The 132643-nt window shown below is 47.9% G+C and overlaps 2 protein-coding genes across 8 annotated transcripts; both read left to right on the top strand.

Moving 5' to 3' along the window:
* Window positions 1-7156: 7156 nt before the first annotated feature.
* PGK1 (phosphoglycerate kinase 1) lies at window positions 7157-20529 on the top strand. Its single transcript, XM_026099027.2, has 11 exons — window positions 7157-7313; window positions 9750-9800; window positions 10745-10900; window positions 11016-11160; window positions 13401-13504; window positions 13979-14098; window positions 16729-16843; window positions 17138-17317; window positions 17955-18132; window positions 18387-18485; window positions 20046-20529. The coding sequence occupies exons 1-11, from the start codon at window positions 7249-7251 to the stop codon at window positions 20084-20086; spliced, it is 1254 nt and encodes a 417-aa protein (XP_025954812.2). The 5' UTR covers window positions 7157-7248; the 3' UTR covers window positions 20087-20529.
* Window positions 20530-23620: 3091 nt separating this feature from the next.
* Window positions 23621-83525, top strand: AMOT (angiomotin). Of its 7 annotated transcripts, none has more exons than XM_064518119.1 (15): window positions 23621-23794; window positions 45804-46128; window positions 49209-49372; window positions 50824-51742; window positions 58267-58720; window positions 60607-60751; window positions 62234-62326; window positions 64979-65124; window positions 75174-75323; window positions 77721-77911; window positions 78248-78280; window positions 80118-80240; window positions 80900-81132; window positions 82023-82247; window positions 83316-83525. In XM_064518119.1, the coding sequence occupies exons 4-15, from the start codon at window positions 50871-50873 to the stop codon at window positions 83414-83416; spliced, it is 2766 nt and encodes a 921-aa protein (XP_064374189.1). In that variant the 5' UTR covers window positions 23621-23794; window positions 45804-46128; window positions 49209-49372; window positions 50824-50870; the 3' UTR covers window positions 83417-83525. The 7 variants fall into 7 exon arrangements, with proteins under 7 accessions (XP_064374189.1, XP_064374188.1, XP_064374190.1 ...); XM_064518120.1 differs by lacking the exon at window positions 23621-23794 and adding an exon at window positions 34959-35603; XM_064518117.1 differs by lacking the exon at window positions 23621-23794 and adding an exon at window positions 43976-44258.
* The last annotated feature ends 49118 nt before the right edge of the window (window positions 83526-132643 follow it).

The following is a 132643-nucleotide window of genomic DNA, read 5'->3' on the forward strand; positions in this document are numbered from 1 at the left end:
CCTTTAAACTGTACCTCCCAGGGTTTGGCATCCTGCAAAGGAAATACCTCAAACAAATAAATCACCCTGATGTGAAGTTGCACAACCTCACTGTGGCTTTTTTTTTTTTTTTTTTTTTTTATAGAATAGTACAAATAATACCTGCTCTGAATAGTAACCTCTCCAGCTTAAAACATCTGGATCTTAAGGTTCTCTTTCTGAAGGTTACACAACTTCAGAGAAGGTAACTGGAGGATCGGAAGGACCCTGATCTGAAGTCAGTGAAACAGCTTATTTATAACAACTTGTATAAAAAGGCAGACATTTACTAGCTAGCCAGGAATCCCCAAATCCTGGGTCAAATGCTCTTTGGAACTAGATACAATATAAAATCTCTGCATTCATCTTGCCAATATACATTATCCATGATAATCACAAGTAGCCACAAGTTTAATAGACTGACATCGAAGTCAGAAATGATCAAGATTCTCATAGATTTTGAAAAAGGCTCTCCTCTCCTGAAACCTGAGAAGGCATGGATATTTGGTAAGTGGAGGGTTTGAATTGTCACAAAGTGAACACTGTTTACCCTGCTACTCTGCAATCTGAAACTCCGCAAACCACCAATTTCAGTTCTGAATTAGCTGGTATAGCCTTCACTGCAGCAGTGTCTCACCTGGCTCCTGTTCGCACGTACTTGCTGCCACCAAGGGGAGCAGTGAGCAAAACTCTTACATTGAGTATTATTGCTTTGTTGACAAATTATTTGGATTAAATATAGTCCCATTTTGTACTAAATGAAATCAGTGGAACAAATGCCAGCTTGTGAGGCACTGATGGAATATGATATGGTAAATAATGCTAGTATTAATATTATTCTAAAACTTATTTTGCTGTTTGGCATTGCAGAAGCATGCAGAAGCACTGTACTCCAGCAGCCTGCCATAAGCAGGTGCTCCGTCAGTAAATTTTGGAGCCTCTGCAGCTGTTGCCTGAAGCATCATGTTCTCAGGTTTGGTGGAGTCCAGTTTATCTGCACATAGCTCCTAGGCAGATTGTTACCCTTCCCCGGATGCCTTCATTTTAGTATGGCTAACTATCTTCTTTTAAGCTGCTCTTCCTTTTTAGTACAATTTTCAGAAAGCATCCTCTGCAGAAGGCTGGCTGACCAGCCCAAAGGTCAGGCTTTGAATCAAAATTCAGCATCTGTCTTGATAACAGAAGCACACTACCGGCAATGTTTTATTTCCTTCCAGTTGTCTAGGTAATTTAGGTAGCTTTGAATTTGCATCATGCATGCTGGGTCATGAACAAAAGCTGCTGAAGAGGTAAGATTTCTGTATCATATGTGCTTCTGTTAAACATTTATCTAAAGTGAATTTCTTAAGGAGAATTTGAGGGTGGTACGCAAACATGCTCAGCTACAAGAGAAAGCAGACAGGGTGTATAGACTTGGATTTATTAGTTCCATTGGAATAGCCTAGCAATTTTCTTTTTTTTTTTTTTTTTTTTTTTTTTTAACATAAGCTTAGTCTTCAGAGCAATAGTCAGCTTGCTTGTATAAGTCTAAGAATATTTTTGCCTAATTTGTCCCAAAATTCCAATATTGTATCTGGTAATGCTCATAATGCAGTGAATGCTTTACAAGCACTTAGGAAGACATTGGCTCTGCCTTGCCTGGAAGGGCAGAGAAATTTGCCAGCAGGTAACTCCACCTGTTTAGAAGGATAAAAATGTGAAAGCTAACCTTGCGCAACCACACCATGACAAATCCTCTGTAATTTCTCTCTTTTCCTTGTCTTTAATTCCATTGAGAGACAGCAGGCTGATGCCTTACAGAGATGGATGAAACTTCTTGCTGTGACGTACACGAGTTTAAGAGATGGTCTGCTTCAGGGAGGAATTTTCTCACTGAGAGGAGAAAAAAAGAACAAAACAGAAAACACCTTTCCACTGTTCTTTGCAGAAACAGTGAAGCCATGGAGAAACATTGATAGGGCTTAAACGTTTTCAGTGAATTATCATCCATCTCCCCTAGAGGGCCCTATATCTTAAAAAGTCCAGACATGGCATCTGCTTCCAGCACAGCGGGGATGCGGGGACCAGGCTCAGGCAAGAGCTGCAGCCAGGCCCGTGCGGCACTGGCTCCCTGGCCCCTCGCGTGGGCGTCCTGCAGATGAAATGACATCCACTGCTCTCCTGTTCACTGAGGCAGCAATTCAGTGAGAGGTATAATGGGGAATGGGGGTAATTAGGGATTTGTCTTTTTGTTAGTGAGTAACCACTGAGTCTGATTGCATCTTCTTGTTTTAAGTAGGCAGTATTCAAGGTTTAGAGCAAAAAATAGCTGGTTATGTTAAAATAACCAAATACACACTTAAAACTGATAAGGGGAGTCTGTTGGTGATGTTTATATTGAATACAACAAATGCCCTGAGCACCATCAGCTTGGAGAGTCCAAGAAAATCTTTTGTGTTTTAAATCAATTAAATAGTTCTTAAATTGAAAAAAACAAATCTTCCTTTCTTATCAGGCTGTGGTTTTGGAGGTTAAAACCACATTGTGAAATGTATGGTATATGTATAAAAGCATTCTGTTATAAACAGACTTACACAGACTTACTTCAGATTCATTTCATGATGTACCATTTCTCAAATTCAGGCATATAAGTTTGAGAGACAGTGTTTGGAGAGAGGAAAAAAAAAAAGACAGCTTCTCCACCTCCCTCCTGATCTCGTTCATCTGAAGGACAGAGAGAACAAGCTCTTGTCTTATAAGATGCATGCGCTTGAATATTGCAGTACTGCCAGGGAAAAAAAAAACCTGTAAATTATGGTGAAGCCTGTTTTTAAGTAGAAACTTAAACTACACATGGTCGTCGTAAAAGCAGGGAGATCGGATCACATGACACAGATGAAAATGCAGATTATTAGTCTTCAGCCACAGCCATTCAGTTGGTCTCCTGTAAATATATAGGCCAGAGCACTAAAGTCTATGACCTGTCTAAACTTGCCAAATCTCATTTCCTCTGGCTAAACGAAGCAGCCGGGATCACGCTGCTGCAGCGATGCCTGCGTGAAGCACGGGTTCTGCTTTCTGCTCCTGGAAACAGCTTCTTAGGATGGTCACGGTCCTAAGGGCAGTTCCTTGGTGGGTTTTTGTTTTGTGTGAGTTAGGTGGTGTTTTGTTTTTTGGGTTTTTTTTTTGTTTTTTTGAGTACCAGTCTTTTGCCCTCCTGGCTTTGTTGTACTGGTTAACTTAAAAGTACAGGTCTTGAACTGTTGGCACAGACTTTTTTTTCTTTAAATATTTGCAGTATTTTCTAAATATTTCACAACGGGAGGGAAGGACAGAAAGGTGACTCAAGCATGGAAATAAGCTTACAGTTTCGAACACGTCTGAAATACTGTCCCCTTTCTGCTGACTTTGTATCTTTGTAATTTCTTCATAACGCATTGAAGTCCGGTGTCCTGGTCCTGTTTCAGCTGGAAGCACATTCTGTTACCCCAAGTTCTGTGACTTCCTCCCTCTTCCTCTACCTCATTCTTCTTAAAATATAGAGGAAAAAACAGACAAACAAGCATGAAACCAGGGTCAACCCTGCAGTTCTGCCCTAAAATAACAGATCATTATAACTGCACTAAGTTACAGATTACTAAGGATTTACTATACAATGCTCCACAAATACTTAAGTATGTATATAGAGAGGTTAGTAGTGGAGTACTGTTTAGTAAAAGTGTTCTTGGTTGCTTGTTTTTAATCTTTTCATATGATATTTTTATTATACTTCCAGCATAGTAAGGTTCAGTGTACTGGATGTATTCTACAGATTTCTGTGTCTCACTTGATGTCAGAAATGGTTTCTGAGCTGCTTCTACCATTTGATTCTGCAGGCAAAAATTTACAGCAAGGAAACCATCAAACACAGTAAAACTCCACAAAAAGACTTATGCCGTCCTCTATGCCTGAACACCCTCTCCTAACTGAGGAGCAGCAGGTGTCCCGCTGCCCCCTCCTCTGTCAGCTTTGGTCTTATGTTACCGGCAAGTTGCCAAGTGCAGGCTGTGCACTGTGACATTTCTCCTCTATTCATTTTTACTGCTAGAAGATGATATGAAAGCTTTTAAAATGTCTTGTACCAATGAGTGGATCCATTTGCTGGGACAGCAGTGGGTGCTGCAAGGCTGCGGCTGCCCGGATGCGGGTCCTCTGCGAGCCCGCGTCACGGAGTTTAACTGCTGCCTTTGAAGAAAGCAATGCGCCACAGAGAAAAATGGGGAAGGAAGTGCTGTAGATAAATTTCAGAGCAGTTAAATAGTTACAGCTCCTATGGAGCTGGAGTGCCCCTTCCTTATTACCCACAGTGCCTTTAAAATGCATCTTTATTTACCTACTCTCAGCCGCACTACAAGCTGTGAGGGTACAGGCTCCTCGAGCAGCCGTGTTTCCGAGCTGGAGCTCTCTGGCTCATTGTCCCGATCCAATATCGGGAGGGTTTCGTTACGATCCCAAGGACGAGATTAAGACGCTAAAACCGGTCAAATATCGTACAACCTTTTACCTTTATTTTCCACGAAGTGGGGAGAAAAGGCGTGTGGGGGGGGGGGAGGCGAAGGGAAAAAGGGAACAAGGGTAAGGGGAAAAGATAGAGAAAAATTGGAAAAGGAGAGAGGAAGCTAGCTACCACCACTCCGAGGCCGATGAAGTTCCGCTGACTCCGCTCGAATCACAGCTCAAGCTGGGTGCCTCCGACGAGGGACGAGGAGCGAGGGCCGAGAGAGGGAGTGAGAAAGAGGGTGGCCAAACAAAGAAATCCCTCGGCAATTATAGCTTTTTTAAATTAAGTTTTCCCACCCCTCACGTGGTAGTTCAGACCAATAGTAATATTTGGGTCTGGGGTCTCCTGCTCCTTATTGGGTCTCATCACTGTCCCTAGGTAGGCCGTTTACTGTTGCCGTTTCTGCTGACAGGTGTGTCTCCATTCTTAGGTCCAGCCATTAGCTCTCAAGGTCCTGACAAAGAAGGTGATAACTCCAGCAATTAGCACTGTTTCAGCAGTGCACAGGAATGCAAATTGCTGGTAACGCCCTTATCATTCCCGCCTGCAGCAGCTCTGGGCCCTTTCTCACTGTGCTAGGGAGTGCGGCCTAAGGCTTCAGCAAATTTAGCCACTCATGCCAAGCAGGTTTTATAGAAGTTGTGCTAAAAACGGACAATAATTTACAGTCCAGATCCCAAAGTCTCTGCCCGATTGTGGTCTCGTTCAGTGCAGGCTTGGCGTGTCCCGGGTGGTCGCAGGGAGACCATCTCAGGGGTTGCAGCAGCCCAGTCCTGTTTCTGCCAGGGACAGATGGCTTGTTCGGGGTTGTGACCTGCCTGCACCCCATGCACCAAGAAATGTTTAAGGCAAAAAATTCATTCATCAGTCCGCCACACTCATGAACACTCTTCGGCTCTACGAAACCTGGAGGCATAGCTGAAAATGGAGCACTCGCAGACTCGGAGAAAGCTGCGTTCAGGGCCAAATCAGGATCTGATCCCTGGGCCCGTCCTTGGTGAATGCTCCGTTAGCATCGGCACTTCCCGACGCCACTGCCCATGAGTGATGGTACCATCGGCACAGCTTCCTAATTCAGTCTCTAACCTGTCCCTGAGGCCTGCCCTGGATTTTTCAGAGCTTTCCAATGAGTTAGTGCCGGGATGCTCCCACTCTTGTCTTCTGCCCTGAGCCCATGCAAACAGCATGTTTTGATCTATGTGTGAACCAAAATGTGGTTTTATGTCAATAAATACAATAAACACAGGTAGATGGTTTTGCTTAAGCCCGTTTCCTTACTAATCTGAGAGGTCAGCTTTCAAGAGTTTGTCCATGTTTTAATAGGAAATTAAAATAGGTTTGTACCCATTTGTACCTATAGTCTTCCACTGACCTGGGAAGTGGGCAATGACTCTGCTCTAACTTTAATAGAATGTCATTTCTGTAGGAAAAAAGTTAAGTCCTGGCATGGCTTTTTTCTGCCCTGATCTCCTGCTATTTAAAGGCCTCTAAATGTTTACAGAAGAGAATGTTTACACATACCCTTTCTAGCACCACATTCCTTTGTTTTCTGGTATTTACCACAGTATTTTACTTTTCTGCAATGTTCTAAAATATTCAGTCCTGCAGATGTATGATTTTGATGCATCCACAGATAAAGCTGACTCCTGAAGGAATACAGTAGTTTGGCTCTCTATGTATCTTAATACCCTGTTTCTTGTGAGTGCACATTTCTTCTGTTTTCTCTGCTCTTTGCTTGCCTGTTATAGGCTGTTCCCCCAAGTGTGGCTCTCCTGTCAGCAGAGGACAGATTTTACTAGGCATTCAGCTTGCTATGAGAATTTTCTCTCAAAGATCTGTGGAATTGGTGAATATGGCAAAAAATAAAAGTGACAATGAACAGAAAGGCCTATCCTGCAGGTGAAGTCCAAAGACCACGCGCTCCCTTCTCACACAGCACGCGCTCATCACGCTGCAGCGCAGGTCTGCTAGAAATGTATGTACATACATCCACACCCACACGGGGCGAGGCAGGTTCCTCACAGCACACACAAACCACGCTGCTGAAACGTGCACTCCTTTAAACAATTGTTTTCCCCAGTTGTCTGGAAAACTGTACATCTATCAACTTTAACATTGGATCGAGCACTTAGTGCACGATGAAGGAGGAAACGAGAAAAGGAGCCCCTCAGCCGGCGAGTCCCGCCATCCGCTAGGCCGGCTCTGCCACGAGGCCGCGTAGCTCTGCGGTACGGCCCAGGTGATTTTGTGTTGAGTTTTCCACGCACAACACTTTGCGTGGCGCACTTGCATATTTATTTCCAATTCCACACCCATATATACAAATCTTTTCGTTCGTGGCTGGCCGCCCTCCCAGCCGCAGCGCGGAATGGCGCCGCCTTCCCCCGGAAAAGGCGCCACGTGCCGGACGATAGAGCGGGCGGCGGGTAGGGGGCAGCGCGCCGCCCCCTCTCTGCTCCCCGGCGGCCGGCGCGGCGCTGCGCAGAGCCTCCGTGCGCGACGTGACGGACCCTGCCGCGCGGCGCGGCCTCCCGCGGGGGCGGGGCGCAGGCAGCCCGCCGACGGGCAGGCGGACCCGCCAATGGCGGAGCGCGGCGCGCGGCGCGGCCCAATGGGCGGCGGGCGGGGGCGGGCAGCGGGGGCGGCGGCGGGCGGCGCTGCGGGGCGCTGCCGCAGAGCGCGGGCGCGGCGGTGGCAGACGGGCGGCCAAGATGTCTCTCTCCAACAAGCTCACCCTCGACAAGGTGGACGTGAAGGGCAAGCGCGTCGTCATGAGGTGAGGCGCGGCCCGCTCCCGGCGGCCCAGGGGCCCCGGAGCCCGCGGCGGCGATCTGCTCCGCGTGCGCGCAGGCAGCCTGCGGCCTCCGCGGGGAGCGGGCACCCGCCCTGGCGGGTGGTAATTCGGGAGCGGCTGCTGCCGGAACAGCCCTTTCCCCAGTCGCCGTTCCCGCCTGCAGGCCTGAAAAGCGTCGCTAAAACAAAATAAATTAAAAAAAGGCAATACAGGTCTGGCCAGCTCCCCTACTATTAGCAATAATCTTACTTTTTTTGCAGAAAGAGTTGAATCGCAGGTATTTGGTGCTTTCTGGCATCACACGTTAAGCTCGGAAATTATAGTTTGTTGATTAAAATATGAAGGCCTCACGTGGGAATTGCTGCCAAATACTGGGAGATAAGCGCACTCGGACGCATCCTAGTACCTCCTGCTCTAGATGTACCTTCTGCTCTGGTACGCGTTGTCCAAGGTCATCTTAACGGAATGGATAAATATTTGCTTCCTTGCCGTGCGAGTAGGTCGGTGTTGTAAGGTTCCAACTTCCCTTTCCCTGCAACGTCTGTCCCAGAAAACTTGCGCTTTTTACTTGGTTTCTCTATCGTCTTGCACTGAAGCAGCTTTCTGGAAATGTGATTACCAAAAATTGGACCCCATAGTGAATATCAAAGAAGCTAGCTCAGGATTTGCACGCCTTTCCTAAATGTGGTGCAATAAAAAACTTTTTATCTCCATAACAGCTGAATTTCTTGCCATCTGACCAGTGTTTCCTCTTCTGACATGTGCTATAGAGGAGTCTTGCATTATAGAGGCTGGCTTGGCTGATTTTTAGTCTCCAATAGTTAATATCCATATCTGTTCTTGCAATTCTTTGCCTGGCTACTAAAATGGAGTGAAACAGCAGAGAATGTGCTGGTTTTTGTGTTTCCCGCCAGCACTTTTCCTTGAAAAGAATCACCATGTGCTCTCAGTACTACTAAAATCAGTGTCTTTTTTCTCTCCTGTTACTCATCATAATTTTGGCATGCTCCTAACCTGCTTATCTTCCAGTCGTAATGCTAAAGGCTGCCGCTTTCTTAGAAACAGGGGATGGGGAGAAGGAAAGATTCAAGGAGAGCTCAGATTTCAGTGGCGCTGACTTATCAGGCCTGCAGCAGGGAGCAAGGGTGGACGGAGGTTTTTCTTTTGTAGCTCTAATGGCTCTGCAAAGCAAACTATTCTTTTTTCACTCATTTTAGAATAATAGCATTATTATGGTGCTTTTCTTTTGCCTTTTTCATAGTTAGTCCACTGTACCGTGGGCTTCACTGTACCGTGAGTTGAATTCTTTCTGCTCAGCTGCCTCTATTTTGCTGGCAGCTTTTGAAGCTCTTTCCATATGTCTCTTCTGCTGAACATGCTACAAGAAAATTCAAGCAACCTCTTGAATTTTGGTGCTCTTTAAATAGAGAACAGTGATCAATAAACTGTAATGTAGCACTTCACTTTCCTCATTCCAGTATGCCGTTGCAGTTAGGCATTCTCTTCCTCCCCAAAAGAAAAAGATTTTGCTTCTTAGTGATCACGCTCTGTCCATGCTTTCTTTGAACAAGTCGGATAGGAGAAAAGACTCGTCATTTTGGCGTTTGATGAGTAAGTTCTGCCTTTAGCTGTTACGCAACTCAGCTTCCTGTTGCTGCTCAGTCAGCACGTGGGCACAAGGTACGCTGGTCAGAAATGGCTGACGGAACTCCTCCCTTTCATCTCTTCAACCCGCATGCCGTAGGGAAGTTACCTCTAGATCCAAGTGAGATCTTCCAGTGGGAATGTAATAAGCTGCAGCAGTTAGCTGCAGAGAGATTAGAGGTAAATAATTAAAGTGCACTGTCCAGTACAACAGCTGTCTCACCAAATAACAGATCTTCGCTTTGAAAACCTCTCAGAAAAAGGCAGAAATCCCTATGATGTACTTAACAGAAATTCAAAGCTGTAGGCAATAACTGGACAGCTGTCTCAGCCTGTCTGTTTGCCAGAGTTACCTGAGTATTGAAGAGGCCTCTTTGGAGAACACAATGTTACTTTACATTATCCCCTTCCTTTCACTGGGAAGCCCCTAAGTCAAGTGATCTCAGAGCATGATTTTCTAAACGAATGGCAGTTTTCCATCTCAGTTTTATTTTCTGCTTCAGCATCATTGCTGCTGTGGTCATAACTGTTGGGACGTATTAGTGGCATAACTTTACTAAGTCACTCTACTTGATGTTTGTTCTCTGCATTTTATTGTTATAGAATTGACTAATAACACGTTAATTTCATAACGGGACTTGTGCATGGCAGAACTGAAAAGCTTACTCTAAAAGTAGTTGTAACTGCTTTTCTAGACACCCCTTTTACTGGCAGGCTCATTACTCTTTGTAAAAGGCATTTGTTGCATATTCAGTTCTTCTTTATGTTTTTTAGGGTTGACTTCAATGTTCCAATGAAGGATCACAAAATAACCAACAATCAAAGGTAAGGCCCAATTTGCATCCCAGATGGAAGCCCCAAAGTCCATTTTCTCTCTGGTGTCAGCCTGGTACTGTTAGCAGTACCTGGAACGCTACTTGTGGTTAAGCCGTCAGTCGCTGCTACCACGCAATTAAAGGCATCTCGGAGAAAATCTGACAAGTGTTATTAAAAACACCCTGCAGCTGTTAGCAAGCTGTGCTTACTACAAGGCTTCTTCTCACCATAGCTGCTGTGGAAAGTATATAGAAAATGTCTCTAATAGCACAGATCCTAAACTTCATTCTTTAAATCCGGTTGCAGTGTTATGATAATTTCACAAGCACGCCTCTTTGGCTGTATGTGAGAATTTGTTGCATAAGCTCACTGCTCAGCATCCCCAACTTTCCTTTTATTGCTTCAGGATCACTGACTAAACCAGGAGGCATGGTAATGTTCCAGTTTCCTGGCATTTCTTAGTTACAAGCAGTCAGCAGAATTTAGATGGCAAAGTGCATTTAACTCCTGCGCCCTACATCTCGCAGGATGTAGCAGTGAAACATCTGAAAACACGCTGAGATATAAAATGTTGTTGATGTGTGTTGGACTGTGCTTCAGGGACTGTAACAATTCCTTCCTGCCTGCCTTCCCTGGGAGAGGACTAGGTTGGATGTGCTCCACCAGGAAAGCTGTATTCTGTGAGGTGTAGCTAGTCTCCTGGACATAAGCACTAGCAGGCGTAGGGTTCCTGAGAAGCCCAGTGTTCCTTTTGGGGGAATACTGGTGGTGATGCCGTGCTGTCTTCGAGAGCTAGGCTGAATCATGCAAACACCCAAGGTAGGGTGGACTTCTTAAATAATAATCCTGCTCTTGTGCCCTGTTTCTTCTGTCCTTTTTGAGGGGTGACTCCCAGGGCTCTCAGCTAGTGGTCACTAATTCTTAATTTCACTTGTTCTTCTCTGCCGTTACAGAATCAAGGCGGCTGTTCCTACCATCAAGCACTGCTTGGATCATGGAGCCAAGTCAGTGGTTTTGATGAGTCATCTGGGTCGCCCGGATGGTGTTCCCATGCCTGAAAAGTTTTCCTTGGCTCCAGTGGCTGTGGAGCTTAAAGCGCTCATGGGCAGGTGAAGTAGAAGAGCAGTTCAGCATGCATCAGGCCTCTCTTTCCGTGGGCCTGGATGCTTTCCTCTCTGAAAGGAAGTCATTGGTGGGCTGACAGAGTCTATCTTGTGTCTCCAGGGAGGTCTTATTTCTGAAGGATTGTGTTGGTCCTGAGGTGGAGAAAGCCTGTGCTAATCCTGCAGCTGGCTCCATCATCCTCCTGGAGAACCTCCGGTTCCATGTAGAAGAAGAAGGGAAAGGGAAGGATGCTTCAGGGAACAAGGTGAGGCTTGAAGTCTAGCCTGTGTGTGTGCCTGCGCTGGCCTCTGTACCTTGTTTGCTCTGGACTGACAAGGAGCTAGCTTTCCGCCCAAAAACAAAATGGAAACACTGTGTGTTACTTCTTCACATCTCAAATTTTTTTTGGACTGTAAAACATTCTTGAGAAATGCTGGTTATAGGTAAACACAGAATATTTTGAGCAACAGGAAGAAGTTCCAAAATGAAGATGTTTAAGTGAAAGGCTGTAGATGGCTATGCCATGGGTGGCATAGTCTATAAAAGAAAGGCTGAGAAGGGCTGTGTGGGAAACTGGTTGCTGCTTATTAGAGTTTATCTGAGGATGTTGAAAGCAGAAAAGGAAAACTGTCAGAGATAGCTTAATGTCATTGCAGCCATAAAAACCACATTTCCTTTGTTGTTCTCTGCTTAATGTTGTAATGCAAAGTCTAAATACTGTGCTGTGTAGGGATTCTCAAACCCCTGTGTAAGGCTGCTTTTCTTCTAGAGTAGCCAACTAGAATCCAGGCTGCCGTGCACCTCTGACATTTGATTGAAGGTCAGGAAGAACGCTTGCTCCAGACAGCTGCTTTTCTTAGCGATGGTGACCCCGTTAACTTTCCTCAGGCCTTGGCTCCTTTCAGAATTGGTGCGTGGAGTGGAATGCCGACATCGTGTGGTGCCCTTTATGGCCTGACACAAGACTCTTGTAGCTTAAAAAAATGGCCCAGAGAACTAGTAAGCCTTTGCACACAGCAGTGAGAAGTTGAGCAAGTCTGGAATGAATTCACCACCATCTTGTGCCACTCAAGGCCAGGATGGTGGCGTGGAGATCAGTGAGACAAGAATTTAATTTCCTTTGGGAAACATTCCCTTCATTTTGTGCACTCTGTAATGCTTGGATTATTTAGCTGGCTGTATGCATATGGAAGCATGCAGTGCAGTTGAGCACAACAGGAGAGGTACTGCTGACAGACTCATTTCTTGTCCTAACAGAAGTGAAAGGCAGTGCTATGGAAATAGTGATGCTATGCATGAATGCAGATTGAACTGGCAGTTGGAAAATGTGGCTCCCCAAAGCAGATGAAGTGGCAGTTGTTCCTTCATTCAGAGCCTCTTGTGTTCTGCTTACAGATGTTACTGGTCTGAACAGGAGCACTTAATCTCATTGCATAAAGCCAGTCAATTTAGCAAGTGAAGGAGCAGTTGACAGCGTTACTCTGCAATCTTGTAGTCCCTTCGGCTTGTCTTTTCCTGCTAAGGATGCACGAGTAAGAGGGACATCCAGAGCCTTGCTGAATACATCTGCTCTATATTAGAGCACTTCATGCTGTTGTCCCCGTGATACTACATCTGGGTAGATGCAGAGGCAGTAAGAGAAGAGGCTGTGCTTGGGATGGTGAGCTGATCAGGCGGAAAGGCACTTGGAGAGGTGATTGCCTGACTGCTGGTCCAGATTGTTCTTTAACAGTATATGGTTATGAACTAGCTCCAAGAAGTCACTTTACTCTCCAGGAGAGCTCCACTATCTTTCTAGTGGTGGGAAAGAAAACTGAACTACTTGAACCATCCTGTGAGGATTTGGTAGGATGCTGGAGGATGGAGAAAAAGCCGCTTAACAGAAATGCATCTGTTCATGCCTGCTACGCACTTAGCTTGTCTTCAGCATTCTTTAATTGGCTGGTGTCACCATGGCCTCTGTTACTGTGCAGGCTGTTTATAAATTAGTCCTGAATGTGGTCACTAAGTGAATTCTTCTGGAGCTCATCCTTCTACTTGTGGTGATAGGAACCAAACTTTCTTTGTTCGGTAAGTGAGCACAAGTGTTTACTCTCACCTTAGCATTGTCTTGTCGCTGTGCACCCTTTGTGTTATGGTTCATTGCACGCAACTGAAAATCTGTTCAAAAGACCCCCAGAGATTAGTAGAGCTGCAATTTATTCCTGCCCTACTGATGCCCTAAAAACGTGAAGCTTGAGGTAGGAACAGTCCTCAGGCCTCAGGGAATAGCAAGCTCTGGGACTTTAATGTTCAGTTTAAACCATTTAAACCTTTTTGTTGCTCCTGCTAGGCTGGGAAAGAGCATATGAAATACAATGACCCACAGGATGAGCTGATAGTTTCTTCAGCCGCCCTTTCTTTGCTTTGGGTTTACAAGCCAAATGGCAGAATTTGATTCTAGTGTCAAAACCAGCTCTGTTTGTAACTGAATAGCAAAAATTTGTCATTCTTTTATCTTTTTAGATCAAGGCTGATTCTGGCAAGGTGGAGGCTTTCAGAGCCTCTCTCTCTAAACTGGGAGATATTTATGTCAATGATGCTTTTGGAACTGCCCATCGAGCTCACAGGTATGTATTCATCTTCCTTCCACAAGCAGAACTGCAGAATGTTTCCTACCATGAAAACACACACAGCTTTGCCCTCAATCAGTTAAAACTTTTTTGTGTGTTTTTCCCATTATCATTCTGCTGTGTCTTTTCCTGAGCAATGTACTCTGCAGAGGTAAGTGTCTATAGTGTTTTTGGAGGAAGGCATCTCTGCTTTTGCTCTGCCTATTTGCTTCTCAGCATTTTGGATCCCTGATTAATGTTGTCAGTCTTGCCTATCAAAATGGTTCATGAAAAAACAACCTCAGAGCAGTAAACTTGTGCAGCTGGCTCGGCAAACTAGGACAAGAAGAACCTTGTGTTTCTTTTCATACAGGTAGTAGATATTCTCACTGCTGCAGCTGACTAAAGGATTGGCTTTGTAATGCTGTGAGACACAAGGTTGTTTGGACCTGTACTGAGTTTTTCCTTTCCTCACTCATCTTTTCTCTACAGCTCCATGGTAGGTGTCCATCTGCCTCAGAAGGCTGCTGGCTTCCTGATGAAGAAAGAACTGGATTATTTTGCTAAGGCCCTAGAGAGTCCAGAGAGGCCCTTCTTAGCAATTCTTGGAGGGTAAGACTCGAGAATGTATCTACTTTTTATTTCTCTTTAACACCAGCTTCTTTGCTGTAAGAAATTAAAAGTTTCTTTGGTTTGGTTCAAACAAGTGCTTTCCTTGGAACTATACCTGTAGTTCAGATTTGTAGATACACGCTGAGATCTCTGTAAGATGTGGATTAGAGAGGAGCTAACTGACCCTGTCCACTCCTGTGATGACGTTGTCAGGGTGTCCTCATAATATCTCTTAGCCACCTTATATCCCCCAGTTTGAGTTAGTCCGTGGCAGTTTGTTGTACAGATGAACCAGGAGAGCTATTAGTTACACATGATGGCCCTGAAACACTGTCAGTGACCTTTCCTCTGCAGTCCGGAGTACAGGCATCCTGCAAGCTCAGCACCTTGTAAGTTGACGCAGTCTGTCATTATGCAGCGGTGACCTACTGTAGCTGGATGAGCCCCTGCTCTTTAGCAATAGCTCGTGTATGGAGAGTCTCAAAGGTGCAAAACTGAATGACTACTTGTGTATAGAAATAATTTCTCGCTGCTGCTGATTCTTGTGGCGTACACATGCTCAGTTTAACACAGTAGTTCTGTGACAGTCTATTTTAGTTTCTCAGAAGAAGTAAAATACTTTGCTAATTAATGCAGCGTTTCAACACCATAACATCCCTGTGTTCTCAGTTAAAGTACATGGCTTGTTCCTGCTCTTTCCATACATGAATATGTTTTTAAGTAGTATTCAGTTCTCACATAAAGTTTTAAACATCTTCTGTGACTTCAGTTATACTGAACAGTGCTGCTTTTTTTTTTTCTTAATACCCTTCCAAATTTTAGAGCTTGCAGGCTACCCATCATTAAGTGCTTATGTACTCCTCATTGACCTTGGTGGAATCAAGGGAAAGTTTGTTACTTTATTATCCTATCGGATGTTCGAGTTAGAGTTGCACTTCAGATGGCCAAATTATTAAAATATCAGGCCTATTTGTAAAGTCTGGAAGTGTTGTAAATCCAATGGGAATAAAATAACCTTTTATTAGAGAGGTGCAACAGGGATGACCAGCGTATCAAAGTCTAGGAGCTGGATACAAAACTCGCTGTGTGGCCAAGGACTGATGAATACCTACTGTATATCTTAGTGAGTCACAGTGGGAGCCCTGAGAGCAGTTCAGAGGCACGGAATAACTTTTTCTCTTTGAAACGCCCCCACTCCGGTGGTGGTGCAGCTGTTCCCAGGTGAGATGGCAGGGTCTTAGCAAGTTTTGCTACATTGTCTCCTCCCACAGTAGCCCAGAGGGGAGTCCCACTCGCAAGCTGCATGCGGTTCAGCTGCAGGTTGGCTGCCTCTTGTGTATAACAAAACTGGACCCAGAAGTTGAAGTGGGAAACATTGTATTAACAAGTAAAATGGAAACGAAATGTGCTGGCAGAGAAAAACTACATGCAAGAAAGCAATTCAGTGTTAAGAGCAGGGTACGTGCAAGTGAAAGAGGCAGAAGTCCAGTTCAACTTCACATCTGTTTCCTTGCCTGGAGCTGTGCACAGGAACGTGGGCCCTGCAGGATTTTGCTGTGGCTCTGTCTGTATCATCGATAGCTTCTTTATCGGTTCAGCTCCCATAGTACAATGACATTAGCAACTTCACTGCTTGAATTGGGGTTTATGATGGATGGTTTATGCCAGGGCTGTCCCTGGCCACAAAGGTGGGAATTGTAGCGGCAATACCTATTTCTTCTCATTGAAAGGTCTGAAACCATTTTATTAATGAAATCCATATCATTATCCCCGTTTTAGAGACAGGAGAGCTGAAGCAACAAAAGGAAAGGGTGTTACCTAATTCCGTCAAGCGAAACACAGCCAAACTGAGACTAAAATGGAAGTCTCCTGAGTGCCAGCCTAGAATTAGCCCACGGCTGTTTCCTAAAGTCTTTACAAAGCTTTCTTTTAGAGAACGGCAACAACAGAAATTCAGCCCATGGCATTAAAGAGGGAAGACGGGAGATTTGAGTCCATTTCCTGCCTCCTTTGACATTCTTGCATAAAGTAATTTTGGCATTGTTATTCCGTTACCGTTCGTATCTTGTGCCAAAAGCAGTCGTCTGCTTTTGGGGAGGGCACTTGTGTACTACAGGTCATTCTGGTAGTTTGAAGCTGTGCTATGAGTGTGATGGGGAGCTGGACTTGGGCTAGTTAAGACGGGAGCTGAGCATAGGGTAGCATGGTATAGCAAATCAGAGTTGGGAAGTGGTTGTGAATGGCAGCGCTCTAATCCCTGCTCTGTCTTGCTGGACAGCCCCAGGAAATAGACATTAAATTGCCAGATGAAGCTTACATATAAATAGGGAAAAAAGTAAGGCTGAATAATGCTCTTGTAAGTCGCTGTTTAACACTGTGCTTATTAAGTTGCCAAATTCCCTTTCTGCCCGCTCCCCACAGTTCCTTTGTTGCATTGTTCTCTGAGTGCCCTTGATACGGCACAGTCACAATACTGCCGTCACTGAATAGCAATTGAGTAATACTGCTTCAGACTTTTATCCAAGAACTTGTTATGAGGCTTCACGCCATCTAGCTAAAACAGAATACGTTTTGCCGGAGGAGTTTTGGGCTGTGGCTACGCTGTTCACGCTCTTTCTCTCTTTCCCCAGAGCTAAAGTTCAGGATAAGATCCAGCTGATCAATAACATGTTGGATAAGGTCAATGAGATGATCATTGGTGGTGGAATGGCGTTCACCTTCCTCAAAGTGATCAACAACATGCAGGTATGAAAAGAGCACTTCTGCGTCCGCTCCTAGTAAAGGTGATGATTGTGTATTCTGGTAAGAGAATTGGCTATATTGACTCTTGTGAGAGCAGGGGAGCATGGAGAATTTTCTTGACAATCAGGCTGCAAAAACAAGGATTACTGCTGATGTTTAGGTGGTTTAAGGGAACAGTCTCTCTAGAATTGCCACCCAGGCAGTATGGCTGACTGCTGCTGTTCTCTTGTGTAATGACCAGCAGCTAAACAAAGGCCTGACTCTTCCCCTCCCCCTTCCCCCAACTGATTTTTGTAGATTGGCAACTCTCTCTTTGATGAAGAGGGATCAAAAATTGTCAAGGACCTGATGGCCAAGGCAGAGAAGAACGGTGTGAAAATTACTCTGCCTGTTGACTTCATCACTGCAGACAAATTTGATGAGCATGCACAGACTGGAGAAGCTACAGTGGCTTCAGGCATTCCTGATGGCTGGATGGTAAGTTTTAATAGCCAGGGGACTAAAAAAAGCACAGTGAGCGGTGGAGTGGGAAGGATACCTTTTAAAGGGATAAAAGAGTACTTATGATCCTTTGTACATGTTTCTGAAGGGAGTCAGCTGTGTGGAGTATATTGGCTTAATGAAACTGAAGCCATGTGGTTTGTCATGAATTTTTAAGTCTAAAGTAGCTTTTGTGAGATTTGGATTAAAACAGCAAACTTCTAAAACCTTCAGATCTGAGTGCAGTAGAAATCCTTTTATTTGGCCAGAATTTAATTAGAGTAGGCAAAAGCTTTCTAACCGAGGCTTCAAACATCTGACACAGATTTAAAAATGACTTAACTCATACTAAAAAGACAAATACCACACCAGACTCCACCCTACAGCAGCTGCTAGCAAATCTCTCTGTTCCTCAGTACTCGGTGCATACAGAGAAACGCTCCTTTCGTATCTGGTGTGTTGCTGTTTCTGCATCAGCAGCAAGCTTGATGCTGTGAAAACAGAGCCATTGGGCCCTTCCAAGCCCCATGACGAGGCTGTCTACTTCAGATCCCACAAGTGTTTGACAAGTGGGGGTGTCAAAGAGATGAGGGTTGGCAGTAACTCTATGTATGATTTTTCTTACTTGTCTTAGGGCTTGGACTGCGGCCCTGAGAGTAGTAAGAAGTTTGCTGAAGTTGTGGGAAGGGCCAAGCAAATTGTGTGGAACGGTCCAGTTGGTGTCTTTGAGTGGGACAAGTTTGCCAAAGGAACCAAAGCCCTGATGGACAAAGTGGTGGAAGTAACTGGAAAGGGCTGCATCACCATTATTGGTAAGCAGTTGTATGTGTTCCTGTCTTTCTAAATCCAAGCAAGAAGCATCTGCTTGCTGGCGCCAAGCTGAAAAATATTTGCCAAATTGTTTTCTTTCTCTAACGTTCTTAGCTTGCAGGCACGGCTGTGAAAACCACTGTACGTACTCCTGGGGAGCATTTGGGAGCAACACCAGCCAGTAGCAAAGCTATGTTGCTTAAGCTGAACAAAATCTCAGTTTCTTCTGTCTGATTGATTTTTCTTTGTTCGACAGGTGGTGGAGATACAGCCACTTGCTGTGCAAAGTGGAACACTGAGGATAAAGTTAGCCATGTCAGCACGGGAGGTGGTGCCAGCCTGGAACTGCTAGAGGGTAACTGCTCTTTCCTCTTGTTTGAGCAAATCGTGTAGTTCTGGGTGCTCTACCCTGTGTTGATGTTCAAGAAGGGATGATGACAGAATGAATGTCTTTTTTCTGTTTCACATTGTGGAGTTGCACGTAACCTTTGAGCAAGGTGCTCCTCAGAGCTCTCCTCCTCAAGGAGCACTAAGGAAAGGAGAGGAAAAAAAATGAAGGTTTCTTGCAAAGAGCATAGCCTGCCACCCCCTGAAAGCAAAAATGCTGGGATAGAAAATAAGATAGCCTTGAGATCAGGCCCTCTTTGATCCTGAGGCATGCTAACCAGACTGTTTAAAACACCCAGATACAGGACAGCCCTTTTCTGTTTGTGAAACTTCATCAGAATAATCTCAAATTTTGGCTAGAGGCCTCATTTCTTTAGGAGCATGTTTTGAAATCCCCTGGTTTTGGGGAGCCCTCTAGTGATCACTTACAAACCTGCACAAGAAGACTTGGAATTCAAAATGGTGAGAATTTACAGGATTTTTCTAATGAGTTACATTGTACTCTAAATGAGTTTTCCTTTCCTCTGGTAATTAGCTGTTTCCCAATATGTGTAAATTATCTAATGCTGTCAACTACTCTGTAGAAGAGAAACTGCAATAAACTGCACTGCAGCTGTTAGTTTCCAGCAGTTACATGTGAGACAGAGCTTTTGTTTCTGTTGCCTAGGGAGTGATGGTAAAGGGAAAGAATCCAGATGGCTAGAAGGAAACACTGTGCAACTGATTTATTCAAAAGGACAAAGTTGTCTAAGTTTTGGCCCAAAATGTGGGTTTGTGTGTGTGATCTTTTAAATGTAACGGAAGTCTAGCTAATTAGAAAAGCTTCTGAGGATTAAAAAAAAGACCCACAAACTAGTGGGTTGTGAACAGTGTTAGAATTCAGCACTGTCACACAGCTTGAGCATTTGAAGGTGCGTTTTCTCAAAAAAGCAAAAGCAGAATGGTCTCCCTTCATTATTAAAGTAGGACAAAATGATGAAAAGATACTTTAGAAAATGCTACACTTTAGTAATCTGGGCCTTCTTACTCAAAGGTGAGCAGATTCTTTGCTCCTGTCAGTAGGATGAGGCATCTAAATACCTGGACCTGGTGTTTTAGTCCCAGTAAATAATTCAAAACTTATAGGAGGTTTTGTTTCTTTAATTCATTCTTAAAATTTCCACTATACACTCCAACATCCTAGTTACATGCCACTAGAGATTGAAGAAAGTATGCAGCAACTCTTCAGATCCAATCAAAAATGTGTTTGCTGTCAAACTCAATGGAAAAGGATCTTACAGTGTTTGGATCTGACCCTAGCAGGGACCTGGCTAGAACTTTACAGTTATTGTTAATTGACCATTGAAGACTGTGGTCCTTTAAGAATCTGTCTGCTGACATATGAGTGCAGTTGTGCTCTGGATACTCACTAAAACGTATTTACTCTGTGGAACACTTTAAATGTAACCTATATGCTTGAATAGCTATGAAAGTGTATACAGGTCCAATCTCTGCCCTTTTTAATCTATAATTTCCTAACTGCTAACAGGTAAGGTTCTTCCTGGTGTGGATGCCCTGAGCAACGTGTAAAGAACAGAGTATCTCCCCAGTTCTTGTTCCTGTGCACAGCCCCTGAGATTCAACACTTCAGTGCTTCTGTATTTCAACTCTGCAATAGGCAGATCGCAGAATGTAGACGGAAATTGGACAGCGTTTGAGAAGAAGACAGCAGAGATATTTTATGACTGCAGTTTACATCATGTGGATTTGTCCACTGTGATCCCACTTGAATCAACGTAGTTCGTTTAAATTGTTGTTGTGACTTTAGAGTGTATATATTTATATTTTGCCTCTTCAAAGAGATAAACCCCTATTAGGCATGTCTGTTTCTCAGAAAGGAGTGCACTGTTTAGCTTCTTCAATGTTCTTAGCAGGCATTTTCATCACTTGACACGGCTCAGAAACCAGAGGGACTCCAATTTTTTTGGAGGCTGACTGTAATAGCTGCTAAATAAACATATTTAAAGTGCTAACAGCTTGTATATGGTGGTTCTTTCAGTCTACTAGAATAGTCTATTTTAAAATACCTTCATCCTAGCTTGAGACATTGGAGATCTTTTTACTTGTTACACTATTTTATCATATTTGTAATTATTCTTTTATTTTTGTCCAAATATTTGGATCTATAAGCACCCCAGCCATCAAAGTGAACTTTGCTGATAAGGAAGTTGGTTGTTACAGATGTGCTATTATGTCAAACTTCCATGCCATGAAGTAGTAAAGATGAAATTTTGAATGTTCCATGTTCAAATAAAAAAAATACTCAAATTTAAAAGTAAACCTGGGCAACTGATATACCCAATTTGAGTGTACCAGAAACTGTGAAGACACAGGCAGATAAAAATTAAAAAAAATTCTTTGCCCCCCTTCATCTGCAAACAGGACTGAAACGCTCCTTTGCTCAAGTAAGTGATCCTTAAAAGCACTACAGCCATGCAGTTTGGACAATCAGAGTTGTGTGTGTGGCTTAGGCATGCTGCAGAACCACAAGTATTATCAGTGGAGGACCACCAACACAGTGTAAATGGATAAAGCTGGCACTCACAGCTTGCCTGTCACGGGTTGGCTCCTAGGCTTGCTGCAGGACCCAAATGTGAGCACAGAGTGGCTCTAAAACAAACTCAGGTCTACACCAAACCCCTCTTTGCTTTAGAGCAGCCAAAATTGTGTTTTGGATTATATTAGCAGTCACGGCTCTACCTGTAAGAATGTAAAAGGATGGGGTGCTCCAACTGAACTACTGGTGTAAAGTAAAGCAGCATTTACCTGCCTCTCTTCTTGTGAATTCCCAGTTGCCTTCCTACAGGTTTTGCATGGCCTCAGCTGCATAAAGCAGCCAGGATGAACTATGGAGAGAACCTCTGGGGTAAGCAGTATGCCACAAAATGGAGTGTACTTTTAAGTTTAGTGTGTATGTACACAATATTAGCAAATGAAAAAGGGAGCATGTGGTATAAACAGACACAGTCTAGTTGCCAAGTTTTACTCTGTCACAGTAGGATGCAAATTAAAACCCAATAAAGTGGGTATAAAGCTGTGTATGAGGTATGTACTCACTGCATTTTAAAAGTAAAATGGACTCTTGCAAAAAAGAGTACCTAGAAATAATGCAAATGAGTGGAGCTCTGCGGTTTTCTCCTCCTCCCCCCCTTCTTTGTAAATCTCCCAAGCATTGTCTGCTTACGCATGAATGATGCAGATTTTTGCTAGGATTGCTTCCTAGCTGCTACTCATGTTTTCCAGGCAGGGGTGCAGACCTCCGACAGCTGCAGTAACCAGGCAGAGAAAGGAGTGAGCTTGTCAGCCACAAAAAGACTATGGATTTTGGAAATCCAGTACTACAAAAACAAACATTCCACCATGCTTTATAACAGCCCATTCTTGTCTGGCTCTGGCAAACACGGTCTCGTGACAGCACAGCCCATTTTAGTGTCACTTATACCCCTGTGATGCTGGATTCCCATGGAGCAATAACAGACTTTCCCTCTATCGCTCCTTCCTCGGTATTTGCAGCGAAAGGTTGGCGTGTGGCCACTATCTCTCGCAGTGGGGTTTTTCCCCTCTTCATTGAAAGCAACGTAACAAAGCTGACAATAATCAAATAGGGCAAGGAGTGGTTATACTCCATGAACACAGATGTCCACTGTTAAAAGCATTTTTCTGCCTGATTGTAGGTGGTTGCTACTCACATCTTTAAAAGTTGTTTTTTGTTTCCATGCAGCTTATTTTAACTCCAGCAAGTTTCAGGTCTCTGTGCTCAAAACATAACAATCCCAACACATCAAAACCAGCGACGCGTATTCAGTTTTACATGTTTTAAAGAGAAATGGATGGACCATCCCAACACTGAGACTACAGGCACTATGCACTTGATGACCAGCAGCTAATTACTGTACTGATGTTTTCCAGACATTTAAACTTTGTCCCTTTTAATTTTTATCACCTGCATATCGCTGTGATAAAGTGTACTTTTAGGCACCTAGGTGTCGTTTCTATCCATTTGACATCCTCTGGAGTTACAGTGGTCTTCCTAGATTACTTTTACACCCGTTCTAACAATATTTGTCTAGGCATGAATCTGTGACAGTTCTGCTTTTATGTTTTCATTGCATTTGTTGAGAATATTTTGGGGGTAAGGAATGTTGCTAGTTAGAAACATTGTGGAAGATACAGTAGAAGATGAAGCAGTCACAGAGACATGATCTGAAGGTAACAGATTCAGCACGTAACAAGTGGGCTGGTGATAAGAACCAGGTGAGGCAAAAAATACAGAGAAGTTTCGTACTTATGGCTGAGATTATGAATTTTAACGTGGGAGACTTAAAACTTGCAGCCCATAACGCCAATGTCTCTCAGGCAGAAACATATGCGCTTCCTTAGCGGTGTCCTCCTGCACAACTGGCAATCTGAGGGAAGCAGGAGGGAAAGGAAGTGTCCCAGCGCCACGAAATGCGTAAGCAACGGCACCTGAACAAACGTGGCAGCAGGGAAGACGGCAGTCGTGGGCCGCACCGGGACTGGGCGGCCACGCGTGGGGCAGCAGCTCCGGCTGGCAGAGGGGGCCGACGGGGAGGCCACTACGGCGCGTGGGCCCCAGCGGGCGCCAAAACGCCATTAGCATCTGCCTGAGGGGGCGGCAGCCATTTTGTGAGCGCGCCGATGGCGGCAGGGAGACAGCCCTGCTTCCCTCGGAGGCGCGTTAACGTCTCCGTCCTTCCTTTCTCTGCGCTTTCCCCGAGACGCCTGGTTTGCGGGGTCGCTCCCAGCTGCGACCGCGGCTGAAGAAGGACTTTCGCACCGTGGTGCCCCCATGCAACAGGCCTGTGCCGCCGAGGGCAGCTGCCGCCTTGGGGCGATCGCCTAGCGGCGGGGGGCGAGCAGGCCCCTTGCACCGCCTCCACCTGGCTTGCGCGATGGAGCCGAGGGCTTCGCTGCCCCGGGCACAGCGCCCACGGCTGTTTGGGGCTCGGCGCGGGCCCCTGAGGGGGAAACCCGCGGGGCGGCGCCTGCGGCAGGACTACACGTCCCGGCGGCCCCTGCGGGCGCGGCCCCGGCCCCGCCCCAGCCCCGGCCGCGCGGGGGCTGCCGGGTGCCGTAGTCGCGGCGCCTGGCGAAAGTTGAGAGCCGCCTGCGGTCGGCGCTGCCCGGAGGCTCTCGTTGCCATGCCGGCTTTGTCGCCTCGGAGGCCAGCGGCGCAGGATGGATGAGCGGGCGGCCGCCGGGGCAGGCGCCCGCGGGGTGAGGAGCGGCGGCGGCGGCGGGCGGGGGGGAAGGCTGGGGCCAGGGCCGGCTCGGCGCGGGGAGCGCTGCCCGGCGCGGAGGGGCCGCGGGAGGCGGCTCCGGGCAGGTGCAGCGGGGAGCGGCGCCGCGGGGCGGGGGGGGGGGGAGGGGGTCGCCCGGCGCCAGCTCCCGCCAACGGCCGCGGGCGGGGGGCTCGGCCCGCTCGGGCTGCCCGGGCCCGGGGAGGGGGCCCCCTTTCCCTTCCCCTTCCCCTTCCCCGCCGAGGAAGCGGGTGGCGGGGCGGTTTCGTGGCGCGGCCCGGGGCCCCGAGCTCGGTGTCCGGGCTCGCAGCAGGCGCCGCTGCCGGCCTGGGGTGGCCCCGCCGGGAGGAGCGGGGAGGCGGCGCGGCAGGGCCGCGGGCTCCTGCCAGCCCCGGGCGCTCTGGTGCAGCGGGGACGGAGCAGCTCACGGGAAGGGAAGCACGGAGCCGTCTCGACCCTTCCCGGGTCCATTTTACGCCCACATGATGCAGGGGGACATCTTGCCACCCCTAATCCCCCAGAAAAGGTCCCTGGTCTCTTCCCCGGCCTCGCCTTGCCCAGCGGAAAGAGACGGCGCCTGCCCTGGCCGCCGCCGCCTCCTCCTCCTCCTCCTCCTCCTCCCTTGAAGCCCACGAGAAGGTGCCTCTACCCTCCGCACACCTGTAACCTCCATGGGAGGTTCGGCTCGGCTTACTCATCCCCAGCCAAAACGTTGAATTAAGCAAAAGTGACTCCAAATCCTCCTGCTCTGATCTCTGAGAGGATGAAATGCCAGTCTGTGGGTGATGATCCTGGGAGACTGATAAGCTCTGGGTTTGTGTCCTTGCCTGTTGGAGAGTCAGGATCCCACCAGCTGCTTGAGGCTCTGGGCTTGGCAATACCTGCTGCTCCTTCATTTGGCTTGGAAGAGTATGTGTTTTGTTAGCATCTGGTTCAGCTAGGCCAGTAAATATTCACTGTGAGATTTACCAAACAGCTGAAGCCCAAATCTCGTCTATCTCAGCTCCAGGATAGTTTCTAGAGCAAACTGAGGGCTGGAAGGCTAAATCTTTGGGGTAGAGCAATTGTGCTGGACTCAGGGACTTGGGTTTCCTTAGCCATCCATTGCTTTTGGTTGATGCTATAGATAGTCAAGAGCTGGTTAAATCTCCAGCACCCGGTAGGTTAGCCCAGTGCTTTGGTGGGACTGGCTCCTGGAGGGCCGCCCTGCTGGCCCAGGGTCCTGGTGCCTCGTGATATTCAGGCCCAGGCTCTGGCCCTTGGCACCCTCATCTGGCGTCCCCCATCATGAGATTCCCCCTCCACTTTTCAGGTTGAAATTTCCTGTGCGTCACCTCTGATAAATGATGGGTTTTTAGCCTAGCAGAGATCTTCCCTTCAGCACTGATGCAATGCAGAACAGGAATTTTAGTTCATTTTTATTCTACTTTTTAATTAATATTTTTGATAAAACACCTAGTTCTGTCCTAGCACGACTCTAAGTAAGGCTCAAAGGATTGACACAAGAGTTAAAAAATATTATTGTTCCAATTATCCTCATTAAGTCTGATATGCTTAGATTTTGGACAGCTTCTACAGATAATATAGGTCATAAATAATCAAGAGTACAATCTAATTAAAAGAAATCACTGGTCACAAACCAAAGTGCCATACAGGAGAAGCCAATCTTCAAAGACAGCCTCCCATCCTAATCTCTCTGAACAGTATTTTTCGTTCTCCTGACCTGCCTGCCCGGGAGGCGCTTCCAGGTAGGTGTGCAGAAGCAGGAGAGGGCGAGGGTCAGGGTGTTCCAGGGACAGCAGGGATTCTGGAAAACGTTCCTCTTCTCTATCTTGCTAGTTGAATAAAGGTCTGGACTTCAGAGGGTTACTGAAACCTACCCCCGAGCCTAACAAGGTTGGGCTTGAAACTAATTCAAGCAGAAGAGAAGTCATTATGGGAAATTAGAGAAGTTGTTCAAAGTGGAATCCAGAAAATACAAGGAACTTTATGTTCTGGGTGTAGTTCATGCATGACCTAAATAGAATGAATTCTGACCCAAAAACTTGCTTTGAATGCCTTGTTAAACTTTATCATAGGTGTACCTCCCATTCGGGAGTTTAGGCTCTAGTTTGCTAGTGCTGAACTGGATCTAAATATCCTAACACCTGCACATTCCCAGTGGAAGCCAACTATCTCAGGACCGTTGTTTATCTGTGTGATTCACCACTAGGATTACATGGACGAGACCTTGTTCTCATTCCAAATACCTGCTGTCACATATTAGTTATTTTCTGGGCATGTGTTTGCTCTGATTTGTGGTTACACGGTGCTCAGTGATGACCTAATTGCACCGTTCTTGTTAGGGAGAGAAATCTCTGAATTTGGTTTTGTAGCTCAACTTCTCAGTAAGTAAATCCTTGCCCCATAATACTGTATATCATCAATATTGTCACTTTAGCACAATATTTTATGAGATAAGATTTTATGATGATAAGACTAATGAATGCATTTTGAAGTATGTGTGTCTAGACCAGCTTCTCAGATTTATACCATTAAAAACTCAGTTTGGAGCAAGCGTAGACCACCTTGTAGATAGGAATGCCTGAATCTGATGATCTGTAGCAGCTTTCTCACCACTGCCCTATGTTTGTTTGCTGTTGGGCAATTTCCCTGAAAACTGGCAACATGCACACAGCTACAAATAAACCTGAAGGAAAAGGCCAGACTCCCTTTTAGACTGTCCCATGAAGAGGCTTAATTCTGGCCCCCTTAATCGGGGGATGTCTGTGGAATTGTGAAGTTTAACTCAAAGGGATGTTGATTCCCAGTTGCATTTAAATGAGCCCTGATGTCCCCGAGGGTGTTGGAGAAGCTTAGTCTTGATCTGTCTGTGCCTTAGTTTCTTCATTTGTAAAACGCAAACGTGTTATGTTTAACTGTAATTCAGTCTTGCATGCTGGGAGCCTTGAATAACAAGGCGTGACTGGAGCTCCGAGTAACGCTGGTGGTGCTAGAAATGTATTGCGAATGACAGAAGGGCAAGCTATAGAAATAAGGAAGCAGGGAGTGCAGGCGTTTTAAGCCACAGAAAGAAAAGATGAGAACAGAAGGGGGAGGGGACAAATGAAGGAAAAATATAAACCAAAAAAAAGCAGTATATGGGTGTTACGACTTACAGAATAGTATGGAAGAAGAGAAGGTGTAGAAGGACACAGGAAGAAAACCAAAATGCCACTGTCGTAGGTGACAATCAGCGTGGCATGAGTGAGGCTTTGCAGTCGCATCAAGTTTTGCGATGTATCCCTAAGAACATTTTCCTATGGCCCTTACAGGAGGGAGGAGGAGGGAAGAGGATTCCTGGAGAAGTACATAGCCACACAATGAAGCCTTTGGTTTCTTCCCCTGCACATTTGTAGAGAGCTCACGTCTTTCCCTTACCCCAGGAGACATTCCCATTTCCTTTCATTTACCAGTGTTTGGAAGGCGGAAGGGGATGAGGCACTGTTGGGTTCCCTTATTAACTTAATCTGTGGGAAGCCCTACATAAATCATTGAATTTCCTAGTCTTGATAGAACTAGATATTTGTACAGTGAAGTCAAACAGAAGATCGAGGTTCCTGCACAGGGAGGCTTTGACGCTGTTCCAGTCCTGCGCCTGTGACTCTTAAGCGTGCAATTCTTTGAAGTCTGAAGCTTAGGAGTCTGCATTAATGATCAAGGGACAGAGCTGAATACTGAATTCAGATGGTATGAAGGTAAAGGTGTGGGCATGAATGTGGGAAGAGTATTTAAGAGCAGTCTAGCATGTATAGTTAATAAAAATGAGTGTGTCAACATGTTAATTTCCTACAGTTACTCAAGTTCTCAAGGTTTTTGGCATCTTCTCATTCCATGTAAATCAGTGAGCTCTTGCTGGGTCCTGCCATGTCTAGAATATTAATTTCCTTGAAAAGTACAAAACTTCAGGTTTGAAACTTTGCATATTTTGTACAATCAGAAACTTGCTCTGCTTCTTTAGGCACAAATCTGTGTTCCTCGCACAGCGTTGTAGAGCACTGTGCTTGGCATTTGGCTGTCACTCTCTATCCCACTCAGCCGAGTGTCAGCGATCTTGAATGCTTAAAGTGTTCCTTGGGACTCTCTGCAGATGTAAAGCACTTCTGAAGATGATATATGTCAGAAACTGAACGCATTAGAACAATTATTTCTGACTTTGATTTACAACTAGGTTAAAGCTAATCTGTGTTTACTGCTGTGTTTGTTTCTGATAGGACTCTCAGCTGTTTCTCTAATTCAGGAGTTGTTCTTCCCATTCTTTACTTTGTAAGGTAAAATACTCAAAGCAAAATGCTGTGCCTTGCTACATCTACTACACAGACATCAGCCAATTGGAACAGTGAACTATACCCCTCATTTCAATTTCTGGCCCACTATATTAATTGCTTTTTCTAGAACTCTACCCTAATTGCTGCTTTTTCTTGACTGAGCAGCAAATCAGTTCCCCTCTGAGCCCCAGGATTGCCTACATTCAGATTTTTTTTGAAGAGTCAAGGGACAGATTTTTCAGACTAGATTTTCAAGAATTCAGCTCATATGTAGATTCCTTATTAAGCAGATCCTAAGGTGGTGTTTATATCCTACCAGATACAGAGCTGTCTTCAAAATACCAGCCCCAAGCACCGGGGGATAGGCACTCTTACTCACACTGTGTCACATATGGTAAATGGGCATAGACCTGCCAAAGGGCTTTGGGACCACTGGGCCCTCAGTGACATTGGCTGGTACAGCTCATGCTCTCACATGATTTAATTCAGTCATGGCTGGTACAGTTCACCCTCCCACATCATTTAATCCAACCATGGCTGCACAGTCCACCCAGCAGCAGGAGCTGGGGGTCGACTGTGCCCCTCAAGTGGAAAAACTTGAGACACTGTGCCATTCCCCATGACTGAGTAGGACCCCTTTCTCCTACCTACATTGCTGCTGTAAAACTGGATGTCTTCAACATCCTAAATACTTTGGAGCCATCATCATTAAAAGTTCCTGAGTGCCCTGCAGGCTTTGAGGGGGAGGGATAGCAAGTCCAACCTCAGCCATGCAGAGCTCTGCTGGGACAGTGGCTCAAAGCTCAGCAGCTGTTCTCCAGTAATGGCTTTATTCTGACTCAAATTGATAGGCTCATGTATTTTTTAGAAGTCAGATTTATGTGTGTGAGTATTTAATACCATATTCTGAAGCAATATTTATGGAGGTGTTTGAGATTTTTGGATCAGATGTCATGTAAAGCTCTAATCTGAGGCCCGCTGTAGTCCAGCAAAAAAGCCTCATCTTTGACGTTCTCCTCTCTTGCTCCCCAGAGAATTAAAAAGACAAGACAAAATTATTTTAAACAGTTCCACATGTATTGAGCCTGAGTTCATTAGCCAGAGTATAATGTCTTTCCATGACTATTTAAAACTAAAGAACAAAAAGCTACCTTGAAAAATGGCCATTGGGAAGCAGACTGGCAAAAGTGAAGAAACTTGAGCCCTTGGCTGATGAATACTCTGTCCTTAACTCACATTGTCTCTTTTGTTTCCCACACTTTCATGAGCTGCACATGGATTCAATTTTGCCAGTCTTTAACTCTTTTCAGTGATACCTGATCTGTACAGAGTTTGGAAACTAGGACAGCTGTCACTTAGGTACTTTGCTGTGTTTTTATTTTTTTGCTGCTGATCTATTTGCCCCGTGCAGTCTCTGGCATGGGTGCAGTATGTCCACACTGGGAGCATGGAAAAGGGTTGGGTGCACATGGGGGAGAGGGAGTTGAAGCTTTTGCAGCTTTCTGGCAAAGGGTGTAACAGCGACTGGGCTCAGAGCAGGTTTGGATAGTGCTTTGATTAAAATGTTGGCAGCATTTGCACTGTTGCTGCCATAGGGGAAGATGTTGGTGCTCTACTAGGGCATTTGTAAGAGGAGCTCTTTCTCCTGGCATGGCTCTAAAACTGATGGAGTCAGGGTGGAGCCAAGAGATCTGGCATCATGGCGACTTTTCACAGCAGCTTGTCTTTGGGCTAGAGTACAACAGAAGTGCTTTCTGCAGAGAGCAGCATTAAACATTAGATGTTTACTTGCAACAGTGAAATTTATTCCAGAGAATGATAATTGCCTGTAGCAAATGCATTTCTTAGTAGTGACTGTATTGTTTCCAAAAATGTAACTAACTCTTAGAGCTGCTGTTTGGTAAATTGATATGGATCTAATTATTCATCCATTTAAAACTAAAATGGCATTCCACATCAAAAACATGATGCATTTTCTTTCCTTATTTTTCCTCCAAATAACTGCTGAACAAGGATCGCCAGCAGAGAGTGCTGGTGCTCTTTCAGAACCTGGCAGCAGCTTCTGAAACTGACTGTAAAATCAAATCAGGCTTTGTTCTGTAATTATATCTCTGCTTGTTCATTTTCATGAAAATAAAACATTAATCAATTGTCTGTTATTCAATATCTTGCTGTCTCTACTTATCAATCTTTTTGTAGTTCATTACCAGAGAAAGATTTTTTTTTTTAAGCACAACCATTTGCTTAAAAAGTAGCAGTTATATTTATCCTGCAATTATTTAGCAGGCTTTCATGTATTTTGTTCTAATGCATTTGACCTTTTTTGTACCTAACATTCTTTTTCCTTTCATTCCTCCTCCTTAATTTTGTCTTTAAAGGATCTGTTTACTATTCAGTGCAGCTTTTACCTAGTGGGAGAAGATGGCCCTGCTGCTTTAATTAGCAGAGGCCTAGGATCTATATGGTGGTATCTATATCTGTTGTAGCACTGAGCTCATTTACTTACCTTGCAAGGCCTTGTAGCCAAAGATTACTTTTGGTTGGACCTCCTTCATCTCTTAGTTCTGAGACTGATTCTGACATCAATACTAAAACTGAGTTACAAAAGATTTGAACAAAAAAGAAAAAGCCCCGTGATATTTTTCAGCATATCTTCAACTTTTTAAGTTCTGGGGACTTGGGAGGTGTTGGCTTTTTGGTTTTAAATCAGCCATGTTCCCCTCCCCCCCCCCCCCCAATCATTGTGATTATTGACGTATCAGTATTATCAACTGGGATTTGTTGTAGAAGCTGCCATACACCTCTTGTGATTTCATTCTGCTGTACGTTCTTCTACGGCGTTCTTCTGCCGTACAGAGCAAACGGTGACTGTGGTGAAGTGCGGAGTCATCTTGCCTTACTCTTACAGTTCAGTCTGATCCAAATCCATTGGAAGTTGAGGGAATCTTTTTGTTCATTTCAGCAGACTTTGAAGACAGAGATCTTTGAAAGAGGCAGGAGGGCCAAGAGGCACGGAATATGGTCAACTTTCATACATCAAGGATCTTAACGTACGATAGACATCAGTTAAAGACGCACAGGTCCTTTGTCATATAGCTGGTTTGGAGAAGAACAGTGGGAGCAGACAAGCCCTGTAAGGAAATCCCTCTGCCAAGTTCAAACCCCGTTGTCCTTGTTTTGCCAAAACTCCACTTAAGGTCAGGGGCCTGGGGTGTGAATGCTTTTAGAGCAAAGCTGAAATGTTTAGTTTTCCATAGCTGGCAGTTGTTATCACTCTGCTAGTCAATGCAGCCTTCTTCCAAAATGCTCCAAAAAAGGGGGTCAACGTTCAGCCGTTAAGAGTATGTCTCTTTACGGGTGGTACCCAAACAAGCCAGTCACGTCCCTGCTGAACTCTGTATCCCGTTTCACTGCAGCGAGCTGTCCCTCTCGTCCCCCTGCCTGCACAGGCCCTTTCCTCACCCAAGAAACTAGGCTCAACTGGAGTTACACGGTGAGAGGTATCGTCCAGACTGGCTTATTTAAAATCTTCACACACAGTAGCATGCAAAACCATAGATGAGAAGGAACCATGTTACAGCGTAAAGCTGAATATAGACAGGACATGAAGTTGCCTATGCAAAAGCATGTGTAGTTATTGCTGCCAGCACAGAAGTTATGTGAGTGTTAAGGTTTTATTATGCAGCAGAATAATCAACTCTTGTAGAAAGATGTAGTACGTGCTCAAAGAGGGACAGAGGAATATATAGTGCATAACTACTCCTGCTCCTGTGTTCTGAAAAGCAGAATTGTTCTGGCAAAAATTTCTGAGCAGAGTTTTTCTAGCCGGCACCTTGGCTGTGCGGGCGGCAGGGCAGGTCTGGCAGCCGGCCGGGGACTCCCGGAGAGGCTCTCCGCGTCCACGCTGACCAGCCTGCGCCGCTTTGCACGGACCGCTTAACCCTCCTGCGCTTCGCGTGCCTTCTCCATGCGCTTGGTGCGATTCTCACACAGTTTTGGGATCTTCTAACTTTATTTTCATCTGTAGGCCCTCATGTACCAGTTCTTTTACCTCCTTTTCCCCCAGTGAATATATCTGCTAAATGGATAATTTGACTTCTATGGCGAGAAAGATAAATAGCCCTTCTCCTGAATACCTATTCTTACTTCCTGCTCATCTAGGAAAATTCTTAGCCTCATCTCCTTTTCTTAGTCTTTTTTACTTTTGGCTGCATTATTTGTTTACTGTCAGGCTGTTATTTTGCTGAACGCTGTATTTATAGAGCAGGCGAAGAATTCCCAGCTTGGGGGGGGGGGGGGGGAGGGAGGGAAAATGCTCTCTGATCCCAAGAGCAAAATGGCACCCCTGAGCACTGTTAGCAGTTTATTTTTATATGCCAGCAGAAAAGCCTTGCTAAACTGGCGTAGGATCAGAGAGCCACAGAAACTAATTTGCACCCCTCTCTGCCGCGCTGAATGGATGCGGGACTGAGCCGCGATTCCCTTCCGAATATTAGGGATAATATCAGCAGCTTCCTGAGCTCCAGCTGCTGCAGACAAAAGACAGCGGAGTTGCAGCGATTCCTGGAGGGAGGAACTTTAAGATGGAGGAATTTTAAAGAATGCGAAGGACAACCTCTTAAAAAAAATTGTAGGTGGAGCAATTCCAGGTCATCCAAACCCTTTGTAAGTGCAGGATTTATTTTCCAACTTTGAAATAGTTGCCGTCGTGGCGTTTCTCTCTCGTGCTTTTTAACGCATCTCCTGTGACCTTTGCATGATTGCATAAATTGGCCGAGCGCGCTGGAAGAGTTATTAGGAACCCCTTTCTTGTGTTGTTTCCTGAATTCCCACATTGTGGCGTGATGTGGGTATGGAAACTGCTCGCTTCCTTCGCTGGCAGCCGTTCAGCGAGGCAGCGGACGCCGGAGCTCCTGCGGCCGAGCTGGGCGGGAGCCGGCTGAAGGGAGGATGCAGGGGGAGAACATTTTAAGGAAGAGAAATTGGATTTTGTGCATCTCTTTGTTCTTTTCCAGCTCAGATAAAGCTGTTATCTCCAATTGTGTGGGCTAAACATGAGCAGTGCTCGTCTTCTGTAGCATAAACAGAGGCAGATGCCTTGAGGTTAGTACGCCTCGGGCAAGGCTAGCTGCTTTTTCGGTGTGTGACTTAAGCAGTATTTTTACTTTCCTGATGACTCTGCCTTCTCTCCTTACTCCCCATTCTTGCAGTGTGTGGGAGGGAGACAGGATGCCTGATTGAAGCATAGTTTATAACTCGAATTCACTGTAGCTATATATTTCCCTTACAGCTCCACCTCGCAGCACCTAGCAAGTATGCGCTTTGCTAGCCTGTTCTTTTCTTTTGCATTTGCAAACTGTAAGGTTGTGGGACGTTATGAATTGTTTACATGTGTTTCTACATGTCTTCCAATGAATGAATATCAATTACAAGGAAAAAAATACATGTTTATATATGGTACATTTGTGATTTCTGAAATTTGACTTCCTGAATTCTTTTCCCAGATTTTCCCTTTAAATGTTGAGTTTTGAATGCTGGACAGGAGCAGTTTGCTCCGAGCAATTAAAAGGTAAAAGACAGAGTCATGTTATGTTTTCTCACACCAATAGCCCTAATGAACACAAGTCCGCGGGCCAGATCTCACAGTGCATGGATTTGACGTGCGGTCGGTTTTGGGGCGCTTTTGGAAATTAATGTTAAGGCCAAATGTTACCAAAGAGGAATTGCTTAGTGGAGGCAATTTTTGCATGGTCAGGCCATAATATCCCAAGTCAGGTGTGGATGCGCTGTGACTTCTCTCTTATTTTGTGTTTTACTTTTTCTTGAAATTACAAGTTAGTGAAAAGGAGGCAGGAAACAAAAAGTCGTGGCTGCGGTAATCTTCCCGCAGCGTCGGCAGGCCGCAGCAGGAGCCCGCGGAGGGCGGCTCGGAGCACGTTGTGCGCAACGGCCGGAGGAGGTGAGCGGGGAGGAAGGCAGGGGAACGCTGTCTGTGCACCAGCACTTCCCTGAGGGAGGCCCGGGTTGTGTTATCTGGCCGTGTTTAGGCTGGGGATTTGCCCTGATTGCAGGCATCCAAGTTGCTTACCCCATTTCAAAACTAGGGCACCGATAGAGCAGCTCTGCCAGTCTAAAACGGCGCTTTGTACCGCTGCAACTGCAGGGGCGAGTGCCCAAAGAAATTACTCATCTCCCAAAACAGGGAGACTGGATTAAGCCCCCCCCCCTTTAATCGTCACAAGGTTTTGGGGTCCTCGTGCTCGCCTTCTGTGAGTGGGGGGACGGGGCACAGAGGTGGTAAGCTCGTGTTTTTCTTTGAAAGTTGCTACGTATCTAAATCCAAAGGATTACTTTTTAAGTTGCAATTCCGTGGCGGCCGCGTGATCGCAGGTGCTAAACCCTCAGGAAGAGCCACCTCCGAAAGCGGCTGCCCCCACCTGACAGAAGGCCGCAAAGCGGGGGCTGCGCGGGGGGAGCAGGCTGCGGCCTGGCCCCTCTGCCCCGCCGCGGCCGCCTGCAGCCCCGGTAGCCGGCGCGGCCCCGGGCGGGCTGGGCTCGAGGGCGGGCGGAGAGCGGGGCGCGGGGGCTGCCGCAGGTGCGGGCGGCGCGGAGTGACGGGCGGCGCAGCCAGTGGCGGCGGCGGCGGGGGGCGGGCGGCGGCGCTTCCTGCCCGGGCGGGGGGAGGCGGCGGAGGCAGCGCGGCCGCCCTGCGCGCGCGCGCGCGCGCGTGTGTGTGTGTGTGTGTGTGTGTGTGTGTGTGTGTGTGTGTGTGTGTGTGTGTGTGTGTGTGTGTGTGTGTGTGTGTGTGTGTGTGCGCGCGCGGGGCGGGGCGGGGCGGGGCGGGGCGCGCCTGCTCCGCGGCGGCGCTGGGCTCCCGCGCGCACAGGTAACCGCGATGCTGCGGGCGGCCGGACCCTGCCGGCGCAGCGGCCGCCTCGCCGGGCCGCCCCCCCCGCGCCGCGCTCCCCCCGCGCCGCGCTGCTCTCGGCGGGCTTAACGCGCCGCCGCGGGCTGCGGGCAGGTCCTGCCTGGCGGCGGGGGCTCCGCCGGCCGCCTCGACTGCTTGGCCGAAAACATTTGTTTCGAATAAACCCCCCCGAAGCCACAAGTGCGGTTCATAGCACGCTCGCCTGCCCGCGGAGTACGGTCTGTCTCCGCAGTTTGAAAAGTTTCCACCCCCTCCCCGCCCAGTGTTATTGCCCCTGAGGATGAAGCAGGATTTGCAAGTGAAAGCGCCTTGAAACGCGGCGGCCTCCGGAGCGAGCTGCGCCGTCCGCCGGGCAGCCCCGCGTCGCACCCTTTGCCCCTGCCCAGCCCGCTCTCTGCCCTTTACTCTCCGGGGCGAAAAACCAGCCGCGACAACAAACCGAGGAGAAAAACACCTTCGGCAGCAGGGAGCCCTCGTGGACTGACCCGGCGAGCTGCGAGCGTCCGGTGCCAGAAGCGGAGCGAAGCCTTTTGTCTGCGGCAGGGCGGTCGGTAAGAGACGGGCACGGGGGCTCCGCGCTCCTCGCAGCGCGAACCTCGGGGTGCCGCTCGCTCGCTGTAAGCGTTTGCCCCTCGTTCCCCCCTCCCGTGAGGACTGCTCTTCGTCTTGTCACCGAAAATCGGCTTGTCCACCCATTTCACCGCCGACAGTAAATACCAGTCAAAGCTAGTGATGTATGTACGTGTAAGTGGATAAAGTAAAATGTGGTGAAGCTGACCGAAGTGGGATTGCGTCAGGCTCTGCTTGAAAGAAGTCTCGCTTCTTGCGGAGACAGTAATCCCAGTCATCGCGCTCGTAATCCCCGCGTCAAGGTTGGCTTTGCTCGTCGTGCTGTGCAGGGAGGCATGTGTGTGCTTTTACGTACGCGCGTGTGCAACCTTGGCTTCTACCAGTTGCGATTCCTTGTTTCCCACTGAAATTTGTTTTAAATCAAACTGCTTTACTCTGTGTCATCAGGCGTAAAAATGTTGATCCTGTAATTAAAGGTGTGTGTGTGTTTTACCAGATTGTTGAACGTGGCTAGTAACATGCTTGGCACTGTACGGAATGCAGATATACTTTTTTTTTTTTTTTTAATAAAACTGAAAAAGCAGCATGGACATGTGCACATCATAACTGGATGAAGGCCCAGTCTCTGTGCAGGGCTGTGTTTTGTAGCTTACCTCTTTCTGTAGGGCAGAAGTATTGAATGTGTGTTGGTTTACAAGTGCTAACGCTGCTGTTTCTAACTCTTCTCCCTCAGCCTGGTATCCATCTCCACTTCCCCTAGGGCAAAGCTTCATCGCTACCAGTCTCGTGCAAATGAAGGATGTGTGGAGTTGTATATGTAGCTCCTAGTCCTCCTCCTGTGCAGGGAGGATTTTAGTGTCCCCTGTGGAAACATGCGGCATCCCCCATCGGGAGGATCTAGCTGTTTATCTAGTGAAACCAGCCTGGATATCATGCCCTTCCCCCCTGCGTGGGTTTTTCCTGTAGATGATACAGGAAATGCTAAATATTGGTCTGTTGTGGTCTCTGTTCCTCTTTTTTTTCCTCTCCTCCTTCCTCTTCCCTGAAGGGTTTTCTGTGGGAATATTAAGTGGAGAAAGGTGTCCTGTTGCTCGCTTACCGGGTGGGCAGCAGGTCAGCGTGTTCTGAGCTGGTGGACCCTTGGAGGGCTGAGGACCCCCCAGGCTCTGCTGAGCTTCCCTGCAGGCTGTTACACCTCCTCGGGGGAGCGGGAGGGGTGCGTGCCTGGGGTCCAGTGCTGGGCTCAAGGGAGAGGACGTGGCACAGGTCTTGGTTGCTCTCTCGCTTTTTCTGCTACGCTTGACTTTGGCTGGGGACCAAGTCTCTCTACCAAGGCAAGGGCAAGCACGTGAGAGTCGTCTTCTGGAGCTTGTGCTGCACCTTTATGCTGCTTCTGCGTGAGTGATGGGCAGCAGCATATCGTTTGCTCAGGACTGATACAGAGATATGAATCCTACAGCCAAGACCATGACCCTATTAAATCCTTGGGTCAGATTTTTGCCGGTGTTGCCTCATTGACTGATCCTGCTGGGCGGAGGGTCATGAACTGACCCTGGAAAATTTCATCCTGTGATAGAAGCTGCGGTTGCAGTTTCATCTGGGGCACTTGATTTCCCTCTCTTTTTCTCCAGGATGCTTAATTGTAGCATCATCCCTGTCCTTAAAGCATTGCTGGGACCCCCAAGCACAGCACACAGTGGTTCTTTTCTGCTCTTGCGCTTACCTGAGGAGAGAGTAGGGATTTCCAGAAGGAGGGAAATGGGAACATGGTCTTCCTCCAAGCTCACTGTCTTCCTACTTCTGGAGAAGCTTTTCAGGCAGCGCTGCCTGGCCTGGGGAGGAGGCTGGAGGCAGAAGTTGGGCAGTGCCAAGTGGGCAGAACAGGCCATAACATAGTGGGACACGGGACTACAGATTCCTCAGTGGTGCTGCCGCCTCATAATTTTGTTATGATATATATTTTGAATTGTCATGCCTGGTCAATATACTGATACCGTAGCTCATTATTTTACCTGCTAGTGGTGACACATAGCAGGAGTTTTGCACTGTAAAGATTGGAGAGTCGAAGTATTGCTCTCTGCTAAAGCAAGCGTAAGGGAGCTTGGACTAGTATGTGGGCCTCTCTGGAGCGCAGGATGCCGCAGCTGGGCCGCAAGGTTTTCATATGCCTGTAGTATGAATGCATAAAAACTCTCTGTGGCCTGTAACACAGCTCAAAGGGCAGCCGATTTAGGCGCGCTTGAATGTTAAGGTTAGGAGATCACATTCCAAAGGTCACCAGATGAAAGCAATTGAAGACGGTATAACATAAATATTTGATTTGGATAGAAGGGATTGGTGCAAATCCTTTTGTTCCTTCTCCAGAGATGTTCTATAGGCAGAGCACTGTTAGGAGAGAAAAAAAAAAATCGTATCTAACTTCTTCGTGCCAGAGGAAGTAGTGTAACATAGTGTCCTGCTGCTGAATTCCACTGGAATTCTTCTCATGGGATGCCCTATTGTCAGCAACAGCTAAGAGAACTAATGTTTTTAAATGTAAAATGACTCATAATGCATGGGCTCTTGAAGTTGGGTTTAACATTGTATGCAAACATTGCCAGCTGGTGGGGATCTTTCTGGATAAATAAGAACTATATTTGTACAAGAAGGCTCGAGTGATGTATTTCAGATGCATCCTGATTAGCATACGCTATTCACTTGGTAAAAGAATAGCAAGAATCTCAGAAGTGTAGATAATTTAATAGTCCTCTTGTTCTCTTTATCCCTTCCTCCGTCAGCAGACTGCCCAATCTTTTTGTTTATTTGGAAATGAGGTTGCATGTCTTTGCTGCCACATTTTCCTGACCATGACAGTGAAGCTGAGAATTTGCAATCCCTGAGTTCCTGAAACATAAACCTTTCTCCCTCTTCTACCCCTTCCTTTTATCTCCAGCTGAGACTAATGTGTTTTTCTTGATGGAGTAAGTTCCTGCACCTCTTCCTCTGTGCAGCGCCCAACACAGGAGTGGCTTGCTCCATGCCTAGGGCTCACTGTCACTATAATGAATGAACGGTTGAAGTAACGTTTCAGCTTGTTAAAGACTTTCTGTTCTTAACATAGACCGAAAGTTTAGGAGTTTAGGATGTTGGTGTATTAGTGTATGTACAGTGATAAGTCTCATGCCACAAGTATCATTGGTCCAAACGTATGTTAATGTAAAAATGCCGTTAGCTGTGACTCTCTCTGTTTGCAGTTCTTGGTTCCTTCATACCGACAGCTTTTAAAGAGAGCCGCAGAGCGGTAACCCAACGAAAAGACAAAGCGCAATTTAAGAAAGTTCCTGCATATTAAGATTTTGTATTAAACTAAAACCTGGCTCTGGACACCTGTAAGCTATGAGATTTCGTATTCAGGCCAGAATATGGTGTGTGTTAGGCTCTGTTCTGAATTACAGAAGAAAACTATGACCTTGTTCTTGGCAAAAGGTTCTTGAATTATTAGATGTTCCCACTTTGGGGTGAATTGTAAATGCTTTTAGCATAAAGTAAGGTGCCTGTTTTCCCCCGTCTACCTTCTCTTGCACATTCCCATATGTCAAGGCATTTTCAGATACCTGCTGTTTGAGGAGGCCTTCGGCAAGTTTTTGGAAGTGGAGCAGCCTCACGGATTCTTTTGCCTGGCTGTAGTGGGAGTGGAATGCCCTTGGGTGCCAATGTTTGCTGCTAGGTATCCCCCTGCCATGGAGACCAAATGTTTGTACGAGCGCGAGAACGGCCGTTCCTGGTGAGTGGCAATGAGGTTGAAGGGTCTCGTTCTCCTCTTCTAGCCACTGAAATACCAGGGAGGACTTGGAGCTCTTGGGTCTTCATAGCAGTGTGCCAAAGCGCCCATTGCCAGGGTTATAAAGTTTCAGGAAGCGCTAGAGGATTTGTCAAAGTGATTTAGTCTGTTGTGTTGAATCTGGGCCGCAACCAATTTCTGTAAGGTCGTTTTCTGCCTTCGGGAATTCTGTACTTGTCTTCCTCTACCTAACGTGTAGTTGCTGTCTAGATTAGACTTTCAGCTACCTCTTGTGCCTGATCTTCTCTCTATATGTGCCCCATATATGGCATCATCATTTTGTAGGTTTTAAATCATTGTCTTTATGAAAGAGCAGGCGCATAGCTGCCCTATGAGTCCAGACTGGCTGTGTGAGCTACTCACTTGTTATACCCTATTAGCCAGGAGAGAGCATATTCCCAAATAGCTCGGGAATGCCGTGCTGGCCACAGGACGAATTGCATGCTGCAGGCTCCGCACCATGGCCCCAGCTTCAGCTTTTGCAAAAATGTTTAGTTCATGCTTTGCACAGATCTGACACTGAAATTGTATCCATGTGGAAAATACTGTACTGTAGAGTAGGAGAACTCTGAAGTCAGCAAATATCCAAATTTTGCATGTTACTTGGCTTTCCAAAGTAGTCTTGAAGCTTTATTATTCCCCAAAGTTGTTGAGGTTGTTTTTCGCTTGAAGAATTATATAAAGGAGGTCCTAGGAGCAATTCAGTTTTAAATATGCAATGTAATAGTGTCTTTCTTGCCTATTATGCCTGTAAGTGAAAGCAGTTTTGCAGGGCTGATGTAATTTGTGTTTACCTACTTAGTCATAATTTTCTGGAGCAATAACATATCTAAAACTTATCTGTGTAAATGAGTATATAGATGGCCGTTCAGGGCAAACCAGACAGTTGATTTAAGTAGGAGATTGGTGAATGAGGAATGAATAGGTGAATGAATGGGAATGCAAATAAAAAGTCCGGAACACAACAGAAAACCAAGAATAAAATAAAAAGGCTTGTGGAAATCGAGTCCTCAAAGCCTGTTTTAAAATCGCATTTTATAGAGTAGTGGTTACATGAGGCGCTTAAGCAAAAGAAGAACACGTGCTGGAGTCTCAGGCAGTGCCTGGGGATCACGGGCCGTGTTCATCATTCATAATACTTGTCTGATGGGTCATGTTCTGTTGTGAGCAGCTCCTGGATTGCTGGCTCAGTGCTGAAAACGCAGGTGCGCTCTCCTGTTCCTAGTCGCTGGATCCTCTCGGGTTTTGCTGGCATGCAGTCCGCATTCTTGGTTCTGCAGAAGGGTTCGGAGGTAAATACTGCCTTTCAGCCCTGTTGCCGTTTCACCTTCTCATTGCCTCTGAGAGTGGCTGCTCTCTGGTTTGTTTGTGCTTAAAGGTAAGCTTAAAATAACCTTTCCACCTTTTAACCTCTTTTTTTTTTTTTTAACCCCCCCCTTTTTTTTTAATTAAGTATTTGAAAATCTTTGAGAGGTTGGGGAAGTATTTGACAGTTTGAGAACTACTTTTGAGTATATCAGGTTCATCAGCAATGGCTAGAATATGGACCCCAGACTTTGTTTAAACTAAAAAAAGTTCACTGATTTAATAAAAGCTTTTCAAAGGTTTTGGTATTCCTTATATAGCATTTAAAATAACTAATTGTAGGCTAAGATATTGTTGAGCATTTGTCTTATGTGAATGCATATGAATTAATCTGATTTGAGTTTTTGTTTAATTAATTTGCATGTGTAAGACCTTGCCTTTGTAAGAGTTGTATCACAACAATGTTGCTGATTTGTTTTAAAAATGCTTTGCGAGTCTACATAACTCTTTTAAATGAATTACTTACTCTCTTAGGATTATTTACTGCAACCTTCAAGGAAAGTAAATCCACTTTTCAATGATCTAGTTCACTTTATTAGGCTTTGGTAGATTTTTTTTACTTTATTTTATTTTTTTCCTGCTGTTCTAATTCAGACGGTTGCACGTCCGACTGCAGCAAGTGGTATCGCCTGGCACTAACGCTAGCCTGTCGTGTTGCGGGGCTTGGGGAAAACGGGGTGGGGGAAACATCTCCCTCGCCTGCCAGTTGTGAGTTTGAAAAGAAACAGAACTAAAACCTCTTCCGTATTTCTCGAGGCGCAGAACATAAAAATGATGTAAAGTAGCCTGCAGAGGTGCACAAAGAATTGGCAATCTGGAGTCTACCTGAAATCATCACAGCCAAATGCTGGTTTTTGCTGTATGTAATCTGTATTAGTGAAAACAATTTGGAAACACTTTTACTGCAGCACGCTAGAGGTTGAAGAGACTGAGAGCAATTATGTTGTCCATCCACCCTGCCCTTGGGTGAGAGCAGCCGCTGGGAAGGGAGCTGCGGAGAGCAGGCAGAAAGGAGCTTTCCAAAGCTGCATGAAAAAGCTCGGCTTTCGTTGTCGTTGGGCTGGGACCAGGCATGGCCTGCTTGGATCTCGTGTCGAAGAGAAGAAACAGTAAAAAAAAATCATGGTATCCATGATATCCTGGTATGGGGGAAGAGTGGAGTTATCACCCGGAGAAAGACCAGTGAATTCCTGATCTGAGGAAGCAGGAATGATGCTCAGACTGCTCCGATGGCATTGCGAAGGGATGTTCCCTTGGAGCACTCTCCAAAGACTGAAATGGAGATGAGGCCCCAGGACTTCACCAGTGGGAGGCAAACGTCTCCGAGGGAGCACTTCAGCTCTCTGTTGTCGTGCGAGATGCGCGACAGCAGGATTTCCATTTTGCGTGGGGCGCAGCAGGCGCGGGCTTTCCCCGCTCCTCGGGCAGCAGAGCCGCGCTCCGGTACGTTTCCTGCTGTCAGCGGCAAGCATTGCCGAGGCTGGCTGCGTCCCTGGGAGAGACCTGGGAAAGACTAGTTGGCTTGGACTTGCGCTCGAGGAACAATGTGTTTCCTGTGGCTTCTGTGCATTCAGTAAAGTACATTTTAGTGCATCTCTACTCAACCGGCGTAACGTCCTGGTACGGTCCTGGTTCCTAACACGGCATGGTCAATGCACACGTGTAGGTTTTCTTTTTTGGGGGAACATTATATAGTCCTAACTTGCTTCTGCAGCTGCTAGGGACTGGCAGAAGTATCTTTTCCAGCTGTTCAAAATATCCAGAAAGTTTCCCTGCCTTATGCTAGAACTTGTGCAAGCAGATCTCCATCCTTGATCGAAGGATAGGTAGATAGGATAGGTAGACTTTGCACCTAAACTATTTGCTGCTCCAGCCTTTACAGCAAATCCTTCTAGTGGTGATGAAGTTTATATTAGCGAGGAAGTAGTTTTGCTGGTATGGTTTACGCAAGGTTTCCTAAATATATACCTAAAAACAATTATTTCCCAGTGTAGCTGCATCTGCTTTAGAGTGGTTGCTGGAATCATTATGTTGCAAGAGATCAGTTCCCTGAGTGACATAGTTGTGGCAACAAAAACATGAATGTAGGCTGGGACTTGGGCAATCAGCTCTGTGCTAAAAAGAGCATAGCAATATCTTCCTCCAGCGAGGTGAGGCTTCATTAATCATCGTGCAAGTAATTAAAGGTTTTTACAAAGTGCCCATGAAAATCCCAGGTGGTTATGATAAAAGCACAACACCAAAACCACTTTTATAACCACTTTTGCTTTCTAAAATTTAGGTGGTCTAGATCTTGTTGAGTTTTACTTAAAAAAGGCAGATCCATCTTTTCAGCCCATGCTGTTTGTACCACAGAATGGGCTTGCTCCGTAATTCGGGATTCCCCAGCGCTGCATTAGTCTCTCCCCTTCCTTGAGCTGCGGTCGCTCGGAGGGAGTGTTGCCAGTGCTGTCAGGATGACTGACAACTGATAAGCTAACTGTATTTTAACTATGTCTTCAAAACAAAAACAAGTCTGAAGAGCAACCCTTGGAAAAAGGAGGGCCCAAGCCTGATTGCTTTCCTTACTCTGTGACTAGTCCCATTAAATTCTGTACAACTACTCTGTGAAGTAAGAAGAGCTCCTCTCTGAGAAAGGGCTTAAAATAGTTTAAACTGTGGTAATGCCAGAGAAGCCAGAAAATTGCATGCTGAAGTGAGGCCATAGCGATTGTTTTCTTCTCTACATCCTTCTCCACCTGCAGTTTTTATTTGCATTAACGTATGATACAAATTTTCAGGATGTCACAACTGGTGTAGGAGGAAAAACTACATTAAGGTGACATAAAAGTGAACTGTTTGTTTAGGGAGTGTATTTCTGTTGGTTTGGGGATTTAAACTTTTAGCTTCACATTTTGACTTTATTTTTAATGTAGATGCTGATTCTAATCTTTATTTATCTCGCCAGCAATTAAAACAGCCTGATCCTATCAGTAGGGACAAATGATGCACTGTCAACGTTTTGCTCGCTTCTGATAATGCACATGAAACCGGTTTGCATGTTTGAAGATTACGTTTTCCCCTCACATGGTTTTCATTATCCGAGCGCCCCGAGGAGAGGCCTGGACTAAATCAGCAAAGGAATGGCGAAACCGCACCATGCAGTGGGAACGGTGCTGAGGCATACTTGGGATAGTTGTGGCACAGGGGCTGCTGACGACAGAGGCAGGGCGCTGCCCGAGCGCTCGCAGCCGCGAGAAGCGGAGCCTTCTTAAACAAAGCTTGACGCTGAACTCAAACTGCGGCTTGGGTTCGCAGCGATTCCCAAATTCTGCAAGGATGATTCCTGGGAACCTGCGGAGTTTGCAGCAGAGGAATCTGTGTGCATTGGGAGCCGGTGCTCGGGAATGAGACCTGGTGTGCCTAAACCCCTGTAAGCTTGGTCTGGTTTTATCAAGCAGGCATCTAAAAGGTGAGATCTTGGTCTTTATAAAGTTAGTAGCAGAGCTCCTGTCGCCTGTATTGGAACTGGGGTTTCATTAAATACGCCAGAACTGCTGTACGTGCTGCTGCAGGGTTGTGCCTGTGCAGCCGTGCTGGTAGGACTGCAAAGCAGTTTAGATAAGTGAATGTTGTCGTGTACGTTCCCAGCAGAAACAGCTGGATGAGCATACCTAGGCTGGTTTTGCTGTTAGACCAGTATTTCCAGAATAAATGCCCATGCCCCTCTGAGCAAGACTTAGAAGTGCCAGTTGCAAAATCTTAGAGAAGGCTGAAATCCTGTAACATTTACCAAAATGCTAGCACCCACGAAGCATCATTCCTGTGCATACTGGGCTCTGTAAGTGCTTTCCTGCTTGGTGCTTTTTTAATGTAAATCCCAGATTATGTTAAGATTACAGGTGCCTCCCTGTGGAGAAACTGGTATTTTGTGGTGATGGAGCAGTAATTTAAAGGTCAAGCGAGGTCTTTTGAGTTTCTCCTCGGAGATGTTAGCCAGAGAGATTCTTCTTAAACTGATGTCTTCGCCGCTTTGCTGGAAGCCGGACCAAGACCGAGCACCTCGCTGCTTTTCTTCAGGGCTGCCGAGCTTTCCTGGGCTGTCCGGTGACCCGCTCCCAGCGCCGCGCGCGTTTGAGGGGGCCGCTTAGCGGATCCCGCCGAGGCGGCGTGGGTCTTGCCGGAGCTGGGCTCGCTTTGGCTCGGGACGGTCCTTAGAGCCGCGGCCGATCCACGGTTGTTCTGGGGACTCTCGCTGTATAATTGCCCGGTGAGCTAGTCTAACGAGCATGCATATTATTTGTACCCCCTCCGGGTGACAGTGTTCCTGTTTTTAGTTAAAAGAAGGAAGTTTTTCTTGTTTGCCCAGTGACTCTGTTGCTGTGGTATGAAGATAAGTAATGCTGGCGCTGCTCCATGCACCTGCTGGGTGCCACCCTCGGCGCTCACCTGAGCCGCGGGCAGCAGGGCCGGGCCGGGCCGGGATGCCTGAATGGAAGCCGGGAAGCATTTACGGCTGGAGCCTGAAACCTGCTTGTGGTTAGGAGCAGGCACTGAAGTGGTGCCGGAGCTCCGGGATTTGCTGTGTGCCGCCTTGTGGGTTCGGTGCTGGCGCCAGAGCTTGGGAGCATTTATTCACGGGGACTGTCCTAGCGTGGGTCTCTCCCTTGCTCCCCCTTGGGTAGGGCTGACGTGAAATTAAGAGCATTTGGTGATGGCTTGTGCTGTTGATGAAATAACTTTTGGACGCTACCCTTGTGACAGTGCTTATGGCCACTTCAAAGAGGGCACGTGTGCAGAGTAACCCGGTTTGCAGTGGTCTTGCAGGCACTCGTGCGACGAGACGCTTGCAGGATGAGGCGACCAGCCTGCTGGTTTTTGTGTAGGCCGCGTAGCAAAGGTGTATTGCTGTGCGACAGCGTGAGACTGGGCACGTGAGCCAGTCTGACGCTGCCCGTGGACTTCATATCCAGTCCTTTCTGTGCTATCTGTTTTGTATTCCCTCCCCATGTTACAGCATGCAGGTATTTCTGAAGATAACTGCAAACCTAAGACTTTCATCTAACTGACGAGCATCCCATCACCTGTAGCCAGCAAGCACAAGTAGCAGTATATACACGTCTTTTAAGAAAAACACGGAATTACTTAGCAAAACCTGCAGGCCGCTTGGAAACCCACTGTCTGAAGAAGCGAAGTTTACTGAGTGCTCGAGTTTGAAGTCCATCACCGTCAGTGGATTGTTTTCTATACGAACGATACAAAATTGAGTATTAAAACTGAAAGTGCTTAACTGTCCTCCAGCCCGTTTGAGGAGGTGAACCTGTTCCCGTCCCACCTGATGCGTAAGCTCATTAGCTTCTTGGCTAAGCAGTAATTCGGGGCAAGTGCGTGCAGGCTGCCCGTGCAGGGACTCTTGCATTCCTCTTAGTTTCACAAGCAAAGGAAAGATGCTTCTCTCTGCTTGCGAGGTTGTTATTGCTCCATGCAGGTTAATTGAGCTATAGCATTATAGTCGCTCATCAAACAGCGATGAGTAGCTCACTTGTCTAAGCTTGTTTATTTTTTTTAATGCTGAGAAATATTTGCATGCTCTACAGAAATGTGCTGCTTTGGTTCCTGACAGCCTGGCAGTGTTATCATTTTAAATTCTTCATTAATCTCTGTTCCTCACAGGGGACTGGCAGGGTTCCTGGGCATAACTGTGATGTTTAAGGCAGAGGCCTCTGTTACTGATTTTCTACACAATGCCCTGCAAGCATAGGCCTTTTCTTCCTTAAGTAGTACCTATAAATCCCCCTTTTATGCCCATTCTTGATGCAACGCTATTTGCAATTCCTGCATTAGTTCTTTTGTCAGTTCTAGACTCAGATTTTTGGCTCAAGAACATACAAATATAAACTGATCATGAATAATTTTAGAGTAGAAATTAAGATGAAGTACTAAACTGATAGAGCTACAGCCAACAAATGGCCAAAGGTATGAGCATTGTTTCCGCCTGAGAAATTTACCCCACAGTGGTTCCTTGAAACAGAATTGCTCTAGAACCAAATTTTCCACTTAAAAGCAAGGTGTTTCTAGAGTCTACAGTTAGGAGCAATGCACCAGCCAGGCATGAGCCAGTATAGTTTTGCAGAGATTTTGGAAGTCTGAAATAAACCAAGTGTCGCTAACTCTATTCAGCCCTATGCGTTGCAACAGATTTAGCCTAAACCCCAAAAGATGTCTGTTTAAAGTGTCCACAGAACCTATTCCAATTTTAGCATAAGTTATCAAATAGTATGATTATGCTCAAAGCCACAAACTGTGCCTGTGTGTAAAACCCTCTGGCAAAACCTTCTGGCTGTATCACAGCGACTTTTTCCGTGCACCTCACTAATTTCAACATGAGAATCTTTGGCGCACTGAAAACTGAAATTGCTGGAAGGGCCTCGCACAAACAGAATTTGGTGTCCAAATAAATAACACATGGGCTTCAGGACCGATTGTACTGCTCGTTTTTATGTTTCATTGCAGAAGAAAGTGCAGCTAACTGGTTCTGCCATAGAGTTTCCAGCTTACTCAGAAGGCAGATTCCAGGAATCCTGCCACCCCAGTTAGTTGCGCAAGATCCTCTTTGTTAATTAAAAATAGATAGAACTGGGGGAAAAAAAAAGTCTTAATGCTAATATGTATGTAAAGAAAATCAACTAATTGGCCAGAATATAGTCATAGTGTATCTCAGTCCACCTTTTGTTCTGGATTTCCAGGCTGATTCCTAGTTTGCATCCACACTAAAATTAGTAGTAGTGAATTGCAAATGCTTTCGGTATGAACTGTGGCCTTCCTTCATGGGACCGGTAGGAGAAGCTTGTCTTGCTGCAATATAAAGCTGTGTGTGAAATGGTTGCATGCAGAATTACTTCCTTGAACGTCTGAAGGAGTTAAACATGCACAGATTGAATTTGTCTGTTGAGAAAATCTGTAATGCAGAGAGGCAAAATCTCAAGCTGGGTTGTATCTTTGTATTAAAAAAATAAACACCCCCCCACATTTTTCCAGTTGAGACAAAAGAAATCTTTGGGTGGAAAGGCAGCATCACATTGCATAATAAAAGCCTTTTTATGCTCTAATAAAAAGAGTTGCTTAGGGCAACTTTTTTTAAAAAAAAGGTCAGTGATGATATTGGTGTGAGGGGGGACAAGGAATCTTTAACTTTTCTTGTGCAATACTGGGAAAGGAGGCTAGAAATTGCTCTGGTTATCTGCTATCTTAATGCTTGGTTTAAAGGTTCTTTGCCGCATATTTGCTGGCAGCTGTTTTCAATATATCCCTCTCGAGCTAAGTCACCAGTTAAGAATTTGACATTAGATGTTTTTTTCAACCACCATCTTGAAGTACCCTACCACACAACACAGCCTTGTTCCCTAGTTAGATATTGTTCATGTGCCTTGGAATTGCTGTTGACACCTCAAGTATTTAACTTGCAGATCTCAGATAATTTTTGTAGGGTGTGGATGTGTGCCATAATAAGGCAGAGACAGAAGTATCCGCGTCTGCATTCCTTCGCTACATCTGTTTGTTTTATTTTTTGCAACATTCCAGAAAATTAAGTTAAATTATACATCTCAATGAATACTTTTAATTTCACTAGTTTTATTTTGTTATAATTGCCTGCTCTTAAAATACAAGCATGCTGCGTGCACAAGTATGTTTCATTTCTTTTGTGTCGTCTGCCTTTCTCTTTAGGACACCTTTGGTAGTAGATTTAACTCCTTGGTTAACACACCTAAACACATGTTTTTCTGTATTTGCTGGATTCTTCACTCAATAGTTAAAGTTTTTCTAGTGCTTTCTGTCCTAAAAGGGAAAAATAATGTAATTAAAGAATGCTTTGGGAATTAGAGCTGGGCTCTGCAATATATTTCTGGCATATACTTTGGCAATGTCCTTCACTTCTCTCACTTCCCCAATCTGTAAAATAAAGCTAATACTCCTATACTGAGCATTCTCACAGTCATTTTTGCGGCATAGTTCATTGATATTTGTAAAGCGGAGCACCTTTCCTCAAAGGATTCCTGCTGAAAAAGGAGCCATTAACACAGAGTATCATCATCTGTGCTGCAGCTTTCATTCTTAACAAAAAATAAAACAATGGAGTTAAAGAATTAGTGGGTTTTAATCACTGTTTCACTTGGAGGCACAGATGGGACAGAGCACTACTTGGCAACATTTAATCTTGGAGCAGAAATTGTCATGATTAAAGCAGCAGCTGGAGTAGATTGTTAGGTACAGGGGTTTTCTTTCACCCTGAATGGATCAGAATTGCTGAGCTCTGGGGGAAACCAAGGAACTACAGAAGAAAAATATGAAATATTGGTCAAGGTTTATTATTCCTAGTGTCTCATCTGCTGACTAAAATAATGTTTTTCAATGCTTTCCTCAGAATTATTTTGGAGGCGAGGAGAGTATCAAGTGATCTGGTCTACTGAAGAGGAGACTGAAGCCATCTCTGAGAGTAGATCTTGGACTTGCGGGAGGAAAGCCGTGTGTCCTCCCATGTGTGAGAACTGCTCCTCCTCACTAAGGAAGTCAAAGTGAAGGAAATAGGTACGTGCCACTTCAAGTAGGATTTCAAGAGAATCTCATTCCAGGCCATTTATCAGGGCCTGAATTTCTAGATTGGTAAGGTGGCCTGGAATGAGAAGGATTTTAACTCTCCCTTTTTTTTAAAGCTGGAGAAGGGCTCTGTCTGCCTGACACATCAAGGCATTGTATTATATTGATAGATCCATGCAGCAGGCTCTTTCGGCAGAGGAGACTAAGTAGTTATAGAGATGCAGAAGAAATGAGACTCTTCATTTCTCCTGACTCCTGTAGTCTGTCCCTGGTTCTGCCAGGGAACAAGCTATTTGGGGCAAGTTACATTTTGCTAGGGGACAACTTTATACAGAAGAGAAGTCTCAAAATATAGTGAATACCACTGTGTATTCTGCTGTTGAGGCAGAGCTGCAGCTCAGCCAACAAGTAGAACACTCTTTGGGATGTTATTCTGGACTGTTCTGGCTCTGCTTTTAGTTACGTGTTTGAAAGGTATCATGAATTTTGGCTATTTCAACTCATGCGAGGCCAATGGGCTTAGTTGTCAGTAACAACATATTCCTGGCTCCACTGGGAGACTGATCATGTTGTAATAGCTGTTGGATCGAATCCGCAGGCTGTTGAATCTGTACTTAGGATGTGCTTGACATTAGCTCTTTACACTTCTTTCATTGGTACACAATGCTTTCTCCTGTCACTCTGAGATCTTTTTCTGTGCCTTAGATCAGACAACTCTTTTTTTTCTCCTCTCGTTTTTGCATGCATTCAGATGATATTTAGATGTGTGAGGATTTGGTTACCTTTGTATAGCAGGAAGTCCTCACAGAGTCCTCACTTGCACTAGCATGTAGTATTTTCTGTAGCAGGGAGACAAAGTGTTGATCTGACTCTGGGTATTTAATAACTCTTGAAAATCTCCTGGTTAACCAGGTATTCATTACTTACTTTAAATGATTCAAGCTAAGAGATTCCTTTACTTCCTCTGATACGTACATTATCTTAATGGCCGTCTGTATTTTTTGTTTTTTTGTTTTTAATTCTTCCTTAAACCTGACAAATGCACCCCTTTATCCTTGTCTGCCTGCAAACATGGAAATGTTTCATTGTTGGTAGCGTAAACGTAGAGCAAACAGGGCTCAGGCATTTTTACCATCTTCCTGTGAATTATAGGTCGCCTTTCTGCCTGAAAGTAGCCTTGCTGTCTGATGTATTCAACATGTATTCTTACAGCTTGCAGTTGATTAATATTCCTATAAACTTGCAAGTCACCTTTCATCACCTTTTGAGGCTTTGCCCCTTTAGCATGCAAGGCCTTCTCATGTTGAAGGGCCTTAATGACCCCTATTGTTTTGGGAATCTTTGGTAATCTAACCTGCATTTTTCCTTTTTCCAAGCCATTGCTCTTAAATGTCTCCTGCTTGATCCACTCAGGCGCTAATAACCGTGTCTCCTCTCCTTAGGTCAAGGGCAGCTTTTACATTCCACCCAAAAGGCACCACAGTTTGAGATGAGGAATTCAGAAGAGCAAGCAGCTACGACAGTTTTACAGCGCCTGCTGCAGGAGCAGCTCAGATACGGAAACCCAAATGACAACCGTAACCTTCTTGCCTTACATCAACAAGCCACAGGAAATGCCCCCCCTTTCAACAGCACTGGGAGTCCAGCATCTCAGAACGAAGGGCTGAGCTCCCAGGACCACCAGCTTGTGACTCATGCTGCCCGTCAGGAGCCCCAGGGCCAGGAGATACAGGTGGACAACAGCATCATGGAGAAGCAGCTCTCCCCGCGACTTCAGAACAGCGAGGATCTCCCGACCTATGAGGAAGCCAAAGTTCAGTCACAGTATTTCAGGGGCCAGCCGCACGCTAGCGTTGGGGCAGCGTTTTATGTAACGGGGGTCACCAACCAAAAGATGAGGACTGAAGGGCGGCCCACGGTTCAGCGTGTGAGCCCAGGGAAGGTCCACCAGGATGAAGGACTTAAGGACCTCAAGCAAGGACACGTCCGCTCCTTGAGCGAGAGGCTGATGCAGCTGTCCTTGGCCACCAGCGGTGTCAAGGCCCATGCGCCTGTCACGAGCGCGCCGCTGTCCCCCCTCTCTCCGCTTTCTCCTCAGCAGTCAAGCGACCCTTACAAAAATTCTGGTTCCAATGAGTTCTACAAGAACTCGGTGCAGCCCCCTTCCCAGCCCAACCTGAAAGGGATGGAGCAGCGGGGTCCTCCTCCAGAGTATCCTTACAAAAATGTGTCCACCCCATCTATGAACTGTAAACCTCAGGACTCGGGACATTTCTATAGTGATCATCGCATGAGCCAGCAGGGAAGATCTGATGGGCCTATGATGAGGTATCAGCATCCCCCTGAATATGGGTCAGTCAGGTAAGCAAGAGCTTTTTTTTTTTAAAAAAAAAAAAAAGACTCTGTGACATTTAGCCAGATAAGGAGAGAAAATACAAAATTCAGTCTGTTCCTCTTGCTCCTAAGGCAGGTTATCGTTCAGCAGAGATCCCATCTCTGTTATGTGAGACGACATACTGTGTTCAGCTACGAACTGTGTCTGGAAGGACTGTAATCTGTTCCAATAGCATTACCACCACCACCCCCCAAAAAAAAAAAAAACCCAGCTTGATAGATAGATTTTATTTTATTTTGTTTTTTATGGCACAGAGAAGTTTAATGCAGCTCCAGAGCCCTACAGAAGGTTTATTAAAAAAGCCGAAGCTGTGGTGTGATTCACTGAGGAAACTTGCTGTTACATATTGCAAGACTAAGCTGTGCTTTAATTAGGTCTGCCAAGACGAAAGATCTTTTTCGGTTTAAACCGCACCTAAATGCCACTTAGGCAAGGAGAAAGTGAATGAAAGCAAGAATAGTGAGAGGGGGGAAAAAAATCACCTGAGCTTCCTTTAGAGTTTTCCAGATTTCATTTTCAGTGGCCCGCTGAACGTGTGGGAGCGGGGCCCGGAGCGTGCTTTGTGCCTCCTCCCGGCCTTGCTTGCTTGGCGGTTGTTGAGGTAGAGATATATATATATTTATTTTTTTTCCTTGCCTTGGTTGAAATCCCAGCCAGTGCTAGTTTCCTCAAGATCAGAAGCTAATTTCGGCTTGGGCTGAACACTGGAGCGCGTGTGGGTGAAGATGAGGTTTTACCCAGGCGGGCTGGAAGTACGGCTGTACTCTGTACCCCCTCCTCTCTGTCCGAGCCCAGGTGGGACTCCAGCGTGGTGGTTTTGGCCTGGCTTTGAAGCTGGAAGGGTGATAACAGAGTAGCAATAGGAGGCAATGCTGCAAAAGTGAAGGGCTGAGGGCTCTGTGCGGCTGTGTTTGCACAGACTGCGTTGTGTTTGAGGGCAGCGGGAGGAAGAAACCGGCCCGTTTGGGAGCGGAGTCTGTGCTTTGGGGAGTTTGAACCGGCCAAGGACCTTCCCGGTCCTGCGGGGAGCTATTTTCAGAGTTTGTCCACCATTGTTTGTGATCCGAAATGACTTCAGCAGCATACAAGCCCGATGAAAAGGCCCTTTGATCTGGCTAAATAAATAATAAAGAGGCCAGGAAGAGGGGAGGTAAAGGGCTTTTGGGGGGTGGCCTGATGATTGCAGAATTTTGTTGAAAACGTTTTTGAAAATTTGTAGGCCTCGACTCTCTGTGCACACAGGAAAGGGAAACAAGCCCCGAATGGCTGTCCTGCATCAGCAATACTCGTGATATTATATATAGCGTATCCGAGCCGTAGCCTGCTTGCTGTGTGAGGGAGAGGTATTTGAACACGCGCCAGCAGTCAGCTCCTCTAGACAGGGCGATTTTTGTCTGCATTGGATGGATCCTGGCTGCTTAGAAAGAGAAGGGGGGAGGAGGAGGAGGAAGGTTCAGCTGGCAAGGTTTCCACTAGGGGAAGCAACTGAAATTTGTCTTCAAAGCGCTGGGAGTCTAATGAGGTTACTTTTTAACCTAAATAGCTGCGCAGAGAAGAGGTTTCCTTTGCAAGCAAATGCTGAAGCAGGAGAACAATTGCAAGACTAATCCATAAATTACAGCGCGGCGTAGCCGGGGCAGGGAGCGACTCCTCGGGCCCCCTCCCTCTCCCACACGCTTTAAGAGAAACTGTCACTTAGACAAGAAACCTTCTGTGTTACTAAAGGTGCAGCTGGGGAATGGCTGGAGTATTTTAAAGGCACACAGCCCTTGGAAGCCCATTTCCCTCGCGCCGTGCAGTGCTAACGGGCATCTTTGCAACCTCTGGAGGGCTGAAGTGTTTTCAGCCGCTCCGGTTTTCCTGCAGTGGGGCTCTGTGTTTATCGGGATTAATCCAGACTGTTAACCGGGTGCATTTTTTGAACCGTGTGTCAAGGAAGCAAAGCCCCTTCTCCGCGCCGGCGAAGGCACACCCTTTGCTGCGGGTTTTTCCCCTCATTGTTCGGTGGAATTTGAGGGTGACCTACCAGCACGGCTGAATAAAACCCGTCGAGCAAGATAAACATTGGGGAATTCGCAGCATTCGCGTGATTCACCCTGCCCGGGCCGTGCGGTGAGCTCAAACCAGTCTGCAGGCAGCCGGCCTCACCTGCTCTAGGGCGGTGCGACTCTGGGAACAGGGATGTGCTCCGAAGGACGCCGGTTTAATGTAAATGCTGGGCATGCCGGAGGCATCTGCGCTGTTATTTGGAAATCTTAAAGCTCAAGAGAGGGCTGGCTGCATGGGAAGCTCCAAAATCCGATTCTCTCCCTGTTATACCAAGTGCGCTTCCCTGTTAGTGATGGAAACAAGTGTTCGGGTCGGAGGAGGAGAAGGGTGCCGTGGGCTCGCCATCCTGCAGGGTCTCCGTGCCTGGCAGGACGGCCAGCCCCAGGGGAGAAGGGGCTGCTTTCGGCAGCGTCTCGGCTCGGAGGAGGCCGTCTGCCTCTCCGATTCGAGCACCGTCCCCTGTTCAGGGCCCGAAAGGCAGGGCTCTTGCTGGGGGATTAATCCCATTGACTTCAGAGAAGCTTTCTGAGAAGGTGGCCTGCAGGATTTGTCCCGTAATTAGTAAAGCGCCTCTGTGCGCCGCGTTGCCCTGAGCAGCATCAAAGCGGGGCATAATCAGGTATGACGAGGAAGCAGAAAAAATGCGGCCGTTTGGTTTGGGCAGCCTAATCAAGCGGCGTCTGCCCCCTCCTGTGGTTAATGTTTCCCGGGCTGTGCGGGAGGGCTGTGGGGGAGAGGGGAACCGTAACTGCTCGAACACGACGCAGGCAGGAGAAATTGGGAAGCTGGAGAAGCTTTTACTGAGCCGGAGACCTTGCCTGATCTCTCTCTTCGGCCGTCCCCGCTTTCCTTCTCTCCCAGCACATCTTCTGCGTGACTTGGAGTCTGCGCTCCCGGCAGCGTCCGGACTCCTGCTGGCTAAGTTTGCTTGCAGAACCGCCCTTACCCATATCTCTGTCTTCGTGACTTAAAAGCTTACGTGACCCTTTTAGTTGCAGAGCCGTAAATCCAAGCGTGTACTTGGCCCACGTGGTGCGCTTCTCCGGTACGTGCCAGAGGGTTTAGGGGAAGCAGAGACTCTTGTGTGGTACAGCCTTCAAGGTGAAGTGGCCCTTAAAATTACGTTTTCAGACTTAAACACTTGTGGGTGTTGCTGCACTGATATTCCCCCCCCCCCCCTTCATTTGGGTTTAAGGGCTTTTTCTCACTGAGGCAAATTGAAGGATAGCGAGTAACTTTATTTTCCATGTATTTTGAGGGTCTTCCTGCATTTTTCTATGAAGTGATTAGATTGGATTTAATTTGAATTACTCCTGCAAGGTTACCTGATTACTGATTATATCAGTATGGATATGGAGGGAAATTTCTCTTGCCATTCTATCAACAATTCTGTTAGCTGACCTCAGCAGCCAATGATACTTTAAAATTTTGGAGTCCTATTTAAAAACCTTGAAAAGTCCATCTTGGTTCATTTCCCTTTCTAAACCTCTGAATCCAAACCTGGGGTAATGGGGAATAAACTGTGCAATTCTCATGTTAATCTGAGGGATTTCAGAGCCGGATATTTTGAACCCATAAAATACATTTAAGTGTTTTGTCAGACAAAATTGGAAGTGGTGGTGATGCTAAAAAAAATTCTTTGCACACATATGCAAAAGTTTGCATGCAAGATCTTATAAAGCTGTTAGCTGTCACTGTGAAGTTTCTAGGTAAAACAACCCATCTTTCAAAAAAAATATTTCCCTGTTGAATTATCTCATTTTCCTGGGAATATAAAAGCTTTTGTGACAGTTTAGAAGCTGTACATCAAGCCATTTCCAGAGCTGATAGTGCAGCAGAACTAGTGGCTCCTAGCTCTCACGTCATGGCTTGAACCCACAAGGTTGGTGTAATCTCAAGATGTGAGAGGCTGTGTATGTGAGTGCCTAAATGCTGGAAATTTTGGAAATGTAGCTTGTTTAGAAATACCCAGCCATGATTTCCTAGAGTTCTTCTTTACAATAGGTTTAAAAAAAAAAAATCATTTCCAGGCAAGTCATACGGACTGTCCCTTCAGAATTTATCTGCTGCCGTCGCTTTTCTTTGGCCACCTCGGCATTCCTGTTGGGAGTGCTCGGGCCCTGTGGAAATCACAAGATGCTGCCCATGCTTCTTCTGGGATGGCTGAATAACGAGGTGCTTTTAGTTGAATAGCTCCAACTGTTTGATACTGGCATTTAAATAGTCCTCATTAACTTTATAATATTAACACACTGAGATTGGCGGAGGCAGTTAGCCTCTCCTAGTAATTGCTTCAGCTTCTTTCCAGACTTAGAGGCTATTTTGTGGGTTCAAAATCAGAAGGGTGCTTTTTTGCAGCCATGAGGCATGCTAGCAACATTTTGATCAGACCTTTTTAGGTCGCCATAGATTAATTGTCACAACAAGGTTATTCCATAAATGTTTATGATATCAAAACAGAGCAATACGATGTTAGGTAAAGGGTAAGGTCAAGGAACCAGGTGATTTCTGAAGATGCAACGTTAGCACATAGCCTGGGTGAGGAAAGAAAGTAGCTGGAAACCATCTGTGATAAACTAGATGACCCTGAGCATGTCACGTGGTCTTTGTGCCTCATTCTCCATTATGAGAACTAACAAATAAAAGTAATGAAATAAATGCAATAATAAATAGAGCCGACCTCCCAGGAGAGGAAGAGCCAAGTTGCTGCTACTAAACTGAACATTCCTGAGGAAATTAGTTGCACATCTTTCATCTACGTGACCCCCGAGATCCTCATGCAGCAGATGATCCTTCCTGGGGAAAAACAGCTCTTGAAATGACGCTGCTGACAGGGAGTGCAGTCACTGGAGTGTGAGAAAGAAATAAACAGTATCTAGAGCAGCAACTCTTTGTTTTTTCCCTACGTGGTTTGTTTTTCTGTTAGGGGGATGTGTCTGTCGTAGTCTCTTAGCAAGGATGCTTGGCAAACATGCCTTCTCGGCTGTCAGGATGCCCCACACTTGAATAGCAAACCCTTTGCTGGGCTCAGCGCGTATGATCTCCCACATGCCCTGCCAGCCAGATGTGATTAATACAGCCGCTTCCCCTTTGGCCGGGTAGGGAGAGTTGGTGCGTTTGCTCTGCACAGAACAGGAAGGATGATGCCGAGTGTTTGCACAGCGACCAAGAAGCCCGCCGTGTAACCCTTTAGCTCCTAGTTCAGCTCCGTGCTTGCTGTTATCGGTTGACGTGCTGCTGGCACTGCTGGTGTGGTGGGAGAGCTGTGCTGGGGGTTCTCTTGTGCGTCCCATGCCCGTAGCGCACTCGGAACAGGCCCACGGGGTCCTCGGAGGTGGCCATGGTGAATGCAGACAGCGGCGTGGCACCTTTGGGCACCAGCTATGGCCAGGTGGAACAGTACGTGCTCTCCCAGCTGCAGGGTTGGCAAATTTTATCAGGAGTGTTTCAGAACACATTGCACTGCTGGGCTGGGTTTGCCCCAGCCTCAGCTCTGTGCTCAAGAAGGGACTGGCTGTGCCTTAGAGAGGGAGAGACTTCAACTGCTAGTGTAAAGAACATGCCAAGAAGTTAAGGCTGAGTGTCTTCTGAGAAGGAAGCAGAGCCTGCCTCCTGAAGCCATCCAGCACAGTAAACCCACACGATGTTCTGAGAGTGGATACTTCCTTGGCTGACACAGCAGAAGTTGAGCCTGGGATCTCCAGGGATTGGGAAACGTGAGCTAGTGAAGCTTGAGTTAGTTCTGTAACAGATTTGTGCATGATGCACATTGCTAGATCTGTCTCTGATATCCTACAGAGGTTATTGTTAGGAGCAGTAAACACACCTACTGCATAGGTCTGAGAGCGCTCCTGAATTGAAAGTCTGCTTCTGACTCTTATGTTGGCTTTCACATCCTTTAATTCTCTCATTTTACCAGGCTGCAGCTTCTTGGTTGGCATTTCGGAGTGCTTGGAGCAGTGGTGCCTGGCATAGTAACAGAGAGCTTAGCCATTTCCTTTAACCGTGCATCCTCTGAGCTGCAGGAGAACATTCCTTGTTTCTACATGAGAGGTTGTGCGTTTCGGGACAGAACCAAACGGCCCATTCCTAACAGTCTTCCGTTTAGCCATTTTATCCACAAAGTGTGGAAAGAAGTTATAAAAATAATTCTGGTCAGTAGTTGTTGATGGAGTTTCTCCTAGTGTTTCTGTACAAAATGGACTTAGGAGGAAAGACCTTATATATTTAGAGTTTATTTTCTGATAGCTGTTTGATTTTGAAGTTGGTTTTTTTTTTTTTTTTAACCCTCTAAAATGAGGAAGAACTCATGTATAAATCTTTTGTGTGGGATGACCTGTTGATAGAAGCTACACAGGTACCTGCCTTCCACACCTTGTCACTTGGTTCACACACCATCTTCTGCATGACTTTCATGGAACTTCTGCTCTCTGTTTTCTAGGCAGAACCCAGATGTGCAGCTGCAGTTACAACAGAGACCACCTCACCACCACAGCCCGACTTCTTCCTTAACGTCCTTGGGATCTTTGACCTTGCTTCAGTCTCCACCACCATCCAGGCTATCCCCTTCCCAGCATCAGCAACCTCTGACTCCAAGCCAGGGAGATCCTGCTATTCTGCCACGGACCCAGCAGCCGTTCTTGTCAAACCAAGTCCATCAGGGAGATTTGTACCGATTATGTCAGCCCTTCCTAGGCCCGCAGCAGCAGCAAGGCGACTCCTACTCAGTCATGTCCAGGGCTCAACAGATACCTTCCCCGTATCAGCAGATGCAAGTAGATCCTTTTGCCATAGTTTCCAGGGCCCAGCAGATGGTCGAAATCCTGTCAGAAGAGAACCGGTCTTTACGACAGGAGCTGGATGGGTGTTATGAGAAAGTAGCCCGGTTGCAGAAGGTGAGTGGTTTTGGATATTGGGTACTCTCCTGTGTCTAATACCCTCCTTAATTGAATCATCTAGTATGCATTTATTATATTGATTGCTTAAGGGACTGATTAGCTACTTTAGAGCCTCATATATCTACACTGATCGATCTCTATCCTGTCCCTTTGGGTAGTAACTTAGCTTTGTCAGAAGATACCATCAAAGCCCTCGGTTTTATTCTAACAGGTGACTGACCATGCTCTAAGCAGCATTCCCATCAGCTGTCTTGAAGAGACTGTCTGCTTGGCCTTCTTTACTTAAAGCAAGTGTCCTTGTTTCTAGGATAGCAGAAGGCCTCATCTTCCTATCAGTCCAAAAAGGGTTTAGAGAGTGGTCTCAAACTGTAGTCACTCAGGGGGACAGCAGGGGACATTGCTGCAGAACTGACTGGCAGGACAGTATGTAAGAAAAGCACTGCTGCTGTGGCCACATGAGAGACCTTTGGATCTGCAGGACTGAAACTAACACATTTTTTGGCACTGAAATTACTTTAAAAGCCCTCTCTCAATACCACGCAACTTCTATGGAAACATAAATATGCTGTTTAGATCAAACTATTTATCACCTTTGGCTTTATGAAAGGACTAAGTGATGCTAAAGCCGTTCTCCCATATGTTTTAAAAAATTCCAATGAGAGCTATCACTAACACGCACGTGTAGACGTGCCTTCAGCGCGGCCTCACAGGAATTGCTTGTTGATGAGCAGTGGTTCAAAGCTGTGCGGCTGGTGCGGCCTTGCAGCGTGAGAGGGTTAGTGCCGCTTGCAGGTTAGGGCTCTGTGGGCCTCGCTGTGCTCTTTGCACTGTGCATTCTCCAGGGCCATAAAAATGTGTGGCTGATGACAAAACACTTGTTTGAGTTCAGATGGCCCATGTGGTTTCCCACACTGGTTCATTCCCTATGTTACCTCTTTCCAGTGACATGTTCGTTTTGATTTATTTTATTTATTTATTTATTTATTTATTGGAAGGTTCCTGGAAGTGCTTTAGTGAAATGTTTTACTGTTTCCTGATGATAAAAGGAGAATGAAAATGAACTGCTCTCACTCCTCTAGTTGATCCTTTACTGGAGACAGGGCTGGTGGGGTTTGCTATTGCGTGGATCCGCACTTCCGTAGCAATGCAAAACCATGCTGGGTGAGAAGAGTTAGAAGTGAATCTCCTTCTGCCTTGGGAAAGCAGTTGCTTGCTCAAGATCATATTGAGAAGCTTTACACTGAAGGTTAGAAGGAAGGAGAAAACATATTTTATTGCAGCTGTTCCCCCCTTTCCCTGCTCCAACACAATTTAGTAAATTGAATATTTAAAAACTACTAATGAAATTGTAGAATTGTAAGCATAGAACATCAGGAGGTTTTATTGTGAACTTTAGACCATAAAAAATACAAAGCTGCAGAGTTCATCAGTAATGCAGGATCTGGCAGTAGCAATTTTTAGCATAGCTTTGTCTGCTGTTCTTGTTTTATTTTACTTATTTAACTTGGTATCACATTAGCTGTTTATATAATTGTTTTTTACCCAAGCTAACAGTAGTGCCAAACTGTTATGCACTACCCCAGCCTTTTGAGGAAGGCAGATGACATTTGTGCATTTTCAATTCCCCGTATCTGTGCTTTGATCGTATAGGGCAAACAGAGCTAGTGACTTCAAGGAGAATCCAGATCTTTTTTTCAGCCATTGGCTTTATAACAGAGGATCCCTTGCAAATCTAAGGCTCTATAGCTTTACGTGATGTATAGGTGTAGGTGTATTTTATCTCAGTAAAGAAGACTTCAGAGCCTCAGAAGGAAGATTACTTTTAAAGTAAAATGAATTGCTAGTGATAAAATAGTAAGTGCTTATTTTCACTTCCTCTGCAGCTGGAAACAGAAATCCAGCAAGTTTCAGAGGCATACAAAAACCTGGAGAAATCATCTTCTAAGCGGGATGCCCTGGAAAAGGCCATGAGAAACAAGCTGGAAGGAGAAATTCGTAGGCTTCACGATTTCAACAGGGATCTGAGAGGTGAATGAAGTAAAACTTTTCTTCATGTGTTTGTTTTGTTTTTTATTGTTGTACTTATTCAACAGGCCAGTGCTTTGCTGCGGGATTCGTTGTGTCTGGCACAATTGCAATATAATGGGATACTCAGGTATCTTCAGTCTGGGATTTGAAGCAGTTGCTGGGAGTACAGAAAAGACAGGTTTAGGAGAGTGCTGTAGTCTCTCATTACCAGCCTGTTTCTCATTGAGAAGAAACATGTGATAAGCCAAATACCAAAAAACAGATGCAAGCCTGGAATTCTCTCTTGTCTTATATCCTAGACACAATTTGTACAATTTGTTCAGTTTATACAAATGGAAAGACGTTTTGCTGACTGCCTAATCCCACACCAGGCATGTTCACTTTATTTCCTGTCCAGTGACCCCTTCGCACTGACATACAAACTGCAGACTGTCTGCTCTTCCTGAAGGTCTTGTCATTTCTTATCAAAGCAAGCATCTGGTTTTTTGGATCCCCTTCTCTTTTCCAGGGTGAGATGTTGTTAGTGTCTGGCTCTTGCTAAAGAGGCTGAGGCAATACTGTGCCTGGGAATGGAGAATGATGTTGAATGGTATTTGACCTTAACATGGGTCAAAGTTTAAGCGTTACAGTTTGAAAGGCAAAAAACACTTGTGATTTTTAGATGTTGAGAGGTGTATAATAAGTGTTTTAAAATATAAGTTTAATTTTTTATAAAAGCCTTCTGATTGCTCTACACATCATCTGCTTTCACTGTCCTTAGTCTTTTATTAGACCGTGTTCCCAGAAACTGTTTTGAATCTAAGAAGTAAGGCCATACAGTGCCCAGTGCTATCGAGAAGGACAGTACACAAAGGCCTGCATTAAATAATCTTATTCATAATAAAATTCATAGCATAAACATTTCATTTATACATTCATAGTCTGATCTAAACTTTTGATAGCCTGCAGAAAGCAGAACTGTTAAACCTATGCTTAAGATTTTATGTTTTTCCCTAAAGTTAGATAATTGAACCACAGTAACTTGATCTTCTAAGTCTTATGATTGAGTGGAGGATTATAGGGGAATCTTTTAATTGCATGGTGAGATTTATTTGGGTGGAAAAATAAGTTTCTTTCCAGAGATGTTTGAAATCATTCTTTATAAAATAGATGCAAGACAAAAGACTGAAATGAATCTGTTTCTTGTAGTCTGAAGTCTACGAAGTGGCTCAATGTATTTGTAAAGATAGAAAAAATAAATTTCTTATGTGTTACAATAGTTTTAAGTAATTTCTTTGGAACTCTGCTTAATCCCTTTTGACTCTTTGTGAATGTCTACTCAAGGACATGATTAGAAACATTTCAAAAGTGTTTTTATTTTTGGCTGTGTAGAATTAGGACATCCGTTCCCCTAGCTTGCGTTAGAAGTGTCCTGAGGAGGCGTGACTTCATTCCTGAAAATTTTTGATTCTTCAGTGTTTCTTTTGTTGCAAAATTCTGCAGAACGTATGGAGACAGCCAACAAGCAGCTTGCAGAGAAGGAATTTGAGGGGTCTGAAGACAATCGGAAAACCATCTCTCAGCTCTTTGCACAAAGTGAGTTACATATTTGTTATGGGTCAGTAGAAGTGCTCTGGTCAGTCTGGGAAGGATAAAAAAAAATGCGGCGGGTTAGCGTAGTTCAGATCTGTCAGTCCGTCAGTTTTCTACTCAGGTGGAAATCAGGGCAGTGACATTTCAGAACTGGCAGTGGAGAAAGGAGGTGGAATTCAGTATTTCCTTTCTGTCAGGGTGTAAAATCCATCTTATGTCATTTATTAGAGATTTCAGAGGAAATAGTGTGCAGTTACCTTGCAAAATTAGTTTTTACCCCATAATGTGCAGGATAATTTGTGCACCTATTTTGTCCCCTGCAGGCTTTGGGCTTAAACCTTACCAAGGTTTAAGGCTGGCAAGAGTCTTGGCATGAGTTAGGGCCGGTGGGCCTGGGATCCTGACGGTCTCCCATCTCTTTCCTCTTTAATTTGCCACTGCCATATCCAGTTCAGCAAAAATAAAGGGGATTAACGCTGCTTCCAGTATGCTGGGCTGGGTCATGGAGGGTCATGGATTCTGTCCACAGCAGTGGATTTCTCACAAGGCAAACCAAAATGACAGATGTGAAATGCTGCTTTTCCTTTGTGCTGAAACGTCTTGAGGCTGACAGTAGCGAGCCAACTCCTCTCATCCCATGGTGTACTCCACCCTTCTGACAATGCTCACTTTTCTCCAATTGTTATATAAAAGGTAATGCAATAAAATTGCAAAATAGAGAAGATTTTTCCATGGTGCAACATTCATTGCTGCTTCTCTGACAAATGCTGCTATCCCTCCCTGGTGTTATATTTAGTTTATTCCTTATGACTTAACATTGCGAATGGGTGGCTATCAGGGCATGAATTCAACTCTCCTGCTGCTGGTGGTAAGTCTGTCAGTTTAGTCCAGCTTTTAAACTGAGTTGGTGGACTTTGAGATTCCAGGATGCACCCAGAAAGGTGGTAAGACATGTTTTGTTGCTTATGGTATCTCTCTGAAAGAAGGCCAAAGCTGTGAGGCCTTACGTGCCACTATGCATTTTGAGGGAACGTGGAAACCTCTCGGTGCTGCTCCAAAAGCCTAGCTGCAAGCACTTACAGATCAACAAACAGACCCTTGGCACTGATGGATACCTTCTGGCGTAATGCCACCCTGCCTCATCTCTACCCATCTTCTGCAGTACACAGTAGCAGGCTGACGCTGTCAGCAACTCATCTCCTGCATGGAGGAGAAATACTGGGGTGGGGGGAAATGGGTAAAAGAATAGGCTGGTGGTAATAGCAGCCTCTATCCGTGTGTTCTTACGGCGTGCGCTCGCTCCAAGTTGTGATCCGGGTTTGTTCTGCAGGGTTCTGGAGCGCTCTGTTTGTGCACAGCTTTCTTTTGCAACCTCTGTGTGGGCTGCACAGCTTCCCTGACAGAGGGGAATCTGCAGCTACTCTGGGTTGCTAAAGCTTTGCTCTGGGCTCTCTGCTGGCAGAAGAAAGGGAATAATTGTGGTCCTGTAAATGTAGTTATGCAGATGCTTGCACAAATGGGCCTGTGTACTCCATATGCAGTCCCTCCTAACACCCAGGATCTAGTTCCTGTTTTTCAAGCCTTCCACTCCTTGTCCTCATTCCTTCGTCGTGGGATATTGGTTTCTGGAATGCAGTTTCTCTGGTGTCATCAGCGCTGGGTGTAGATCACTCCGGGGAGTATTCTGTGGTTATGTATCCAGCGAGTGTGCTAATGTTATCATTGTAGCTGGCTGGCTTGAGCTGAGAATGACAACACATGCAGAGGACATCAGCTCTCTGTTGTGGCTTTGCTTTACACGCTTGTGTGATAATTTTTCCAGTCCCCAGCTATTTTGTCCGGTTTGTTTTTTCTAATGAAGTCAGTTGCCCTGTTCTTTAAACAGCATAGCTGCTCCCAGTGGGCCCAGCTCTTTCTGGAGAGCAGCTGAAAAGGAAGAGCTGCTGGGTTTGGAGTGGTTTTAAAGCTTTGGGCACAAGCTGGGCAAAAGGCTTTCCTGAACTGCAGGTCTGCCTTGAGCAGGGCAGGTACAGGTGCCTCAGCTCTGCCCCAGAGAGTCATTTTTAAGGACAGCAGAAGAGGACTGAGGAGTTTTCATTGCTCACTTGTTTCCTGGCTCCTCTTGTGAAACTGCCAGCAGAATGGGACAAGTGGGTGGTACTCCGAGAAGGGGGGCAGCTACCCTGGGCAGAGCCACCTTCCTGTTTGTGGGGTCAGTATGGAAAAAAGGAGCACCAGTCTTTCAGACACAGAAGTCTACCATCTCCTCTCCCCAGCCTGGGATATTGAAATTACTCGGTTCGTCTTCCAGTGCTGAAATATCAGCGATGAAGAGGTGCCAAGTTTCACTAGCCGTCTGTATAATCGGAGCAAATTGCCTAACTGTACTGAGTGATGCACCTTCTACCCCTCCTCGCGAGCACTGTGGCGCATTGTTACTTGAAGCGCCATGCCTGTTTTTCAGGGTTGCAAATTCTTCTCTTCCTTGAAAGCCATGCACTTTTTTCCCCTTAGCAGTAGATTTGCATTCTCTCTTCTTTAGGGAATTCCAGTAAAAGTTGTCCCATCTTTCCTTCACTTGTGGAATGAAGGACTCCTGAAAACTGGCTAGAGAAAGACTGCTGTCTATTGATAGTTTTCACTTTGTTTTGATAGACAAGGAAACACAGCGGGAAAAGGAGAAACTGGAAATAGAACTGGCTGCTGCACGCTCCACAAACGAGGACCAGCGAAGACACATCGAGATCCGCGACCAGGCCCTGAACAATGCTCAGGCCAAGGTGGTGAAACTGGAGGAAGAGGTAAGGATGCTGGGAGGGCGAATCTCGGATAGCTTGCGTTCCAGTAAAAGTGACTGTGGGAATGAGTTTGTCTGGTGCAAATTAGGAGGAAATCTGCTTGCTTCAAAGCTGTTTATATCGGCTTAGCTTTGTGTTGGTTTGTTAAACCACTGAACTGCGCACAGATAAGCCACAAATCTCTCTTTCCCTGGAAGAGCTTTCGTCTAAGCAGCCACATTGCATTTTCTTTTTGTTTTAACTGATAAAAGTGGGCTGGAACTGAAATTCCAGCCCTGGCAACCTCCTGAACTTGGCAGAAGTTTGGGTCTGGGTGGACTTTTAACTAATAGCAAAGGAGTCCGGCTTGTCCCCTTGCCAGGTGTTCCGCTTACACCAGGTTATCGTGGAGCACAGCCACGCAGATCATGGTGTGTGCCCAGCATTCATAACAAGCTGAGCATGACCTTGGTTGTTTTCTCTCCCCTCCCTTCCTCCCTCCTGAGAGGGAATAATGCATTTGAGCTGCTTAGCTGGGCAGCTTTCGCAGCAGTGTCTTTTGCAGCCTTGTCCCTGCCGCTCACACGCAGCTCCCACCTCCCTGCCCTTCTGCGTCATAGTGTCCGTCTTCTTTCCTCCTGCCTACTCCTTTCCTCTCCAAGGCTCCATTTCCCGCTCTCAGCCTCTGCTTCCTTTACTCCTACTCTTCCTCCATAGAGAGCCTCTGGAGGAAACCTCATGATCAGGCGGACTTCCTTCACTGCAGATTTGTTCTCTCCTCCTTCAGTTCTGCCATCTACTGCCTACCAGCTCTCACCACCTCCCTCAGCTGCATGCAGTGCCTACATCCAGCTGTGTCTTGCCATCTTGGAGATGTTGCTCAGACCCTCCCTTTGTCTGCTTCTACTCCGCTCTCCGTTCAAGATCCCCTGCTCCAGCAGAGGATGGTGCTCAAATAAAGTGACCATCCTCCTCTTGTCTTGTCTGCCTTCCTCCTGTCTCCTGGCACAGATGTAGTCATTTCTTAATTTTAGTCTGCTCTTTTGTAAGCTCTGTATTTGTCCCAGTACCCCTTCCCCTGAATCCCCCGTCCATTTCTTTTCCGCTGTCCCTCCTTTTTGCCCCTTGCAGTACACTTTTAATCACTTCTGTTTCTCGGCAGGCCTCCCTCAGTCTCTCCCTCCCTCCCTGGATCTGCTCTGCTTATGCAGGTGCTGGTGCAGGGTTACCTGCCGTCATGCTTTGGCCATGTCAGCCTCTCTCCCCAGTTCCCCACCCTGCTTCCCTTTCTCCACCACATCAAATACAGGCTGTTGGTCTTTGCTTTCCAGGACCCTCATGGTTAACCCCATCCTGTTTGTTTTCTCTCCCTGTTGTTGAGAGGGTGTCTCCTATCTATCGCCCTGTTTTCCCCCCCTCCCACCAAACAAGCACCTCAGCGCTTTCTCCCGGACTGCCTTCACCTTCTCCGCAAACACTGGCAGAGCTGCTTCGAGCTGTCCTTTGCTGTGATGCCCATGACATGGCTGGCAGTGGCTAGCCACAAAGCCTCCTGCCTCTCATGCTAATTCGGAGTCTGTCTCGCGTGGCCTGCCCTGCGTGTGTGCTCCCGCCTGTCATCTCGGGTCCTGGGCTTAGGCCTGAGCTCTCAGGGCAGGGAGCTTTCATCTGTGTAGTGCTTAGCATTGCCAGGCCCTGCCCCATTGCTGGGGAACCAGCTTCTCCGTGAATACAAATTACAGTAATAAAAAACCCCAAGAGCAGAATCAGGAGAATGCTTAAATATCAGAGGCCGTTTTCAGCCTCGGTGTGCACAGCCACAAGTCCACTGGTTTCACCAGCACTGCAGCATCCTCTGGCACAGCAGACTTGCACCTCCGTTGCTCACGAGGAAGGGGATTGTTAAGCGAGGATAGTTTGAACATGAGACGATTCTGTTTGGATCTAAAGTTGTTCTGTCATTTAAACTTGCAATATATTGGGCTCTTTGGCTGTCATTAAGAGACCTTAAAAATCTGGTGTGAGATTAAGTACGCAAGACATCCTTGTGGCTTCTGTGGAGCTATGCGCCTGCTTGGAGCCAGCGTGCGTATAGGTGCCGCGGTCCGCCAGGGCCAGCACGCACGGCGCTTGGCTAGGTCGAACCTCTGCGTCAGCGCTAGTATTGGCTTCCTCAAGGTGAAGTTGGAGCCTTTAGGGGCGATAATCATTGTATGTTTTCCTCTTAAAAGACTGCCTGATTTTACCGGAAGAGTTGAATAGGGGGCTGCTGCAAAATACTCTGCCTAGGTAAAATAGTAAAATAAATAAGTAAATCTGGGCTAGGTTGCGCGATACCTTAAAAACCACACAAATGTGCGTAGGCTGATTTTGAGTGAAATGCCCTAGTCTAGCTTGCATGAGGGCTTGTGGTCATTTGCATCCAACCTTTGCTCGAATCCCAGGGTGCTCAGGAAGTGCCACCCTTCCTGTTGTAGATAAATATGGAAGCGTCTCAGGGAGCAGAAGTTAACTCTGCGTTTTCCTAGAGGTGAGGGGGAATAAAGGGAAAAAAGAAGGGGCGAAGAGTCACTTTTGCAGGTTTCCCAAATCACTTTTTAATGAAATGCTTAGGATTATAAAGCATTTGTTACCTCATTAGCATTAAATTGTGGGAACTTCTCAAATCCCTCAGCTGTTTGGTAGCTTTCCGAAAGACAGCCAAGCAAGCTGTTCAGTGCTCAGAGCACCGCTGAAAAAGAGCTCGAAATGTCATCCTGAGTTAGTGGCATTCAGTGACCAGGATATATGAACAATTTGTCAATTATTTCTTTTATTGCTGCCAGCTTCGTTTGAGTTGCTAGTCCCTGTAATTGTCAGGAATTTCCAAACTCGTCCTGCAGAAGAGGGTGGAGTTTCTTACGCTAAGGTTTGGCAGCCACGCTGGCTCGAGGCCCGAGGGGGGTGTGCATATTTCAGTTGCATCCTGTAATGTGAGTTTTCAGCTTTTTTTTCTCTTTCCTTTTCGACTTCCTATTAAGCGGACTTATCCTGCCTTGTATTCACCGGATTCTTTATTAAAAAAAATGTTTTATTTCCATTTTGAGTGCTGTGAGCCACATGTCGCTATAGTTGAATTCAAAGGTTGCTGTGGAATCAGAACCTCCAGATTGTTTTCAAAGTCCTGTGCCTGAATTGCCAGTTTGGGCAAAAACACTCATATGTAAAACATAGATATTTGTCTACTCCTATGGATCATTGTGAGATTTTATATATGTTCGGATTCTAGCGTCCGAGATAGAGGGAAGAAAGAGAAACACGGACGCTAAATGTTACGGAGGAAAGGAATGTTCTTGGAGATATCTAAATACAGCGTGAAGCAGTCAAAAGCAAAAGTAGACATTGACAGCGTATTTTCCCCAGTCTGTTAGGAAGGGTGAAATGACTCTTCAAGTTTTGGGTGAGCTGCCATTAAAATAAGTAGTGTGGAGTGTATTTCTGCAAAGTGGTAAAATGGGTGAGCGGTCATGGGTTTTTAAAACAAACTTAGATATGTCTACAAACAGACTTGCAAAGTGTGTATATGTTGTATATGTAATATTTAAACTTTATTACTTCTTTACTATACATAAGGATACGCAGTAATTTAACCCTTATTTTCACTTTTCCATTTTCATTCTTCCCTTTACTAGATGTTTCACAGTAACACTTAAGTCAGCAGCCCATCAAATTTATTTCTAGTGAAGTGTTAGTTGTCTTGTCCTAAATCAAAACTTCAGATTATTTGCATTATACACAATAAATTTGAGATAGGTTGAATACATTTGAATTAAAACACATGCTGGCTTAAAAATACATATTGCAGTCAGAACTGATCAGTGATAACAGTATTTCCAACTAAAAACTCTTTTTTTGGAGGATGGATTACGTTTGAATGGCTGCTGAGTGCAGCAGGGGTGTAGCTGGTAGACAGTCACGGGTGGCCTGTATGTGGGAGCATTTAAAACAGTCACATTACCATGCCTTAGCCAGTATCTGCTAGCATACGCCTTAAGAGCCTTCAGCAAACAGAGCACGGTGTTAAACTTCCCTGTGCTCGGAGCCGAAGGAGAATTGCAGGGTTTGCAGAAGGGAGCACCCTGACCGCTCTGCGAGACGCTGGATACGGGCTGGCTTCTTTGGAGTCCTTACCAGGCCTATAATACTGCACCGCTGAGTTTGTTTAATGCCAAATATTTTAGCTAACCACAACTGCTGGATGTAGAGGGTACAACTGCTTCTGCTTTTACACTCTAAAAGGAATTTTTAGGACTCTCATTGAATTCGGTCTCTTCTGCTTTCGCTAGTTGATTCTTACTGTGGAAGACCACGCTTCAAGTTTAAAGGAGGAAGAAAAAAAGTGTGACTTGTACTCCCCTGCTCCACCACTTCACAAATGCCTTAAGGAGACAGTTCTGAAAAATAGTGACTACCACTAAGACGTAGATACCCCTGCAGCCTTTGCCATCTTCATGCGTACACCTTACAACAGAAAGCAAAGCTAGACGTCCCTGCTAAGAGAGAAGAACTGGGAAGGTGGGGGAAGGGAAGCAGATTGAATGAAATATCCTTTCTAAAAATGGCTTAAATTTAGAGGCTGTACAATCTTTCAGCCATCAGAATTCAACATAAACCAGATACCAGAGCTTAGATATTATATTCGTTTCCCACTCGGCTATCGTGGGGAGACATAGCGCGCTATTTCTGATAACACTGGGGGTTCTGTCTGCGGGGAAATGTAGAAACATTCATTTCCCAATGACGGCTATTGTACTTTATACGCTGTATTGGAGATACTTCCAGAACAGAGCTGGGGCTTGTAGGGAAGAGACCCGAAGGAGAGTTTGAGTGCTTGAAGGCTGGTCTGTTCTTTTTTTCAGTCATGTCTGTGGGTCTATAAAAAGACACTCCTAGTCCCTACATGCATAGGCTCTCAGAGCTGTATGACTACTCCTTTCAGGACGGAGTTGCTTTTAAAGAGAACGCTTTCTGGAAGTTTTACTGTTCATGGATGGATTGAGTGGAAAGGAGAGAAAATTCCCCTTCTTGCCTGTAACGTCTGTGTGTGAGCGTGTGTTTAATGACCTGTATCTCTGTAATGATGCAGAACTGGCTTTTTATTACCATGTCTCTACCTCTCATATTCTGCCTGTTAGTAATTTTCCAGAGGTGGCTTTGAGAGTTATAACTTATTTTAACACAAACAAGCGGAGAGACGACATTATGGCATTCCCATGCAACAAGCACTGCTCCCTAGCAAGGGGATAGTGTTACCAAATTGCTTCAGCATGAGTTCTCGCTGGGGCCGGTGGCGCCTTGTTGGGCCCGAATTCAAACAGACTGCGGGTTCAGAGGCGTCCTAGAGGAGTATAGTCCAACTGCAAGAGGGAGCGGTGGTTTAAACGTGCTTGCTGTCTTTTTTTTTTTTTTTTTTTTTTTTAATATATATACTACGTTTCTGCCATAGTGAGCAAATTCCTGTGGGGAAGCACATTTTCAGCCGCATCTGAATGCATTCAGCTTTAGGGTAAACCCAGAATATAATGAAAACACCCTGAATATATTAAAGAAAGGACTTTAAAGTCATCAGGAATAGTGGGTGGGAGACGAACAGATGCTGATGAGTGTTAGCAATTTGCTGAAATAGGACCTGTCCAAGATGAAGAGGGTAATCGCTGGGTTTGTCAAAATGCCTGGGAGGGTTTCTGAGTCATGGCTAGCTGTGCAGGAAGTCCTCTCGTCTTCCCCAGAAAAATGCTTTGCTGAGTAACCTATCTGGAAGCGATGAATCTCTTTGCAGGGGAAGGCCATTTCTTGCTGCTCACCTGCCCCGTCTGGGGTCACGTTTGTTGCGTGGTCGCAGCGCCGGTCCAGAGGATGCTGCAGCCTCTGCCTCCCTGGTGACCTGACAGCGGAAACTCCTCATCCCCGCGTGTCCCCCGTGGGAAACCTCTGTGTCCTCTTCAGAGCCTTTCTTCTGCGTGGACTCGGGGTCTCTGAAAGTGATTGCATGGCTGAGAGGCCTAAATCAAAGCAAGGAGCAGAGTTCGTTGGCCTCTTTGCTGGTGGGTGGTTACAGCGATAATCCGCCGTTCCTATCCGATCGGACCGCTTTGTCCCTAGCCATGGGTTTCAGAGCGCGCGGATGCTCTCTGTAGCAGAGGAGCCTCCAGGTTGCCGGCTGCCCGGCCTTAGGTCATCGTAGCAAGTCTGCTGTGTGAAGAGCTGCTGAGGACCAGCTCCCACTTTTGTGGCCCAGTGAACGTGTGTGTTTAATCGCTTCATTCCTGTGCGTTCAGAGCGGCTGATTCGTTACCCCGTGCTGGAAGCCCCGTAGCTGGGAATATCGGTGCGCAGGTGTTTTCATGCAGTAAATCTCTCTGACTAAGCTGGAAACAGATTGCCCTTCAGGTCAGCCAGATCGCTTGTGAGCAACGCCATCTCCAAATCCCGAGTATATCCTGCGTCTCTCTGAGCCCTGGAACCTCCCAGCCGGCGCTTGGTGGCGGAAAGCAGCCTTGACAAGGGAAGGAGGAAGTGAAATGAAGAAAGCCAGACTTGATCAGGAGGCCAGGGGATCTTTCTGGGGTGTCACCTGCCTCAATATGCATCTTTGTGCGCTACGTTCCTGCAGGGAGCCGCAAGCCTCTCCTCGCTTGCTCTATTTTTCTTGTCCTCAGCCCTGTTGCAGAATTTATATAAGCGTCTTAGTGGATGTGAACTGCAAAGTGACTGCTCTTGTTTTAAATGGTTAAATTAGAAAACACTGGTAGAGTTGAAGCCTGGCCTCTAGTATATGGTTAGGACATTTTTTAAAGCACTTAGGGAATGATCTGGAGAAGATACTCACACTATTAAAGTTGTCCTGCATGCTGTAGGAAGTGCCGGGGAGGAATACGGTCCTGCTGGAGTGCTCTGCTGTGCTTCCAGGCATGCACGGAGGTTATTTGAGATCTTACGGTCCTAAAGAGGTGTTATAATAAAAATATTATTATAAGTGCTCTGTATTTTCAGAGCACCCTTCAAGGCAAAATAGTTAGAATACATTACGTGAGCATAAGCTTGCTCCTTAGTTAAGTGCAGTCCCATCAAGAGGAAAACTATCATCTTGTCAAATTGATTTGAAATTATGTCTGGAAGGGTGTGACCGCATCCTCGTGAAGGTCTGGGAGTGAGCTCTTACCTGGAGCACGTGTTCGCTGGCAGGGAGGCCTGTTGCAGCGGCCCTTGATGCCACCTCCCCCGTGGTGGCTCTCCTGGGGCTGCTGGCCTGCGGTGGCCCCTTTGGGTTCGGCACCGGCGGAGAGAGAGCGGGGCATCCGAGGCAGGGGCCCGCGAGCGAGCCTCGGCACCCTGCCTTTCCTCCTTCCCCCCCGCTCCCTTCCGCCTGCACTCGGGAAACTGTTTCCACTTCCCGTCTTGGGAAAACATCCCCGTGCTCGCAGCTTATGGTAATGAAACCCCTCTGTGCTTGGGAGAAATATTGCTGCTCCTCTCTATGTTGAGGAAGAGTTTAGAGAAAAAAATTAGACTTCATTGGTGCAACTTGTGTGGAGAATCCTGGTTCACATGAAGCTAAATTGTCCTTCTCAGGTGTTTGCAGGAGCAGGTATTTGCAGGAGCAGCGATGGCAGAGCTGGAAGTGATTGATGCTCCCAGAACGTGCTGCGGGTTGACTGGGTGCGGTCAGTGCATGAGATAAAACCATCTCTTGTGCAAAGGATAACTGTGTCCAAAGACACATTAGAAAAGCTGCATTTTCTGTGGCATGCACATGTATTTTGAAATGATTTGAAGGATTCCTGAATTAATTCTGTGCTTAAGCCATTTAAAAAAAAACACACAAAAAACAATTTTTCCAACATTTATAATTCTTATTAACACAGGAAAATGAAGTGTATTTTGTGAAGGAGGAAAAAAAAAATCCGCTGTCTGCGAAAAGCCACTGAACGAGCCGTGCCTGCACTTTGGGTCTGGTGCACGGGCTGGACATGTGCAGGCAGTGCTCGTCAGCTGGGCAGGAGCGCGTGTTGCAGCGTTTCGCCTGCCGCTCGGGCTGGCGGCAGCGCTTCCCGAGGGAGCGTTTCCGTGGAGTTCCTGCGTCCCGGGTCTTTCCTTGGCTGGGCCCTTGGTATTCTTTGAATGTAGGCCAAAAAGTTAATCCACACATGCACATTCCCAGGTTTATTAAGTATGAAACTAGTAAAATGTTGTCGTCAGCTACCTTTTGCAAGGAGAATTTTACCTGTGTTAGATTTTTTTTTATTTTTTTTTAAGAAATTTCAATATTTTGCAGCAGCTGGTGGGAGACCACAGGTCGGTCCTTCATTTCATACACAGAGGAATGGGAGTGCTCTGATTTTCACTAGGTTGTTATTCAGCTCGATGCATCCCGTTTCTCTGGTGGTGAGTTTATTAGGTGGTTTCTTACACATGTGCGGGAAAATAAGCTTGTGTGCAAAACCAAGGGATGAGGTGCTCTTGATTTCTAGGTTCTGCAGCTGACTCAGATTATCATTTTTGGCTGGTTACCCAAACGCTTTGAGCTATTGTTAATCTAACTGTAAAATTGTTACATTAATATATACTTTATTGGAGTCTGAGAGAGCTTAATTCAGTGTTATTAAGCACTGTGATTTGGGATAAAAAAAGCTCTACTTAATAAAACATTTTTATTGATTTTTCTGCAGAGCAGCAATTGAATATTAGTTGAATATTAATTGAATATTAAAATGTTCTTGTCCCTCCCAATCTGAACAAGTTTGAAATCTTGAGCGATCAAAGAATAAAAATCCCTTTCTACTGTACATGCCCTGATCGGAAGGCCTTTGGCTGGATTACTCGCTATTTGGCTGGATTACTGAGCTATTTACTGTAACTTTTATTATAAAATACTTGTTTGGGGAAAATCCCCTAGGGCAGCAACATTCCCGCTGTGAGATTAGGTGTTTGCTGACTTTAAAAAGAGAAGAAAAGGATACCGTGTCTGGGATTAATAGTGTGTGGAGATTTCCTTCTCTGCTATTTGCATTGCAGTCTCTGGATTGCTGCAAGGAACAGGAGCATAAAAAGTGAAAATTTTGAGGAAAAATATGCTAGCACCTTTTTGGAAGGAGGATACGAGTGGCTCATTGCGTTCAGATCAAAGGTCCAGCAAGTCTAGCGTCCTGTCTCTGCTGTTTCTTACAGTCAGTTCCTAGGGAATACTGTAAGAATACGGCAAAGAATTGGTGATACTTTTCTCAGAACACTCTCCCTGCTTCCACGAAGGACTTCCTGAGCTAAAGGTAGTGGCTTTGTCTTTAGTGTCCCTCATTGTATTTTCCTTCCATGAAGTCACACAGTAGCTCTTTGAACTCGCATAAGGGGCTCTGTGTTTCGCCTCGTGGTGCTTCTTTAGACTTTGGCTGTGACTGTTGGGAAAAGTTGCCTTCTTCCTACTATTTTTGTATTTAAGCATTTGCCACAATCATAGCTAAAAAAGCCGTGCCTTGCGTTTGCTACTGCAGGCCAGCCAAGGGTAATTATTACTTTCTTTTCTTTCTTAACAGAAAACCATGTTAGTAGGTGTGCAGTATTCTGTATATTAAAATAGAGTTGGGCCCTGGGTGCGTTTCTATCTGGGTTTTTTTAATTCATATTTTAGTTTAGTTTTATTCTGCCTAATCTTGCCACGGCAGTTGTTGGCTCTCCCGGCGTGGTAGGTCGCGTCGCTGACCGTGGGGCAGGATGGCAGCCCCTCGCCAGCCCCTACGCCCCTTCCCGCACGTCGCTGCTCGGTCGTTTGCAGCAGATGCTTCCCTCGGCTTCCGCATCGCTACCACGGGGAGGCTGAGGACGGGAAGGGTAAGCGTGCCTAGCGGGAAGGCAGAGATGGGAAAGGCCGCAGCTGTTCGGAGTGTCTGGAGTCCGAAGGAGGAGTCTGAGGCCCACTTAGAGCAGTAACCTGGAGATGTTCCTGCTGGCTGGTCTCACTGCGCTCTGTCGTGTCTATAAGGCTGGAAGCTGGCTTGCTTGTTTTTGTTACTTAGGTTACCTTTTTTCCTTTGTTTCAGCTCAAAAAGAAGCAGGTCTACGTTGAGAAGGTGGAGAAGATGCAACAGGCGTTGGTTCAGCTGCAGGCAGCGTGCGAGAAGCGGGAGCAGCTGGAGCATCGGCTGCGGACCCGGCTGGAGAGAGAGCTGGAATCTCTCCGCATGCAGCAGGTACCCAGCGCTTCTCTGTGCCCTGCTCTGTTTCTTGTAGCGTTGAACGTTACACCATGCGTGAAAAAGGGCAGTTTTTTTTTTCCATGTTTTAAAATTAGAAAAAATTTTTTTGGTAGCTAATGTCATGGACTTCTGGCTTTGAGTTTTCTTTTTTTTCAGTTGATTAAAGTATTACACTTCAAACAGAAAATTTAGGTAAGGGAGCAATGGGAGATCCATCACGTGGAGAGGTTGAGACATAGCCATAGAGCTGGATGCTATTCTATCTTTAAATAACCTGGTTATATATTATTTTATTTTTAAAAAATATTGTTCACTGTTTGAGATTTTATATAAAATTCTCTAACAGGTGGACTGAAAAGGCCCTTTAAAAAGCTTTTGCCTGTGGGAAAAACAATTCCATAAATGCAGTTGATACAAAGTGACAGAAGCTTGGTGTAGAATATGTTCTTCCAGTTGTAACTTGTATCTTTTTCTGGGGAAGGAATGAGAAGTAAACTGTGCAGTGGTGTTATGAATTGGATGTGCAGGTTCAGGTTTATTTCAACACTTAAACATAGGTGGACTGGCAGGTTGGTAAGTTTTGCAGAAAATAGGATGCAGGTTTATGTTCTAAGTTTCATTTAGTTCCAGGTTAATTTTAGTCCTCAACTGCCGCATCTACATAGGAATAGATACTTAAATCTTAATTACATTTTTGTATTGGTTTTAGTAGGAGTTACAGTGTGCAAATAAAATGATTGTGAGTTAAAAATTGACAGTGCATATGTACCTGTATGGTAAAAGGGGGTAAAAGAATGAATTACATCATGCCTAGCTTATATTTAACGGATAACTGTTTTGGGAGCTGTTTCATATTGCATTTAAAAATCTAGTTGTGTCAAGAATGTGGCATTATAAATGCATAGCATATTAAATTGTTGACTTCCTTCATTTTTGCTTGTATTGGTGTGATGTTTAACTGATGCTCTTCCTAATGACACGATAGGTATTAGTTTGCTTAAATTAAGAGGAAACAAGCTAGCGTACTTTTATTGAAAGTGTCTCAAAGGGAAAGATTCTATACTGGCATTTTTGGTTAAAAAATAATTGTTTAAAAATTCTTCCTGTTTGACACAGATGTGCATAATGAATGTACTTCAGTAAACTTGTTTCTTCTATGTTAGCTTTAGATTAGATACTACAGACCCCACAACTTTTGACTTTGAACCCAAGCCAAAACAAGAAGAAAGCCTTGTCTGCCCAATTTCTTTTCTCTTAAATGATTTTTTTTTTTTTTGTATTTTTAATCCTGCCAATCCCAGACAAGACTCCCATATAAAGCTGTATGTTTTATCCTTTGGACTTTTAGCACAACAAATCTTAACTCTCTTTCATGTTCGAGAGAAAAGGAACACTGTCTGTCTTCCAGACCTTGCTTTAGAACTGAATTATTTTTAATCCCCAGTTACTTAATCCACAGGTACACACAGATCGTATTATTTCAATAATCAGATCCTTTTAAAATATTTTAGGTGTATTTTTTTGAAGGTAGGATAGCTCTTGTAAATTACCTGGTCTAGTCCTCTTTCTATTACCCTTTCATCACTGGCCATTATTATAAAACACTTCCCATTTTAAATTGATCTTTCATTAAAAAAAAAAAAAAAAGAAATCTATATCTTATGAGGGTTGGAGGAGAAAATTTAACAGAAGCATTTATTTAACGTGATTATTGCACTAGGGCCATTCTCACACTGCTTGGTTCACCTGGTCCAAGTTTGAGCACCAGAGTGCTGAGGTGAGTTGTACTTCTGTATCCCAGTTCTGCTCTTGCCCAGACTGGTGCAAGTCCCTCGAAATTAGTGCATTAGTTAGTTTTTGACTGAAGCAGTGTTGGAAGTAAGTCTCTGTTACTTTAGGCAGTAAGGATGGGCTGAAGGCATCAGACATGAGTAACATGATGCAGCTCTCCAGCACATTCATGTGACTTTGCATGTGGGAAAAGGGTCTTAAGGAGTATTTTCCATCGGAGATATTTGCTTGTTGGTATTGACCAGCTCTGGAGTAGTACCAGGAAGTGCTCTAGCGTAGGTGCTGTGAATGAAGCTGGGATTTGACTTTTGAACTTCAGCATTTGTAAAATAGAAGGTGCCTTTCTTGTGTTACATGAGCTCGTATCCAGGTTTTGACAGAGATAGACTGAACTTTCAGCTTAAGCTCTGAAAGAGACCTTGAGCATCACCGAGTCTGCCCAGCATGGCACAGGCTGCAGCGTTGCACCCCGAGGGGTTCTTGCATCAAGCCAGTACTGCTCTGCACCGGCCTCTGTTCACACACAAAAAGCAAACCAACCAGCCCCCAGTCTTACGGATGCATCCTGACACTTCTTTTTGTTTTACTTTTCGGAATCAGCGCCAGGGTACATCTCAGGCTGCCAATGTCTCGGAGTACAACGCCACGGCGCTTATGGAGCTCCTGCGCGAGAAGGAAGAACGGATTCTCGCTCTGGAAGCTGACATGACCAAGTGGGAACAGAAATACCTGGAGGAGAGTGTGATGAGACAGTTCGCTTTGGATGCAGCTGCAACTGTGGCTGCTCAGAGGTAAGTGAGCCTATTCATAGTACAGGGATTATTTTCATTTTCCATTTGATAGTCATATTTCCCACCAAGGAATGTTGTCATGCCACCTTCCCATGATACCTCTCCTTGCAGTCCGAACAGCATCTAAAGCTCCTGCATGCAAGCGGAGCTTGGCTGCTTTTCCTGGGAGCTGTGTAATTGCCAAAAATTAGAAACTTTTTTCCAGGGGAAGATTCCTCCCCCACCATGCAAGAGCCATTTTCCAGGCTAGAATTGTTCTGAGCCATTCCTAGAAGCTATTGACTCCAAAATAGATGTATGAGGAGGGTTTTTTTGTTTTGTTTTGTTTTTAAACAGGAATCAGTCCTCGCTGAAGTCATGTGAGATGGGGTAAGCTTGGTGATTCACGTCGTTCACCCTGAATGGCTTACTTGTTCTCCAGAATGTTTTTGCAAATTACTTTGTGGTATTATCCGCAACACGGTTACTAACCCGAGACATCTATTAGGAAATTGTGCTCAAAGCGTTGTGCTGTGCATGGAGGGCATTGCTTGTGGGGGTGGGAGGGAAAGGGTGTCTGAAATTTGGTAACAAGCTCACATTCCAACACAACTGTCCAGAAACACTTAATATGACTGTAAATAGGCCCAAGTGTTTTAACTAGTTGGTAAACAAGAACTGCTGTTGAAGTGCAATTCTTTGACATTAGGTAGTGCTTACAAGTAGTTTTATTGCTCACTGGTTTCTGGCTCTTAACAGCAGCAGATTTTATTTTAGCTTGTTTCGTGAACCAGCTTCAAATAGGGATGTTATCGCAACTGGGTTCCTAGCTCATAACATCATCCTCGAATTCCAGGGGGAAAGTTGCAAATCTGCTAGGTTAGCCTTTAAAGGGTTATCTTATCTTGCTCCAGAAGCAGGCTGTTATTTTAGGGTATTGATGCTTCTTGTGCACTGTTTTCTGCCTCTCCGGAGATTCCCAGAAGGCCCTGCTACTGCTTGTCCCTAGAGCCATGTTACATTTTCAGCGTGCACTGATAAGTAGGGGTCTGGTCTATCGTTCATCATAGAATGAGAGGGGATGTGTTGGGCCTGTGCAGCTTTTGTTACGTGAACAGCAATGCTTTCCAGTCGAGGAAGAGCCAACCTCTCAGACCTAGTTTTCCATTTCCTTCTAGCTGCTTCTCCCTTAAAAGAGACCATTCCCTTAGCGTGAATGCTGTGGAAGTTTATATGCATCTGGGACATAGGGTATGCCCTCCTGAAAACAAGCAAACGGACAAAAGGCTCTGAAAGCATTCTGCTATTTTCAGTGGCAGCCTCTTCTACCTTGTGCACAAATTGCCTTTCCCTTTTCTTTTACAGTGGAAAAGAGTATCCCTTAGGAAGCTGAGGTTGCAGGAAGGATGCCTCAGAGCAGAGGCAGGAATCTGGGTCAGTTTAGATTTCTTTGTGCCCTTCAGTGCTCAGTGCTTTGCTGTTCCTGATTTGTTGTTTTTGTTTTTTTCTGTTCTGTTTGCTTGGTTTAGGGTTAAAGGTACATTCACTAGCCAGTTCTTAGTCCTGCTGGATATGAGAGAACAAATTGTCTGTTATAATGAGTTGGAGCTATTGTCATAGTAACTTTATTCTGATTGAACAGCAACAAGTAGGATGAACTATACATTATGTTTTGGTTAGTGGACTGAACTATTTAGTGCTATGTAGTGTCAATCTGAAACAGTTTTTAGCCTACTCCAAGTTGTTTGGACCAAGCTATTTAGAATTGTTTAAGAAATTTTGATGCCTCGTTCTGTTAGTACTCAGATCCCCCGTGTGACTTTGTTAGACAGGGAAGGGACAGCTTTACATCTGAAGCTAAATTTGCGCTGTCTCAATCGTAGAAAAGTGCCTGATGTTCTACACCATTTCCCCCCTTCCTCATGTCCTTGGATTTGCCCTGTCAATCAGTTTACAGTAGTTCAGTTAATCAGTTAGAAAGATCATAGATTTGCATGGGATGGATAGTAGATTGTGTATTGTTATAATGACTTGCATATTTTTGTAACCCTTCTTTCATTAGGACTGGGATTTGGATTTTTGGAAGACACTGAACCAGCCTATTCTCAGAAAAAAAAAAAAGGATATTCTTGTTTGTTACTTTTGAGCAATCATTTTGTGCTGTTAGGAGGAAAGCAGCAAACTTGACAAAAAGTGGTCCTTCATCTGCTCTACTACTTGTTCTCAGGGACACGACAGTGATCAACCACTCGCCTAACCCTAGCTATGACACCTCGCTGGAAGCTCGCATTCAGAAGGAGGAGGAAGAGATCCTGCTTGCCAACAGGAGGTGTCTCGATATGGAGGGCAGGTAACATGCAGTTTGCTCCTACCCGGCTTCTTTAGGATGGGATTTTAAATGAACTGTCTGGGGTAGGTGCCTCACAACCAGAAATTCTTGTGTCTTCACCAACAGCAACACTGACTTATTTGGCCAAGGAAGTAGCTGCCTGGCAATCCAAAACCTGTCTTGATACTGAGGGCTAATGCTAAAAAGTCTTGTCTTAGATTGTGCATCATGTTTACTCCTCTTTCTTCAGGGCATCTTCCACAGACCCCAATTTCAAGCCATCTCTTAAGAGCCCCACAGAGCTGTTTTCCCTGGGGTTTGGCACAGTGCAAACTCCAAAGAGTGCTAATCCTCTTCTTCCTATTGGTCTCATTTCTTGACCATAACTCTCAGTTCTGTCTCAAAGCCTCTTCGGTGTTGCTCAAACCAGCTTCCAGTAGCCAAAGATGGGTGGGTAACTCAGCAAAGTGCTCTCATGCACGCGTAAAGGAAGCGTGTTGTGTGATCTGCAATGGGGGGCCAGTAAGCAGCCAGTATTCGGGGCAGTAAGCTCACTGGCACCCTCCCTCTGCCTCCCCTAATGCCTAAGGGAGTTCTGGTCACGGCCATGGGGACACTGAGGCCTCAGTTGAGGAGACTCAAATTCAAGTACGTTATCCCTCTTTGTCTTTCTTGAAAAGGATCAAGACTCTGCACGCTCAGATCATCGAGAAGGATGCCATGATCAAAGTCCTGCAGCAGCGCTCCCGGAAGGAGCCTGGTAAGACAGACCAGCTGTCCTCGATGAGACCTGCCAAGTCGCTGATGTCCATCTCGAACGCTGGCTCGGGCTTGCTGTCCCACTCATCAACACTGAGCAGCACTCCCATCCTGGAGGAGAAGAGGGAGGACAAGAGCTGGAAAGGCAGCCTAGGTAAGCTTGAAACAACAGTGGCAATTCAGATACACAAGTCACCACTTAGAGGGGAGGCAGCAGCAGGAAGAAGGTGCATCTGACTGACTGACTGACTGATGGACCGACCTAGCATGTGGTAAAGCTGACTGCAAGCAAGATGGGACATGTTTGGAACAACTGCTTGTTTTAATCACTTTGGGGGAAGCAGTGACTTCTGATGGCCAGGCTCTGTCATTAAAACAGTTAAGCCTTAATTCCCACTTGGTTTGGGTACCTGACTTCAGAAACGTTTGGGATCTAGTTTTCAGAATTCCCAAGCACTTGCTTTCACCTGGGTGGTTACAGCTGTCTGAAGGTGTAAAGTCTCCTTGAAGAAGTAGCCAGCAGGGAGATTAATCAGGTTTGCTATCCTGTAGTGTTGTACCTGCAGTAACATGACTCCCGTCTGGAGTGGCTCAACACCATTGTTCGGAGAAAGTAGGTTGTAACAAAGCAAATTTTAGGTGACTTTTTTTCTTTTTTTTTTTTCTTTCCTCTAGAGAGGAGCTAGGTTCAAAGCTCCTCCCTGTGAGAACAAAAGACCCTGAGATGTAAGTGAACATCTCTTGCAGATGATTTCAGGGTGTGCAGGTTTACCCTGCCATAGCTGGGCCACTGCTTAGAGAGACAGGGAAGTAAGGTGTTAGTACGCACTCGAGTATCTTTGCATGCAGGAACAAGAGGATACTGCCATTCTTTTAGGTACTTCAGTACCTAGTGGTGAAAGGTGTTACAGAAAGGTAAACTAGTGCTGTCTGCTGAAGCACAGAACGCTTTCCAGATCCTGGAGCAGGTACTATGAAAAGGGGCAGAACAGATGCCCGTTAGTTTACTGAGACTGTGAAACTTCCTTCCCTTTTTCCACAAAGGTGTTCTGCTGGGAACAGAATATCGCTCCGAATCCATTCCCTCCACGCCCTCTCCAGTCCTTCCTTCCACCCCGTTGCTGTCAGCACACTCGAAAACGGGCAGTAGAGACTGCAGCACCCAGACTGACCGGGGGAATGAACAAAGCAAAACTGCATCTTCCACGGCAGCTCCCACCCCAGGGCGGCTCCCCAGTACCAGCCTGGCCTACAACGCGGACAAAACAGGTAACAAAACTCAGCTGCTGTTCCAGAGGGGCCCCTGCCACTCATTCGCCATTTGTTCTGCTCCATGGGACCAGCCCCTGCATGTCTCCTTTTTTTTTCAGCTCAGGAAAACTATGTTTAGTTTTTGGGAGGACAGATGGTTCTCAGGGACAAGTTTGACCTCCTTTGGAGGGGATTCCAATAATGCTCATAGGAAAAAAGCCCTAAGTGGTAGTGTAAGTGTGGACACACTGGGTGGAGAGGTATAGCAAGATTTAAGATTCCCTCAGCAATTGGAGCAGGTGTGTGCTAATCTCAGAGTAGTCTCTGAGCTGGTGTCTGCTCTGAAGTAAATTGCAAGTGGCACGCTCACAACTAAGCAGCTTATAAAAATGGGCTGTAGAAACCGGCCATGGCATTTTAGTGGGTATTCAAAGTGAAGTGGCCTCAGATAAGGAGGAGGGAGAAGAAGGGAGGGTAACTATCATGATAAAGTTGTCTAGTTATTGCACTATCCCAGTTGCAGGACTGACCTCAGTGTTAGCAGAAGTAGATCCATTTGACAGTGACTGTCACAGAAGCTGAATTTGCTTCCCACAGAGCTCCAAGCTGGCAAGAGCAGCTCATTTTCCAGCCTACTCTGCCAAATCAATGCAGATTACATAACCTTGCCTCTTCTACTTACAGACATTACAATTATGTTGTTCTTTATGGAAGAGTGAATTTTGGCTGGTCTGCTGTGCATCTTGCCCATGCTAGGCTATTTAATGGGTATCAAGGGCAACAGGTGAACAGGTTTTGTGGTGAAAGTCTACACTGACTGCATTGGTTTAAATGCAGTGGGTCCAGTTTTGTGTGTCATTGTATGTCAATGGGAGGTATCCAAAGGGAATTTGAGCAAGTACCTCTATTTGTCTGGCTATAAACATAAAGAAATGAATCTTTTAATTTAAACAACTGGTCCTTTGGCCAATGACAGAAGATGACTTTTAAAACATTAACCTCATCTTTCTAATCCTGCGCTCGCAGTGGTTGTCGATTCAAGCTACAGCTTTGATTGTCTGTATTTTGTTTCTGCTCCTAACGTAGATGGGCCACTCTTCCACTCCAGCACTCTCGAAAGAAAAGCCCCTGTTCAGAGCGTGGGGCAGGACCTCCCAGATGGAGAGATGGTTGAATACCTCATCTGAAAGGCTGAACTGGGATCTGAGCTGGGATACAATAGCAAGAATTTTTTTTAAAGACGTTTTTATTGGGAAAATTTGTAGTACCTGAGTAATAAAAGAACACTCAGCTGTTTGCTCTTGTATATTATGTCTCAAAAGTATGGACAGGTTAATTTATAATTTGTTCTAAATTATCAAAACCCTGTAACACTTGTTCTTTGACAGTTTCCCTGCTTATTTTTTAAATACTGGATCTGGTAATGTCTGGAGAAAAAAAACATGATCTTAGGTGCACTATATCATTTCAGTATTTTTTTTAAAGTCTTGTCTTTTAAAAACAAGCACAAGTACCTACTCTCAGTAGTTGGTTAATTATCTAACTTTTGAACATGGTAAGATGGGTGTAATAGCCTTACAGTGATCAGAACCAGAATGTGGGCCCTGGTTGTGAGCATCGCTTATGGTTTCAGAGTACAGGTATTCTGAGGAGCTTTTATAAACTTCTGAGCTACGGTCAAGGGAGACTTCTCTTTACCCCCAGTGTGAGAAGTCAGAATAGGTATTTCATATTCACAGGCTGGTAGGATTTCTATTTTCAGTGTGCTGACGTTTTTTTTTTTTTTAGTTCTGAAATTGTGCTGTTTCTTTACAAAAAATACAACTCCAGTGATTAATGTCACGTTTGACATTTTCAGTTGCGTCAGAAGATTCGCCATACTTTCATACATAAGTACTTTTCCAATAATTTATACAGTGGATAATAAGTAATAATGCATTCACGCTTTACATAAATAAAAAAGAACAGTGTACAGGCTCAGTCCTGATCTCTGTTAGATCAGTTTTCTGCCATTGTAATCCCACCGGCTTAGTGGAATTACCCCAAATTTACAACAGTCTAAGTGGCAAGCCCCCATGCTTTTCAGTGTTAGCAAACTGATCTGCTGCCTCTGTGGAGATATTTAGCAGATCTTTCTCTATTTCACATCCCCTTCTACCTTGTACATCCCTCATTCTCAGAGATACTAGATTCTTTTCATACAGCAGTGCCTCAGAGCTAGAACTTTAAACAGTAGCTTTGGGTAAAGCAAATTGTGGCCTTCCAGAATATCTGTCATCATCTGACTGGAGAGAACAACTTAAAGAATATCCCAGAATCATTAAAGAAGGTAGTTGCATGTTTTAGTGATCCGTTTCTCTTTCACATTCTTGGGAACTAGCGCAAATGCTGCAATACTCTGGTTGCAGATGCTATAAGGAGATATTAAGACCAGTACAAGTACATGTTTGAGGACTTTTTGTTACTGTCTTTGCATTACTAAAACACTTCAATATTAATTTCTACTAAAAATTACTTTTTTAAACTTGAATGTTAAGATGTTTAATTAACCAGTGGTCACATGTCAGGAACCTGGCTAGTCTCAGCTTTCTTTGCAGCATTAGAGTAGGCAGATTTCAGACCCTTTCATTCCAGAAATAAGGAAAATAAGCAATTAATTGCCCAAAAGTTACTGAATGTCCTCGATTCTTACTGAGTTGACACTATTGATGCAGTGTCCCGTTGAAATGGCCTTACCAGTTTGACAGATACAACATGAATTTTCCTGTGGAGGGTTGGGAGGTGAAAGGAGAAAAGTGCCTTTTCCTTTTCTGTCTGCTCCTCAGGTGACTTAGCAGTGCCTATAGAGAAGCTGTGAGCTGGAGTCCAGTTGTCTTTAGAGATAAGTACTTTTAAAAGCAAGGCAAATGGTTCGATCAACGCTAGCAGATTTGCTGCTTGTTGCTGTTCTTCAGCCTATATTCCTAGACCCACAGAAGTTAGAGATGGCAAAATGTAGACGTAACCTCTTTGCTGGCGACCTCTCTAACAGACTGAGCAAACTCCCTTCCCTCACCACTGCCTAAGACACTTCAGAGCTGCACCTTAAGGCTTAGGCTGCCTCTGCCGTATGGGGCAGCTTCTTTCTGGGCAGTGCGGTAGACCTTCCCTAAGCATATTCTAATAATTTGTCTGAATTAGTTCTCCATCCTTTTCTGGACAAACTGTTAACAGGCTCTTCTTTCTCATCCCTGAGAATAGCTTCCATTTATTTCTGTTGGCTTAGTTCCATCCCATTATATGAAGTAACGCCCACTCTGGACAATTCTGAGTGATTTCTTTTCCTCCTGCACAGTTGTCGGAAATGCAGGAGAAGCTTTTCTCATTAGGTCACTGTGTCCATCTTTCTGCCATTTCAGGATCATTTTCTAGATTACATGATGTGGTTTGGGCTTAGAGTGAACAATAATGGCGATCGGATGCTTGTGGGATGTGTGTATATGCGTGTCTGTCTCAGGGAGAGAGATGTTTGAGTGTTTTTCTGTTCTTTTAAAGTTGGGAAAAGTTATATTCCATCGTTACAAGTGCTTTCCAGCAGTAAGAAAGGAGTTTTACATCTGTAGGGCTCTAGACAAACTGCTCCAACTCAGCTGATCCACGTTAATTCTAAAACATGTAGGAAAACTTGGACTGTTTATTGACACAATCTGTTTTAGAGAACTGATTTTCCCCAGCAGGTATTGACCGTTCAGCTGGCCTGGGTTAAAAATAATGTGTTTATTCTCCTTGCAACTCGTTTTCAAACTGAATTCCACTGTAATCTACTTTTACAAAGAAAGAAGTATATAATAGCTTTCTGTGAATAAAATACAGATTATGCACCGCAATTATCTCCTCCAAAAACGGAAGCTAGGAGGTCTCTGACAGTACAAGCCATCGGGATCACCTAGCGACCTTGGCAGTTCCTATACCAGTGCGAGTAAAATTGAAAGAAAATGTCATGGTTTTACACTGCTTTGGTCAGGTTCTTTGCCTTATTTTTTAGTTTTGGTTTCTTCCAAAAGTAACCCCCAATTCCCCCCGCCCCAGATCTCCTGCCGTGGTGGTCTGAGGTCATCTTCCTGTACTGACAAACTAGGAGCCTGCAGGAACGTGTGCGTTCCTTTGAGCTTCCTCAGAGCCATCCTGATGTGAATGTAAAAGAGCTGCTTTCTTTGAGGAAGATGTGTACTATAGTCTTCAGTCTCTCTGTACAGATTCTTATGTTTTTAAGCAGAAACTGCTTTAAGGAGACAAACTGCACACCTAGTTCCTTTCTTTTCTGTAGAGCTTATTTCTAGTAGAAAATAATTTTTAACACAAAATGATTGCAATGACCTTCTTTGCAAACCAAAACTTTAGACCAAGAGTTTTTCTTAAACTCGGGTATTAGAAGCAGAATTGTAGCTTTTATAAAGAAAGCCACATATTCTTCTTTGTAGAGCAAAACAAGAAAATCGAGTTTAGTTATTTTTTCCTCTCTCCTTTCACTGCTTCCAGAAGGGCCAAAGTCACGAGGCCTTTCCTTGGGCAGTCCCGGCGCCGTTTGAAGGCTTGGGAAGCTGCCTAGCATCTGGAGCCTTTTGTTCCCAGCTGGCCCGGTGTCATTATTAACTTTAAATAGCTCCTACCTGGCAGCTGCTGTGGGGTCTGGAGCAGTAAGTTTTGGTCTATGCTCTGACGACTCTTGGGGATCTCTGGGTAACTCCTCAGGGGTCTGCGCAGCGTAGCTAAGGTAAGCAAATGCTATCAGGGAGCTTAAATTCTTTATATGTGGTTTGTGCCTCTGTTTGGCAAGTTGCAGAGATCAGCAAGATCTGAGATGCTGCAAATGGCATTAGTTTTGCTGCCTTTCTGAGACCGCCCGAGTGAGGGGACTTGCAGGGCTTGAGGCCAGAGCCATTTCCAAGGATACCTCCTGCTCCAGGAGCCCGCGCCGACGACCAGTGCTGCGTGCGAGCTGGCGAACGGCTGCAGCCCGCGTGCCACCTCTGCAGTAGTCTCCAGAGACGCCTGTACAGTGAATCCTGATAACCGTGGCCAGGAGACCCGTTTTTCCAGTGGTTATAAAAGGTGGCACCGTAAACTCAGTGCAGGGGGCCTAGCAAAGCCCCAGAGGTCATTTGGCTTTCCCTCCCTCCCTCCGTCCGCGTGAGACTGGCGAAGGTTAGCCCGGATTCACTGTACTTCTCCCTGCGTTTTGCTCCGTGCCGGGGTGGGGGGCTGTGGGGAGGGGTCCTCTTTTCATGTATTTGTATAGGAACCTTTTTTAAAAAGCTAGCATTTTTATGTCTAGAAAGTAAAAAGACATTGTAAAATGTAATTGTACTGTATTTATGAAGAAAATACATTTCTTTTCAAAAAGATCTTGCTCTAAGTTGGTTTTAGATTCTGATTTCCGACAACATCCTCTCGTAGGCTTTCGGAAGCATTAAACCCCCTCTGGCTTGCGCTGCCGTGTCCGCATACAGCGTTAGGGCTGTGCTAAGCTGGAGATGGAAGCAGCAGCCCATCTGCCCTCCTGACCCAAGCCGAACGTGTGAGCTGTGGTTGTGAAGTGTCTGAGGACTTGCTTGGTCGTGATGGGAGACGGAGGCACGGGAATAACTGGGGCCACCAGTTTGCCCTCCACGCTTTGCCTCTGCGAAGCCTCTGGCGAGGCTGTAGGAGGCTGCTGGGAGATGGATCTTTGTCTGTGGAGCAGGATTAACCCCCGGGAGAGGCGTTGCTCAGGACTCCCGTCCGGGAGGTCTCTTCCGTTTGCAGAGTCGTAACTTGTGGGGGGCAAGTGGCTTAAAGCCCGTTTCCCTTTCAGCGGCGCTGTGGTCTAAAGGGAAGAGCCAGAAAAAAAAGTGAGTAATAAGCTGCTTATCTGTAGGATCCAAAACATCAAAGCATGATTTGAAATATTAGAGGTTTACCATTTAGCAACCTTAGAAAATGTATCAAGAGAATGAGCTTTCCTATATAAATCTAGATTGAAAGGAATTGCGTGGATTATTTTTTCCTCTTTATTTAAACTGTCAAGTTGATTTTGTAATTTGTGAAAGAGCTGTTTTGTAATTCTGCTATTGAAACAGCCCTGAAGTCTTTGAAGATTACAGCAGCTTTAATTCTAGAAAAGAAAACGAAAAGAAAGTGTAAATACGCGCTAAGATATCTTGTAAACGTCCATCATTGTGTCTGTAGTTAGCTATAAAAATATTTAGTGTGTTTTTAAAGAATGGATCTTGTTTTCAGGTTCCTTTTCCCACTGATTTGCTTGTTTTGCAGTAAATAGTCTTAGAATGATAACGTTATTGATATAAAACAAAAATAATCTTTACCTCCTTCTGACCCTCGCTGTCAGTCAGGGCCATACAGCCTTCTTGGAGGAAATACTTTAAGTTTCCAACCCCCCCATTAGAGATTTTGCACGGTGTTAATGTTTAATTCACAATATTGGTGCATTCCAGTGTCTGCCCTTAACCTTTGCTTTTGAGGGTTTTTTTTGCCGGTCCTATCGGCACACCCCAACCTGCACACTTTCACAGCCTTTTTAATGGTTCGGTTAACAGCCCTTGCTTACGATCACAGCTTCTAGCTGCGATGACTTCTCCAGTTGGCTCTTCTCTGGCAGCTGGACAACTCTTCAGGCTAAGTCTAACAGCACACGAGCACCTTGCGGTCGTCCGAGTCATCCAGAATCATCCTGGTCTTCAGCAGCTGGATGTGCTTTTTGCCCGCGTGGTTTTGGTGCGTTTCGTTGCTTCTGTTTATTTTCCCTCCCTTGCTGCCCGGGGAAGGAGCGGGTGCTACCTGGAAGCTAGGTGAAGCGCTCGGCCTTGACCTAGTTTTGCTGTTGACTGTTGAGATTGATGTTAGCCTAGTTTTGGTCCCCGCTGGTCGCCCGTACTTTAACAAACAGCAGGCTGCCAAATCTGGAGGCCGTGTCCCAGGGCTTTTCCAGAGACCTGCTCACCTCCCCTTCCTGCTCCTCAAGAAAACCAACGTGGGAGCTTTGTCTACATCCGGGAACACATCTCTGAACTTTGTAAGAAAGCGGAAAATCGGATGGCGGCAGAAGGCTGCTTTCCCAAGGCTCCTTGGAAGAGGTGCTTGCGTAGAGCGACGTGCGCGGCTGAGAGGATCTTCCCTTGTACGTTGGAGGAAAACTTCAGAGGCAACTTGTGCTCGTCCCTTGCCGAGTACCATATATATACACACACGCACACTTACACATGTATATATAAATAAGCATACATGCGTGCATATATACAATACATGAAAACTGGTAGTTTTGAGAGCCTCACTGTACAAGATAAACATACTCTAGAATGGGAAAACCACGAGAAAGAAACCGTCCAGCCTGCAGCGTCTCAGTTCCCACCGTGGGTGTCCGTGGGTGGAAGTGCCAGAGGACGGGACGGGGTCTGCCTGCACCAGCCGGGCTACATGAGGAGAGGGCTCATGCAGATGTTCCCGTGCTATGATCCGAATCTGTCCGCTGGCTGAGCCCGGGCAGCCGGGACGCGGTGCTTACGGCACCCAGCCCCTGCCCGCCGTGGCTTCCCGGGGAACGGGGAGAGCCGCCTGCCCCGCTGCCACCGCCGGCCCCGAGCGGCAGCAGCGCGTACGGCACCGGCGGCTTGCGAAATAGAAAACGCGAGGTTTGGGAATTGCTTAGTTAGAAGCAGCTCTCTCCTTTAATGCTCTGCAATTACTTTGAGGTCAGGAGGATTATTAGTATTATTAATCACTGAATTTCCAGAGAACTAAAGTTGATAGTAGCGTAATTGGGCCAGGCCATACCGCAGGAATGGCTGAGCGGAAAGCTAAGTCCTCCAGCCCCGCTCCGTGCTGGGCAGAGCCTGTTTCTTCTGCTCCGGGTCGTGCTCAGCTTGGCTGCGGAGGGGTCGAAGTCAGGCCCAGCACGGCGGCGGCCTGGGGAGCTGGAGGAGATGGAGGCTCTCCAGCGCTCGGCTTGTCCCGCGGCCAGCGTTGCCCGGTGAGCTCACCGAGCCGGGGCCGGTTTGCAGAGCTAAATCCAACCTTCTGCCTTTTACCCCTCCGTGGCGGGACTGTAATCATTATATCAGGACTGTAATCATTATATCGGGATGCAGAAGGGTGCAGGCACCGCAGCCAAGAGCGTGCACCAACACCAGAGAGCGCCCCGACCGCAGCGAGCTGCCCTCCTCCTCCTCTTCTTCCTCCCGCCGCCTCTTCGCCCTCGTCGTCGCTGACCAGCCCCGAGCCGTCGAATCGTTTTGCCCCGGGAAAGAAAGGCAGGGAGGATCCAGCGCTTTTTCCTTTTCCCGCTGCTTGCTTTTCCCTCACCCAGGAATACGCAGCGCTCCCTGTGCTTTTTATTCCTGCAGCAGGTCCTGCGATAGTGATTCCCAAGAGGTTCAGCCAAAACAGAGTTTTGGGGGCTGCCCCGCTGGGTTAAGAGCGGCCGCGAATCGCAGCTCTGGAGAGGGCACCAGGGCCGCGGTGCCCCGGAGGCGCCTGACGCTCCTCGGGACACCGTGAAGCCCCGAAAGGTAAAACGTGATTAACCAAAGCAAAACGAAACAAAACGGCTTCTCTGGCCGAGCGCATCGAGAAGCAATACTGCAAGGCATGGGAGAGGCCTGGCTTTGCCACCACAAATATATATGTGTATATATACAATATGAAAGTATGTGCTGCAAAACGTATGTTGATATGTTTGCATGCAATATTTTGCAAGCCTGAAGGACGTGCAGGTGTCAGGCACTGGGGGGGCTGGCGCAGGGCCTACGCCGGGCAGAAACCGCAGCAACAGGAGGAGGAGGAGGAAGGAGCGGCAGCAGCGGCAGCGGCAGCTTTGCCCGGCCGAGCCCGCAAGAGGGAGCTTTGGCCTCCCGGCGCGGGTGGGAGACGCAGCGAAGCGGGGCTGGAGCCGGCGGCGCTGGGGCGAGCGCTTCTCCTCCCCGCTTCGGGCGCCCGCGGCCAGGGGCAGGCGCCAGGGCTTCTCTGCGCGGGGGCCGGGGGCCGGGGGCCGGGGGCCGGGGGCCGGGGGCCGGGGGTCGGGGGTCGGGCCGCCATGGCCCTGGCCTCGCCGTCCCCGTCCCGCAGCCGTCCCCGTCCCGCAGCCATCCCGCTGGTGCCCGGCGTCGCGGGCCGGCCGGGGGCTCCCGCCCCGCTTCGGGCAGCCTCGGCCTCGCCGCCCGCCCGCAACCTCCGCTGGGGCTCCAGGCGGCCCGAAACGCGCGCTGCTTTTTTTGGCGCAAACGGGCTGTTTCTGCCGGCGCCGGACGGGCCGGGTGCCGTGGGCCTGGAGGCCGGGCGTCCCCTGCGCCCCCCCGCGCCCCTCCGCGCCCCTCCATGCCCCCCACGCCCCTCCATGCCCCCACGCCCCCCCACGCCCCTCCATGCCCCCCACGCCCCTCTGTGCCCCCCACGCCCCGCCGTGCCCCCACGCCCCTCCGCGCGGGAGCGGCACGCGCAGCGCCTGCCCCCCGGGCCGCCCAGGCCTGCTGCCGAGGGCGGCTGCGGCGGGGAAGCCGGGGCGCCTTTCCGCCCAAAAGCGCGGGAGGCCGAAAACGCGGGCGAGGGAGAGGCTGGGCCCCGGCGGCCTCGTCCAGCTGTACCTGCCTGCGAGACGCTCTAGACGTCAGTGCAGGCGGCGGGCGCAGCCCAGGCCTCCCGCGCCACCGCCACCAGCCCCTTCCCGCGGGGCTGCCGGCCCATCCGGGGTGCTGCCGGGGGAGGGGGGGGGGGGTCGCACCTGGCCCCAAGCTGGGTCCCCCCGGCCACCCCGTGCCGACGAGCCGGCCGGCCTTGGGTGCTGGGTGTCGAAATCTCATGGGTGCCCAAAGGACCCTGAAAACTCCCTCCTTTCTACCAGATCATGTGTCGGACTGTGTATCAGATTATGTAATGGATTATGTGTCGGATTATGTGTCGGATTATGTATCGGATTGTATCAGATTATGTGTTGGATCATGTAGTGGATTATGTATCAGATTATGTGTTGGATTATATATCGGATTATGTGTAAGATTATGTATTGGATTATGTATTGTTTTATGTGTTGGATTATGTATCGGATTATGTATCAGATTGTATTGGATTATGGGTCGGACTATGTATCAGATTATGTGTCAGATGAGGTATTGGATTATGTGTCGGATTATGTATCAGTTATGTATCGAATTATGTGTTGGATTATGTATTGGATTATGTGTCAGATTACGTGTCGGATTATCTCGAAGGTTATAACGCAATTGCTCGAGGAAAGGGGCAAGCCTCCATTTTTCCTGCTCTCGGGGCAGCGTCTCTTTTGCCCCGGTCTAGCCACGTGCGAGGCGACCGGCCTGGTGCGCGGCGAGGCAGTGGGCTCCCCGCAGCCAGCCCTGCCCGCGCTTCGCCCACCCGCAGGGCGCCCGCTCGCCACGGCAGCTGCCTGGGAAGTCACCTCTCCCAGCTGCCGGCAAATTGCAGCTTTTTGGCGCCCCCGGCGCTGTGAGACGGAGGGGACCCGGCCGTGCCTTCGGTGGGGTTTGGCCCGCCCTTTCCACCGGGACCGTCGCAGTCCCGGGGCGCGCTCGGCGGCTCTTCGGCACGAGTCACTCGCAGTGATTTTTTTTTTGTTTGGTAGCAAGCCCTGACGCTGAGCGTGCGGGTCTGTACGTCGCAGCGCACGGCCGTAGCGCAGGAAAGCTTAGCCCCGTATCAGCAGGGAAATGCTCGTGCCCGGCATCTTGCTGCCCTTCTCCCGAAATACGCCGCTGTCCTCGTCCGGCCGCGCTGCGGCAGCTTCGTTAGCGAGCCTGCCGCCCCTCTAGGGCACGCGCGCCCGGCTGCGCCTGTAGACGCAGAGCCAGCGTTGCCTTCTAGGCGCTTAGGTACAAATAATCTTTTACTGTATTAATTATTTTGCGCAGAAGGATAAGACATAAATTATAACCCAATGGGGCCTAATTGCATGTTCTTAATACACGTGCCTCGTTGCTAATTACCCGCTTCTGCTAAGCAGCTTAGAAACTGGAAGTGTCTGATCGCGGCTTCCCAGAAATGCACTTGCTGGGGAAGGGGGGCGTTCGGGGGCTCCGAGTGTCCTCGGCCCGCGGGACCGGGACCGGCCCGGCCGACCCGGGGCCTCTCGGCCGGCGGCGCGCGGGGGGACCGTGCTTGTCCTTAGACAGCGGCACCGCCACGTCGCCCTCCTGCTCCCGGGCCGGGGAAGCGGCGCCCAGCCGCTGCCTCCCTGCTGTTTTCTTCTAACATTTCTGTTCATTTTTGTTCTCCGTCAATTTTCGCTGTTGGATCAGTTGCTCCAGGACCGGGAAGAGCTGCTCCGTGCTGAAAGCCGGCTGTGTCCTGAGCTTCGCGTCCTGGGGAATGGTATCAAACAGCGTCGCGGGGGCTGTGACGACCGAATTTCCACATTTCAGTGTCATGGGGGCTTTTGCGCTCGCGATGGCCCGAGTGCCACCAAGCGTCTGCCGCGGGGTGCCGAGCGGCGGTGCTCCCAGTCCCAGCAGCACGCCCGGCCGGTTTTCCTGCTCCTCCTCCCGCGGGAAGCAGGTCTCTGCGCCAGGACAGGAGGTTTTGTTAGCTCTACCGTCTGCATTTGCTCGTAGCCAAGGGGAAAGAAAACGGCAACCCGGGGCTGCTCCCTCTAAAGCCTTATCATTTGCAGAGCCAAAACCGTAGCCGCCGCTGGGCTGGATGATGCGCGTGGCCCCGCCAAGCAGCCGTCTCTCCCGCGGATCGGGGCCGCTCCGGGCCGCTGCGCTCCCCCGCGCCCGGCCGGGGCGGATGGGGCCCTGCACCGCTTTGACGGGCAGCAAACGATCACTGCTCGCCGCTCTGACTTAACGCACGTCTTCATTTGCTGTAATTACATGACCGTTCTGCTTTTTTTGTCAAATCGCAACAGCAGCGGCGGAGGGGGGGCAGGATCCTTGCAAATCCCTCCTGTTCCCACCCGAGAATTATGTATGCGAGGTAGCGCAGCACATAATTTCCCTAATCATGTAGTACTGCCAAAATGCCTTGCTAAAATTATATGCGTTAGCTGCCATGCAAATCCTACAATAGTGCCGCTGTCAATAGCGATTTCACAGCCCCTCCGAGGAGCGCGGCCCACGGCGGCAATTACTCCCTCCTGCGAGGTCAAGCGCTCCGGCACGGCGCGGGCGGTGTCCGGCACGGGGCCCGCCGCACCGGCTTCGCGCGCCGACCGCTTCCTCGCGTGGCCCTTTCCAGCCCCGGCTCTCCGCCGGCAAAGCCCGGCGGCTGCGGGCACGTCCCGCCTCGCCGCGGCCCCTTGCGCCCACTGCGCAGCTGGGAGCAGCGAGCCCCGAACCCCAAGGCTCGTGGGTAGCCGCTGCGGAGCTGTGATTGCGAGGATGAAGTCAAAACTGGTGTTTTTCCACAGACTCAGCCCTGGCAGGTCATGGCTGTGTGTGCAGACAGGAATCGCGTTGTGGCCACGCCGTTGATGTGAAAGCCGTGTAATGGGGTGTTGCCCAAAACACCTCCCAGTTACATGGTTTGGAGTATATTGATTATTTTAATTAAAAAGAGACTTTTGAGCTTGCAAAGCATCCCTTAAATAGCCAGAAAAGTGCCTAAAAGCGCCGGGTGCCTGCGTTTCCCGGCAGCCGTGCTGCGCCGCACGGCCAAGGCCAGCTGCCAGGCGATGGACGCGCTGCAGCGGGCACGGGGGAAAAGGGGTAACATCCATCAAAAACAGTATTCCCTGAGGCTGTTTCACCCATTTACAATTTGGTAGGGCACAGGGAAATGGCTCCAGTCTCTCCACCCGCTCCTCCGCAGAAAATGCTCTGTCTCTTCCCTTTTTTCGCCCCCGGGGGAAGCGGCACAATTAGTCTCCACTTCAGATCCTGCCCTTTCAATTAAACGCCTCAGCCCGCTGGGCAGGCAACCAGCAGCGTTTCAGGCCGGCGGAAAAAAGGCAGAGATGTTAAACAGCATCGCTTAATCTCGTCAAGCTTTTGCTCTTGCCTTTTTTTTGCGCTACCTCTGTTTTCTGTAAAATTAGAGGAATTGGCTTTCTGTGCAGCAAGTGGAAAAGTCGCCATTTCCCCCGTCTCCAGCGAACGCTGCAGTGATTTTATTTGCGCTCGGCTCCCAGAACGGCTCGAATCGATTGACTCGATTCCGTCGCGCCTCTCGCGGGCGGCTGGCAGGGTCTGCGGGCAGCCTGGCCGCGCGGTCGCCGGGACCCCTCCGCTGCCGGGACCCGGGGCAGCCTGGCCGCGCGGTCGCCGGGACCCCTCCGCTGCCGGGACCCGGGGCGCGGCCCTGCCGGCGGGGACGGCGCAGCCGCCGCTGCCGCTGGTCCCCAGCTGCTCCCCTTCGGCGGGGCGGCGGCGGTCCTCCAGCCACTCGCCTGGGCGTTCGCCGGCCGACGCCGTTTCTGGAGGAAGCCGGCGTGGCGGAAGGCGGCTCTCTCCCCGTAGCGCTGCCCTCAGCAGGTGCCAGCGTCGCCTCCGTGCTCCGGTCCACCGCCAGGCCGGCGAGGGCGGGGTTGGTCGCGGCGTTCGCCCTGCGGCTCTGGAGCCTCCTGCCCGTGGACCCCCCCGGCACCGGCACCGGCACCGGCACCGGCACGCGCGCTCCTGCCCCGCGTTTCCCGGGCTCTTGTCGGCCCCAGGGCGGATCCGAGACTCGTGCACGCACAGGTGTGCAGAGCTGGGAGGTGGGAGGCGGGCAGGGAGGAACCTCCGGAGGGCCGACAACGGGAAGAGCAGAGCCCTGCGCCTGCGCAGCGATAACCCCAGGCACCAGCACAGGCTGGGGCTGACCTGCCGGAGGGCAGCTCCGCGGAGAAGGACCTGGGGGTCCTGGTGGGCAACAAGTTGACCGTGAGCCAGCAAGGTGCCCCTGCGGCCCAGAAGGCCAGTGGCATCCTGGGCTGCGTGAGGCAGAGCGTTGCCAGCAGGTCGAGGGAGGTGATCCTGCCCCTCTGCTCAGCCCTGGTGAGGCCACACCTCGAGTGCTGGGTCCAGTGCTGGGCTCCCCAGTACCAGAGAGACATGGAGCTACTGGGGCGAGTCCAGCGAAGGGCCGCTAAGATGATGAAGGGCCTGGAGCACCTCTGCTGTGAGGAAAGGCTGAGGGAGCTGGGACTGCTCAGCCTGGAGAAGAGAAGACTGGGGGGGATCTTGTCAATGTGTATAAGTAGCTGAAGGGAGGGTGTCAGGAGGACGGGGCCAGACTCTTTTGAGTGGTGCCCAGCGACAGGACGAGAGGCAACAGCACAAACTGAAACACAGGCAGATCCGTCTGAACATGAGGAAGAACTTCCTTACCGTGAGGGTGACGGAGCACTGGGACAGGCTGCCCAGAGAGGTTGTGGAGCCTCCTTGCTTGGAGACGCTCAAAACCCGGCTGGACGTGGTCCTGGGCAGCCTGCTCCAGGTGACCCTGCTGGAGCGGGGGGTTGGATCAGGCGATCTCCCGAGGTCCCTTCCAGCCTCAGCCCTTCCGTGAGCCTGAGGCCGCAGGGCCCCTCCCTTGGTGGAGCGACGGGGTGATGCCAGCTGCGTTTGAAGGCAATCCCGACCCGCTCTCCAAACGCACCCGCGCATGCTACACGCAGGCCGTAAGCACAAAACCCGAGTCGGTTCTGCCGTGGCTGTGGTGTGGGTGGGCGCCGTGCCCGTGCACCCCGGCGCCACGCAGCCGCTAGTCCCCGGGGTGCTCCCGGGGGGGGGGGGGGAACCCAGCCGCGCTTGGGTGGAACGACTGCGCCGGGGGAGCAGCCGCTCCCAGGGCACCGCTGCTCCCGCGGGGACCTTTGCAGCCTCTCCCAGGGGGCCGTTCCGCTAAGCCGTGCACAAAGGTTAATTAATTTCCAGCGTTAAGCACCTTCCCTCTGCATCGCGCGGCAGTTCGTCGGGTGCTGGGGGGGGGACCACCCCCCTGCGGCAGCCGCCCCGTCTCTGCGGAGCGTGTCGTGCAGCAATTACGTACGCGAATGCAATTTTCTCCGCCCTATAAATCTACCCGGTAATCTAGGGAAAGTGACATTTTCCGTTCGCCGCCACGGCGCGGGCTAGCGTCCCGCTGCCGCTGCCAGCCGCGTCCTCCCCTGGCATATGGCACGCAGCGGTGCAGCTGCTCCCGCTCCCAGGAGCTGCGCGCCCCTTTGTTGAGTTTTCACAAATGCTGTCGGTCTAAATAATCCCGAGTGCTGCTATGGCAACAAAACGAGAACTCGGTCTCTCGCTCCGCTTTTTCTCTTCTAACCCGGGCGTGCTGGGGAGAAGGAGGCTCGCGCGCCTTCGACGGCGGCCCGGTGCCGGCGCTGCCCCGGCGCAGCAGGCCACGGGGCGCCGTGATTTATCGCGCGGAGGCAGCGAGAAGGTGCAAAACCCAACCGCGATCCAGGCAAGCTGTCACCTCTTCAGGCCGCCAAGACCTCGGCAGGCGATGAATGAGCAAACGCACAGCAATTTGGGGTGCAGTAAAGGTGACCAGATTCCCTCTAGGGGCACCCAGGAAAAAGGCCGCTGGGCGGGTAACCCAGGCGGTGCCTTGGTACAGCCAGGTCAGGCCATTTTTGGAGCCGGATTTGGCCTTTGCAACCCTGAATGTGCCGGAGGCACTTGTTTGCTCTTGGAAAACCAGCTCATCCAAGCCCATGTGCAGGGGCGACCTTCGCCGAGCGGTGCCGGGGGGATCAGCGCTCCGCCTGCTCCGGGGACGGACGTGGGGCTGCAGATGGGTGGGAATGACACATTTTCCACTTACACCACCCAGCTCCCACGCTGCAGTTTGCTTTGGTTGGAAATAATTCGATGAGTGCTTTTATAGCATATATTAGGCAAAAAATTGCTTTGAGCTCGGGTGGCCGAATAACTTCTCTGGAGGAGCCCACCAAGAGTATCTGAGCGCTCTGAAACCCTCTGGATAGCTCTGCTTCCCCTGTGCCCCTGGATGCCCCAATCGCCTTGGTAACAAAACTGTGCCCTGAGCATGACATTGGCCTCGCAGGCCTTGCTGTGTAGTTTGATCGCTTTTATCCCCGTTTCTGGGCTGCTTCCATGAAAAATGCCCTAAGTAACTTCTTCTGTCCCAGTCCCAGTATTTTCCTTCATCAGTTCTGTGGGAGTGAAAGCACCTACATCCTGCCAAAACTTGCTCCCGCGGTTTAAACGTGGCTCTGTTACTTGTGATCTTGACAACTAACCAGAGAAAATATTGCAGAGTGTACGAAACACCCAGTTCTGGCCCGAATTAACCAGGAACTCATGTTGGAAATAAAAATTACAGCGGATCAAATCAAACAAAGCCTACAAGGAACTTTTCAGAGACTTTCTTGGGCTGCTAAAGTCTCCTCCCAAGGCACCTCCTTCCGAGACACCAGACATACCAGTCCCAGTGATTTCTGTTAGAAAAGCAGCCACAGTTAAATTTCTCCATTCGTCCTGGGTTGGTTTTTCAAGCGGTCAGCAGCTATTTGTGGGACCAGACTTTTAAAGAAACTCAAAACGTCCTGTCCCAAGGGCTTCTGCAGGGTTGACCTCACTCGAGGTGCAGTAACACTTTGGAAAACCCAGCGACGAAAGCAAAAGCCGAACACGGCGTCACCGGTCGAGGATCCCCTCCGGCAGCAAAACAGCTGGCGCAGGGCATAAACAAATCAGATATAAAAATGCTCGAATAAAACGACTGAAAATAAACCGCTGCATTAAGAGGTGCATTAATCTTTGCTCCCTCCCGCCAGCTCGCTGGCGCTTCAGAAATGCTGGGTATTCGCTTTGGCTCGGAAGCAGCATGTTCCCACGGAAATGACTTGTTGCATACATCAGCTTCAATGACTTTAAAAGTTAATGGAAGTTGTGGCTTCGTGGGGTTTGTCCCCGGCCGTGGGGTGCCGTAGCTCAGCTCTGTGCCGGCCGGGCTGCCGGGGCGCTGCGAAAAGCCTTGTCCTGCCCGGGGCGGCTCGGCCTCGTCCCTGCCCCGTGTCGACGAGCAATGCACTTCTCTGCTCTTCTCCTGCCCGCTGAGAGCCTCGTACTTGTGGTTGTTTCCTACATGGAAATGCAGTAAGGCAAACTGTGCCCGCTCAGGGAAATAGGAGGAGGAGAAAGGACAGGTTTTCTTTGTTAAATATTTACCGCTGATGCTCTTAATTACTATTTTTAAAGCTATCTTTGCATTTCCCATAAACACAAGAAAATGAGCCTGGCGCGAGGAGTTGGGGATAGAGCTTTCCAGCGCTGCCAGCCGCTTACGGCACAGATGCTGCTCACCTAAACCGTCCTGCTTTATTCCTCCCCCGTTTTCTGTTACCAAAACTTCAGGAGACGCCAGAATCCAGCAGCTAGCGGAGGGGGCGCACTGATTTTGGGGCAGAATTGCCTGGTTTTGTCGTTCAAAGGGGCCTGCAGAAGAGCTGTGCACGTTTCCTGGGAGGCTTTGCTGCGTGCTGGCGGGACGAGGGCACCCCGGCCGGCGCCGCGCGGGCTCCCGCGGGGCCAGGGATGAGGCCACCCAACGGGGGAAAAGCCCTTGGTTTGCAAAAAAGTGTTGGTTTGCAAAAAAGTTTTGGTTTGCAAAAAAAAGCTTTGTGCTCGGATTTTGCACATGACATTGGGAAATTGCAGCATTCCTGGCATTGGCAGGCAGCAGCAACTGGGGGAAGGTTAGAGCTTGGAAAACTGTGGCCACCTACAGCGTTAGGCGGGGAACCGGCCTAGCCAATATCCCTGGCCAAACCCCGCATGTCTCCGCGCGCCTGGAAGAGCTCAGGTGTCCCCCACGGCTCTCATCCCCCTGTCTCTCTATTAAGCCCAGGTGCTGGCCAGGAAGGCATCCATGGGGATGAGCACCTCTTGCCTTCCGGGAAATGCAACGCATGGCTGTTTGCAGCTTGGTCAAGGATCCGGCTCTAATCAGCACCTCTTGCTTCTGCTGGCCAGTTCATTGCAATCCTCCCTGCAATCCTCCCTGCAATGCTCCCTGCAATGCTCCTTGCAATGCTCCTTGCAACGTGCCGGGCTGTCCCCCCCGGCCGCGAACCACCAAGGAGCAGCGTTAAACTAACGCGTCTTGCAGCAAGTCCCGAGGCTGCCAGAGGCGGGCAGGGCCGTGGCATGTTTCATGGCGTGAAGGATGGAGGTTAAGGGAGCGCTCAGCTGCAAAACTTGTGTGCAAGGGCCGTTCCGGGGGAATTTGTGCTCCTCGGCAGGGAGGCGGTGCGGAGCGGGGACCCCGGTGGTGCCCGGGTCCAATGGGCGCTCGGAGACGCGGCTCCCAAACTCCTGGCTCCGTGGTTTTTCCAGTCTCAGGCACGAAGTGAAGCTCTTAGTTTCTGCTCCCCTTTCACACCTGCGTGTCGGTCCCGGAGCAGCCTCAGCGGTCAGAAACCCGCCAGACCTTTCTGGTACAAAGGTATTAAGTTAATAAAAATTGTCTATAAAATGAGATAGGTTTTATTAAGCGCTAAACTGTGCAGGCAGCTTTATTGCTATGCTTTATAAATAATCTGCCAAAACCGCTTTGTTAGGTCTATAACTAAAAGGCTGCGTCCGCGTCCAAATTTATGGCGTTTAGAAGACAGTGAATTACCCGGGCTATTAAAGCGGATGCTCAAAGCGGAGGCCTGCGCGCGAAGCCGGGAGGACCAGGACAGCCCCCGGGAGGGCCGTGAGCCCGGTGCCGGCGGGAGCCGCGGTCGCCCGTGGTGGCCACGCTCGCTGCGAGCCCCCGCGAGAGCCTCGTGGAAAGCAGCGCTCTTTCTGCGAGCTCTTTGCGGTTGTTCCTGCAGCACGTAGCGGGGAGCTATGCTCCCGCTGCGATCATATGTTACTTGTCTTGTGATAGTGCCCGGAGAAATAAGACTGCGCTAGAACGTGTCCAGAGGCTTGCAACGGCGATGAGGTTGGTCTTGAGATGCCAATAGAAGAATGATAATTCCTATTATCTTCTGTAAGCACGTGTATATCTATGTGCAGTTATATGCATATGTGCATGCAGTGTATATCCATGCGTATAAGCCTGCATTTATACGCATATATGTATGTGCATGTGTCTATACTGACAAGTTGTTGGTGACGTGTGTTCGCGTCCTGTAGACATCTCCTGGTTCCACCCCGGGAAGCGATGGGCAGCCCGAGCGCGAGCGCGGCTCGGCGCCTCCGGCCCCGCGGGCTCTGCAGCACCGCGTGCAGGGTCCGGCCCCGGCACCTGCCGCTGCGTGCTCGGCCGGTCCTGCCGCGCGTCGCGGGCCCAGGCGCTCGGCGCAGACCCGAAGCGAAGCGCCGGGAAAACCTCACCGCGGAAGCTGTCGCGCTGTGCTGCAAGCGCTTTTCTTCAGCTTATTGGCACATGAATTATTCAGAGCAAAGCCACCCGCGTAAGAACTCATGTTTATTGCTCTCCTAAAAACAATAATTGTATTAGCGAGGACAAAGTGATTAATGTTAATAGTTTCATGGCTGTGGCCTGCATTTACATAGTGCACGCTGGCGTCGTTATCGTACTGGTGGAAGACCGCAGTTGAGGTTGGTCGTAGGGGCGGCGCGGGCGATCGCCCGCTGCCCTGGCGGGGCTGGGCTGCCGCTCGCCGGCCCCGCGCGCCGTGCCGCCTGGCTCCGCAGGGCTCAGGACGCGTCGGTGGGGTCACTCAATGAATGCATGTCGTCGTGAGCAGCGGCGGCAGCCGTGCTACCCGCCCGCTGCGCTGGGCTGCGTTGCCCTGGAACGGCAGCGCCTGGAGATCCACCGGCCGTTCGCGCCCGCTGCTAACGCCCCGCTTTTCCTCGTCACCGTTTCTTCCGCTCCTTGTGAGATATCTGTGTCATGACAGAGCACGGTCTCGTGCGCCTCGCTGATGCTATGAACATTTTACAACCTCCTGCAGCGCTGCCGAAGCCGATTTTACGTGTCGCGGCGCAGGCGGCCGCGCTGCAGGCTGCCGGGCAGGGAGGCAGGGAGGCAGGCGCCCGCGTCGCTCCTCCCGGAGCTGGACAACTGCCAGCGGCAGTGACGCTCAGCACCAGGATTTGCTGAGGCACCTTCTCGGTTCAGACCGGGCTTTTCTGCAGGTGGAGCAGTTATTCGGGCCAATTTGTGCCGCGCGCTGAGCCAAAGAGGGGGAATTTAGCTCAGCCTGCCTTGCACCCGGCTTGCATGGAAACGGTGTTCGAGAGCAAAAGCGGCACCTTGCAAGCGCAGTGTTAGCTTGGCTCATCTTTAGCAGCACACACCTTCCTGAAGACTGCAGCTCCGTTCTCGGTGAAGCTCTTGACCATCGCGCCGGCCGGGGAAAGGACTGTGCATTTTTATCCAGCCACAAGTCTGGAAAAATCAGATTTTTGACCGAGATCCCCGTTCACCAGGCTGCCACAGCCGAACCACTTGTTTGTATTTAGGACGTGTAACGTGGGCTGTTGTGTCAACGACAGGGAGAGTTAATGATGCCGCGGTTAATGATGGTTTATTAACAGAGGCACGAACACAAGCGTGCGAGATCTGAGGGCATTTCGCAAATGGTAATTGAATGGAAAACAGTGGCTCTTTTGCCAACAGAAGATGGCTTTCAAGCTCAATGTGTTTTATATGTATATATTCTACTCTAATAGGTGTGTAATACATATATATGTTAATACTGAAGGTGCCTTGCCGGGTAGCACGCTCCCCTTGCAGGGCTCAGTGCTGCAACTCGCCGCCACCTCAAGCAGCATTTATAATACGTCATGTATAATACGTATATATTAGAAATATTTTTCCTGCCTGGGAGGAACCTGTCTGTCCCTGGGATACAGTTTGCAGCATCTTCAGCTCGTAACCCCCCTTTCCTTGAGCCCTGGTTGAATACTCGGTCCTTCACGTACAGTCTTGCTTTTCAGAGCTTGTTTTAACGTCGTTTCTGAAATGTCAGAGCCCCTTTCCGTTCGGCACCCCCGGAAAGCCAGGGCTTCTGGCGGAGTCCTCTCTTTAAACCTCCCCAGTGGTAAAAACAGGTAGAAGGAAAAAAAGTCCCGTCTCTGCCACCTCCTCTGCTGTCTCCCAGGTTTCACTTTTGGTGAGGTGGGCTGCCCTTCACAGCTGTTGCCTGGGAAGAGGCAATTTCTACATTATTAGGCAATTATCAATACTTTCTAGAAAGAAACACAATCCGTGGCTCCGGTAATGCCTGCCCAGCGGGACTCGGGGACGTTCAGGTGGTGCCTCCTCATCCGCTCTGTGGTATCGGCCCACGCATGCGATGCTGGAGGGTCCATCCAACCCACCCGCCTCCTGCAGCCATTTATGGCTTGGCTAACACTTCTTCGTTTATCTCAGCCATTTCTCTGCGTTTCGCTCTTGAATTGCATTGGCTTCAGCTCCTCTTTCTCCCTTTGATTTTCCTGGAATGAACCTTAAATAGCGTCATCTAGGTCTCCCAAGGCTTGGTCTTTGTCTGGTAGGTGATGTTCATGTGATAATTTCTTCTGATTAAATTTCTTTTGCTCATTTTACTCTCTTTCTTAGGTACTGCATTTTTCTTTTTACTTTTTGCTTGTCCTTTCTGATGCTGTGATCGTGCAGGGGTCACCACTACTCACACCTTTACGGACTGAGCCTGCTTCTGCGCCCCGGGGGAAGGAGCTGGACCCTTCCTGTGAGGAGGGACTGCCGCCGCCACAGCAGATTTGTGCAGCTAAAGTCACAAGCCTTCAATCCCCCAAGTGTGGCAAAGCGGCCAGTGAGGCTCCAGCCTCCCCCCAGCCCGGTCGCAGTCGCAGACGGCCGTTCGCATAACCCCTCCGGCAGCGCAGAGCTGTAAATCCCGCCTACGGGCACCGGACCGAGCGGGGCGCCGAGCTCGACCCATGAGCCAGGCAGGCAGATGAACACCGTCATTTCCATAGCGCCCCGGGGTGATGCTAACCGCTTACTGGAGGAATAGAAGTCATCTGCTGCATCTACGGCTGGCTTGGTTGTAGTGGTGAAAATGCACTTCTGTATTAAAACTAACATCTCGACACCTGCCATCATTTTATGCTAATTTTTCCCCCCAAACTTATGAAAATGCTCTTCCCGAATCCATCTCTAGACGGTAGTGGTGATGGATCTCTACAAACAGTGACGTTACATGCAATTAATAATCCCTTGTAGCTTGATGTACTTGCAAGCACAGGCATCTCGGCATAATAAATATCTGCTTGTAGATAAGGCGAAGATTTTATAAAGCAGCATAATTAATATCCCGCTCTGTTATTGCCTAACCGTCCCTCCTGCCAGCCAGGAACAGGCCCAAAGAAATGACAATTACTAGAGAAAATGACAGAGAAATACGGCTCCAGCATCCCTCCAGAAAGCGCTCATGTCTTTTTAGAAGTTATTGGCAATTTTTAGTGATTGGAAAGGACAGCACCCACGACGAAACGGCGTGTGTTCAGCTTTGAGCCGACATTAGCGCAAGAGCATTAGTGACGTGCGGCTGGTTGCCTGGTCTAGGAGTCAAGGCAGGTGGAGGGTTACTGGGTGCCTTCTTCGGTTTGTTTGTCGAGGAGATATATGTGACGAGTAATTACGTGTGTGCTTTCCAGCCGTCCGTGGCACCGTAATTGCTTTCTTTGCGATAAATTGTTTCAGAGGCTGGCTATCATTAATCAACAGAAATGAGGCCTGATTTAAAGCTAATTAAGCACCTGATTGCAGCGCGAGGAACCTGACCACCTCTGCGATCATGCCCGGGATGTGGAGGGGGTTCGATTAAAAAGCCTACGGGGGTTTTGGCAAAAAACTTATCAACAAGCAGCAACATTCCCCCAGGAAGGCAAAACCCACCCACGGCCTCTGTTTCCCAGCTGTATTCATTCTTCAGTAACCGAGGGAGAAGCTGGAAAATATTAAACTGGTTTAGCAAAATGGAAAATTGTAGCTTCGATAGACGGCAAGGCCGTGGGATGGGGTGTCCGGCATTCGGTGGGTGGGGAGGTGCTGGTTTGGTCGTGGCCCTCAGCCCGTCCAGCCTGGGTCCGCCTCAGCCCACGGAGGAGCTGCCGTGGCTCCGACCAGGAGTGGGGCGGAGGAGGAGCGACCTCCCCTTCCGCTTTGGTGGGACACGAATCCGGCCTCTGGCCAACTGCCAGGGCTGAGCAGTTTCGGGGATTTTCTTGATGGGTCCCTTCGGAAGAGACCGAATGCCCCAAAGTCCAATGGCTCGGAGAGAAAATATGAAGCGCTGCCTTCCTTGCTGCCATCACAGACCAGGAAAAAAGTAAAAGCCATAAATATTTCTACTCACTCGTGTTGACCTCTTTGGTGAGCGCTGAAGGAAACTATTTCTAGGAATTTACCTGGATTAATGGCAAATTATGCTAGCTGAGGATGAGGCTCAGTATGCCTGAGAATAGATTGGGCAGGCAGTGATGGCTGGGCATATTTAGGCAATTCACCTCCCCTTCATGAATCCGTAGTCCAAGCCTGGAAGCCCTCTGGGAAAGGATGAGTTAGACAACGACGTTTGCGGGCTCCTTTTGCCACTGTCGTACCGTGCTAGCGGCTGGAGGAAGCAGCAGAAAGCCCAGCGAAGGGAGCATCACCACCGCTCTCTAGGCCTGCCCGTGTCGCCTAACGGGGCGGTTCTGGAACGACCTTCGCTGCTCACTGGGACGTTGGTGGCCGGCAAGGACCAGTGAGACCCCCCCGAGGGCTGCCGCGCTCTGAGTTGCGAGGGGCCTGGAGGCACAGAGGAGGCTGCTGAGCGCCACTTCAAAAACCAGAAGAAATAAAAAGAATGAATAAAACAAGATGCTACCTCCACAAGTAATGCTGGAGAGAGCCTGAGATGTTTGGTTCGGTTTATTACATGAGCCTAGCAAAAGTGATTTACGCAATGAGTCGAGAAATAGATCCTTAAAATAAATTTAAGAGCTTTGGTGTCTTCTGGAGAAGAGTAAATATGAGGAAGGCTGTAACAGCAAGAGTAAGTGAAACCCCGGGGGACATGGATGCACATGTGGGAGTTAGCTCGGATTAGGGATGGGTGTCTTTTAGGAAGGAATCCCAGTTCCCCCGTTCAGTGAGCAGACACAGCTGTTTCCTACACCTTTTGGGACTATTTGGATTTTAGGGCACTTTAAAACTTGTTTTCAGAGAAAAGAGCTCATGAAGCACAGGACTTTCTCTGCAAGCTTTATCACGTGAATTCAACGCATACAATAACCAGCAAAACGCCAGGGTCACATTCAGTCTCATCGTCAGCACTTTCCCTGTTTCATATTTGCAGTTGCACGAGGCCAGGCTCAAAATCTGCACCTCATTTTCCCCTGCTCCTGCTGGGGACAGCGAGGTTTTCTGAGGGCCCCAGTTTGGAAATACTGTCGGGCAGGCGGCTGAGGAGCAGCGGGAGCAAACCGGCGTCGTTCTGGGGCGGGCGGCGGGGAAGGAGCGGAGCAGCCCCTCGCCCCTCGCCGCCTCGGAGGCCAGCAGGCAGCGGCTGCTTGGGAAAGATCGCCAAGAAGGAGCGTCAGCTCCTTGCCCAAAAGCCGAGTCAAAAATATTGCAAATGGAGGTAGTTCTCTCTCTGAGAGTCCCACGTGCCCTGCCCTGTCTGTCCCAGGACACCCTGCAGCCCCGGTGCGGGCGTCCGGCTCCTCGTGGAGCCACGTCCTCGGCTCACGGAGGAGATCTCCGGGCTCCCGCGGCTCACGTCCCCTCTGTCTCCCAAAGCTCCGGCACCCAGGTCCTGCCGCCTCCACGTCACCCTCCGGCGCAGCCTCCGGCACCCTGGGAACGCCGCTTTCGGCTGCACGGCCCCAGCTGGGCAGGCCCCGCCGTGGTGCTCGGAGGGACGGGCTGTCCCTCGTGCTGAGAGCGGCCACCGCGGCGCCCCGAGCGGGTGTCTGCCCTCGAGCAGCTCCGGTTTCGGGCTGCTCCTGCAGCTCACGTCAGCAGAGGAGGGGCACCACGACCTGCCGAGAGCGTTTCTTTGGCTGGAGCTTCACATTCAGGAAAAAAAGCATGCTTTGCACTGATAAAACATCCATTCATTTTCTCATTATCCTGATGAGCCCAAAGGTCCAGCAAGCCTCGGTGGCCTCAGTCTCCGGCACACGCGTTTCCGCAGCCACTTGCAGGAAGAGCAGGGCTGTCCCGGCGCGCGTCCCTTGCCCTTGGCTTCCCGAGGACGCGGCTAGCAGCGGCCGTCGTCGCTGCCGCGCAGCACGCGCAACGGGGCGGGGGCAGCACGTGTGGGCGGCCCTGGGGCGGGAGCACCGGTCCAGCGAGAAGGGTCCTGGGGACGCCGAGTCCTCCGAAACGAAACCCCGGCGTCTACACGGCAGCAGAGCCTGCATCCGTTCGGGGCTGCCTGCTGGGGGAAAGCCGAGGAAATGAAGGTAGAGTCTTTTTTTGATTCCACTGAGGAAGCAAACAGGAGAGAAATGAGACCCTGCAGCTAGAAAAAACGTCCACAACATTAAAGCAGCTGGAGACAGGGTTAGAAGAGGGCAGAAAGGGATGGGGAAGAGGCGCTGGGACTTCTTAAACAAGGAGCAGAAGAGCCATGTTCCTGTGGTACGGCACTCTAATTTCCACGGCACTTCCAGGGCACAGGCAAAGCTGTTGACAGGCCCGTTACGGTTGTTCCCATTAACGCTACATTTTCATGAGTCAAATTTTGGTAGAAATGCTTCTCTTGGCGCATATCTCACCGTCGACACTGCAAAAAGCCTGAACGTGCGTTCTCGCACTCAGCCGAGCTGCTCAGAGGTGCTGGGCAACGCACGGTCCTGGGACAGAAGCCTGGGAGTCACCCAATAACCACCCAAAGCGGAGGAAGAAATCTCCTGAGCCGACCTCCCTGCCAGCGGCAAAGCGAAGGCAGCGGCGCCCGGCCCAGGTAACGCGCCGTATGTTTATTTCATTTGCAGGAGAGATTTATTTAACTGGGAGAGGGTGACGGGTTTCGCGGGGGTCAGGAGCGAGCGGCGGGGCGCCCGCGGGGCTCCTTCCTAACCTGGGCCGTTACAGCCGCGGTGTCTGGTGTCGGGTCCTGCCGCTGTCGCGGGGCAACCTCGCCGGCCCCACGGCCCAGACCCCTATACCGGCGACCCTCGTGTGCGGGACCCGGCTGCTGAAACCCAGCGCGAGGCGACGTGGGGTGATGAGGAGCCTGCGGCAAGGATATAAGCGGTATATACGCACACACACCAGCACAGGTAAGCAATACATAAGGAAACAGCCAAGCAGACATCTCCCTAATAAAAACCTCCCGATAATGACAGCCGGTTAGGAAGACAATAAGTCATTCGACCAATGTGTTCAGGCTCACTGCAGGCCTGATGTATTAAAATGAAAGGAAGAAAAACGAATGAAATAATAGTCTTGTCTTTTTCTTCTGACCCAGAACAAATGATACCTCCAAATAAATGACAGAACACTTCATAACTTACTGTTCATTAAAAAATTATTAAGTCAACAACTGTTAGTGCTGCCTCCTGGGAGCAGGCTTGGGAGTGCCATTAGTGTTAAAGCCCGGGACATCTGTCACTGGAAACGCTGCGTCTTCCCAGCTCTTCATTTGCAGGTTGAAAATCAGTGCTGCAGTGGATACGTGTTTGAGTCACCCTTGCAGAAGGGTGAAAAATACTTCTTGGTTTATCTGTGTCGGGGGTCTCTGCCAGAGATCGGGGCCAATATAGAGGATATTTATCTTTGAAGAGAAATTAAATTCAACCCCCCTTGCCCCACAGAAGTTATTTTTAAAGAAATCAGAGTATGAATAGTTGTAATTTAGAGTCTCTCGCATGCATAATGCAAAGCAAGGAGAAATGAGAAGCGCTCACGTCTGCTCAATGCCACAAGAAAATGTAGCTTAAATTATTCAGAGGCGGTTTGTCTCGCGCTCTGCAGGCACGGGGCGGCCGCACTGCTTCCCAGCGCCGGAGCGCTCAGGCGGGGAGGCCCTGCCACCCGTCCCCACGGCCAGCGGGGCCCCGACGCGGAGGCGGCCTCTGCGCGGCCTGCATTTCCCGCGCTCGCAGACATCCTTGCTTCCTTCCTCGCTTTGCTCCCTCTTCTGCTTGCTGCTTTTCTCCCCCCTTTTGCCAAGGCCACTTACAAGAATTTGGCATCTGTTTTGCGCGTGAGCAATCCCGGGGCTGTCGCGAAGCCTTTCGCTGGCAAGACTTGAGTCTTCGTTCACTCTTTCGGCCGTCTAATCCGACGCCACCAGCACAGAGCATGGGAAGAGAAACAAGAGGTTTTGCAGTGATTGACGGAAGCCTATAAATATTTGGAAACATTATTAGCAGGATGAAACTGGAATGGAAACTCCGGGAGCTGGTGGCCAGCTCGGTAATTTAAGTGGAAGCGGCTTATCGGGATGCCCTGAAACAGAGCAGGTTTGGTCACATTTCCCCAAGCCTCCACTTTTCGACGTGACATCAGGGTTTTTGCGGAGGATTTCTGTGCAAGGTTTCTGTTTGCGATTCAGACTGTGGAACTGAGTCTGGCTTGCGAAGCCTGTGCGTCGCAAATGCCACTGGGGCCAGGAGGCTTCGGGGGCTCCCGTGCTCGGCCGCTGCCGCCGGCCCCGGGATGCGCGCTCAGCGGCGGGTGGGCAACGACCACCTTCCCAGCGGTGACCACAGCGAGGTCATGGCGGAGCGGAGGCCATTCGGTGGCCTTTCTGCTTCTCTCACCCCACGGCCTGAGCAAAGAAGCTCACCCCTAGCTTTTGCAGCCGGGGGTTGTGACGTCCGCGGCGTCCGCGTGCCGCTGAGGCTGCCGGTGGAGGCACCGCGGCCCCGACGGGTTACGGACGGGGCAGGATGTCTGCCAGCCCGAGCGGGTGGCTGCTGGAGATAGTCCCTCACTAATCTCCTCCAGAAGGCAATTTATTGCATGCCAATTGGCGTGAAAGAAAACGCAGCCTAGAATTAGAGGGAGCTGAAAAATTGAGAGATTATGAAGACGTGGACCAAGGGACCAGGAGGGAGCTGAGTGCCCTCCCCGCCGCCTCGCTCCGGCCATTAAGCCCCATTTCCAGATGGGAAGCAGGGAGCAAGAAGCCTAAAAGTTAGCCTTAGTATTAATATTAGCCTTAATATGTCCAAATGCCACCGGGTCTGACCTTCCGAGCTGCTCAGCCAGAGCTTTCCCAATGTCTGCCGGTGCCAAGGGGATGCAGGCTCATTTTATAAGCGAGGTGACCCCATAAGAGGCCGTTTTTGGGGTGCTTTGAGGGTAAGATAAGGCGGGAAATATTTGGACAATTCATTACAAATGCTACAAATGAACATCCCTCCTTCGGAGAGAAATGCGGAGTCTCCTTGGCGGGATCCAGCCTTTCTGGGGAGAGAGTAAGTTCTTGAGCATGTACACGTATACATGTATATGTATATGTATGTGTATGTTTGTATATATATGTGTATGTGCATATATATGTGTGTGTGTATATGTATGTATATGTGTGTGTGTGTGTGTATAAATATATATATATTTTTTATACATACATATGGTGCTGTAAATCCAGCCTGCATTGGGATACGGGCCTCTGTGCTAGGCCTGTGCGAGGAGCCTTTGCGGGTTATTTATAGGCTGCGAAGAAGTTAATAATTACTCTTTTCCTAATGAAATGAATTTAATTGGCTTGACGGGAGTGGGGACGGCGGTGCACTCCGTTCTCCCGGCTGGCGTTCTTCAGGCTAGGTGCAGTATTCTTGTGCAGCCGGCTTTTATGATCCGTCCTCGATGAAATAATGAAATCGAATCCCCAAAGTCCTATGTACCAGTCACTGTAATTAATGGGTGAAGCAAGAACTCGTGTTTTGGGGACAAAGTAGGAGAGACTGCAGAATTTATTTAGGGTTTTGGAGTTTTTTTATGCTACTGCACTTTGTTTCTTCATGTAACCTCCCATGCTCTATTCAGCATTAATTCGTGGGACATAATTTGAAATTTATAATGTAAGCGCAGTGAACTGTGCCCTGGCTGGATGTTTTACATGCGTGCACAACTACTTTGCTGAATCCATTTTATTCGCTTTAAAGGGCCTCATTTTCATATCTTCCAGTGTTTTAAAAAGCGTTTTTATTAGACTGTTTAGAATTTAAGTAGGCAAATGCTTCTGAATGATCTTTGCTGGGGATCGCTGACATTTTAAAAATTAAAGCCGTATATCTGAGCCCGGCTTAGCTTTGTGAACTCTTTAGCCTGTGCCGCGGCTCGGAGGCCGCCTCAGAGGCTCTCCCGGTCCCCGCGCGCCCCGCGGCCGCGGCAGCCCGCACAACGGTGGCGGAGCGCGGGAGCGCTGGACCACGGCCGGCAGCTCGGCCGCTGCGGGAGATGCTCCCGGAGGGTGGCTCGCCGCCGCGGCCGGGGGATTTAGCACCCCGAAGCTGCAGGTCGCGTGCGCTGCCCTCGCGGCCCGGCCCTTCTGCACCTCCTCTTGGCGTTGAAATAAGATTTGGCGATGCAGTTAGCAGGTTAAATAAGGATTAGCGGTATTACGGGTCATTACATGCGATTAGGTTCTCGTTGCTGTTTTACAGCGTCTAGCGCAACGTGGGCCTGCTCGCCACGCTTTGGAAAGTGCTGTGTTTGCATTTTCTGCATCTTCTTCCATACAAATTAGTGGCTGCAGTTCAGTGGTAATGGAGTAATTTTAAAGATGAAAAAAAAAAAAGGCATGAGAAATATTATGAATTCAGGGGCTTAAAGCTGAAAGGATTGCTATAGCGCATCGTACTTTACCTCCACGAGAGAGATGAGTGCGGAAGCCCTGGGACGGTCCTGCCCCCCCAGCCCGCAGGCGCCGGCCCCGCGGCCGGGAGCCCCGGCACAGCCCTCCCGAGGCACCGGCTCTGCCCAGAGAGGCGGCCGGGCAGGGAACAGTCATTGCTGCCCTTACGCCACTTTGGGGCTGTACTTAGCCATATGCACAGTCATAAACCCCACCGACTTTACGAGGTAAGATCCATGCCCATAAAGTCAGAAACATGCCTAAGTGCTTTGCTGAACACGGCGCTTGGGTCCTCGAGTAGGTGTTGCATCTCTGATGCTGAGGGCAGGATCGGGCCCTCCATTTGTAGTGACTAATCTGACTTTAAAAGCGGCAAAAACGCTGTCCGTATGGTACCTAAGAGCCCTCCTGTTTCCATCAGCTTTTTCAGCTGTGGCAATAAATCTGACAGGGTGCCTGGGTTGCAGGCTCAGGGTTTGCCTGTTAAAAGTTCAAGACAAGCACGTTGGTGGGGCGCGGGGCTCAGGACTGGAGAAACGAGGGCACGGCTGCATCCCCGCAGGGCCCCGCCGGGTGCTACCACGGCTGGGGGAAACCACGGGCTGGTATGGCAGTAAGAGATTTTTTTTCTTTCTTTCTTTCCCTAAAAATGGTCTGAATTTCCAGGCTTCCTGCCTGTCCATGATATGGGGTTTTGAAGACAGGGGGAGGAAGAGTGACGAATGTTTGCGGTTGCAGAGGACGAATGTCATGCGGGGAGGCTTTGCTGAATACTGAAAGTCCATCTTGGCTTTTGGTCGATGGTAAATTCATCCCGCAGCAGACAGATCACTAGAGGATGGGAAAGGGAAAAAACCCCAAGCTCCAAACCCCTTTTCTGGAGCAGACGGGGGAGATTTTCACACCACCCAGAAGCTCCCCATGCACGGCACAGGATGTTTCACGCGGCTGCACAGTTTTCTGAGCTATATGATACAGGGAACATGTGTCTCCCAGAGAAAACAAGTGCAGCACAGAGCCTAAGCACCATTAATCCTTATTTAACCTAGCTGTGTTGCCAAGTCTTGTTTCAGCACTAACAATTGTTAACGTTTTGCTTCCCCCTGGGCCCTCCCCGCATCTCGGCGCTGGTGGAGGCACATCTACCGCCACGTCAGCCGAGCTCCAGGAGACACCGCAGGCGGGTCCCAGGGAGCTCCAGAGCAGCGGTGACTCTTCCCACCTCCCGCCATGGCCCAGACGGGCTGCGCGTCCTGGGGCATCTCCCTTCGGAGATCAGTGACGCCTTTAAATACTGCACTGCCCACTGATCAGCAAAAAACTACATCAAGCCAGGCTTCGTGCTGAACCTGCTGCTCTGAAGCCATAGTGCCTACCTCGACGCACTAGGGTACAGCATTTATCCTCTCCTTGTTTATTATTTCTGAGTTGTCTTGAACCATATATCTCATTTAGGGCAAACCAAGTCACAGTCAGATTAGATTACGACAAGGAAATAGGATTATTTTAAGTAGATAATATAAAACATGTCTATGGAAACTCCACAATAATTGTATTATCTTTGGTACATTGTGAGAGAATTATCTGTATTGTATTAGGTGGTGGAAGTATGCCAAAAAGCTATTTAAAATGTGAGTCGGTTATAACGATGAGTCAGTCACTGGTTGCAAATAAATTAAAAGCTGGAAGAGATCCGTGTTCATCATTTCTGACAAGCATTTTGTCCCCCTGCCTCCAAGGCTGGGGCTGTGGAGAGCAACCACACACTGACGGCTTAAACACGGAGAAGAAACTTTGGGGATTATTTGCCAGTGGACAACCCTTCGGAGGCCACTCCTTGACCTTTGGGAAATGGCAGAAAGGGTTATCACGAGTGCAGGGAGCAAGTGCCAGCAAATGCTGCTTGTAGTCAGTGGCTCTGTTTTCATGAAACATTAAAGTTTCTATCATAATTTGTCCAATCTGGACCAAATGACAGTGACACAATTTGTAATGAATTTTTTTCTCCGGCTGACAAGTGGCTGGGAAGAACACAGCTGGCTGTCAGCAGCAGCCTGGTGTGTCTGGGGCTGGCTTCCACCCAAGTGTCATCAGCGAGATCAGAGGTAATTTATTTGATGGGATACTAATGAATCTAACTACAACAATGAAAACGACTTTCTAGTCTACCCGAGAATTTCAGAGCTGAAGTACCTGATTTGACTGTTGCTCTGGAGAGTCAAACCACCCTTAGTCTCACTTCTCAGTCTCTGAAGATTCAGAAGAAAATTGAAAAATTACTGAATCACCAGTAATTTGGATGGGATGACCATAGCCAGACTGTGGAGCTGGCATCCCAAGTCCATCATCTGGTGCAGTCTCTGCCAAGGACTTGCTGTGCAGCCTTGGACAACTGACCTCATTTTTCTACTGCAAGTGGATAGCAATTATTTCCTCCTTGTAAAAGCTCCTGTTGAGTGCAAAGCTGTATGTAAGAGCATGTTGTTACAGCAGTAGACTGCACATTGTGGTAGTGGGGGAGTGAAGGCCCTGTCTAGGTCTTGCAGGTGACGCCCTCGTGCTCGGAAGGTGCCCTTTGCTCTCTCTGCCGTCATTTCTGTAGCTATCATAGCTGCAAAACGATCACAGAAGTCCCTGGTTCTTCAGGAAAGGAGCCTCAAATATTCAGCCTCACTCCAGGTTCTGATGACCATCTGAAGCAGTATATTCAGATTGGCTAGAAGATGTTCTGAAAAAGTGGCGTTGTCTAAAAATACCTGTAATAGTCCTTTTTTTTAAATTCAGGTGACACAGGGACTCCCAAGTACCATGCTGTGTTGTCCCCAGATTAATCGCCTTCACCGCCATGCATTAGCTCCTCTTTGAATGCATCTGCCTTCGGTTCGAGCCATGCCTGGGGAAGCCATGCCCAGTTGTTGCCGAGTCCTCCAGCACGCTGTGCAGGCCCTTGTGAACGATAACCGAGCTGCCTCCAAACCTTCTCTTTCATGAGCTAAATACTGGCTCTTCTGAACGCACATCTGAGTAAATCCCCTGGCCCTGGGCAGCGGAGGAGGAGGCTGCTGCACACGGCAGCGGTGCTTCTGGCCGCGGTGGGCACCTGCGCTCTGCACCCTCCGCACCACGCTCGTGATGCTCCGCTTAGGTGTCCAAGCGTTGCCTCCACCCCAAATAGATGTTAAAACCCGGCATCGCTAACTTGAAAGCCGTTCTGTTACAGGTAAACTCCACCGCCCGCCAGGAACTTATTTGTGAACATTTCCTCTTAAAATGTTTTTGGGAGCCCAACCGTCAATTTTTGTTCCAGTGTGGCTCCGAGGAGCTTATGAACCACGGGGACCAAAGGCTGAACGGCGAGCCTACCACCCGCAGGGCCGGAAAAGAGAAGCAAAGAAGTGCAATAGTCTACACGGCACGGTGCACTTACACCCTCTTTCTTTGCTTTGGTGCTTCGAATGTCCGCAGTGCTGAAGAGACAACTCCACAGCCCCAAAGCATCCGCAGGGAAAGGCAGCCCGGGCGGAGAGGCAGGAGAGTCCTTCCCCACGGCTCCAGCAGCGGCGGCACCTCCTCGGGGGGGCTGCAGAGGCGGGTTGGCAGAGCCGATACCCCCGGCCGTCCGGCCGTGCCCGCTCCGCCTGCCCGGACGGGAGCTGCTGCGGCTCGGCCGAGGGGTCGTGCGGTTCCCCGCGCCCTGGGCTGGGGGCGGCTGCGTTGCCCGGCGTGCCGGAGCCCCGCGGACTTGCTGGCGCCGTACGTGGGCTCCCCCGGGGCGCGCCGACAGCACCCTCGCACCGCACGCGGCGTTTGCTGGGCACGCGGGAGAAATCTGCTGCAGGCGGGCTGGTTTAGAAATGTCTGAGAGGGTTTACAAAGTTTTTAGGCAAGCCTCAGTCTTGCACTCTGCCACCTGTAAACCAGGAGTCGCCGCGGACGATGAATTCCTGCCTGCGGGCTCTGGGGGAGATGTAAATCTCAGCTAAGCTGCTTTTATTTTCAGGCCCGGTGTTGTTATTTATGTAGTCAATTATAGAGCCACGCGATAAATCGCACTTCGGATGCGCCCGCGACAAGCAGACCCGCTTGCAGCTCCCCGATGCGCCCCGCCGGGGCCGGCTCCAGCTTCCCAGCCGGGAGGGAAACCCCGGCAGCAGCACGCCCTTCTCCCTGCCGGGAAGTGGAATTCGGTGCCAGCACGCACGGCGCTGAAGCCCGGCCTGGGCAGCGCTCCGCCTGCAGCCGCCGACAGGCTTCAGGTGTCGCTTTGCAGCTCGTTAAACCTGGAAGCGGGGACCGTCCACCGCTGGACAGACGGGGGACCCTAACAGCTTCATCTAGGTTTGGACGAAAATGAAAGATGGGACCTGATAATCATGACATTTCTCGACAGCTGTTTTCGGAAGTTATCTGGTTTTTGATGTTAATCTTCATCTCTTACCAGTGCTTTATTCAGTAGAATTTGCTGTGACACCTCGCTTTCTGGGAGAAACGGTGAAAGAAAATAGCCCGTAACTCAGCAGAGCATTTCTGGCTGCAGAATAACTGGCTGCAAATTAGTTAAATTTTTTGGTATGGAAAGCTTGTTTTTTAGAAGACAGACTTGCAAAAATTTTTTTCCATTGGAAAATCCTCATTAAAGAATGTTTCCTTTTTCTGTGCCATTTATAACACTGGTTTTGCAAGCACAGGAGTCAGGATATTCATCAAAGCTAGTTTCAGATTTGGTATAGAAATTAATCTTTTAACGAAATTTTGGTTTTCAGTAAGAACATGTCATTCTTGCCAAATGAGGATGATATCCATTGCTTTCCTTCAGCTGTACATATGGAAAAAAGCCATTAAAAGTATTTTCAAAGTGTTATCGATTTTCCCATAAATGGGATGATGCCAACAAATGGTGCATTCAGAATATGTGAAATATAATTACAGGCTTTTCTGGTTAGAGACCCTGTTAAAAATGCCTGTTGCCAGAATGCATAGGAAGCTCTCTCAAGCCCATATTCCTCACTGAGCCCAGGCATTTCTTGGTGATACTCGTTTGCTGAGCTGGAGAGTCTGAGACCGCAGCTGGACACGGAGCAGGTAGGCTGGGAGAATAAAAAAAAAGTGTTTATATTCAGCTTTTAAGCAAGGGTGATAGCTCTGTGCATTTCAAAGGCCATCTACCAAGAAGCTGGGCCATTAGATGTCTAATTAATTTGAAAAATGGGCTGTTACTTTGCTGTGTTATTACTCCTTCAATATCATTCTACCTTTCCCCAGTTAAACATATGGCAGGAGCTCTTTGCTCGGAGCAAAAAGGCTGCTTCCTTCCCCATTTCTGTTCTTGCTCTCTGCACAGTATGGAGGCTGTCAGAACACCACAGAGACGCAGCTCTGCAAGAGCCCGTACTCTCCACACGCTAACGAACAGGCGTATATGTACATATATGCATATATATGTATACATACACACAGAGAGACATACAGCCGTGATGTTGGATTTGGGTGGTTTCTACCGTAGACACCTCGGAGACCTCCAGAGGGTCCTGAGCCCTTTAGAGGGAGACTTCCCAAGTCCTGGCCACAGAAGTCACTCCTCTCCAGGCACAGGGAGGTAAGAAACAGCTAATAACATCATTTATCTCCTCCAGAGCCACTCTTTTATTGCTGCAGACAGTGCACGAGAGAGAGGACTCGTGCAGGAGAGATACCTGTGCAGCTCCGTGTCCTGCGCCCCGTTTCTGCACGCCGCAAGCCTCGCGAAGGCAGGGCGCTCCAGGCGCTGCCTCCTCCACAGCTGCTGCGCTTGGCGAGTTGCTTCTCATCCAAAAACGTCATTTCCTCCTGCCCATGAAAGCAGAAGGAGGTGTTGCGAAAGGAACCCAGATCTGGGCAATTTGTTTTTTTTTTTTTTTTTTTTTTTGCCGTCGAGGAGCTTTTTCTTTTCCTGCTCTGCCTCTTTCCGTCCTGGAAATGATTTAATTACATTTTATAAAGGCAGTGCTTTCCAGCAGGTGTGTCATAACTCATGGGCTACTGAATCTTGCACTGATATTTGCAGCTAAAAATGTCTCACTCCCCTACCTCTGACAGCCTTTCGCGCCTCAAGAGGACACGTCCCCTGTTGCGCTCTCGAAACAAGGCAGGTCCCTGTCCCGCTGACATCCGCTTCCATCGCTTGGGCCGCTGTGGTTCTTGCAACAGAGCTATGACACCTGGCTGCAGCGAGAGAGCTGCCACCCAAAAAGGTGAGCAGCCCTGGGACGGGGGACGTTTCTGATCGCGCTTGTGTCACTTCCACCTTGCCTTCATTGACAGTATCCACAATGTAACACGAATGAAGTCACAAGTACATCCTCCTTTCTTTACACCAGTAAAATAACTTTTCCTTCCCTTCACGCGTCCGCAGTCCTCTGCCCTGGTGCCTTTAATGCGGCAGAGTGCTCTCAGCTGTAGCTGGTGTTAAGCGCGTTGTGGAAAAGGGAGCTCAGCTGCAGCAGAAGGCTCCTGCAGAGGCCAAACGCTGCTCCAGCGGATAGGCCAGGGATGACAAAACCTGCCAGGGTGTTTTGCTCTTTATCTAAATCTGGCCTAGAGACACATTTTGTTCTAGTCTCATAGTAAGCATGATCAACAACTACAGAATGAATGGAGATATATATATGTGTGTGTGTATATATATATATAAGCACTGAGAAATTTTTTCATCGTGCAGTGGGTCTGACATGCAGTTGCAGATAAAAGCTCCTGCACTTAGGAAACACATATAATATCAGCACCCTCTATACCGACAAGCTCAATGGCTTGAAAATAACTCAGAGCTGGTGAAATTCGGAGAGCACCAGTACGTAGGAGATGGGACCTGAACGTGGAGCTTTTCGTGATGCCTTCTGCTGCAAGTCCACTACACGGGAAGTAGTTTTCCAGATCTTAGCAAAAAATGCTGGTCAGACTTCGACAAAATGCCTTTTTTCCCCATCTTATTCCAGGAGCCCACGAAGTGCACTAACACGGTGCCGATTCCTCTCTGCCCGGCGCTGCTTAGGTGTGAGCAAGGGCTGACGACTCCTGTCTCGTTAGGGATTTCCTTTCCCTCCTTCTCCTCTCCTCGTTCCCAACTCCAGCAGAAATGTTTGCTAAACAAGAAGGAGCGCCCTGCCTTTTTCCTCGATAGAAAGCACCAAAAAAAGAGGACCTAAATTTGGAATTTCTATATGAGGAGCTGGTGCCCTGCGAGTTCTACCAGAAGCCTCCTCCTTCCCCGGGAGCGAGCGTGCCGGCGGCGGCCGCCCACGGCTTGTCACTCTGCCACCGAAGCACCCAGCCCGGCAGCCGAGGTGCTCCTTTCCCATTACCTCCGGGGGTTAAGTTGACATATTTTATGTCCTTGAATAGCACCTGATATTAAATACACGATGACAGCAAGATATTGTAGAGTTTATATAAAGCCATTGAGGGCTTTCGTATCGCGTGGCAGCTCTAAAGCTCATTGCGAGTTTTACACGTGGGAAATGCATATGAAGGAAGATGAACTCTTTTTTAAACTGAACTTTGCTATTAAGAGGCACTTAGAAAAGAGAAATAGGGGGAATGACTTGAATTCTAAAAGCTAGTGAAGTATCAAAAATGTGATGAACAAAGATGTTATATGTCAAAAGCGAAGTTAGTTTCAACGGGGCAAAACTTTTCTTTAAAAGCTAAAAGACATGCAGATGTCATTAATCTTAAGTGTGCTCTTATTAAAGAATTGAGCTTTCTGTGTTTGCTTTTTTTTCTGACTTGACTGCTGCATCCAGAGCTGAGACGTTTGTTCAGCCTGATCTTTGAGATTTTTTAATAACGCGTATCCATTATGGGTTATTTTCCAATGTACTTTAAGGTCAATAGGCATAATGTTCTCGTGATGGCTCTGGGACTTCTGTGTGCCACTTTGAAAAAAGAGGAAATTGGAAAACGTGAGAACTTGATGTGCGGGTAGGAGACCACACTCTTTTGCTGGTAGCATTGGAGTTATGGCTTTTTCTCATTCTTCACCATTTCACCAACATCTGTGTGAGACTATTAGGAATTAATGAGTTGATAAGCTGAGCACATGTACAGCATAACTTCCTCCTCGGCTTCGTATGTGAAATTAAGACCAGGCAGGTTTAATGGCGAGTAATACTGAAACACGCATTTTGGGGCTGTTCTTACTTTCCTATCCCGTTTTACAAAGTGCTTCCCAGCAAACGCAACGACAAGGGGTCGCCCAGGCCCTCGGCTGCAGGAGCGGCGCAGGTGGGATGCTAAGACAGTCCTCAAGAGGAGAAGCAGAGCAGATGTCTGCCAGCGTTGTCTGGTGCTTGAGGCTTCACACTAAGGTGTTTAACAAGGACTTTTGACGAGAGTGATGGGTTGACAAGGTGGATAAACTGGTTGATCATTTGTGTGGCTCAGAAGCAAACAGGTGAGTGAACTGCACGTCAGTTTGTCAGGCAGAGCGTTTCCCCCAGGTAGGTGGCAAACATCCTGCAGCTTCAGCAGACGCGTCGCCGGGCTCATCCAGCCGTCAGCGGGAAGGGACCATCAAAATCAAGTGCTGAAATCTGCCCTGGTGGAAGGATCAGAGCCATCGCGATGGCAGAACAGCAAGCTGCTTTTCACGCTGTTACCGAAGACCAGGTAACATGAGCGCTGAAATTAGTGAGCAGAATTAATTCATTCTTGATCAGTCTTTAATTTCAATGTTCTCCAAGGGGAATCTCTCTGACACTTAAGACTTGAAAGCAGAGCACAACGCAGGGAAACAAAAGCATATTCCACCTATCTAATGATGCAGGCAGCTGCCTCCCGCAGAAATTATATTATATACAGGAGCATATTTCATCTTTTGCTCTGGGGGAACATATTATAAATTTTATTTACTAGAGCTGCCTGAAACGAAATGCTGGCGTTTCCTAACATGGAGGAGCCCGGTGGATTCCCTCGCGTCGTTCACAGCTCTGTGCTGGCCCAGCTCACTTTTCTGCTTTCCTGCCTATTTCTAATAGTAGCAGAGTGATGGCAGAGCACTTAAAAGAGTAAGTAGTGCTGGAATCTGAAACAAAGTCACAATATGAACTTTCCTTAGTGGGAAGAAAATGATGCTCTTTCCTCGTGCTATTTCTTGTGCAGAGCTAAATGAATCCAATAATAGAAATCGCGGGCTAAGGGAGGCAGGGATTTGCGGAAAGATTCGTTTCCACTGCTTCCGAGCAGCCGAGGCCCAGAGCACTTTGTCCATGGAGGAAATGGGCCAGCTCGGAGACACTACCCTATAAAAATGAAGTGCATTAGGCTTTTTGGAATTTTTTTTTTTAAGTTGCCCATAGGAATAAATGTGATTGCGTAAAGGAAACACAGGAGGAATGATGGCCCGAAGAAAAAGCAAATCTGAGCGTTCAAATGGATCAGTTAATGATCTTTGGAAACTAATTTATTGGCACAGGGAAACCACACCTCTCCAAAATGATGCTAACCTTTGGCGACTGCTCCCTGCTTGTGCTGGAAAGCGCTTTGTAAAGCCTGGTAAGGAAACCAGGTGCAACAGAAGTGGCTAAAAAGAGAGAGGAAACACGGAGAATTTCTCACTTGCCTAAAGGCACAAACCCAAGGCCCAGCTCTGCTGGGAGATGGGTCCCTGGCTAAACCTGCATGTACCAGAAAAGAGCCGCCGAGTAAGTACGGGAACGTGCCGGCAGCATGGAGATGTGGCACATGGGCAGAGACACCATGCACGTCCCCGGGGCAGGTGTGCTCAGTGTCTTCCAGATCATTTTAGTTTTGTATATTTTTTATCATAGTATATGTGTGCATCCACACAGAGTTGTATATATAATATATATATAAAAATAATACACCACATATATATATATATCCAGAACACATATATCCAAAGCGACTTATCAAATTAAGACGAAAAACAGCTACTTCACCAATTAACCCCTATACATCGCTATTTACAGGTTCTGGACCAGCCTGGTACGCACCAGAAGCAAGCAGAAGAGCTAGACACGCGTTCCAGGTGGTTGTGCCAGAATTTCACTCTTCATTTCAGAGCACCTGAAACTGCAAAGCAGCAGTTTGTGGTGAGTAAATAATACTGTAGTTGTTCTGCAGAGCAGCGAACAAGATTCAGGAAGGATGAATGAAGTAGCGAGAGATTAGATGAAGGAGCTAGGATTAGAGGACAAACCGGTGATAACAATGTGACCAAACTCAAGATCTCTGCTATTCAGCCTTGTGCTGTAACTGCTGACGACTGTTTGCTGTTTCTTCTACAGCAGAGAGCAGCCTGAGCCTGCCAGCGCTCTCCTCTCTACCCGCCTGGCTTGGGTTGCTCCCTATTCGTATACGCGGTGTGCACTAACTCTGATTTACACACTGACCGTGGCAGAAAGCGGACCTCCCTCCGCATGGGTTCAGGCAAACGGGAGGGAACCAGCGCGAGCGGGAAGGGAAATCAGGAGGTTTGCTCTGCCCACAGCTCACCGGCAGCAGCGTCTCTACCCCTCCCTGCCCGGCTGGTTTTTTACAACAGCATTTCGAGTTCAGTGGATGGACCTGCTTGCCCTGTCCGCACAGGCTGTGGTTCCTGGGCTGCATGTTCGCTGGGTTTACGGGAGAGCATGTTGTGCGTTTACCGGTACTGAGGGACATCCTCCGTCCTGAGCCCCGGACCGCAGAAAACAGCCCTTGCTTACTGCGTGCGTACAAACATGTTGTCATTAAACACACATTGTCTGAGCAACGCACATCCAAGCCCCTTGAAAGGCTGGGCCGGGTAGGATGTGATGCCAGCTGGCATTAGCCTGGGACCTGCTAGCTAGACTGCGCTCTGCAAAGGTCACGGGTCCCCTCCTGTCTCCGGCATCCTCAAGTCCTTTAGATATGGGAAGGCTCTGTGAGAAACAGCAAGCGTTGACAATGTCTGTTAGCCCCAGTATGTATTTTAGAGGCTTTAAGGATTTGTTTTTCATGTCACAGATGCCACAGGCTGTTGAAAGCACGGTGCCGTTTTCATCCTGTTCTCCCCAACCTTGCTGCCCTGCGGTCTGCTCCGTGTAGCTTGTTCCTTGGGGAGGTCTGGAGACATGCAGGGTCTTGATTTCTCCTGGGTTATTAGAGTGGCTGTGTCAATACCGGCCAAACGATACTAAATGGTCTGCTTGTTTCCATAGTGACATTTCTGCCTATATGAATAATTGCAGCCTCTTCCTTGTCACTCTCAAAAACATCGAGCAAAAAGGAGATGCAACATGCAGCAGGGCTACCTTGCGTCGCTCTGGTGGCCCTGCCGGGACCAGCTGAGCTGCATCCACAGCGGGCGGCACTGCACAGACGCACCTTCCCGCAGCTGGGCACCCTCACCGATTTCTGCCCTCCATTCCCTGAGGTACAAATACCCAGAGACGAATTCTCTTCGCTTCGGTTTGTTCGCCTGGCAATGATGTCTGTCCAAAGGACAGGTAGCATTCGACTTTGAGAGCATCGGATACCCAATATAACCTTATAGTACCGTTAGCTTGGATGCGGGTAACAGCAGCGCAATGGTGTAACCCTGGAGTCTATACCCTTGCTCTAACAGCGTCCGAGTTAGTGAAGAAACAAGAACTTGAGTTATACAGGTTCTTCCAAATTCACGTTCTCTAATTGCAAAAGTGATTCTGCAGTTTGAAGAGCAACAGGTCAGGGTCTAGTGAGCACCGTGATCGATTTGGCCACGTGGGCTCTGTTTGCTCACTGGAGTTCAGTTGTCATCACATGCTTCTAGGCTTCATGAAGCAAATTAATTTTGTATCCTTTAATAAAAAAAAACTTGTGTTTTTCAAAACAACACTCTCTTTTCCTTCCCCGAGGGCCCTGCAGACCACAAAGCAATGCACAGAAAGAAGGGAGAAAATAGATGGAGAAAATAAACATAGTGACAACATGACAAATCTTTATAATCTGGTAGAATTTTCTTTCTTTTTTATTGTTGCATGAATCTGAGCCCTGAGTTCTGTGTCTGCTGTGATAAATAAAGATGAATTAATGTGAAAAAAAGTGTATTTAGAGCTTGAACGTACCTCTGGGTAACACACTGGTTTTTGCTGTTTGGGAACACAGCAACCAATACTTATCCACTGAAACTGCTTCTACCCTTTTGTGATACTGCTGAGTGTGTCCTGCTGACACTGTCCTAAAATCATGAACAACCATTGCCATGGGACTTCCAACTGGGGAGGCAACCAGGAGTCCAAGAATGGTGGAGAGCGAGTGGTGACCCATTCAAAACAAAACGTTTTTTCACAGAATGTGTAAATCAGCTGTGACCTCCTTGCCACGGGATGCTGTGGACGCTGAAAGATTACATGGTTCGAAAGGAAAGGGGAAAAATTATTATTTTATTATATTATTGTATTATATATTATTATATGATATAATGTTATATTATTGTATCTTGTATTATTATATTATGCACTGAGCGTAACTGATAGGTATCTAAAATGGCAGGAGACTGCGGTACCCCAGACTCTGTAGAGTTTGGCTTTTCAGGGACAAAGAGCACAAGAAGGAGTCTGAGTTAAATTGCTAAGCGCCTAGTGCGGGGGAGGCACTGAGGTCTTTAGTGTCATGCTGTGGACATCAAATGTGAGCAGGATTAGACTGCATGGTGCTTAAAGCACTGGCATCTTGGAGGTGCCCTCTCTTAAGTATTAAAGCCAGTAACTCTGACAGCTGGAAACCTTAGAGAAGGCAGGCCAACATACGGGCAGCCTACTGTCAGTATTTTGCATGGAGAGTTTCAAGTCCAAGTATTTCTATGTGCTTGAAAATTAAACATACAGAGATCAGAGGGACATGGACTAGATCTATTCCGAGAGACAAAATTAAGCTTTTTGCCATAACAGTCTCTTACAGTGCTCTGTTCAGTTTTGTTTTAAATATGTCATTGCTTAACACAAATCTCTTCTCCCCAGTCTCACTTTGCCTTTTTAACGTTGATAGTGGTGGTGGGAGAGGTCAGAAATTGCGTCTATGTAAGGTGCTTGAGGAGGAAGAAAACCGCAGTCTCATACAGCAGGAGGGAATTCCTCTTCTCTCTTGTTTGGCATAAAATGCACAAAAGGCTCATTATTGTCAATATCTAGGTTTCGTGATCATAGCACCAAGGGAGTCAGCCTTCGAAGAAGGATTATGGTGAAATGATTCACTTAGTGAATGGCTTGTGCGACGGGAGCCATCCTCTTAGCCGTGTCGGACAAAAGGCGAAGCTGAACGGGAAAGCAGAAGGGCTTTCATTTACAGAGAACAGCGGTGTTGCAAAGTCTCCTCACATTCCTTTACACAATGGCAAGAAATTATACACAGATATTAAATCATGAGATAAAGTCTGAGTTTAACGATGACAATGAAGCACATACCATCTTATTATGGACATTTATCAACATAATACAAAAATTACAAAGGGAACCCTTGGTGATGAACAAAACTAAGCCAAATGCCCTGTCCACACGCTGTGAGAAAAAGGAGGATTTCAACAGTGATTACCCGCTGCTGTTCTGAGCCGCCGTAAGAGCCAATACGTTACCACAAGTTTTTCACTGGATATTTTCTGAGCATTACAGACTAATAAGTTATGTTCATAGAAGGAAGCTAGCAGCTAAGCAATATAGTCCTAAGTCAGAGTAGAGAGTGTCAGAGGTCAGGTGACAGGTTATTCAGGTTATTCCAGGTGCCTGGGATACAGAAGAGGATCCAGACCTTGCAGACATGCCAGCAGAAACAAAGGTCAGGTTATCGCAGACTTTCAGGATTTTTGGTGCAAATTTGATCTTGCAAGGAGAGTCACGTGGACAGACCTTTCCATTTGGGTGTTTCTTGATGCAGGACGAGTATAATTTTGACCAAGCCCATCGTCCCCAGAAAGTTTCTCTGTGAAAGCAGTATTATGTGGTTTTTGTATTTATTCTCTGTGGTGAAGCTTTCCTAAGGCTAAACCGGGTATGATTTTTGGTTTTAACAGACCTAGGTGCCTCAGCAATCTCGTCTGGATGAATAAGAGAGCTGAAAACCTCTCTGATTTTCTCTTATCTTGTTCTGAAGTGTCAGGAGAGAATGACAAGTGATGGGTTGAACGGCCTCTCTACCTATTCAAAGCAAAATTGTGTTTTCTCATGCTGCAAGGAGCTCTTGTTCAGCCTAGTGTCCTACCCCAAAGAACTAGTTAACAGGTAGGGCAAGAGGAAGTGGGAGAAAATGATTACAAGCGCTGATTTCCAAATTACTAGCTTTGTGTATTGCAAATGCATAAGCAGGGCCTGATGATAGTCCTATTACACTCAGTGGCAAATTGCCCTCTTACCTCAATGAGTGCAGAATTGCTGCCGGGCAATACTGCTTTCCGTGTCGTTAGTCGCCATTCTTATCCTATAGCTAAATAAAGTTCATGTCTGCAAAGGGTAATCACAGCAACGTTTTGGCTTCACTGTTACCTCAGACATTAATTCTGAGCCAGACTCAGGAATATTCTTCAGCAAATACCTGATTTTCAGCATGTGAGGGGTGGGACTTTTCTGTGCTGAAAATCAGGCGCACACCTAAGTATCTCAGTGAATCAAGAGCTGCAGGTTTCTGCCTCTGAACCAGCCTGTGCACAGAGATGAAATCTGTGCAGTTAGCAGTGATACAGCATTTCACATGCAATTGAATTAGTGATCATCATTTTACCAGGAATCATGAATATCTCTGCTTACTACCTGAAAGCAATATATTCAGCAGCAGAATTTGTGAACCTAGATTTGAAGTAGTGTGCAAGTATGCAAGGTACTCCGAGGCTTTTTAACACATTCTCTGTTGCCACAAAGGAATGTTTAACAAAAAGCGGCTATAATCATCCTCGCAGAAGCACCAGCGCTGATGGTGAGTGTTTGAAGCTGCGTCTTTGGACACCGGCCAGAGGTGCCTCCACCAACTGCCTGCAAGGTCGGACGGCTGCTCGCTGCAGTCCCGCTGCCCCGCCGGCCCTGGCGCAGGTCTGTGCTCCACAGCCCGCGCGGCGAGAAGGACCCGGCTGCCAGCTGGCGCCAGCCCTTTCCCTGCTGAGGGAACCACCTTCGCGGAGAGCCAGCTCGGGTTCGAGAGCAGTCAGGAAGGCCACGCTACCAGGGAGCAAGGAAGAAGGTGTCAGAGCACCGACTTACTACTGACTGCAATTCCATTTGTGCCTGCGATTACAGATTACAGCTTATCCACAAGGTCTACAAAGAGTAACAGATAAATTCAGTCTGTGCTCTTCTTTAATTTTTTCAGATGAATGTTTCTTTTTATACTAAGCATATGGTGCACAAGATTTCAAGTCTCATTGATAAAGACTCTAATCTCTGTAGTCTCCTTATTATATTTTTCCAGTTTCTGCTGAGTTGGAAAAAGGCATTGCATGCCATCTGTCAGCCTGATCACAGTGCAATTTGCAGAAGTTTCAGACCAGTACACTGCTAGTAGCAGCTAGCTGTTCTTATCCAGACTCGGGTTCTTATGGAAGTAATATAGCCCCATTAAACAGTTGCTTCACCAAAAAAAAAAAAACCCCTCATTCGTGCAGCATGCTAATGACAAAAAACGCAAATGAATCTGTCATGTTCATAGCTACTATCCCTAACCAGCCTATGCCTGAATATATGGTAATTAAGCTATTACTGCTAATGTAACTGTGTCAGCACTACTAAATTAAAGGCTGTACTGTAAATAAAAATGGGTCATAAAAAGAAAGGAAGGCAGTAAAAGATAATGGTTAGAAATATTAAGGGGAAGGTAGGACAGGCTTTGCACAGGCAAAGAGATTTATTTTAAAGGCTCCTGCTAAAGAATCTATTTTGACATCACTACTTGAAATTGCAGATAGAAGCTGATACAAAAAACAAGCGGTTCCTTTTGTCCTCAAATACCATGTTATGTCTTATGACATTGGTAGGATTGTGATAAAACTGTCATAAGTGATAGTCAAGTTATACCTTTGTTGTGGCTCCACCTCTCAGCTCATTAATAACTGTATGTAAGATGCAGAAGGTTGACTTAACAGACCCTTTCCATAAGAGTCTGCAATAGGAAAGTGAGGAGCTCCTATTCCCCATGAATAATTTGTAGTCCGAACTGTGCAAAATCAGGGGTTTGCTTATGTGGTAAACTCAATCCTACTATATACTTTCTGTCCTCTCGTAATGTCCCCAGTACATTCCCACATGAAGAGCCCTATCTCCAATAAACAGAGGGGAGAAATTGGATACTTGTAGCAGAAAACCAATTTGCTTTCACCAATGTAAATCTTGAGAAACACCACCGAAAGTGAGATGCGGGTTAGGCTCAGCCTGCTCGCAGCTGAAGTCAGAGTCTGGCTGTAGGTGACCAAGTCCAGGGGCAGAGCATCAGTCCTGCCGGTGGAAGCCGAACAAGCATTATCCTGCCTAAGAGAGATGCAAGGTTTGCTGAGGTGATCAGACCGTGTCCTGAAGTAAACAGAAAAGATGGGGACCATTCCTTTTGGGGAGGAGATACACAGACCAAGACATGCGAAGAGGGATACATACTCTTGAACTATATATAGCACGTTCTGTAATTATACATTTTTTCCTGAATCTAGAACATTGATTCCTGATTCTGTTCATAGAACAGAAAAGCACAGTGGTCAAAACTGCAGGACACTACCTTTAAGACAGACAAAGGCATGGAGATATCTTCGAGGAAGGCATCTAGTGAGATTTATCTGTAAAGTGAGACTGTTTGCAACTCTATCAGATAGAGGAACTTTATATTTTTATAAGGGATATAAATCCCTCATGCTTCGGCATAGAAGCTGATTGCTAGCTGGGACTGGAAGATGCCTCATCTCCAACCATCGCATCCACGATGTTTTTCCTGCATTTTTCTCTAACTCGGCTAGAACAGGCCCCTGACAAGGGTGGGACATTGGATTGATGTCCAGGATCAGACACAACATGCAGTTCCTAATTAAATACGCACAAGGATATGCTGCATCAATTTGCTAGTAGGCTCCCAGGAGACTGATTTATATAGGGAGAGGCAGAGTATATAGCTATGTGGTTAACAGCACTGTGAGAGACTGTCTGGGAAGAAGAGAGCTGTCTGAAGTCTTAAATCTGCATCAGCTGGCAGCCACCACCCAGAGCTGAGCCCCTTCAAAATATCTCTAAATTGAAAGTGCTGAGAGCCTGAACCGGGTCCAACTGCAGATTTTGCAAATGGTCGGTCGCTCTATTTATAAAGCGCTGGACATAAACCAGGCAGTACAGAAGCGATCACCTTTCAACTTTGCAGCTCAGGCAGTTTGGTCCCAAATTTTTGCTCCTTTCTCGTTTCCGAGGTCTCTCCTGAGGCTCATGCTGAGGCTGCGGAAGGGAAATGCACTGCTGGGGGAAACGCACGCTGCAGCCACAGCAGGTAGGGCAAACCCTTCCCCCTGCCCTCTCACTCAAGCATTTGACAGCACTCTCTTTTGCCCAGGTGGCATGGGATGAAAAGAATGACTTTGCTAATAAGTTCCCAATTCTATCTAGAGATTCAGTGGTTTTCTTGAAATGCAGAGGCACTCAGGGTGACTGGGAAAAGAAAGTTTGCAGGCCAAGAACAAAATGTAACAATAATAATGTAAGGCAGTGATGGAATGTAAAATAGTTTCAGTTACTTAATCCAATGTAAACCGTGACTAGCACAGGAGTCATCATTTGTTTTTAAAACTTTCTTTTTAAAAAACTAAGAGTGGCATACTGAGAAAAAAAGAGCAGGGATGATGACAGGTATCCAGACTGCAGGAAGAGAGCTCGAAGGCAAAGATTCACAGGCATTCATCCTAAACGCGAATATCGGAGTTGATTTGTGGGATGCTGTAAATTACTCTCCTCCAGTCTCATGCAAGTGCCTGCAAACAGTAGCGCACACTCCAGTGCCTCTGCCTGCTGCGATCACCGAGGTTCGCCGGGGCTGTGCCCACCGGCTTCCTCCCAGGACGTCCACTGCCATGTCAAGGTCTTTGCTCCCTCTATGACAATTCTCGCACGTGCCAAACCCCGCACCTGCGTGCCGGAGGGACTGCCAGGCCGGGCCTGAGGATGGACCATCAGGGCCGCAGGCATGAGCCATGTCAGTCACCCGGTGAGCAGGGTGCAAGGAGCCGGTCCTGGACCGGTGGGGCGTGCGGGGCTCACGGGAGCAGCTCGGCAGCGCTGCACGCGCTGGCCACGCGCGGGGCAAGTGTGAGGCCGCGTAAGCAAACACATTACCCTGCATTTGCAGTGGGCAAGAGGCACACACGCAAAGAGCACACGGCATCCCGCTAATGAGAGCAATCTGTTCCGCTGCACCACGGCCACTGTTTGCTGTCAGCTGTCTGCTCCTGCTTTTGCAGGTATCATCACTCACGTCACGATGTGCACGTGGGGGCCTCATGGAGTCAAAGCTGGCATATCTCACGCCGGAGGAAAGTTCAAGTAGAGAATGCCTTAATTTAATGTAGTGTTCCTTACGGACAGGTTTGGTCATCTCAGGCGCCGTACAGCGCGGCGTTAACCTTGCCAGAAGGGAAGTGTCCCCACGTGAGTAGCCCGGCAGAAGGGTGGTGTCTATGCACAAGTGGGAAACGAAGAACATGTATCATAGACTAGCGACAGAAAAAAAATGACCATGAGCTTAAGCAAGTGAATTCAGAGGAACAACAGAACTGAGCTGGGGACAACGCACCCGCTGCAGGGTGGAAGGGGTATTGTGCCAACAGGACTTAAACCTCACTTTCCAGGTAGTTCAGTGGGAACAGCAGTCGGTAAGCACCGGGGCCGGACGTGAATTGGTGCCGTTCCACTAAAATCGACCCAGCTGTAATAACTGCACCAGCAAAACATCTGGCCTGGAATTTTTGCTTGGTGTGTATGCAGTCACTGGAGCAAAACAGATGAAACCCCAAATAATAATGATAAAGGCAATCTAGAGAAAAATTAAAACTAACTACGGAAAAGGAGGCACAGAAATCTCCCGTGCAGGTCTGTATCACCAGCTGTAGCTCTGAACATCTCGTCAAGCTGTATTTCATCGAGCTGCATTGCTTCTCGCAAATACGAGTAACATGGCAGCCCCACCGGGACTGCACCCTGTCCAGTTAACAGCAAAAAGATTTTGAAGTCCAGAAGGTTGAAAAGATTTCCAGTTTCCTTGTTTAATTTCCATATGCTGATGACCTGAAGTCATCTAAGGCGGTGATAAAAAAAAGAGAAAAATCCATGGCATTTTCCTAAGCGATGGATTATTTTTAGCCTTGGAGATTTAGAGCTCTCTCCAGGTTCCTGAACTTTGAGAACTTTTCTTCAATAAGGAGCTTGACAGCAAAGCAGGTTCGCTTTTTTCCCAACCTTCCGACTGATCTAATTAAAATATGCAAAATCTCCTTTTCTGCATGATGAAGGAATATGCATTTTTTTCCAATGAGATAAAAAGCATTTTCCACAGGATTTGTTTCTAAGAATAATTGCTCCCTGCTCCATTTTCAGGGCTCAGCTACTGTCCTATTTCACTCCGTGTTAGAGAAATGAGGGAAAAAAATCTACCTGGGGCTTTCGCTTCATGGTTAAAACTATCTTTCGTCTCCTTTACGTTAAGACTATTTTCTGCCCACAATCTGGCGGGCCCTAAGGGGACTCTCTGCGGGCTCACGGCCATTCCCTGGCAGTGAGTTCTGCTCATCCCACCAGAATTGGGACAAACGAAGACTATTGACAAGGGCGATTGTGCCCACTCAGCACATACACGTATGTACGTACGGTACAGCGAAACGCCCGCAGCACTGCGGCGCATGTCGCAACCTTTGGATTTAGCAGCGGACAGACTCTTAGGCATGGGTTGACTGCATCTGAGCAGCACGAACATCGTTTTGTGCTCTCGGACCTACAGAAAACGCAGGCTGGAGCGCTGACCGATTTGCTCTGAATCCTTTACTCGGTGCTAGTCAGCGCCAGCGAGTACCTCAGAGGACAAGGAGGGCTTCTAAATGGTTGCAGGGAGAAAATATTGAACTGATGCTATTACAATTTTGCAGGAAAAAGAAAGAAGAAGTTTGTCCTGCTGCTCTGGACAAATCTAACTCGTGTTTTCTTAGTGCGAGTGTTGACAGGCTCGGGCACTTCCAGCTGCAAAGGGAGTGCGTTGCTGCCTGCTCCCCGACTGTGGGACGTTGCTGTGCCCCATTAGAGCGGTTGTTGCAATTCACCGTATAGGCGGATGCGTCTCCCTGACAGGTAAAGTGGTCCCTGCGCGCCGACTGCGATTCCACGTAGCTGGTAAAGTGCCTCCCTCCGAGAAGCGCGAGCTAAGTGCAGGAGCCTGGAGAATTAGTATGTATTATTCAGCTTTTAATAACGCTGCCGCGGAGTTTAGGGTAGTGTGGTAACGATTTCGATCGCTAAAGATGGCAGGCCATGTTTTTGCACACTCCTCTGAAGCGCCGGGGTCTTCATTTCAGGCGTAAACAGGAACGGGAGGCTCGTCACGGCAATTACGGCACTTAGGAAGGAGAAACAAGCCAACGCCAGGATGTGCGTGCCCCTGACAGCGCTCCGGGGGGACGGAGTGGGGGTGCGGGGGGAGGGTGAAACGTCCCCCAGGGCGGCCGCCGCGGAGGGAGGGACGTTCTCCAGCAGGCCGGGGCAGGCGGGGCCGGGCGGGGGAAGGCGAAGGAGGCAGG

This window comes from Dromaius novaehollandiae, chromosome 11, assembly GCF_036370855.1.
Source record: "Dromaius novaehollandiae isolate bDroNov1 chromosome 11, bDroNov1.hap1, whole genome shotgun sequence".
Lineage (NCBI taxonomy): Eukaryota > Metazoa > Chordata > Aves > Casuariiformes > Dromaiidae > Dromaius > Dromaius novaehollandiae.

Coding starts and splice junctions, on each gene's coding strand:
- AMOT (XM_064518119.1), top strand. CDS start 50,871: ATGAGGAATTCAGAAGAGCAAGCAGCTACGACAGTTTTACAGCGCCTG. Junction 51,743..58,266: donor CCTGAATATGGGTCAGTCAG/GTAAGCAAGAGC, acceptor TCTGTTTTCTAG/GCAGAACCCAGATGTGCAGC. Junction 75,324..77,720: donor AATCTCTCCGCATGCAGCAG/GTACCCAGCGCT, acceptor TTTCGGAATCAG/CGCCAGGGTACATCTCAGGC.
- PGK1 (XM_026099027.2), top strand. CDS start 7,249: ATGTCTCTCTCCAACAAGCTCACCCTCGACAAGGTGGACGTGAAGGGC. Junction 14,099..16,728: donor TTCTTAGCAATTCTTGGAGG/GTAAGACTCGAG, acceptor CTCTTTCCCCAG/AGCTAAAGTTCAGGATAAGA. Junction 18,486..20,045: donor CAGCCTGGAACTGCTAGAGG/GTAACTGCTCTT, acceptor AACTGCTAACAG/GTAAGGTTCTTCCTGGTGTG.